This window comes from Schistocerca nitens, chromosome 2 (assembly GCF_023898315.1).
Source record: "Schistocerca nitens isolate TAMUIC-IGC-003100 chromosome 2, iqSchNite1.1, whole genome shotgun sequence".
Lineage (NCBI taxonomy): Eukaryota > Metazoa > Arthropoda > Insecta > Orthoptera > Acrididae > Schistocerca > Schistocerca nitens.
In genome coordinates, this window is record NC_064615.1 from 497,392,771 (window position 1) to 497,536,949 (window position 144,179).

The 144,179-nt window shown below is 40.4% G+C and overlaps 1 protein-coding gene across 1 annotated transcript; it reads right to left on the reverse strand.

The window, feature by feature from the left end:
* Positions 1-3,971: 3,971 nt before the first annotated feature.
* Positions 3,972-92,749, reverse strand: LOC126236462 (fatty-acid amide hydrolase 2). The gene is made up of 11 exons (XM_049945781.1): positions 92,573-92,749; positions 85,232-85,450; positions 68,595-68,808; positions 41,139-41,356; positions 38,558-38,669; positions 29,340-29,494; positions 29,090-29,227; positions 18,637-18,732; positions 16,638-16,793; positions 7,404-7,586; positions 3,972-4,548 (listed from the first exon to the last, which is right to left on the reverse strand). Exons 1-11 carry the CDS (start codon positions 92,594-92,596, stop codon positions 4,447-4,449), a joined length of 1,617 nt encoding a protein of 538 aa, XP_049801738.1. The 5' UTR covers positions 92,597-92,749; the 3' UTR covers positions 3,972-4,446.
* Between the last annotated feature and the right edge of the window lie 51,430 nt (positions 92,750-144,179).

The window sequence follows — 144,179 nt, forward strand, 5'->3', positions numbered from 1 at the left end:
AGGCTGACATTTAGGAAGCACTGCCTAAACATGGGAAAAAAAAAAAAAAAAAAAAAAAAAATTTATCTGCCGGCAGTAACATCACCAAAAAAGCTCACAAGCAGCAGGTGGGGTGCCCAACTGAAAGTACTCATTATGTCGGCACTAGCATTATGTTACTCTGCCGCTGAATATGCCCACCCTGTTTAGTACTGTACACGTTAGGCATGTGGATTTTGCCCTCAACGAGACATATAGAATAACACAGGATGCCTGAGAGTAACACCTACCTGCAAACTCTACAGCGTGGTGTGGATAGTACCACCAGATATAAGGCTGGAAATTGCCATGAACACAGAGAAAAGCAAAATGGAACTAAACACTGCTCACACACTGCATGAACAGCAGTCCACCAAGAAGGCTCAAATCTAAGCACAATATGTCAGTGACATGACAAAACCTGTGGACAAACAGGAATGCAGATATCGGATCATGGATCCCACCTTCAGAGCCCCCCCCCTCCTCCCATGCAGAAACCTGCAATAGGAAATGAGGAAGTCCCTCAACAGACTAAGAAGTGGTATGGGTAGAACAATAGATAATATGGCCAAATGGAACTACCTTGGGGACCTATCAAATGTATGAAAATGTTGAGCCGAACAAACCACCAAGCACCTGTACAACTGTTCTCAGTGCGCAGTTTCCTGCATGCTGGAGGACCTACTGTGGACCAGGAACAATGCTGCTGAGGTCGCTAATTTTTGGTCTGATCATATTTAGCATTTGTAATCTGTTTATATGTAACTATTATTATATGGCTCTATTTGCCTCACATTGTATCTATATTTCCTTTGTATGTATTAAATTTACATATTTAGTCGGCTTTCCTCCTTTTGTCTATTTTTTATGCAACGCTTATGACAAGAATAAATAAATAAAGGATATAAATTCTCAAGTATATATAACATTTGCACTTGACTGTTATAAACTATCCTCAAGGTGAATAATACTGCTTCCAAATCAGATTTGATGACTGATTCATTGATAGTAACTACAGGGATGATCAAGTCACTGGAATGATGATTCATGGGAAATGCAAGACTAGACTTGTAAAGCATTTCTTAGCCTCTAGTGGACATCACTGGCTTCCCAAACAATGTGTACTAATAAAAACAGTTCTTCAATCGAGTATATTTTCTTTGAATACTTTTTATTGAATACATCGATTTCTGTAATTCTTCAGTGTGCTTATGAATTACTGTGCAAAAGATTAACTGATAAGTTGTAAAACTGGAGCAACCTATGTGTCAACCACCATTAAAGTATATATAATACGAGGGTGAGTCAAACGTAAACCTTAAAATTGCAATAACAAATCGAAATTTCACACCGTTCTCCTGTAAGTTGGTAAGCGTGCTGCAAACAGTGTGCAGAATGGCCTGCAGGTGGCAGCATAGTGCAGATGCACACATACCGTCACAGGATCAGTATAAAGATGGCCGCCCCACTTGCAACTTGCACCAGGGAAGAACAGCTGTTACTCGGTTTTTGCGTAGTAAAGGTGTGAAACCTATTGAAATTCATTGACAAATGAAGGTTCAGTAAGGTGATGCATGTTTGTCACAGCAAGGCTACGAATGGAGTAGGAAGTTTGCAAATGGTGTCACTTCAGTGGAAGATGCTCTTCGTCCAGGTCAGGCACAAGTTCTGACTCCACAGAACATTGCAGCAGTTGAAGCCATAGTGAAGGAAAACCGCTGAGTGACACTGAATGACATTGCAGCATTTTCACAGATTAGTCATGGGTCAGCACACCACATTGTGCATGATGTGTTCCAGTTGCACAAAGTGTCTGCACGATGGGTGCCACGGCAGCTGACTCCTAAAATGAGACAATGACGTGTTGATGCTTGTGAAGAACTTCTTCGGCACTTTGAATGAGAACATGATGGTTTCCTTGCAAGAATAATTACTGGGGACAAAACCTGTGTTCACTTCCACCAACCGGAAATGAAGAGAGCGAGCAAGGAATGGCACCATTTCTCATCGCCAAAACCAAAGAAGTTTCGAACAGAACTATCAGCAGGGAAGATTATGCTGACACTCTTGGAGCATTACATGCCTAGAGGGACCACAGTCATCAATGCATCATACACACATCTCCTAAAAAATCATCTGCGGCCTGCAATCAAATCAGAGAGATGTGGATTGCTGTCAGCAGGTGTCCTTTTGCAACATGACAATGCAAGGCCCCACACTGCCCGTACAACAGTTGCAACAATCACAGATCTGCATTTTGAGTGTCTTCCTCATCCACCATACTCACCAGACCTTGCCCCAAGTGATTTCCATGTTTGGACCACTCAAAGACGCAATGGGAGGAAAGAAGTTCCATTTTGATGAAGAGGTATGCCATGTGGTGCATGAGTGGTTGCACGGACTACCAAAAGAATTTTTTTTCTAAATGAATTTATGCACTTTGTAAGTGCTGGAGGACTTGCATTGAGTGTAGGGGAGATTATGTTGAAAAGTGATACAGGTTTGTACCACTTCTGCACAATAAATAATATTTAAAAAAATATTTACGGTTTCCATTTGACTCACCATCATAGTTGCACTAGAGTACTGCACAAGCAGTTCTAAGTGGGATGGTGGAGTAGGGCGTTGAAGGTCAGTGTGTTAGGAAAGGGCAACCAGCTTCGTTTGCTGCTGCATGCTACTCTGGCTTCAGTACAGGCATGAGTGTACAAGACGTTCCTTCGTCTATTGCGCACATTATCATTAAGTTTTTAACCAATAAAGGATTAAACCCTCAGAGATTTTAACTTGTTTAAAGGCACAGTTTGGGGATACAAAACTGTCACAGAACCAAGTGTTTACTTGTGCCCGAACATTTAGGGGTGGCTGAGAAAGTGTAGGAAATGAAGCTCCTGCTCGACATCATAGGTCAAGGATCACAGATGACAACATTCGTCCTGTTAAGGAGCTTATTGAAAATGATCGTGCACTGCTGAAGAAATCACAGCAGAAGCGGGAATCAGCAACAGAAGTGCTCAAACCATTACGAGTGAACAGATTTGCTTTAGAAAAATTAGAGCACAATGGGTTCTAAAGTCATTAAAGGAACAGCAAAAAACCTGTCAATTTGGAGATTTGTGAGAGACTTCTGAATCAATTCTGGCATGATGAAGAGGATTTTTTGAAGTGCTTCATCACACATGGTAAGACATAGGTCCATTATTACACTTTAGAATCCAAAATGGTGAGTAAGGAGCGGCAAAGAAAGGATGAAGCCTGCCCAGTCAAGGCCAACATCTGTGCCTTAGCCAGAAAAGTCCTTGCAACCATGTTGTTTGACTACAGAGGAGTGTTACTCCTTGACTTTCTTCACAGTTGAGATATGGTGAATGTAGCTTACTACTGCCAGTTGTTAACATCAGCGAAAGCCCCTACTGAAACAAAAGATGTGGAATGCACGTCAGAGATGTTATCTTTCTCCATGACAATGGTAAGCCTAACACTGCCAATTAGAGAAGGGACAAACTAGTGGTCATGCACTAGGAAACCCTCAACCATACACCCTACAGTCCAGATTTGCCCCCCACCCCCACCCCACCCCCTCCCCACCCCCCGACGTTTTTTGCTTGCATCCATGAATAAAACCACCCAGATGGGACAATTCAAAAATAATGAAGAAGTCAAGGAAGGTGTGCACAATTGGTTGATGCATCCTCAAACTTTTTATGATGAAGGAATGTCGAAGCTTCTAAATTGTTGGGAAACGTGTGTAGAGCATGCAGGAAGTTATTTAAAGAAAAAGTGAAGGTTTCACTTGTGTAAATAATTAATCAATAAATGTACAAAAATAATTACCATTTATATTTGAATCACTCTAATACAATAATCGAACATAGTAAGAATAATTTTCATATATTGTAAAAAAAAAAAAAAAAAAAAAAGTGAAACAACTGTCTCTACTTTTTTTTTTTGAAAACCTCTTATATCACTTCATTTTATTCTCAGTGATTAAGTTTCTGTTGTAATACTTCCATGTGAAGGACAAAGACATAAAACCCGTCCAATACAGCACAATAAGAGGGAGAGTTTCATTTACATCAAGTTATTTTTGTGCTTATAAATTTGTAATGGATTACATTATTATCCACTGCATATGTATTCATATTAAAAAAAATGAAGCAGATATAAAAATCAGTCTCTTATTGATTGTTAAGTTTCTTCTTCCATAATGTGTAAACATTTTTCAATGTGGAAATTTAAATAAACCTTACCATTAATACCGATAAAGATACATGAGCTCCAACTCGCATAAAATGCAGTTTGTAATACCTGTTCCACAACTGATCACATTACTAAATTAACAATCTGCATACCAATATACAACATGAATACAGTCGTTCATAAGTTGACAGAAGAAACTTGACCATGATTATGGTGTGTTTCTCACATTTATGGCTTGGTTGGGAATGGGGGAACCCAACCATGAAATGCTTTTTCCAATTCCTCAGCAACCGCAAGGCACAGATGATCGTTGTATGGTGCAGCCACTACCTATTAAGAATAGTACATCAGTTACTAGAGAATACAACTAAGAGATGTATAGGACACATCAACGAATATACTTATTCAAGAAATGACTGAATTTTCATGACGTGGTATAAATATTTTGAAAGGAGTATTACAATCTATTTTATGGCAACTCAATTTAGAGATAAATAATCCATTTATATGACCTGTTATTATTAATAATTCACATCAGTAAGTCTTATTCTGTTCTCTCTCTTCTATTGCTATACTAGGGTATATGATGTACTTTTCTTAGTACACCCAAATGTAAATTTCCATAGGAAATACATACCCTTAAATGGTTCGTGGGCTATAAAAAATGACAGCACAAGATGAAAGTATTTAGTTAACCAGAGTACTATTTTGCTGTTTAAATTTTTCCTTCTCAGTTAATTCTTTAAGACTACCAGGGGAAAGATTGAATTTTATGTTTGCCCATTGTGACAGGACAAGATGAAAGTATGAAGTTAACCAGAGTACTATGAGGGGGGACCCAAAAGAAACCGGATTGTTGTCATAAAAAATTAATTGATGAACCTTTTTACAAAAGTACTTCAGTCACCTTTAAAATACTCTCCATTACATGCGATGCACTTGTCAAGTCTCTTTTCCCACTGTTGGAAGCATGTTTGGAACTCTTCAAGTTTGATATTGTCCAGTGCCCTTTGCGAAGCTGTTTTTACCGCCTCCATATCGTCATAACACTCCCCTTTTAGCATTTTTTTCCATTTGTGGAAATAGGAAAAAGTCGCACGGAGCTAGGTCCGGTGAATATGGAGCATGGGGAATGACAGACCACCTCTGAGATGCCAAATAGTGGGTCACTCGCAAGGCCATGTGTGCTGGAGTGTTGTCGTGATGCAGAAACCAGTCACCTGATCGCCAAATTTCCAGGCGTTTCCTCCTCACATCCTCTCGCAGACGCCTTAAAACATCCAAGTAAAAGTGCTGGTTAACAGTCTGGCCAGGGGTTACGAATTCCCGATGCACAATTCCACGAACATCAAAAAAGACAATGATCATTGTCTTCACATTTGACCTCACTTGCCTTGCTTTTTTTGGTCTGGGAGAGCTGGGAGTCCTCCACTGGCTTGATGCTTGCTTGGTTTCTGGGTCATACCCGTAACACCGACTCTCATCCCCTGTAATGACTTTGTTCAAGAAGTTTGGATGACATGCAATCTCTGTTTCCAAGTCCTGACACACATTCACGCTGATGGTTTTTTGCTTCTGTGTGAGAAGGTGTGGAACAAATTTAGCAGCAACACGTCTCATGTGCAAATCCTCACTCAAAATCCTCTGGCACGAGCTCCAACTGATTCCTGTCTCTGCTGAAATTTGGTCGATCATTTGGCGACGATCCTCGTTGCTCTTTTGGCGGACCTTTTCAATTTTCTCCACATTTCGCGATGTTGAAGGGCGTCCAGAACGAGCTTGGTCTTCAACACACATCTCACCACGTTTAAAGCGCCCAAACCACTCGAAAACCTGTGTGTGGCTCATAGCGTCCTCCTGGAAAGCTTCCTGAAGCATTTGGTGTGTCTCCGTTGCAGTTTTTTAAAGCAGGAAACAAAATTTCACACACACTCTTTGTTCTTTTAAAGTTGCCCTAACAACTTCGCAGAGGTAACCCGCCAACAGTCAGAGAAACACAATACCACACTTGCATGTTCAGCTCTACACTAACGCTGTCTGCACAGCTGTTTCATGAAGGTCTCTACTAACACCATCTAGCGTGAGAACCCTGCACTACGTCTACGAGTGGCAGTGCCCTCGGAGTCCGGTTTCTTTTGGGTCCCCCCTCGTATTTTGCTGTTTTCCTTCTCAGTTAATTCTTTAAGACTACCTGGGGAAAGACTGAATTTTATGTTTGCCCATTGTTTAGACTTGACAATAACACCACTCATAGTCACCCTGAACTCATCAAACTACTGCGACATCTCTCCAGTGGAATGCTCAAATCTGTGGGCTTCCACAACCAAGCCCCCCTCACAAACATTTGATTCTCTCTCTTGATTAACTCTCACAGAAAGACATACGCAATGTTAATACATTTTGTCTGCAGGGGCACTGTTTTGTATCGTACCTCATGTGTTCAGTGTGGGGTTAGAGACTTTTGGTCACATAGTGCAGTCATCAGTACTGTGATATTCTTAGGTATTGACATTCTGATGACTGATAAACAATTCATTCACTGAGAATATATTCCGTCTACTTGTACTCACAATGTTGTGGTGTCTTCTGTTAAATAAATGTGTGTATTCATTAGAATAAGAGAAAAGAGGAAAGGGCTACAATAGCAAAAATTGCTAGTTTTGTGACATACATTGAAGGGGTAATGAAAATCATATAAAATACTCATGCCAGCAGAGCTAACATACATCTATCAGTATGAATAATAAAGATTCAGTTTTTTTGTGCCAGGCATTGCTCTTTGTTTCACTTGTTATGGTTTATGATAACTTTTCTCTATTTCTTCACCACCTTCAAAGATGGGTATTTCCTAACTCTTTTTTGGATGTGCAAAGAAGACAAAAATGTAACCAATTGAATTTGAGTTTTACATTTTCTGAGTCTTGAATGCACCCTTTTATTTCACCCTTGTTTCTTCTCCTGCACTTGCTCTCACACTGCTTTTGAAAACAGAAAGAAGTTAAATATGTATGGGGATAAAACACAGCAACCTTCTTTATAAAATACAAACAAACATAAGTTGAATATTTTAGAGCAAAATTTTCTATTTTTTTTTACTTATTCAATACAATGCAGGCATAAAAAGACTTTGAAACCAAACAAGTCTTAACAAAGTAAAGCTGAGAGAAAATAAGTTAAAAACTAACCTGTATGCCAATTGGCAATCCATCTCTCCCTAGTCCCAATGGTACCTGTGTCACTGGAAGTTTCAGAACATTGAATATCCCACAGTACATGAAGTTGAAAGGTCGCAAAAATGCTGTGTAATGATATCCAGCAGTTGTTGGTTGGCTTGGAATCAGCAAGATACCATTCTCACCAAGAACTTCCTAAAAGAAGGTTTCCTTATTTAGAAAAACACTTTCTCATGTGAAGAAAGAAGAAGACCACAACCATTAGCTGCCACAAGTAGAAAATACAGATTCAGAGTAAGCTACAGCTTAATATGTTTTGTTGACTAATTTTATTTATTGATTAACACAAATCTGTACTAGATATCATTAATAATTCATATATGTAATTTGTATAGTAAAAACTTCTCACTGAGTTCAACTTTATCCCTCCAATTTTCTTTGTATTTGAAGTCAGCATTAGGTATTCACTGGTTCTTCGAGAGATTACGATCACCTTGAAAATGTATATTATTCAAAATTGCAGAAGTACTGACACAGACTCTTTGATATACTCAAAGGTGATGCTTTCTTTAGGATAGGTGGCGCAATTAAAGGCTAAAGCATTGAGCAGATTGTAAGTTATAACCTATGGGATGGAGGTGCAATAAACATTGTCCAATGCTTCTGACACTGGTAGAACCACTCAACTCACTAGACTTCATTATGCCTCCCTTGGGCTGCACCTGGACACAGTCGCCATGTGTGTATGAGCTGTGCTTGAGTGAATGTATGCGTGTTAACTGTTTCAGGAGGAGGACTTCTTTGTCTGAAAGCTTAAGTGTTTAGCTGTCTTTTTCACTGAGTCTGTCTGCAACTAAGTGCAACCTCTATGTGGTGAGTAGCAGTTTATCCTTTTCATACTTTAGTAATTAATTTATGTTTGCCCTGCAAAGTTTTGTTCAAGGCATTCAGATGCTTGAAAACACCACCTCTACTCTACTAGTGTACTTCATAAAAATAAGACAAATTGCCTATTTCACAGTCGAGTTCTGTCAGGAAAGTCAAACTTACAATACCACAAATCATATGATATACGTGTATTTACAACTATGCCCATGACACTATTTATTTTTGTACATTTGGCAACAGATTAATGAGATCGTTTAGTGTTTAACATCCCGTCAACAACGAGGTCATTAGAGTTAATGAGATCTAGATCTATGTTCTAATGAGATCTAGAACATAATGTGTTGCTGGTTGGTTGGTTGGTTTTGGGGAAGGAGACCAGACAGCGTGGTCATCGGTCTCATCGGATTAGGGAAGGATGGGGAAGGAAGTCGGCCGTGCCCTTTCAGAGGAACCATCCCGGCATTTGCCTGGAGTGATTTAGGGAAATCACGGAAAACCTAAATCAGGATGGCCGGACACGGGATTGAACCGTCGTCCTCCCGAATGCGAGTCCAGTGTCTTACCACTGCGCCACCTCGCTCGGTGTGTTGCTGGTATTTTCTGCTAGATATCAAAATAGGATGCAGCTGCGTCTACACTGGATCCTATCAAGGACATGCTTCATTATGTTGAAATCAGCATCAACAACTCTCACAAACACAATGAGGTGAACAACCTCAGTTATATCACTGCTTTTGTCCAAGCCCAAATAGAAAAATAATTTGCCATTTCAGCAACAGGAAATGAAAGAGCAGGCACAAACATTTGTGGAAAGAATGCATGTACACTTGAGCATTCTCATGTCTACATGTTGCTTCATTCTGCAAACTGTCCACTATGAATCCTCTTCTTTGCTTGGAAGCTTGTGTTGCATGTAGTGTGATGAAAAGGTGACAGAAAAAGAAAGCACAAAATCGAATGTAGGTAAAAAAGATTCTAGACAACAGAGGCAATATTGATCAGAGACACTGTTTCTTTTTGACACTCAGGGCAATACATACTAAATTTTTTACAAATAATCTTCAGAAGCCGCATTTCATACGACATTTTTCATCTATAAACTGAAGTGTGCTTCCTTTCGAGTCAACAGATATTACTGCACATAAATTGCTTCACAGCATAACCTCAACACACTACACAATCAAACACAAAAGGACCCCAATTGCCCATCATCTGCTAAAACATGTAATCCGCTTTACACACAGGCTTCATTTCCAGGAAATTACGCAAGCACAAATGTGCATGCATAGTATGCTGTTGGAAATTTATGTGCATGCACAAAGTTGAACACAAAAAAGCATCATATTTTTGTTGGATTTAAAATCGTTGTGGCATTCACAAAGCATTCTTTTACAAATTCTCCATTACTTAAAGGACACACTGTTTTCACTGTTTTAAGATTTGTATGTTAACACAATTGCAGTGCAGCGTCATTATGCATCACATAACTTTTTTCCTGTAAATACATTACAAGGAGGAGGTAAAATCATTACCAATGACAATAATGATTTTAAAACATTACATAAATCTACCTTTATGAATACTTATTTCCTTCTCTTTGTTCTGACTAAGCTCAAAATGCTTGGCTTTAATTTCTTAATTATTTTTATTGATAACTGATTTTTCATGAAACAGTTGGAAAGGTCACTTCACATTATAATTCTTTGATACTGATAATTTTATATAATAAAATGAACACAGAGTGGCCATTTTATATTTCAATTAAAATGTAATATTCATCTTACGGTGAACTGAAGACTAAGGATTCATCAGATTTCCATTACAATTATCTTAAATCCTCATCAGCCATTTTTTTTTTAAAAAAAGAAACATAAATTGGTTACAAACTATGATGTGCACACCCTTTGCTCAACATGTAAACGTCACTACGGATATCTGGATTTAGGTTATGACACGTCCGATATGCCTGCCATCATTCGCGATGATGTGGCACAAACAAATAGCTAAATTCTGCATGGCCCTCTAAAGTGTCAGAACATCAATGCTGTTGATGACCTCCTGAATGGCTTTTTTCAGACCAGCAATGGTTTTGGGGTTTTTGCTGTACACCTTGTCTTTAATGTAGCCCCACAAAACGGATTTGCCTGCGTCCAGATCCGGATAATATGGCAGCCAATCAAGGCCCATGCCAGTGGTCTCTGGGTTCCCCCAGTGCCAGAATGTGGTCACCAAAGTACTCCTCCATGACATCAAACACTCTCCTGCTTCAATGGGGTCAAGCACCATTTTGCATGAACCACATCTTGTCAAAATCAGGGTCACTTTGGATAATGGGGATGAAAACATCTTCTAAAACCTTCACATACCATTTGGCAGTCACCGTGCCATCAAGGAACATTGCACCAATTATTCTGTGACTGGACATTGCACACCACACAGTCACCCACTGAGGGTGAGGAGACTTCTTGATCACGGAATGCAGATTCTCAGTCTCCAAGATGCGCCAGTTTTGCTTATTGATGAACTCGTCCAAATGAAAGTGGGCTACATCGCTAGACCAAACCGTATTAATTCCAATCATGCCCCATGGCCAACCGTGCAGTTTGAATGTCCTAACGCAAACCATTCAGAAGTTATGACAATTTTATTTCTTATAGTTCAATAATTGTCATGCTGTTTGTTATACACTTTAATGTGGTTGTGTAATGAATCACTAGCTAACTAAAACCTTATGGCATGTTGTCCATGTTCTTACCTCAAAATGTATGTTGGTAACACCTGTCACAAGTGGTCACGGGAAGTTACAATTGGAGAACAACTATCGCAAATGGTCACGGGAAATTAAAATGGGACAACAATTGATTTGTATGGCCAATGATGTAATGATGTTTTTGTTTTGGGAAAATATTAAGTATGTACTGTAACAACATTCTTAACAGGCTAGATGCTAAAGTGCATACGAACTGAATTTTCAGAGAGAAACACACAATTTTCTGGGGCAAATACATATAAACATGTACTACATAATTTAACACATAGTCTTAATTTTCTGCTTTTGTCACATCTTGGCATTTCTGTTACACACACACACACACACACACACACAGATGTCTGTCACTACAAGCTAGATCAAATATTCACATTCAATGGCTTCACCAAACTATCACATTCCAAGCAAACCTAGATGTCGAGTTGCATCAGTCACCACACCATAGATTCTGCCTTTCTCATTAATATTACACTCCTGGAAATTGAAATAAGAACACCGTGAATTCATTGTCCCAGGAAGGGGAAACTTTATTGACACATTCCTGGGGTCAGATACATCACATGATCACACTGACAGAACCACAGGCACATAGACACAGGCAACAGAGCATGCACAATGTCGGCACTAGTACAGTGTATATCCACCTTTCGCAGCAATGCAGGCTGCTATTCTCCCATGGAGACGATCGTAGAGATGCTGGATGTAGTCCTGTGGAACGGCTTGCCATGCCATTTCCACCTCGCGCCTCAGTTGGACCAGCGTTTGTGCTGGACGTGCAGACCGTGTGAGACGACGCTTCATCCAGTCCCAAACATGCTCAATGGGGGACAGATCCGGAGATCTTGCTGGCCAGGGTAGTTGACTTACACCTTCTAGAGCACGTTGGGTGGCACGGGATACATGCGGACGTGCATTGTCCTGTTGGAACAGCAAGTTCCCTTGCCGGTCTAGGAATGGTAGAACGATGGGTTCGATGACGGTTTGGATGTACCGTGCACTATTCAGTGTCCCCTCGACGATCACCAGTGGTGTACGGCCAGTGTAGGAGATCGCTCCCCACACCATGATGCCGGGTGTTGGCCCTGTGTGCCTCGGTCGTATGCAGTCCTGATTGTGGCGCTCACCTGCACGGCGCCAAACACGCATACGACCATCATTGGCACCAAGGCAGAAGCGACTCTCATCGCTGAAGACGACACGTCTCCATTCGTCCCTCCATTCACGCCTGTCGCGACACCACTGGAGGCGGGCTGCACGATGTTGGGGCCTGAGCGGAAGATGGCCTAACGGTGTGCGGGACCGTAGCCCAGCTTCATGGAGACGGTTGCGAATGGTCCTCGCCGATACCCCAGGAGCAACAGTGTCCCTAATTTGTTGGGAAGTGGCGGTGCGGTCCCCTACGGCACTGCGTAGGATCCTACGGTCTTGGCGTGCATCCGTGCGTCATTGCGGTCCGGTCCCAGGTCGACGGGCACGTGCACCTTCCGCCGACCACTGGCGACAACATCGATGTACTGTGGAGACCTCATGCCCCACGTGTTGAGCAATTCGGCGGTACGTCCACCCGGCCTCCCGCATGCCCACTATACGCCCTCGCTCAAAGTCCGTCAACTGCACATACGGTTCACGTCCACGCTGTCGTGGCATGCTACCAGTGTTAAAGACTGCGATGGAGCTCCGTATGCCACGGCAAACTGGCTGACGCTGACGGCGGCGGTGCACAAATGCTGCGCAGCTAGCGCCATTCGACGGCCAACACCGTGGTTCCTGGTGTGTCCGCTGTGCCGTGCATGTGATCATTGCTTGTACAGCCCTCTCGCAGTGTCCGGAGCAAGTATGGTGGGTCTGACACACCGGTGTCAATGTGTTCTTTTTTCCATTTCCAGGAGTGTATTTCAGCATAGGTAGTACAAAGTGCTGTATATATGAGTAAAAGAAGTAAGGAGCAACAGCACAAAATGAAGAAAGTGCTGTCTACACAATGCAAGTAATTTGCATAACTTCATTAGCATAACCATCATTTACAATATTTCGACATACACAAAATGTGAGTAATTCACATGTTAGCAACAAACAGATGTACCTAGTTAACAACTGTTTATTGGCTTCTGCATACTATCTTCCCATTGGCTACTGTCTACAGTGCTGAGAAGATGTGCTTAGTAGACTCATAACAAGCCTTACTTTGTGGATTAAAGACAAATAACTTTATGGTGTGACAGATCACTGAATGATGATTTCCTGGTTCTTCAAGACTTTTATGTGTAGCTGTATGGATAATTTATTATCTAAAAATGAAAAGAACATAACAGAGAGAGATGCATCGAGAAGAAACAGCAGAAAAACCAAAAGTTAATTTCATATTAAATTTTTTGAGTGATTGAACTATGCAATTTTTTTCTTCTGGACGATTCCTAGTACTGAATCTGCCAACTGATCTGACTAAAAGCCCTAAAAAGTTTTGGTCTCATGAGGGCATGCTGAAAAGCAAAGCCTCCAAATTTTTTATTCTGTTCTCAATATTGGTTGAGATATTATGTGTCATGCATATTAATTGGTCGATTTTCCTGCTTCAATGACTCTAGCTGCAATCTCTACCATTGAGAGAGTTCTGAATTGCAGCCTGTGACATGGCGATGTGTAAAGTAACTGTATTGGTGCAATCGAAATAGCGTGCTGTAATTGAGTTAATAATTGCAGAAGACGTGCCTTCAATTGAAATCCATAGAAGAATTAAGACTGTGTACGGAGATGATTATATCAACATCAGTAACGTGCAATGTTGGGCTGTACTGTAGGAAACTGTTGTGCTAACCCCTTTGTATCTGACAGAGCAGAGGTGAGGTTGTGGCTCCAGTGACTGTATCAACAAATTGGTCTCTTATTGGAAAGTACCTTGCAGACAGAAATCAACAAGTCAGTCTCAATGGAACAAAATTGACAGATGTAAAGGTAATTTCAGGAGTACCCTAAGACCTGTACCAGAACTGTTACTGTTTAAGATTTACAAAAATGATCTAGTGGATAACATCAGAAGCTCCATGAAGATGTTTGCGGATGATGGTGTTATGTACAAGAACGTAGAAACACCAGAACACTGTAGAGAATGGCAGGAAGACCTGCAGACGACCGATGACTGGTGCAGGGATTGGCTGTTGATCTGGAATGTCAGTAAATGTAACCTGCTGCATGTATAAAGGTGAAGAGATCCACTACTGTACAGTTATAGTACTGGGCCAAGTCACTGGAAACAGTAACTGCCGTAAAATACCTTGGGATAACCATCCTGAGTGACCTAAACTGGAATGACTACATAAAAAAACCTGTGGGAAACTCAGATGGTTGGGTGAGTTCATTGGATGAATTTTGAATTTTAAGGAAATTTAATTCATCCATGAAAGAAATGGCTTACAAAACATTTGTTCAATCAATTCTTTGAGTACTGCTAATCAGTATGGGACTTTACCAGGCTGGATTAATACAAGAGAGGCAAGATAAAAGGAAGAGTGGCATGCCAGGGAATCATTTAGTTATGGTAAGAACATCACAGAAATTCTCAGCAGACTCCTGTGGCAGATGTTACAAGAAAGACATTGTGCATCATGGAGAGGCTTAGAATTGAAATTCTGAGAGAGCAAATTCTGGAAAGAATTGAAAATATTTCCTCCCATATGCATCTCTCAAAATGAGCACAAAGAGAAAACCTGAGAAATTAGAGATCATACTGACAATGATTCTTTCCAGCCATCACTTCCGAATGGATGGGGAAGGTGAGAAAAGATTGCTGTACTACAAGTGTCCTCCCCATCACGTGCCGGAAGGTGCCTTGTGGAGTACAAATACAGATGTAGATTTTTTCAAGTACTGGGCAAGAAGGGGTTCAATTACAATTAAAATTTTATTTTACAAAAATAATGGAAGGAGTAACGGTAATAATTAACCATGTTGTTAAGACATGCATAGTTGACAGGTACATATAACTAAACTAAACTCTGTCTGAAGAGGCCTTGTAAGGCGCAACTGTACCGACCAACTGCCATGTCAACCTCTGCCGATACACGTCATTAGATGTGGATATGGTGGGGCATGTGGTTAACACACCAGACTCTCAACTTCTCAATAAAGTAGCTCCTCACTTGAGGTCACAAGGGTTGAGTGCACCCCACTTGCCAACGACGTTCAACAGAAATGGATGGTGACCTAGCCAAGCCCAAAAGTGCTTAATTTCGGTGATCTGATGACAACCGGTGTTACCATTGCAGCAAGACCGTTGGCTTTGACAGGTACATATACAAGACTGAAAATGTTAAGAACCTTTCAGATGATATCTTCCTTCAGAGCTCGCAAGAACAGTTATCACCACTGCAGATCAACAGGGGTGAGTGCTTGCGTCAAGTAACTGGGCTAAGTGGAATACGCAGAGAGGGGTATGGAGGGCAGGATGAATAGGAGGGATAGGCTGCAAGTGGATGCAATAGATGGGACAGGAATGTTGCACTGGTTAGATACAGGGAGGGGGAGAAGCATGTAGCACAGAATTAGGAAGCAGTGGATTGTGAAGGAGACGGTGACATGGGTCATACCAATGTGAAAGACCCAAGTGAAAGACCTGTCCTTTGCACAGCACATACTATATACTTCTCCATTTCCATCATAGGCATGTTGTATCCTATCCTACCAGAGAAAGGGTAATCTGTGAAAGCATTTAATGCCACACACTATCTCTGCTGTAACTTTTGTACTGCCTTTTATAAGGGCACCACTACCAACCAGCTGTTGACCAGAATGAAAGTCCACTGCCAAACTGTGACCAAGAGCAGCAGAGATGACTAACAGTGGCAAAACACTATTAAACACAACATCCTCGACTTCAATTGGTGCTTTACAACCCTTGCCATTTGTCTCCCTAATATCAATTCTCTGAATTATGTAGCTGGGACTTGTCCTTAAGTAGGTCTTTCAATTCCGCAATACTCCTAGCCTCAGTCTCCACTAGCCCTTGCCCTGCACGCAGTTCCACACATTCTCATGGCCCCAAACTCACTCGTTCTACACACACACATAATCCTTACCACAGTTCCCCTCTTCCTCTGTTCTACTTCCCACTCCCACAACCAATCCACACGACTCTCTGCAACAGGAAACTCCTTCTGCCTGTGTCAACGCAAGCTTACCTGTGTAACACTCCCAACACAGCTGCTTGCTGCCTCACCCTTCCAGCCAGCAGCCATGTTTCCCTCCAACCACTACTCCCTATCTCTACAGCCTTTCCCTCGTTGTCCACTTAAAAAAAAGAGAAGAAGAAGAAGAAGTTGAGCTGCTGTGTTGGTACAATGTATCTGCCAAGCACATGTTCTATAATAGTCAGGTGAGGTGAAAGACATCCTCTAAAAGTGTAACAAAGTTTCTAATCATGTTTATGTGTCTTAAATTATTTCTGTTGCACCTGTAACTTTACATTATATCATTTAGTATTAATGAGCCAAAAAAGCCTTAAATATTGCTATATAATTTAATTTGCTATGATGATACTATTATTCCACCTATATCAATCAACAAAAATAAAATAAATCATAACAAATACTTACACACACTTCCTCTTTCAGTTCTGCAGTAACTGTTTCAGCCCATTTCTTATTTACAGGAGGCAACCGACTGTTCACAAGCCCAATTATTGCAGCCAATGTAAACTGACTACAGCCACATAACTTCTTTGGTAGTTCAATCCATGGTGATAATGAACCCTGGTAGTAAAGGAAATTAATTAACCAGTAATATTGCATAACAAACAAAAATACTCATGACTACTGGTATATGAAACAAAAGAACTATTGTGACCTGATGTTTTTCCAGCATCTTTCTAACTTGTAGAATTCTCGGGTGTCTGCCTGGGCCACATAAGTTCTCCACAATATTTTGGCAGACAGGCTTGTTGCCACCTTCAGGTGGTTCCTGATAACTACTGCCCTGCTTAGATTGGCATCCTGTAAACATTGGCAGTTACCCCCTCCATCACTGTGCTGTCCCTGGCTGTGCAGTTGCTGCAGTAGGGAGTGGCACTAGTGGGATGTGAATTGTGTCGGCACGCCCTCCCTTCTGCTCCAGACTCCATCCTACTGTCACTGGGTGCAGATCTCACTGTATGGGAATGCTTTGTCATTTCTTGGCTCACTGCAGCGATACATTTTCAGTGGCCTCTTTAATCACACACTCCCAGAAGGAGGAAGATTCTCTAAGTATTTTGGTTTTGTTGTAATCTATAGTACGGCCAGTTTTTATACTGTGGCTGGCTACAACTGATTTGTTGGTCTGGCGTAATCAACTGTGGGATCTATGTTCTCAGCATCTCTCTTCTACTGTGCACACAATTTTCCCAGTGTGTGACTTTTTGCATTGGCTAGAGATTTAATAGAGATTGGGGAAACTGTAAATATGGTAGAAGAGAAGTACTGTGAACACAGGCTCCACACTTAGTTACACCAGGCCACCAAATCAATCTCAGTATAAAAACAGGCCATTTTACAACCTACAACAAAACTAAGATACTTAGGCTATCTCGCTCCTTCTGGTATTGTGAGATTAACACAGCTACTGAAATTTGAAATTAAGAATACAAGATGGTCTAATTAACAAAGATATCGCCTACAATGGACTCTGGTGTAGAACACTGGACTGAGCCTAGAAAAAGAAATGAGTTCCTGTATGGCAAGGTCTGCACCTGACAACATAGCATCAACACTGGAGATCACGGTTTGAAGCAGGGCATTGTTATTCCCACCACCATAAACTAACACCAAGGTCGCTGCAAGGACAGTGACAAAACCAGAATGGTGAAGGAGTTAAGAGCCAATGCATACATGACGCTGACCTGAGCGGAACAGCAGTCATCAGGAACCACCTGAAGTTGGCAACAAGACTGGTTGCCAAAATATCATGGAGAACTTATTACATGACCCGTGCAGACACCCGAAAATTCTACAAGAAAATAACATTTAATCAACATGTACTGGAGACTGACTGATGCAGAGCGCTTTACTTATAACATATTCTTTTGTGTTACTGGGGGAAAGAAAATGTCATATGAATGATCAGCAAAACTTAGTTACAGTAAATATGAATCCTGTTTACTACTACTATAGTACACAAAAGAGTTTACATGTTACACAATACGAATGCAATTAATTCAGATCAATGTTTTTTTAAACTTTTGGCGTGAACTATGAAGGTTAGAAAAGGGATTGGTGTGTTGTGCCAATTAGTAAAATGTATATTAACAATTGTGGACTCCAATGAGTTCCACTTGCAACAAAGAAAAACATCAGATCAAATTACAATGTAATATGCCAAACTTGTGAGTCAGCAAAAAGGTTGCACATAAAATTGTAACGTTTAAATAGCATCTTATTAATTTTAAATCCATTTAGTCATGTCAGAAATATGGAGAATCAATCACATAAATATGGTAACTCGAACAATTAGAGAAGAATTTGCGTGTTCATCCTTTTAAGTTCCTAATGTTAGCAGTGAAAAAAGTGCTTCCCGGCTTTTTTAAAATTTCACAGTTTGTTTATTTATTGGTGTAGTTACCTTTCTGTTTGCCAGATCTGCTGCAAAGTTGGTAGGTTCTCTACTCATCCAATATTTCCACAGAGTAAAACTGTACTTCATGTGAGCAAATTTGACCTGCAAACAATTATTACAATTTTACAATGAAGCATGCAGTCTATAATGTATATGAGTTTTCTTGAAGAGCTAAGGATAATAGGTCAACACGAAACATGTTAATTAACGGAGGGTAATTTTTAAGATAACAGACCATTATTATGACTTTTCACAAGACTGTCAATCAAGCTGTTACTTGTGTAAATGTTTCAGCTAATGTTGGAACTTAAAGACATCCATTTTTGACATATTTGTCATAAATGCCTGTCACATGATTCTAGACTGTACAGTGCATGATATGAAGTATTTCCCATACTAAAACTGCTAAAAAGTGTGGTTCACTCTGGAACATGTTGTCACAGTAGAAACAATGTTTTGTGCCAGCATTTCAGGATGTTTCAACTTCTGCTGCAGATTATATATAAATACTGTATTTCTGTTAACAATGCAGAGAGTAAAGACAAGCAAAAATAAGACACTGAGTGATAGACAGGCACATAAATGAGATTTGGAACTTTTATATTAGCTTCAGTTCAAACAAACAATTAAAGGAAGAAATTGGAGGGCAGATGGGTAGCCAGAGCAGAGAACAAGAATATGGCATCAGTGAGCTCATGCTGTTACAGGAAAGGGGAGGTCATATATAGTATACGATGAAACTGGATGTGTTGGTTAAGGGGAAGTGGGTCAGAATAACATAAGGGGGAAGACAACAGCGTAGGTGTAGATTAATAAACTGAATTTAAGTAAAGTGAAATTTTTGGAATTGATTGGAAGGGCGAAGAAAGGAGGGTGAGAAAAGGCAAGGCAACAGAGGCAGAGGAGAACGGCTAGTGGAGATAGAGGTTAGGGGCAGTACAGAATTGAATGAAGTGTTGTACAGACAATTCTCATCTATTTAATTAATTGAAGCTGGGTACAGGAGGCTCCAGATGCAAGCACAGGTTGCAAAAGACCAGTGCTGAAGCTGAGCATAGAGTGCTCAGCAGTATGCTGTGGTATTGTTTGGCCTACTTTACAGTTGTGTATGTTTGGCCGTGACCATTCAGGTGCATAATGGTTGGTAGCCTTGTCAACAGAAAAGGCTGTGCAGGAGGTGCAAAAGAGCAGATGGATTACATGACTGCTTTTACAGGAGGTCTTGCCTCTGATAGAGTAATATCTGCTTGCGATGGAAATGGAACAGGACTTGCCAATGCACCTAGATCATAAAAACAATAATGAGAGTAGCTGGGACCTGAGATGGTAAGGGGGAAGGAATTCCTTTTAGTGTTGAATATGTCTCCCATCTCTGGGTATACTTGCTATTTGTCAATAGCCATTACATGTTGCTCTCTTGAAACTGATATCAGATTGATAGGTCTATCTGTTTGCTGGGAAGGATGTGCGTTCAGTTTGTGAAATTTTCTTTTTCCAAGTGTGTGTGTGTGTGTGTGGGGGGGGGGGGGGGAGCAGCTGCCCCCATATATGTGGCTTAAGGACCTAGATGTTTTTAGTAGACTGGTTCAGTAGCAGAACACTGCTTTGGGAAGGTGTGAAGGATTATGGGAGGCAGATTCTTCATTTTATAGTCACCGCCACACTTTTAATAGCGGGCCGACCGGTCCGCTGGAACAGTGAACAGAAAGATGAAAACCCAAACACTCTGATTAAATAAAAGTCGGTACTTATCTTTATTAACGAAGATACAGAAACACAGTAGTGAACTCCGTGTCTGCAGAGATCTGTCTAGTTCGAGTCAGAGCGGCTAGGTCAGCGTCGGCTGACGACAAACAACAACTCTGCTGCGATGAACACACAACTGACTAGCAAGTACACAATTCGGTGGCGAGTATACAACTGAGCGGCGAATACAGAACTGTCCTAGCGCTCGCGACTCCAGCGCTTAAGAAACCAGAAGCCAGCGGTGGTGCGCGCAGACTTGCGGCCATTTGCTGTCTCGCTGGCGCTGCTTATGCGGACGGCGTCCGGACTTTGATACTGCCAACCTTTTGGCAGCGGGCTCGGGTGGCAGTACTGGCTAGGATACAACAGTCACAGTCCTAGCAGACAAAATGGTTTCAGCCCATGACAATGCCTGTTAATGAGAAGAGTACTCGTTCGCAGTTTGTTTTTGTAGATCAGTATGTTCTCTTGTCACTGTCGCAGACAAATGTTACAAAAAAAGTCACTGAATAAAATTTTGAATATTTGTATGAAAAGAATTTTCTTTTGTGGTGGTTCGAAACATCGATCCGTGTGACCTCTCTTCATGATGATCTTGATGTCTAGTTTTGTTCTGTGTTGTTACATTTTGTGATCACGAAGTGAATAAAGTATATCATTATGATAAAGTGGTGTTCAATGTTGTTATTTTGCCATAATATCATTACTTGCCACGCTGGTGAGCCCATGTTACACTTTTTCTGTGAATCTAGCAATTTGGACAATTTCTGTGATCAAAATACCACAGGACAAAGTGGCCTACAATAACAACGACTGTTATGATGCAGCAAATGACTCCATCCTCCGATTCTAAGCCTACACATACATCTTCTGCTTGAATTTGCCACCATTGTGCTTCGAATTGTGTGAAAATAGAAAACTGTGACCAAATTTCATCGGGATCATCACAACTTGCTCAACAAAGTACACGGACAATGAACATCACTGCACATTCTTCTATGCCCTGTGAACATTTTCCAGGACAATTTATGCATTACGCTGCTGTGTCAACAGGTTTCTGTGCATGTGATAATACCGCTGTGTCACAAAATCCATTTGTTACCCTTTCTAATTGTAACATACAGATGATGTCATCGGCTCTGTGCCGTGGTGCCATATTGCCTGTTAGGCGATAAACCACAAGTGTTTGGTTCAGTGCAACAGCAACAGTGCTTGAACAGTGACCATTTATTAATGAACAATGTGACTTTTGCCACTGCCCCATCCGTCCCAGTGCACCACAACTAATAAACAAACCTCTGCAGTGTAGCGTGTCACACATATCGAATCTTTTGGTGGCCATGGCTGTTTCTACCACACTGGTCACCCCTGCAACCATGTCTGCTGCATCTGGTTATATGTACAAACATCAAGAACAGTGTAAAGTCAAGCCGCCCAACATTGTCTGTGTTCACAGTTCTGGTCCTGCCTGTTCCTTCAGGACATCTACCACAACTGCCTCCACTTAACAAGGATGGCCGAAGACACGGTTTGCCCTTGTGGACATCATTCTCAACATTCACCGAGTCTTATCCGATGAAGCGTGGTCTGTATCTTTGTTTGCAGCTCTGTACAAGCACATGGATTTGATGTCTGATCTCATCTTCGTGGCACCATCGAGGGACCACTATGAATATGCCAAGTCTATTATTCTTGAGTGCTTGTCAAGAAGTCTGCAAGAAGCAATTAATCACATAGTGCACAACATATCACTCTGTGAGCTCACACCATCACAGTTGTGGTGAAAGATCAGAGCATGGATCGATCCCTCTTTCGTGTCCAATGCCACTTTGTGTCGCTATGGATAGTGAAAATACCAGAAGCTCTCCAGCTGCAACTTTTATCACACGCCATCGATCCATTAGAGATTTGCCTACGGCAAGCAGATGACACCTATAAAATCATCGGACGTCAACAACTCACCACAACGCTGAGTCACGTACGTGACCTCACCAGAGATACGTTCTTTCTGGTCAACACCGGCACAGATACCAGTGACATATCTCCAGCATTGTCAACTTCGCCACCAACGCCTTCCACCATGACACTGTGAGCAGCAAACAATTCGTCGGTCACTGTCTACAGCTCCACACGCCTTCGCCTCAAACTTAAAATGAAATTTTGCTTGGAATGGACATTCAATATGGCCGGTGATAGGCATTGATTTTCTACAACACTATGGCCTCTCTCCAGATTTATCATCAGGAACGCTGCTCCATCACTCTTCTGACACACACACGAGGGCTCCTTTGTCGCAACTCCCACACATTTTCGAGCAACAACAGCTGCCACTTTGTGCCAGTTAGCTGAACTCACACCCCTCGCTTCGTACCTGGTGGATTCACTGTGCAAGCTACTCAACCAACAAAATGACATTGCACCCCTATGTGTGGCCAACGCATTGCTGCAGGCACTGATCTACAACACTTCCACTGACCTGGCATGTGCACAAACGACTATTGCAGCACTTTCAGTGGCTACCACCACTACAACGCTGGCCACTGTTTCGGTCTTGCTCTCTGTTGTTGTTGTTGTTGTGGTCTTCAGTCCTGAGACTGGTTTGATGCAGCTCTCCATGCTACTCTATCCTGTGCAAGCTTCTTCATTTCCCAGTACCTACTGCAACCTACATCCTTCTGAATCTGCTTAGTGTATTCATCTCTTGGTCTCCCCCTACGATTTTTACCCTCCACGCTGCCCTCCAGTACTAAATTGGTGATCCCTTGATGCCTCAGAACATGTCCTACCAACCGATCCCTTCTTCTGGTCAAGTTGTGCCACAAACTCCTCTTCTCCCCAATCCTATTCAATACCTCCTCATTAGTTATGTGATCTACCCATCTAATCTTCAGCATTCTTCTGTAGCACCACATTTCGAAAGCTTCTATTCTCTTCTTGTCCAAACTATTTACCGTCCATGTTTCACTTCCATACATGGCTACTCTCCATACAAATACTTTCAGAAATGACTTCCTGACACTTAAATCTATACTCGATGTTAACAAATTTCTCTTCTTCAGAAACGCTTTCCTTGCCATTGCCAGTCTACATTTTATATCCTCTCTACTTCGACCATCATCAGTTATTTTGCTCCCCAAATAGCAAAACTCCTTTACTACTTTAAGTGTCTCATTTCCTAATCTAATACCCTCAACATCACCCGACTTAATTCGACTACATTCCATTATCCTCGTTTTGCTTTTGTTGATGTTCATCTTATATCCTCCCTTCAAGACACCATCCATTCCGTTCAACTGCTCTTCCAAGTCCTTTGATGTCTCTGACAGAATTACAATGTCATCGGCGAACCTCAAAGTTTTTATTTCTTCTCCATGGATTTTAATACCTACTCCGAATTTTTCTTTTGTTTCCTTTACTGCTTGCTCAATATACAGATTGAATAACATCGGGGAGAGGCTACAACCCTGTCTTACTCCCTTCCCAACCACTGCTTCCCTTTCATGTCCCTCGACTCTTATAACTGCCATCTGGTTTCTGTACAAATTGTAAATAGCCTTTCGCTCCCTGTATTTTACCCCTGCCACCTTTAGAATTTGAAAGAGAGTATTCCAGTCAACATTGTCAAAAGCTTTCTCTAAGTCTACAAATGCTAGCAATGTACGTTTGCCTTTCCTTAATCTTTCTTCTAAGATAAGTCGTAAGGTCAGTATTGCCTCACGTGTTCCAGTATTTCTACGTAATCCAAACTGATCTTCCCCGAGGTCGGCTTCTACTAGTTTTTCCATTCGTCTGTAAAGAATTCGTGTTAGTAATTTGCAGCTGTGACTTATTAAACTGATTGTTCGGTAATTCTCACATCTGTCAACACCTGCTTTCTTTGGGATTGGAATTATTATATTCTTCTTGAAGTCTGAGGGTATTTCGCCTGTTTGATACATCTTGCTCACCAGATGGTAGAGTTTTGTCAGGACTGGCTCTCCCAAGGCCGTCAGTAGTTCCAATGGAATGTTGTCTACCCCGGGGGCCTTGTTTCGACTCAGGTCTTTCAGTGCTCTGTCAAATTCTTCACGCAGTATCGTATCTCCCATTTCATCTTCATCTACATCCTCTTCCATTTCCATAATATTGTCCTCAAGTACATCGCCCTTGTATAGACCCTCTATATACTCCTTCCACCTTTCTGCCTTCCCTTCTTTGCTTAGAACTGGGTTGCCATCTGAGCTCTTGATATTCATACAAGTGGTTCTCTTATCTCCAAAGGTCTCTTTAATTTTCCTGTAGGCAGTATCTATCTTACCCCTAGTGAGACAAGCCTCTACATCCTTACATTTGTCCTCTAGCTCTCTACGGACAACGTTCAACGCGAAGTGTTTTCTGGCTCCCCCGGGGCATAATCCACCCCCTTCACATCAACAGATTATGCTTGTTCCCCAGCTGTCAAACCAATGAGCTACACAGTCACTACAATCGATGATGTCCCGCATGATCACATCAAGCCCGCACGCTCTCACACCACCTCACCCACCACCGATATAGACTATGCCTGTCTTGCCATGCTGACACCACATACAACCACTGGCCCAGACTCCACACCTACAGCTGCTGACACGTACCTGATGGCAGAGAATCTTCACCACCTTTACCACCTATTCTACAAGCCAGTTCTCAGTTTCACAGTGCTGCGTGTTACATTGTTCCCTGCTCCGGAGTGCCTTCTGCTCGTGTAGGCCCAGTGAGGTTCTCCATTAAAGTTAACAGTACATGTCATAGGCTACATGCTACCGAAGGACCCCCTGTCCGTGCAAAAGCACACCGTCTATCAGCTAAGAAACTTCAAGATGCAAAAGAATGCATTCAGGAACTTTTACAACTAGGAATCGTACATCTTTCTGACAGTAATTGGTCATCACCTATTCATCTCGTCCCCGAAAAGAAGTCAACCTTCAGACTTTGTGGAGACTACCATAGACTCAATGCCCGCACAATTTTTGACAAGTAACCCATCCCCCACATTCAAAATTTTGCGTTGCAATTACATGGTGCTAGGCATTTTAGTATTATTGACTGTCATAACGCATATCATCAGATTCCTATGCTTACCTTGATGACATTTTAATTTTCTCCACCTCTGCTAATGAACACAAGCAACATCTTTCCGAAGTACTCCGCATGCTCTCAGTTAATGGTGTGGAGATAAATGAAGACAAATCCCAGCTGCACCAGTCAGAAGTTACGTTCCTGAGCTACACAGTGAATTCTGAAGGCATACGTACCACATCTGAACGTGTCGCTCACATTATCAGCTTACCACCACCTGTCACTTTTCGTGACCTACATCGCTTCTTGGACATGATCAATTTTTTCAGGTGCCTCCTTGCTGTCTCCTCTAAATGACACTTTGCAATGCAAACATACCACAGGTAATCACAAGGTTAAGTTGACCCAGGACATGACTCACACCTTCTATGACCTAAAAATGGCCCTAGCTAATGCAGTCACACTAGCTCATCCCAGCGCCAATGCGTCTATCGCAATCACTACAAATGCTAGACACCGCCATCAGCTGCCGTGCTGCAGTAACACATTCACTTAGACTCTCAACCACTATGTTTCTTCTAAAAAAAAAAAAAAAAAAAAAAAAAAAAAAAAAAAAAAAAAAAAAAAAAAAAAAAAAAAAAAAAAAAACAATCTGCCTCTCAATGTAAATGGCCGGCATTTGACAGGGAGCTACTGGTCACTTATGAAGCCATACGCTATTTCTGAGAGGATATCGAGGCATATGACATCACCATTTACATGGATCACCGTCCCCTGGTCGACGCACTGTGTAACCCTGTTAGTGATCTCCCTCTACATCGCATATGGATTTTATCAGCCAATACACAATGGGCATACATTTCATCAGAGGTGTGGATAGCCCCATAGCAGACTACATGCCATGAATTAATACTATTACGAGCCTGTTTGATCCTACGGAGCTCGTGCGATTACAAACTACTGATCCGGAGGTACAGTTGGTAGCTACTAATAACTCCACCTCTCTCCACATTCAACCATGCCCTTTCCCTGGCATCACACAACCAATTCTTTGTGATACTTCAACTAAAATACCATGACCAATCATACCCCTTCCCCTTTGATAGGCCATTTTCTCTTCGCTGCACGGTCTAGCTCATTCAAGCATCAGAGTGACAGTACACCTAGTAACGGAATGTTTCTTTTGGTCACACATCAAGAAAGACTGTCGTGGGTGGGCATGTGCCTGCATATCATGCCAACATGCCAAAGTTGGTCGACAGGCCCACCCCCCTGTGGGACACTTTAAATACCGAAGGGCTGCTTCAAACACATTCATAAGGACCTTGTCGATCCCCTACCCCCTTCTAACGACTACTATTACATTTTGTCAGTCACTGACTGTGTGACACGGTGGGTAGAGGCAGTTACTTTGAACAATATCTCATCGGATACCATGGCTCGAGCGAGCATTCATTACATGCTGGTTGGTTGTTTTGGGGGAAGAGACCAAACAGCGAGGTCGTAGGTCTCATCGGATTAGAAAAGGGCAGGGAAGGAAGTCAGCCGTGCCCTTTGAAAGGAACCATCCCGGCATTTGTCTGGAGCGATTTAGGGAAATCACGGAAAACCTAAATCAGGATGGCTGGACGTGGGATTGAACCGTCGTCCTCCTGAATGCGAGTCCAGTGTGCTAACCACTGCGCCACCTCGCTCGGTTTCATTACATGCTGGCCGCTTGTTTTGGCTGTCCTGCATCCTTTACCACAGATCAGGGCATGCAATTCAAATCTGTACTCTTCAAATGATTGTGTGTCCTATGCGGTGCCAAGTGTTTCCACACAACAGCCTATCACCCTCAAAGTAATGTGTTAGTGGAGCACTGGTAGCACACACTAAAGGCAGCATTAAAGTTCCACACTGACTACTGCTTGGATGCACTTCCATGGGTACTGCTAGGCATAGCATATAAAGACGATTTAAAGGCCTCTCTGGCAGAGATCCTTTATGGTGAACCCCTGGTACTCCCAGCAGAATGTCGAGGACACTACTTCTCTTCACGAAGAGAGGCTATTCTCCTCGTATCGCGCATACCACAACCACAAGCACACACTTGCCCACCAAAAACGAGCTTGCAGACTGTGACTTTATTATGTTGCGAGATGACACCGTTTGTCCAGCACTTACTCCATCCTATTCAGGACCTCACCAGGTTCTCGATCATGCTGCAAACACTATGATAATCCTGCTAAATGGCATACCACAAATGGTCTCTCTACATAAGAATTAAACCGGCAGGGGTACTCACTGAACACGTCTCGAACAATGAGGGCTCAGAGCTTCCTCCAACTGTCAACACAACAATTGAACTGGTTTCCAGTGAGTGTTCAGTAAGCACTTCCCTCCCACCCTCCCTTACTTCTTGTGATGCCCGTGTTAGTGATTGTGTCTCCCCCAGTGACAGTGATGATGATGATTGGTTTGTGAGGCCCTCAAACGTGCAGTCATCGGCGCCCGTACAAAGTCCCAATTTTTACACAATCCAATCTAGCCACAGTCACGAATGATGATGACGATAATGATGATGATGATGATGATGATGATGAAATGATGAGGACAACACAAACACCCAGTCCCCGAGCAGAGAATTCCCCAACCCGGCCTGGAATCACACCCGGGACCCTGTGATCCAGAGGCAGCAATGCTAGCCATTAGACCACGAGCTGCGGACCCCAGTGATAGTGATGCATGTGACGAACTTCCCATACGCTTCTTCTCACCACCAACACTGTGCTCATCTATGACCACATTTGCTGTCAACGTCTTGGCATTGCCAGTGGATGACACTTCACTGCAATGTCATAATGACTGTTTGTTTGTTTGTTTTTTTGTGCATCTTCTCATGTTTGTCAATCTAAGGATGTTAACCTCACCCTCGTCTGAGCTATTCATTTACCCAAAGGCTTTATCAATGGCTCCCTTCAAGCTTTTATCAACGAGCAAGGCATACTGTGAAGTGTCATTTTATGCGACTGTCCGCAGTTCCTCCCACTCCCTCCTATTCAGATCCTGTTATCCCATGTCGGTCGTCCCCTACACCAACCAACATGGATCAAAGATTATGTTGTGTCTTCCCTGATCGCCTCCCCAATACAATTTCCTTTTCCTTTAGCTGCTACACTGTGCTCTGCTCTCCCAGGGAGGGGGCTCTGTGGCAGTTCGATACATCAATCTGCGTGATATCTCTCTCTATGATGATCTTTGAACTGACTTGATATCTAGTTTTTTTCTGTGTTGTTACGTTTTGTAATCACAAAGTGAATAAAGTATATCATTATGATAAAGTGGTGTTAAAATGTTATTATTTCACCATAGTATCATTACTCGCTACAACTTGCATGAAACTTCTTTCTCTGTAAACTTATTTTTCTAACTACACAACACAATGAAAATATTGTTTAATAGTAATAAAATAATAAAATTGTAAACATTAGCATGAAAAGAGTGCTGCTCAAATTAAAAAAATACTGAAATGTGATTTCTTACTCTGTACATTTATTTTTCTGAGCACTCCATTACAATGACATCATGTTTAATAAAACAGTTTTAAAACAACATTTATGTGAGCTTACACTACACATAATAATAAATGTATCTATAATCTCTTTACAAAAGCACTGAACTTGACAATACGGACCTTTTCAATAGTGTGTGAGATCTCCTGAAAATAATCAGTAGCTCTCTGCAATGCCACTCTGATGTCTTCTGTCACAAAGCTTGTACGGGGATCGTTTAGTTCTTCCATGTACATGACTTTCAGATCTTTCAGGTTTACCTAGACAAATGAAACATTTTAACTGATTTTCACAGATTACAGCATGACATATATTAGTAAGATGCCCAGTAACTACTCGCAACAACACTTAATGAGCTAGACAAATATATACCTTCAAATCCAGCCTTAGCCTGCTTACATTGCCACCTAAAAGTACTTTAAGAAATGGTTTCAGGTCACATGCATATTTTGTCATAGGTCCTGCTGTAACCATTGTCTGGCCTTCTTCTCCAGTTCTAAATGTTAGCCCTTTCAGTGGTGTTAAGCCTGTAAAATAAAGAATTTAATACACTTATGAATTACTCAAAAACTTTAAAGATGTTCATATATGAAATTTCCTCCAAGCAATTTTAAGGAATGAATAATAAAGACAGTTGAATTTGTCACATGTGCAGACGAATTCATTTAATGAAGGGACCAGAAAGTATAACATCTCTGGTTTTAGTCTGGTATCTGTTGTTAATCCTCAATAATTAAACGAAACAAAATTTCTGTGCCCTTTATTACCAACTCAGTAGAAATTACCCAAAAAACAGCTATTTTTAATGTCTTTGCATAAAGTGACTGAGCTTTCATCTTGAACATTGTTATCCACTGAAAAAGCAAAACATCCAGAAGTAATTAAAAATGAAATAAGTGGAATCTGAATATAAACCATTTTCTTCTCAACATCAGCTGTGATTAGGGGTGGAACATTAGCACATTTGAGTAAAGGAGGCGGTCTTGTTTTTAAAGAAGGAACCTTGACAGCACGGTGACTCAGCAACACTACGGAAAAAATCAATAAACATAGGATTCTGCAACTTGCTTCTCCAAAAAGGAAGTGTACCATTTTAAATACAGTGCCACACTGATCAGTTTGTTAAAAAAATGATTAATTGTCTGGTAATGTACATTTGGCAACAGTACAGTTATTTTTCTTACAGGCTTTGAGAACATGCAATTGGAAACTTCCAAGAATTTCTCTCTAATGATGTAATAATTGCTTAATAGTATTTTTTCATTAATATGTGAACATTATTTTTAATTCCATAAAAATGCAGTACAAATACTTTTTGACACACAACTTACACAACAGTGAAATTTTATTATCGTAATATGATGAAATCATCAATGAAGTTGAATATTTTAAATGCTTAGGACTGGAGATAGAAACTCTGTCTTTGATTAATTACATTCAGGGTCCTGTGCAGAAACTTAGTATTGTTATCTTCACTATAAAAATTATCTACTATGTCCCTGACTATGAAATGCTTCTATGACATTTTTATCTGCTATGGTATCATATTTTTGGGCAATTGTGTGTCTGCACAAGGAAAATGATTAGCTCACAAAAGTGTAGTTAGAACAATCTGTGGCATCATGGTGGAAACTGAGCACAGTCTATTGTTGAAGTGTCTAGAAATTCTAATTTTGGTCATCTTCGTATAAGCTGCATCTGTAACATCTCATTTTGTGACCTTGGAGGTTGCATGTCATGCCAACTGGGAGGTGTTGCATAATGTTTTCAGAGCTAGGTTCAATTTTTCTTTCAACAAACTTTTACATAATATACTGTTCCTCAACTCTGTAACAAATGTGTAGCTCTGTAGCTACATACTCAATATATATTCAGTACTATTTTGATGTTTAATAGTCATGCTGACTTCTCCATTTGTCTGAGCACCCAAAGTGTTATACACTCCTGGAAATTGAAATAAGAACACCGTGAATTCATTGTCCCAGGAAGGGGAAACTTTATTGACACATTCCTGGGGTCAGATACATCACATGATCACACTGACAGAACCACAGGCACATAGACACAGGCAACAGAGCATGCACAATGTCGGCACTAGTACAGTGTATATCCACCTTTCGCAGCAATGCAGGCTGCTATTCTCCCATGGAGACGATCGTAGAGATGCTGGATGTAGTCCTGTGGAACGGCTTGCCATGCCATTTCCACCTGGCGCCTCAGTTGGACCAGCGTTCGTGCTGGACGTGCACACCGCGTGAGACGACGCTTCATCCAGTCCCAAACATGCTCAATGGGGGACAGATCCGGAGATCTTGCTGGCCAGGCTAGTTGACTTACACCTTCTAGAGTACGTTGGGTGGCACGGGATACATGCGGACGTGCATTGTCCTGTTGGAACAGCAAGTTCCCTTGCCGGTCTAGGAATGGTAGAACGATGGGTTCGATGACGGTTTGGATGTACCGTGCACTATTCAGTGTCCCCTCGACGATCACCAGTGGTGTACGGCCAGTGTAGGAGATCGCTCCCCACACCATGATGCCGGGTGTTGGCCCTGTGTGCCTCGGTCGTATGCAGTCCTGATTGTGGCGCTCACCTGCACGGCGCCAAACACGCATACGACCATCATTGGCACCAAGGCAGAAGCGACTCTCATCGCTGAAGACGACACGTCTCCATTCGTCCCTCCATTCACGCCTGTCGCGACACCACTGGAGGCGGGCTGCACGATGTTGGGGCGTGAGCGGAAGACAGCCTAACGGTGTGCGGGACCGTAGCCCAGCTTCATGGAGACGGTTGCGAATGGTCCTCGCCGATACCCCAGGAGCAACAGTGTCCCTAATTTGCTGGGAAGTGGCGGTGCGGTCCCCTACGGCACTGCGTAGGATCCTACGGTCTTGGCGTGCATCCGTGCGTCGCTGCGGTCCGGTCCCAGGTCGACGGGCACGTGCACCTTCCGCCGACCACTGGCGACAACATCGATGTACTGTGGAGACCTCACGCCCCACGTGTTGAGCAATTCGGCGGTACGTCCACCCGGCCTCCCGCATGCCCACTATACACCCTCGCTCAAAGTCCGTCAACTGCACATACGGTTCACGTCCACGCTGTCGCGGCATGCTACCAGTGTTAAAGACTGTGATGGAGCTCCGTATGCCACGGCAAACTGGCTGACACTGACGGCGGCGGTGCACAAATGCTGCGCAGCTAGCGCCATTCGACGGCCAACACGACAGCATGAATGGGACTTTCTTTTCGTCGGTTGTGACAATGGATGAGGCGAGGATGCCATTTTTCAATCCAGAAACAAAGCGCCAGTCAGCTCAATGGAAGCACACAGATTCACCGCCACCAAAAAAATTTCGGGTAATCGCCAATGCTGAAAAAAAGATGGTGTCCATGTTCTGGGACAGAGAGGGAGTAATCCTTACCCATTGCGTTCCAAAGGGCACTACGGTAACAGGTGCATCCTACGAAAATGTTTTGAAGAACAAATTCCTTCCTGCACTGCAACAAAAACGTCCGGGAAGGGCTGCGCGTGTGCTGTTTCACCAAGACAACGCACCCGCACATCGAGCTACCGTTTCGCAACAATTTCTTCGTGATAACAACTTTGAAGTGAATCCTCATGTTCCCTACTCACCTGACCTGGCTCCTAGTGACTTTTGGCTTATTCCAACAATGAAAGACACTCTCCATGGCCGCACATTCACCAGTCGTGCTGCTATTGCCTCAGCGATTTTCCAGTGGTCAAAACAGACTCCTAAAGAAGCCTTCGCCGCTGCCATGGAATCATGGCGTCAGCGTTGTGAAAAATGTGTACGTCTGCAGGGCGATTATGTCGAGAAGTAATGCCAGTTTCATCGATTTCGGGTGAGTAGTTAATTAGAAAAAAAATCGGAGGCCGTAGAACTTGAATGCACCTCGTATGTCACAACTGTATCATCTTCTTTGGCATCACTTTCATCACCTTCACTTGCTTCATTTATTATAACTGACACCTCTTCATCTGTGAGAAACCTCTGATACTGGTGAGACATTTTATTAGAACTGCGAGTAATGTACAACTGCTCGAACAACAATGGAGATTTATTTCAAAACAACAATGGCAACAAAATACAGTGGTCAGAAACGGCATTTCTTTCTACCATATTGAGAAATATTTTAATGAGAAAAGTTGTCTCACCGATGTCAGGGGGTGGGGGGTGGGGGATGGGTGGGCGGCGGCAAAAACTGTTACCACTTAAATTAAATATAATAGGCAGATTTTAATAATTCACAAAAATTATAAAACTATGACAGCACATACTGTAGATATTTTTATACAACTACCTAAATTCTTGCTTCTTAACTCCAACAAATAGATATATTACACAAATAAAACAAATACTGTGGGCAATTTTTGCCCCCTCCCCCTCTTCTTAGTGGTGCTAGGGTTAAGTATATGGCACAGCAGAATGATTATTCAACTTAGGTTGTCAATGATTTGTTTTGAAAAATAAAACAAAAAAGGATTAAAGGAAAACAGCATAGAACCCACCTCAAGCTACACAATGAGGCGGCCAACAAGAACTATTGTAGAATCCCTTACTTCTGTCGCATATCCAATAAACTATGGAGATGTTTGAGATTTGTCTGTGTTATTACCACCTTTTTTGTACCTAAAAATAATGGGAACCTTCGGGGCCAGCATGAAGAGCATGTTGTTGGCCCATATCATAATGCTGATATTTTCAGAGAACATGGTGCCACTCATAATCGTGAGTCAACTTTGGCAGTGCTTTTGGTTCGCAACATGCACAGACTCCATAAAATTAAGAATGACTTAGAAATCTCGCATATACAATAAAAAGGATCGGTCCTTAACATTTTGGAAGAGTTAATAATCATGAAGTGCAAGTTGCAACATCAAGACACTAGCCTCACTGAGAAACTCATTAACTATCTACAATGTGTATAGCAGTCTCCACTATAGTAGGTGGTCAGATTTGGCCATCTTTGTGTTATTTGCATCTATAACACCTCATCCCCCAATCTTAGAGGTTTTGTTTCATGCATGTTGGGAGGTGTCGCATTATGTTTTTAGGTTCAGTTTTTCTGTTAACAGCTTTGTACATAATATAATGCTCCTCAGCTTTGAACTAATGTGTAACTCTGCAGCTGTGTATATATATTCAGTATTTTTTTTTTTTTGTTTTTTTTTTTTTTTTTTTTTTTTTTGTTTGTGTTTACTAGTCACGCTGACTTCTCCTTCACTGGAGATTTTGTGCACTATGTGTACATAGGTTACCTTATACATTGTGTTGCACTATCTGCATCCATAGCCTTGTATTCTTAAGGTGACGTATATGTATACTGGACATATCTTTCACTATTATGTTTAATTTGTGAAATGTTGGTTTGGTCTATTTCATAATATATTTTTATTATTTTCATTGTTATTTCTAGACGATTTCATTACACATTTTTATTATTTTTATTTTTTGACAATTGCATTATACACTGTATATTTTGCTGTTACTGTTTTCTCTGTACCAGACTTGTCTTAGTTAATGCCACTCATGCAGTAATATGGTTTTAGCACTATTAATACCAGATGGCATCTAGGAGAAAATGTGGGGTTGCGATCATGTTGTTAGCTATGATTTCTTTGGCTGTCCCTCTAACCCTCGGCATTAGTTCCGGGAATGGCCACCCTATGACATGCGTATCCTGAGATGCCTCATTGTGGTTCAAGCGGCAGTCTATTGACAGGTCTTGTTGGATATCCATGGCATGTGGCAGGTGGGACACTTATATAGTAAGCTACTTCGGAGGTTCACAAATTGGCATTCTGCAGTATTTATGCCTTAATATTTCTTTCTTAAGCCAATGCCATGTGTCTGGCCATTCATAGTTGGTTCCTAGGTTACATCAGTCTGGCAATGAGTGTTTATTTTGTTGATTGATTCTTTTTTTTTTTTTGACCCCATTTATATAGTGTGGTACTGGCTAGCTCAAAGAAAATTTTCATGCCTCACCTGCACAGGATCTCACTTGCTACTTGATAAATTTATTGGATTTTTTTTGTGTGACTGGTATGATTTTCTGTTATGCAATCTAGGCAGGACCTGATATTCATATTTGTATGGAACCTGTTAATGTTAATTTTATAGAGTTTACTTCATTTTTTGTTCTGCCTGAAGATGGAATTTACATCCTAAAACCTGAGTCACGTGTAAAATTTTATCCAAAATAAAGGATTTTACAACAGTTGTGGATGCCCCACATTTTATTGATTTGGAACTTTTACGTTCTTCGTAGCTTACAAAGTCTCTCTGTAGATGCTCACATTTTGCAATCAGTGCTATGTTTTACCCTTTTCAATTGCATTCCTCCAATTTGGGGATAGTGTCAATGGCATAATTCTTAAAAAAACCTTTTATACATCTATAATGATCAAAATATATGTAGTGTACTCATAATTTTTACAGTATAATAACTGAAGGTGCTCCAAGAGGTGAATTGCACCTTGTGGATGGGTTTTCAGTCACTTAAGACAGAAAAACAAAAATAATTTTCATAGTTATTGATTTATGATGTTTAATTTGCAGTTGGTGCATCTGAGTATTATCAGTAACTACACTCCAGTTTGTAAACCTAGTTACTGAAATGGGGAATAAAACTCATTGGCATATAATTTTGGTGTTCTGACCCTCAGTAGCTAAGTCTTTGAGCATCAAGTTGTACTCGCTTCTATGCCCTCTCAAAAATCCAATCAGCTGCAGAAATGCATTCTTCCTGCTGGTAGCATAACAAACTTGGCAACAACACAGAATATTTTTGGAATCTCTGTGAGTGTAGAGTTACTTCCTGGCAGCACAGAATTATCCTGCTAAATTCAATAGATATTTTTTTGTCATTTACATTGAGAAATATGAGTGATTTTCACTCAAGGAGTGACATCAGTTTATAAACATATAGGTTTGAGCCCAGGAAGGTCATTTTACTCAGAAATCGCAAATAATATTGCACTTACATTGTGAGTTATCTGTCCTAGCCACCACTGGGGCAATAAGGGAGACATGAATGCACTGGCTTGTTTCAGTCTCAATGGACACCAGGCTGTGATATTTCTTCGATGGAGCTTCAAGCAGCCATATCGGAAATCAGTACGGAAATTCTAAGATAACTTCTTGATCATAAGTCTTCTTAACACTTCCAGCATGCCATAGTCCAAGGGCAAAAAAAATTATGATATTATACAATTAGAAATGCCTTTTTTCTGTTTCTGCCAACACAGTTTTTGGTTTTTATGAATACACAATTCTATTTATGAAACTGTGACACTGTGTAATTTATTAACCGGGTTTCTTTATGCATCTACTCCAACCTCCACATTTCCATACTTTAATTTTTTCAGGACAGCACAAAAACAAAGACCATTTCAAACTTCAAAGTGCCTAATATCTTACTAACTCTTGTCAATTTAGGCATGCTTGTGTTACAGGTGCAATTTATTTGTATTAGTGCAGTGCATAGTTTAACATTGTTTTTAAATTACTTTCTTGAACATAACAGAAATCATAAGAGACAAGTTAATCTCAAAAATATATTCTCACCGATTGTCTAAAACAGTTTGACAATGCTCACCTAGTCAACAGATTCCACACCTAGTTGATAGATGCCACCAAGCCAGGTTTGAAATTAATTTTCATCCAGAAAGTAATTTTCTTATGGCTGTTTGACAAGGAGTGGTGAAGGTAAACATCAAAATCAGAAGAATAAGTGTGTGAGGAGTGCCTTCTTAAACAAATTCCCGGACAGTTCCGTTTGTAAAATCAGCAGAGTAAATGGGGGCAGTTATCATGCAATAGCAACACTTGATACAGTTTTGTTGGCCATTTTTCTTATACTGTAACTGAAAGATTTCTCAGTTATTGCCAACAAATGCCAGCTGTGATGGACACATCCCCGTCAAGTAGTTTGTAGTGCACGACACCTTTTTTGTGCCACCAGGTGCAAAATATTATCTGGTTACACTGCCCATTGCTCAAGAAAATGTCTTTCATTACATTTCAGACATTAATTTCTTCTTGATAAATCATCATAAAGGCATCAGAATTTTCCAACAATAATAATATTGCAACAGAAATGTTCGATGAGTGAACTGATGATGTTCAAAAAAATTTATATGTTGTTTTTTAGTTAGAGCATGCAGTTCTCTTTCGCCCAACTTCTGGACCTTGCCTATTGAATGCAAGTGTCACACAAAGGTTAAATGGTTACAGTTAATTACACATGTCAATTATCAAGACTTCCTGATTATAGAAAATCATTCATGTCAAAATGATCTTTCCTGAAACAAGAAAATCCTATTCTGATGTGATCTGCCCAATACCACTCACCCCATACACGAAACAAACGTTTCAAGCTGTCTCCGCTGCCTTCATTCCTCTATTAAGTCCAAAGCGAACAATACACCACAAATGTTACACCACTTTCCACTTTCAACTATTCTATAATGCTTAAACAATGCTTAGTAGGTTCAAGTATGCAAAATCAAATATATAACTGCAAGATAAATACTAGAACTTCAGAGAAACATAAATGCGCGTGTTCCTGCATTTTTTTCACTTGGCTCATCAAATTTATTTCACACACAACATCAAACTGACACAATAAACAATTTTATGCTGGCCAATGTGACAGCAGAAATTCATCCAAGGTTCATTTGTCACGATCACCTGGGCAGATGCCTGATGGCGTCAGGCAGCCGGTGGTAGGTGGCTGGTGACGACTATATGGAAAAAATGTTTCTGGTAGTTACTGGCGAGTTAAAAAGTGAAGCAAAATATCCTTGAAGTTCCATCAGGCTTACTTTCAGTAGACAGCCGAAAAGCAGTTTTAAGAAATAAAGGATAGGGTGAACTTGAACTCGCAAATTAGTGCCTACATAGTGCAACATTTACCACGAGCAGATACAGCATCACAATGTCTCAAGTGGACAACAAAACTGATTGATTGATTGACTCATTGATTTTAACAGGGAAGCTAAAACAGCTTAGGTCTGACCCGCCACTGCCCGCACCGAAACTAGGTTTATTGTGCGGTATCACTCCCTGTATATCTAGTAAAGCCAACTAGTGCCCTTAAATAGTGCAAGGAGTCCCTCTACCAAGACGACAAAATTACCTCCATGAACTTCCACATCCAGATTATGCAGACGGCCAACAAAATAAGTTACGGAAATATTATTTAACCAGTTTATGAGGTAAACGCCCCATCTTATGTAATATTTTGCACTTGAAAATTGGAAAATTTGTTTTACTGTTCTTTTACTTGAATGACTGCATGACGTTCAATAACATTAATAAAAATTATGACTGTTTTATTTTTATTTCTAGATACAGTGACAGACAACAGGAAGAATAGGAAACTTCACACTAAGTGATGGTGAGAAATTTTATACAGTTTTCCCAACTGCTTCACAGCAAGCTATATGATCATTTATCAGTAATTTTAAACATATTTGAAAGAATGAACTACGGTTTCTCATACTATGATTTCACATATCAATAACTGACCGACACCACATTACATTGTTACTCACCTGTTGTTGGCTTGTGACCGAAAATACCACAACAACATGCTGGAATTCGAATGGAACCACCAATGTCTGTGCCTATACCTAATGGAGAAGCAGCTGCAGCAATGAGACTTGCCTGTTAGGAATACAAAAAAAGTGTCACGAAATTATTCATAAGCATTTTTATGGATTCTTCTGTTGCTTCTTGATAGAACATTTCCATTTTCTAATAACAAATTGTAACCCCCAAAGAAAACATTGCTGCTGTACAACCAACAATTAGTGTCCAGTGCAACTGTTCACAACAAATACCAAAAAAATTGTAATTAAAAAAAATGTGTATTCTAAATAATTCTAATAGTTGCCATATATGCTACTGACAATCCATAACATGTGATTTATTATGTTAAAGAACAGTTTTACAGAACAAGAAGTCAAAAGACCCGTTTGACAATTCCAAAGACAATACCACAACTGAAGACCTTACGTAGGTGCATTGTATCTTAATCCAGAATGTTTGGTTTGTAAGAACACAAGCTCCTTGTAAACAACAGCCAGTAGTTATCTGCACATGACCTAATAAGCCGAAAACTAGTTCAAACAAATAAAAATCAGTAGAACAAAAAAAAACTGCCGAAGTGTTATTCAACCCTCAATATTCATACACAGTTTAGCACTATTATTATTATATAATGATAAATGATCAATATATTATCAAATATATTTCCTTTCCACTGCAAAGAATACCACACATTCACTACAGATTGGCACCATAGTCACATGAACCGAAACAAGAACAAAGTGTCTAGTAAACCTGAAGTCTAAAATACATACATTATAAGCTATGAGCACATGTTCAGCAGAAGAGATGTGGTTCACTGTGGCAAAGATGAACAAGTACTCGTAGCTCTTAAGGTATGCATTTCAGAGCCTGTTTTACTGGGCATAAAGTTAAGAATTGGTGAGTCTCATTCACTAGAAGAAAAATTACAGAAATGCATCAAAGAATGCTGAAAAAAGTGGTTTTATTTCAACATTCTGCTGAAATGATGTCCACTCAAATGAGATTTGCAATAACATTTATTCATTCACCAAGCACAATTTTTGTCAAATTCTTGTACTTATAGTCAGTCATTTAATTAACTTGTTAGCTCTTCCAATAAATAGAATGGCCTGAATATTTATTTATAACCACCTGTAACACCAAAACAACCAAGTAATCCTAAAAGACAAGTAGAAAAGTGAGAATGTTTTTTTTTCCTTTTGTGCATTATATTATGCATATGTTGGTGAAAATGTTCCATGTATCACACAAATTGGGTATACATAAACCAATGTCACATAGATATCTGCCTGATGACAGTCCCACAATAAAGGCAAGCAGGTAACTGACAGCAACAGTTAATATTCAATAGAAAAAATATGCAGGTATATAATTTTGCTTTTGTTTGCAAAAACCTTCCAAAGAAGTTTACAAACTACTGTATTGCTGCAGATATATCATGGAAATGTTCTTCCACATGCTGTTTGTTCAGAATTGAACAATGACGTATATTATAATGGATCACATTCACCAGTCACAATAGTGAACATGATCATGAACAACACAGCACTTTCCCCTATCACAGTAAAGATCACAGAGTACTGATGGGTACACCACAAAGATGCTGGATATTTAGCATGGCATTAAATTCCAAATTTCAGTGCGCAGTGAGTGAGAAGACTCTTCATACATAAACAAAAGATGTAGAAAGCTACAAATGCATATTGAGGTATGGCCAAGCCAAAGCCAATTTTACAATTACTGTTGACATTTGCTTTGTGTGAATCTGTCAAAGCAAACAATGCAAGAAAGAGAACAGCATATAGTTTTAAAAAGTTAAAACAAAATGCAATACTTTCAGCATCTGAAAAATAACTCAGCTCAATGTGGCACATTACTCTGTTACTCAGAATGAATCAATTTGCCTAGACAAATGACAAATTTATCTGAATATTAGTTATTCTGTAAATCTGCATCATCTAATTTTGTTTTTCTGAGATGCTCTATCTTCTGTATGCGTCTATGGAATGAACATCGTATCTAATGTAATCAAAATACCTCTTATAACACATCATAACTTACAAGCATAAATTATCAACATATCTGAAAGTGCCCAACATTAATTCTGCTTTACAGCAAAATAAAGGTATCAGTTTTTTTACTGTGCTGTGGAGTTTCTTGTCCATATAACATTTACATTCTGAAGGGATAACTGCAACCACTTAGCAAGAAGAAGAAAAATAAATGTGCAATAGTATGACACAAAATGTCCGAACACTGCATAAGTGGAAGTCTGGCATCTTTCTGTATTTCCCCAATTTTTCATTCAGTCTATTCAACAGCTTTCCTGTGTTTTTGAAAACGAAAGGTGAAAAAAATCTACATATCACATAGTATTGCATGTAATAATGCATTATTTCATTTGGAGCTACAGGAGATGATATTCAGACACAAAGGGAACAGTAGCAAAAATACACACACACACACACACACACACACACAGAGACAGAGAGAGAGAGAGAGAGAGAGAGAGAGAGAGAGAGAGATCCTTCCATTTATTACCTCACCGCCAGATGATCCACCAACACTTCTTCTCGTATCGTACGGGTTTTTTGTTTGTCCAATAACATTATTACGAGTTTCAGACCACAAGTTTAATTCAGGCACATTTGTAACTGCCAATAATATTGCACCAGCATTTTTCATCAATGCTACTACATCAGCATCTTCAGTTGCCTTCACATCACTGCGAGACACTATGCCCATTGTATGCAACAACCCTAAAAGGAAAGATGTTTCTTGGTATATTTAAAAGATTTAATATAACAGCACCTGCTACAGGACTGACATACATAAAATATTAAAAACAATTAACTTTCTTAAGAAAAAGCAAGAAGCTGCAATTTTTACAAACACAATTAAAGGGGGTGGGGTGGGGGTGGCAGGGGGAGGGAGAGACAGGGAGGGGGGGAGGCTCACATAACTCAGGGAATATGCAAAATAAGCACATTATGAAGCCTGAATCCACAGAGTTGACAACAAGTAAAATGACCAATGAACCCTTCAATGCAGACGCACATTGAGCTCAAATTCTGGTGGGAATCGGTGAGATGCCGTGAGTAATGAGGTTAATGGGCAGGGCACTACATCAGTAATGTGTGGAATAAGTTGAAAATTTGAGTCCGACAGGAGAATTGATAGGGTAGTAGTCCATGCTGTTGTGGTGACCACTGGGTCCTGTTGGCATAGTGATCAGCACATCCACCTACTTTTTTTTTATAGAAAGCAGGAGACCAGAGTTTGAATCCCAGTCCGGCACAACTTTTCAACTTGCCCCATTGATATAAACCAATGCTCACTGGTGGTTAATGTCTTTAATTCTTTGTGTCTTGATTCATAGTGGCTGCAGGATCAAAATGGTGTCCGTTCTTTCGGACATGTCCAAAATCTTCTATAATTGTAACGGTTAATACCTCAATGCAGTGTGAGAGTGATGAGGATGATGAGGAGACACTGTACCAATAATGAGTCACACCGATGGCTACACTATATGTGAGGCTGCCATGTGTTAGGTGGAACTGCCATGAGGGAAAGTTGTAGCTTCACCAAATAAAAGACACTCCACCATTATTTCATGAAGTAAACTCTTACCAGGCTTAAGGTAAAACCTTTATTCTGCCAATGTAAATGTTTACATGAACACTTTGTTTTAATAAAGTTCATATTTTGACACCTGGATTCTTTTCAACATGGTTTTATTTCTTTTTCAGACATAATTTCGACAGTCTGAGTTTTCAATAGTTTGAGGTGGCCTTGGTGCCAGTCATTTCGAACTATCATGACTCTACTGTAGTTATAAGAAAGCGAAACACTAAACAATGTCAAAAATTAAGACCTTTGCTACACATAATATATGAATGTAAAAACAAGTATAATATACTATTGGCCAACTATCTAACTGCAACATGCAACAGTTTTTCTATATAATCAATAATTCACTCACAGGTATATTAAGTGCAAACAGAATAGAATGGATTTGATTTTGTTTTGTTTTGTTAATATGATACACTATAGTAAATGATACTTAGTAAACACAGCAGTAGTCTGTAATATTTCCTTTTTTCTGATAAAATATTTCTTGATTTACTCCAGATCCCTCAACGCCATCCTTCTTAGTTGCATACATAGAATATGATAAATGAATAAACAAATAGTGCTTTCTACACAATAAATTATATTAACTGGATAATAGCAAGTTTGTGTGCAATGTTATATGTGATATTGCCTTTGGATGGTTCCCGAAGCCACTGTTTGATGCATTGTGTGGCTTATTTTTACTTTTAATTACTGGTAAAATTATTTAATTGGATAGATAAAAAATCTACTCACCAAGTGGGGCTGTGTGTGTTCTGCCGCCACTTGGTGAGTAGATTTCTTATCTATCCAATTAAATAATTTTATTTTTACATTTGTATTTGGAGACAATCTGACTCCAAATACCATTCACAAAGGAAAGGGCCACCTACTAATAATTGACCACTTGAATAGGATGTTGCAACAAGTTTGAAATAATGACAAAGCTAAGCTATGCAATGTTCTATATTTTTAATCATTTTGTGCTAAGGTCATCAAATTTCATTAACACAAAATGAATTAGCATTATTTTGAAGTGACTTAGCATTCAACAGCCACCAAACTGCTTCAGAGTTCTTATAGCTGTTAATTCACATTTATTAACAGTAGTTATAGAACTTCTATAATTTGTTTCCTTATTGTGTTTTCGCAAAATTAAAAACACATTTTCCAAACAAACTGCATTTACACCTCTGTTGTTTGGTGTAATATTTACTTAATCCAGTACTGATCTTCCTCACAGTGTGGAGGATACAAAAAGCTCCACTTCTCCCCGTCTGCAGTGTCTTTTCTATTCCATTTCTTCACATCTTTGTTGGAATAGCTCATCTATTTTTGCCTTCTATAATGATCTGCTTCATTACCTTTGGCAGGTGAACTTCTGACATTTTCTGTGTATGTCTAAACAACTTTGGCTGTTGTTATTTGATAGACTGCTCCACATGCTTTACATATTTTCCACTCAAAAAGCTGTGTTTTGGACCCTGTTCCCATAGTTTATTTTGTATTTTCTGAAGATATCTCTCTCCTGCTACCTCGATATGACTTTTTGTTTAATTATTCACTACCCTGGATTGACAGCAATAGGTCAATGTACCTACGTACCGTAGGTGCAACCACAACGGAGGGGTATCTGTTGAGAGGCCAGACAAACGTGTGGTTCCTGAAGAGGGGCAGCAGCCTTTTCAGTAGTTGCAGGGGCAACAGTCTGAATGATTGACTGATCTGGCCTTGTAACACTAACCAAAATGGCCTTGCTGTTCTGGTACTGCGAACGGCTGAAAGCAAGGGGAAACTACAGCCGTAATTTTTCCCGAGGGAATGCAGCTTTACTGTATGGTTAAATGATGATGGCGTCCTCTTGGGTAAAATATTCCGGAGGTAAAATAGTCCCCCATTCAGATCTCCGGCGGGGACTACTCAAGAGGACGTTGTTATCAAGAGAAAGAAAACTGGCATTCTATGGATCGGAGCGTGGAATGTCAGGTCCCTTAATCGGGCAGGTAGGTTAGAAAATTTAAAAAGGGAGATGGATAGGTTAAAGTTAGATATAGTGGGAATTAGTGAAGTTCAGTGGCAGGAGGAACAAGACTTCTGGTCAGGTGAATACAGGGTTATAAATACAAAATCAGATAGGGGTAATGCAGGAGTAGGTTTAATAATGAATAAAAAAATAGGTGTACGGGTAAGCTACTACAAACAGCATAGTGAACGCATTATTGTGGCCAAGATAGACATGAAGCCCATAAGTTTATACGCCAACTAGCTCTGCAGATGACGAAGAAATTGATGAAATGTATGATGAGATAAAAGAAATTATTCAGATAGTGAAGGGAGACGAAAATTTAATAGTCATGGGTGACTGGAATTCATCAGTAGGAAAAGGGAGAGAAGGAAACATAGTAGGTGAATATGGATTGGGGCTAAGAAATGAAAGAGGAAGCCGTCTGGTAGAATTTTTTGCAGAGCATAACTTAATCATAGCTAATACTTGGTTTAAGAATCATGAAAGAAGGTTGTATACATGGAAGAACACTGGGGATACTAAAAGGTATCAGATAGATTATATAATGGTAAGACAGAGATTTAGGAACCAGGTTTTAAACTGTAAGACATTTCCAGGGGCAGATGTGGACTCTGACCACAATCCATTGGTTATGACCTGTAGATTAAAACTGAAGAAACTGCAAAAAGGTGGGCATTTAAGGAGATGGGACCTGGATAAACTGAAAGAACCAGAGATTGTACAGAGTTTCAGGGGGAGCATAAAGGAACAATTGACAGGATTGTGGGAAAGAAATACAGTAGAAGAAGACTGGGTAGCTTTGAGGGATGAAATAGTGAAGGCAGCAGAGGATCTAGTAGGTAAAAAGACGAGGGCTAGTAGAAATCCTTGGGTAACAGAGGAAATATTGAAATTAATTGATGAAAGGAGAAAATATAAAAATGCAGTAAATGAAGCAGGCAAAAAGGAATACAAACGTCTCAAAAAGAGATTGACAGGAAGTGCAAAATGGCTAAGCAGGGGTGGCTAGAGGACAAATGTAAGGATGTAGAGGCTTATCTCACTGGATAAGACAGATACTGCCTACAGGAAAATTAAAGAAACCTTTGGAGAAAAGAGAACCACTTGTATGAATATCAAGAACTCAGATGGAAACCCAGCTCTAAGCAAAGAAGGGAAAGCAGAAAGGTGGAAGGAGTATATAGAGGGTCTATACAAGGGCAATTTACTTGAGGACAATATTATGGAAATGGAAGAGGATGTAGATGAAGATGAAAGGGGAGATATGATATTGCGTGAAGAGTTTGACAGAGCAGTGAAAGACCTGAGTCGAAACAAGGCCCCCGGAGTAGACAACATTCCATTAGAACTACTGACAACCTTGGGAGAGCCAGTCCTGACAAAACTCTGCCATCTGGTGAGCAAGATGTATGAGACAGGCGCAATACCCTCAGACTTCAAGAAGAATATAATAATCCCAATCCCAAAGAAAGCAGGTGTTGACAGATGTGAAAATTACCGAACTATCAGTTTAATAAGTCACAGCTGCAAAATACTAACGCGAATTCTTTACAGACGAATGGAAAAACTGATAGAAACCGACCTTGGGGAAGATCAGTTTGGATTCCGTAGAAATGTTGGAACATGTGAGGCAATACTGACCCTACGACTTACCATAGAAGAAAGATTAAGGAAAGGCAAACCTACGTTTCTAGCATTTGTAGACTTAGAGAAAGTTTTTGACAATGTTGATTGGAATACTCTCTTTCAAATTCTGAAGGTGGCAGGGGTAAAATACAAAGAGCGAAAGGCTATTTACAATTTGTACAGAAAGCAGATGGCAGTTATAAGAGTCGAGGGACATGAAAGGGAAGCAGTGGTTGGGAAGGGAGTGAGGCAGGGTTGTAGCCTATCCCCGATGTAATTCATCTGTATATTGAGCAAGCAATAAAGGAAACAAAAGAAAAGTTCGGAGTAGGTATTAAAATCCATGGAGAAGAAATAAAAACTTTGAGGTTCGCCGATGACATTGTAATTCTGTCAGAGACAGCAAAGGACTTGGAAGAGCAGTTGAACGGAATGGACAGTGGCTTGAATGAAGGGTATAAGATGAACATCAACAAAAGCAAAACAAGGATAATGGAATGTAGTCGAATTAAGTCGGGTGATGCTGAGGGAATTAGATTAGGAAATGACACACTTAAAGTAGTAAAGGAGTTTTGCTATTTGGGGAGCAAAATAACTGATGATGGTCAAAGTAGAGAGGATATAAAATGTAGATTGGCAATGGCAAGGAAAGCGTTTCTTAAGAAGAGAAATTTGTTAACATCGAGTATTGATTTAAGTGTCAGGAAGTCGTTTCTCAAAGTATTTGTATGGAGTGTAGCCATGTATGGAAGTGAAACGTGGACGATAAATAGCTTAGACAAGAAGAGAATAGAAGCTTTCGAAATGTGGTGCTACAGAAGAATGCTGAAGATTAGATGGGCTGATCACATAACTAATGAGGAGGTATTGAATAGAATTGAGGAGAAGAGAAGTTTGTGGCACAACTTGACTAGAAGAAGGGATCGGTTGGTAGGACATGTTCTGAGACATTGAGGGATCACCAATTTAGTATTGGAGGGCAGTGTGGAGGGTAAAAATCGTAGAGGGAGACCAAGAGATGAATACACTAAGCAGATTCAGAAGGATGTAGGTTGCAGTAGGTACTGGGAGATGATGAAGCTTGCACAGGATAGAGTAGCATGGAGAGCTGCAGCAAACCAGTCTCAGGACTGAAGACCACAACAACAACAACAACAACAACAACAGGTCAATGTCTGTACACAGTTAACTTTATCACTTCCAGTATCTCTTGCTCATCTAAGTACAGTAAACAGACAGCATGCTGCTGTGACTTTTTCCCTAATTTCTTCCCCCGCCTACAGTGATGACAGAGACAAACCTGTTCAAGAGGCTTACATTAAATTGTTAATTTATTTAGCAATGCACTAGAACCCAATCTTAAAAATTTGGATTCACAAGAGTAAACAGCAAAGCTGTGAATACTACGAATATAAACACCTGCCTTTCCGGCAGACTGCTTCAGTGACCACAGCACTGTACACGGCACCAGTAAGAGAAGCCAAAGTCTCCATATATCAAACATAGAGTTCCAACAATAAACAACAAGATAAAAGAGAGAATAGCTAAGTAAATCTAGCACGTCTCATATAATACACCAATTAAACCTTGCAGAACAAAGAACACTTGTCTTCATAAATATCAGGCTAAACAAAAACTGAGATATCTGTTGTTATGGTTTTCAGTGCAAATACTGATTTGAAGTAGTTCTCTACACTAATCTGTCCTGCATAAGCCTCTTCATCTCTGAATAACTACTGCAATCTACAGCCATCTGAAGCTGCTTACTGTTTTCATGCCAGGGTCTCCATCTAAAATTTTTACCCCTCACTCAACCCTCCATTACCTATGAATTGGAAAATGCACAGGTCAAACCAATACACAAGAATGGAAATAAAAGTAATCTACCAAATTGCAGACCCATATCACTGATGTCGATTTGCAGTAGGGTTTGGAACATGTACTATATTTGAACATTACAATTACCTCGAAGAAAACCATCTACTGACACATAGTCAGCAAGGATTTAGGAAATATCATTCTTGTGAAACACAATTAGCTCTTTATTCACATGAAGTAATGCTAACAGGGGATCTCAAATTGATTTCCTATTTCCAGATTTCTAGAAGGCATTTGAGAATGCTCCTCACATGGGACTTCTAATCCAACTGCATGCCTTCGGAATATTGTCTCAGTTGTGAGACCAGTTTTATGATATCCTTTTAGAAAGGTCACATTTTTTAGTAACTGATTGAAAGTCATAAGAGTAAACAGATGTAACATCAGCATTCCCCAAGGAAATATTATAGGCCCTCTGGTGTTCCTAATTATACAAATGATTTAGGACACAATCTGAGCAGCTCTCTTAGATTGTTTGCTGATGACGCTGTCACTCACTGTATAGTAAAGTCATCAGAAAATCAAAACCAATTGCATCATGACTTAGACAAGCTATCTGTATGGTGTGAAAAGTGGCATTTGATCCTAAACAATAAAGAGTGTGAGGTCATCCACATGAGTGCTAAAAAGAATCTGTTACATTTCAGTTGTACGACAAATCATAGAAACTCAACTAAATACCTGCAACTATAACTGTAGATAACTTATGGATTGATCACAAAGCAAATGTTTTGAGAAATGTGGTCCAAAGACTGTTTCACTGCCAAAAAACTTAGGAAGTGCAACAGATCTACAAAATGAACTGCCAACACTACACTTGTCCATCCTCTTCTGCACTATTGCTGTGTGGTATGATATCCTACTTGATAGTACTGATGGAGGACACACAAAAAGTCCAAAGGAGGACAGTTTGTTTTGTATTATTGAAAAATAGGGGAGAGAATTTCATGGATATGATACACAGGTTGGGGTAACAATAATTAAAACAAAGATGTTTCTCACTGTGCAAAATCTTTTCACGCAATTTCAATCATCAACTTTCTCCTCTAAATGGGAACATATTTTGTTGAGGCCAACCGATATGGGGATAAATGATCATCGGAACAAAATGAGATAAATAGGAGCTTGCATGGAAAGACTGAAGTGTGTATTTTTCCTGTACACTGTTTAAGAATGGAATGGTAACAGAAATAATCTAAAGATGGTTTGATGAACCATCTGCCACGAACTTAAGTGTGAATTGCAGAAAAGTAATGTACACTGTCCAGTTACATTAATGTGATCACCTGTCAAAAATAGCCTGAATAGCCATCTTTTGCAGTGTGGACTGCTGTGAGATGTGCAGTGTCAGTGAGGTCTGACAGGGATGTGGAGCCAGGCTGTTGCCAGCTGCACTAGGTTTATTGGCTGAGGATCCATAGTGCAAACAGCCCGAATGAGATGGTCTCCCGATTCTCGACTGGGTTCAAATTTCGGGAGTATGGTAAACTCTATCCTGACACTCTTCAAACCATACACATACACTGCAAGCTGTGTGATACATTGCATTGTCATGCTGAGCAAAAACAACCTGCATTTAGGGGTTGACATGGCCCCCAAGAATAAATGCATATTTGGATTGATCAACTGCATCTTCCAGAATGACAAGATCACCCATTAAATGCCACGAAAACTTTCTACAGACCATTACACTCCGTCCTCCAGCTTGCACCCTTCTGACAATCATTGCAGGGTGTTTACTTATAGGCATTTCACATCATACATGCCATCTGTCTGATGGAGCATAGAATGTGATTCATCTGAAAAGGCAACCTGTCATCACTCAGGGGACATCCAGTTGCGGTGAATGGTCCAAGCAAGAGGCTTCACAGGTATGAGACTATCTGAAGATAACCTGACCTACACTACACAGTGGAGTTACCTTGGACAGTTTAGGTGTGCTATATACAATGGAAATGGCCACTCTGCTGACTGAGTATGTGAGGAATGTAATCTCTGAGACCCCAGCAATAAAATCAGTATCAGATAAATCAATTTTTTCAACAGACAAGACAGCAAATGCAAGAGTGAGAATCTCAAAACATTACTTGCTAACTGCCAGAGTATTTGCAGTGAAGACTGGGAGCTCACATCTCTCCTAGAAAAAAGCAGGAACTGAAATTGGGTTGAAACCTGAAGCAGAATGTATAGAAATTCTTCACAGGTGGAATTAAATCTGAAAGATAGATTAGGTTCTCCAGGAGGAAAAAATCTTTCAAAGTCAATAAATGCAAACATGGAAGTTAAAGTTTTTCTTAATATAAAAATTCACTGTGATTTTTCCTGTTTTCTTTTTTATATTTAATTACAAAGAAAACTACTTTGTTGTTCATTTTGCATAGAAACAAAATAAAGTACTTCAGTGTAACACATTAGTCTCATACTATTACATAAATGTTTAACAAACATAAGTGCAAAACAGCAACAATGTTATTGAAATACAAAATACTGGATACAATCATACTAAACTGGAAATCTACTGATCAATCATACTGAACTGGAAATCTACTGATCACTTTCATCAATGTCCTTGCAAACTCTTCTGCTCCTTCTGTGACTTTAAAATGCCTCATAAGTTTAAAGATGTTCTTCTTCTGTCGTTGGTGACCATGTTCTCCTTTTATAATGTGGTTGCTTTCCACAATTCCTCACTGCAATGTCTGGATTTCTGTACCTCAACCGATATGGAACCTCCATTGTAAGTGTCCGATACTGCAAACAGTATCTTCTCTTTAGATTTTTCATAAACCATCACCTGCTGAATAGTTATTTTAAAAGGCATATTAGATTCTAGGATTTTAGTGCATTGGATTTGAGACCCTTTGCTTCCCAATCTTTATTTTATTGATGATGTCACGTTGTTCCAACACTATAATATTCCCTTAGTGGAAGAATATCTTCCTTTTTTTCAGTAGTCTTTTTCCACTCTACCAAACACTGTGTCGGAAGGCATATAGCTGTGACCATGAATAGTGAAAGAATGTACCAGCTTATTAAATTTTCTTCTCTCTTCTATATGAAGGCCACTGATGTGCACATCATTAATGTATTTTTATTTTGACTGCAACAAGAGTCAGAATATAAATGAATTTCATTTGGACTCTTTTCTGGCTGGGTCACCTCAAGGTTTCTGAGAAAATCCAATAGAGCAGAGACTATGTGGTTGCATCCTTTTGGTCCTTCTTTTTCAAGTTAAGTATAAAAGCAGTCCTTTCCTTTGTGCTTGGGAATGAATCATAATGCACAAATTGGATAACAATACCTGTCTTGAATAGAATACTTCACCTAAAGAGTGCTTAGGTATTGACTGATCCTGTTGTATATCAAAACTCACTTAAACCACATTTGGAATTTCCTCCTTCATTATTGCATAGAACTCTTTTGCATGAAGTTTGTGTAATCTGTAGTTCGTTATTTATAGATTCTTTTCCCTCACATCTTGTTCCTTTTTTAATTTCAGTAGACCAATCTTGCATGCTGATCCTGTAACTGTATGGGAAGCTTTAAATGACAATTTACAAAAGTTACAGAAAATATGTTTGTACTTTGATAAAAAGCAAGTACAAAGGCCTGACAATTACCTTTCTTTACAGAAACATTTCCACATCTTGACTGTATTCAGCCTAGATGGTAAATATCCTCTTTTGGACTTTTTCCTTGAACAGTGGCTCCCTCTACACCTATATGTTGTGATATCATTCTTTATAACTTGCACAACTTCCTTATCCATCGTAATGTTGCTGTTTCCCCCTCAGTTTTCAGTTGCTAACTTCCCTGTTACATGAAATTTCTTTGCCACACTCTAGAGTCTGTCTTTGAACATCCCTGATGTGGATTGAAATGTTGTGCCACACACAGGCACTGTCTAGCCATCTTTTTTGCTTATGCTGCTCTTGCTTGAGACAGTATTCTCCCTTCTGCTTCTTTCTTGGTGTTCATGTGTTTTGGTGATGTGATTAACATGTTTAGTAATAGTTTATCCTGGTTCATTTTGTTATACTATTCACATGATGATAAAATGTTGTGATATCATCGTAAGTGAGAGCAGCTACTCTGCATTCTTTTTTTTCTATGGCTTTTTGGTTCACCAGTATGTCTGGTGGCCCACATGAACAGTCAATAGCTGGGATTTTCTTGTTCTGGATGGACTTTGTGGATGCTTTCGTTCTCTATCTCGACTTCCCCACCACCTGTGCACTCAATTACACATATACCATTTTTTGAATCACTTGTATTAACCTCCAGTTTTTAGTTTAACAGCCTACTCCTTTATTGCAAACTTGTCTGAGCAACAAATAATAGGGAGTAAATGTCACTGTGTAAATCACTAATTTATTTCTGTTGTTGGTTCTCGCGGCAAGTGCTTGCCTACAGGGTTTATTTTTTGCAGAAACCACTCACATTATCACTGACAATCACGTCCTACATTGTTTTGATGTCCTACATTGGTATTCTCCCTTCCAGTCTCTCAGAAACAATGCACAGATTGCATTTATCGACTTTTGTTTAACTGGCTGGAGCAAATGTCAAGTTTTGCAAAAACTTGTAGTTTTCAATAGAGTATTAGATGTTGACCAAACTGTTTCAATAGGTCATACATTACTATAAGTTTGATTTGTAACTACAAAAATCCGAGCATTTGTCAACTATTGGGAAAACACTCCTCAACAGTGGTTAAGTCTGGTTATCAACCACAATATGGATAAGCACATTTCAAATAATAAAAGATGGCAACGATCCATTCCGGTTTAATGGTACCATTCAGAGACTGTTGTGAAAACAGAGACCATTATACTGTAACTACAGAAGAGACTGCAGGGAAACTGATAGAGAAAAATACATGGCAACTCGTGCATCCATAAGGAGGGCTGCGTGTGAAGCTGGCAATTATTTTCACACTCAGACACTGGTGAAAGATCTATCAGAAAATTCTAGGAAGTTCTGGTTACAAATAAAGTCAATGAATAGGTCAAAAGCTTCCATTCAGTCTCCCATGGCCTAGTCTCATGTTGAAATTGAAAACAATAGGCAAAAAGCAGAAATTTTAAATTCCCTATTTGCAAATGTATTCACACAAGAGGATACAACCACACCAATGTTTGACCATCACACAAACTCACAAACAAGAGATATCAATATTAACAGCCCCGATCCTGAAAAACAATTAGGACTACTTAAAGAAAACAGCACACTAGCCCCTGATGAAATTCCAGTTAGGTTTTATATTGAACTAGCATCCCACCTTCTCCAAACAACTTGTTTATAATATAGACTGACACAGTCAATCAGTCTATCTATTAGTGAAAACCATATCAAAATCCCCACATTAGTTCTTGAGATTAGCCCAAACACAGACAAAAACTGCTACGGAGGACTTGAATTTATAATATGTATAGGATTAGCTACTTTTCTAGTTCATATTTATCAAGTACTTCTTGTGCTGCAAACAGTTCTGTGAGCACGGAAAAAGAGCACAGGTCACTCCTGTTTACATAAAGGGTAAAAGACTGGATGCCCAAAACTACAGACCAGCATCCCTGATGTTCGTCTATTGTAGGATCCTAGAGCACTTTCTAAGCTCAAACATTGTAATATTTCTGGAGGAAATCAAGTTTCTCTCAAAGAATCAGTATGGATTCACAAAAAAACTCATGTCAAATGCAGCTGATTTTATCCATATCCTCTTGCAAACAGAGGCAGGTGAACAGACAGAGGCCATCCACTGGTTTCCCAAAAGGTGTTTGACTCTGTGGCATGTCATAAACTACACTCAGGTGACAAATGTCATGGGATAGCGATTTTCACATATACAGATGATGGAGGAATGGCGTGCACAAAGTACAATAAAGGCAGTGCATTGTGGAGCAATCATTTGTACTCAGGTGATACATGTGAAAAGATTTCCAATATGATTGTGGCTCTACAATGGAAATTAACAGACTTTTATGTGGAATGGTTGTTGGAGATAGTTGCATGGGGCATTCCATTTCGGGAATCATTAGGGAACTCAATATTCTGAGATCCACAGTGTCAAGAGTGTGCTGAGAATACTACATTTCAGGCATCACCTCTCATCATGGACAACACAGTGGCTGGTGGCCTTCATTTAATGACTGAAGGCAGCAGCATTTTCATAGAGTTGTCAGTACTAACAGTCAAGCAACACTGTATGAAATAACTGCTGAAATCACTGTTGTGCATACGATGAATGTCTCTGTGAAGACAGTGCAGCAAAATCTGGCATTATTGGGCTATGGCAGCAGACAACAGAAGTGAGTACCTTTGCTAACAGCATGGTATTGCCTGCAGTCGTTCACCTGGGCTCATGACCACATTGGTTGGACCCTAGATAACTGGAAAACTGTGGCCTGTTCAGATGAGTTCCGATTACAGTTGGTAAGAGCTGATGGTAAGGTTCAAGTGTAGTGCACACCCCATGAAGCCGTGGACCCAAGTTGTCAACAAGGCACTATGCAAGTTGGTGGTGGCTCCATGATGGTGTGGTTTGTGTTTACATGGAATGATCTGGATCCTCTGAATGTTTGCCTACTTAGAGGCCATTTGCAGCCGTTTATGGACGTCATGTTCCCAAACAATTGTTCGTGATTTGTTTGAACAACATCAGGACAATTCAAGCGAATGGTTTGGCCACCCACATTGTCCAACATGAATCCTATTGAATATTTACAGGACATAATTGAGAGGTCAGTTCCTGCAAAAAAACGTGCATCAGCAACAGTTTCACAGTTAGGGTTGGCTATAGGGGCAGCGTGACTCCATATTTGTGCATGGGACTTCCAACGACTTGTTGAGTACATGCCCTATCAAGTTGCTGCACTATTCCAGGCAAAAAGAGGTCCAAAATGATATTAAGAGGTACCTCGACATAATAACCAAGATACCATCACGTGGAGTACCTTCACAAATATGTGATTAGCTTCAGGATATTTGATAAACAGAACCCAGTGTGTTATAATGGACAGTACATGTTAAACAGAAGTGAATGTAACATAGGGTGCACCAAAGGCACAGCAGTACTACAAGACTGTTCACTGATAATGCTGGTGTGTACAGGAAAGTACCATTGTTGGATGACTGTAAGGAAATGTAGAAACTGTCAACATTTCCATTTAGTGTAATGAATGACAGCTCTCTTTAAATGTGGATAAATGTTAGATACTTTCTACAATGAAGAGAAAGAGCCTGATAGTATCTGATTACAAGATTAGAGGTGAATATTTTCAGTGTGTTATATGATATAGGAACTTAGAGAGAATACTAAGAAACAACATGACAGGGAGATCACATAAAAACAGTATTAGGAAAGGAGAATGAAAGCCTTAGATTTGTTGGAAGGGTTATAAAAAAATTTAATACTTCTACAAAGAAACTTAAGTACAAGAGAAAGTATTATTCTCATGTTCAAAGTCCACACCAAGCAACATGACAATTGACACTGAAAACATTCAGTGACACTGTTTGGATAGGTTGGTACAGCTCATACGAAACAGTAACAAAAATGCTTGGAGAACTTAAATGGAAATTCTCAGAAGAAAGACAATTCAGTTCTCATAAAACTGTGTTGGATAAATTTAGAGAACCTGTACTTCAAGTAGACTGTGCAATCATTCTGCTGTCTCCACTGTATATCTCTTGTGGGGATCATGAGAATAAGAAAGAAGAGATTAGCGATTTCAAGGAGGCATACAGACAAGTCATTTCTCCCCTCGTTCAATACACAAATGGAACAAGGAAGAAAATCAATAATAACTGTACGATGTACCGTTCATCATGCACTGTACAATGGCTAGCATAGTATGCAGATGTACATATAGATGTGTCACAAAGTTGAGCGATGAAAGGCTGCTGTTACCTCATGACTCTGATTATCTCATTTGATCTTATTTCAGTAAGAAACAGCATCTAGATTTTTAAAAGTATTTTCTTCTTTTACTCTGTTTATTACTGCTTATGAATGTGCCAATATTTTTCTAAAATATAGGGTGAAAAGTAATGTTTATATCACAAACTAAATAGTCACTGGCACATTTTAGTGCATCATTAATTGATAGGTCAAAAGACTTAAATAGTGGCAAGTTTGAGAAGGTAACTGGCCAGTCTAATAGCTTTCTGGTGTAGTCTTGGAAACCCTGCTTCCAATTCCTTATCACATGAAAGACCTAGGAGTAGCACATGTGCCATGTAAGTATGCAGCAAATCCTGTCCTATCATATCCCAGTGAAAAGAACCCATATAATTATTCATCTCAGCTTTGATTTCTGCATTTCTATTTGTGCACCAATGGTAACCAGCAAACTACTGCCTGTGTAAATGACCACAATCAAACTGACCAGGTACAGCTTACACCACCCAGTGACAGTACATGCTGCTAATCACCATTCACTGATGTGACAAGTCATGGGATGCCTCCTAATATTATGTCGGACCTCCTTTTGCCCCGTGTAGCGCAGTAACTCCATAAGGCAAGGACTCAATAAGTCGTTAGAAGTCACCTGCAGAAATACTGAGCCCTGCTGCCTCTATAGCCATCCACAATTGTGAAAGTGTTGCTGGTGTATGATGGGTTTTGTGCATGAACTGACCTCTCAGTTGTGTCCCATAAATGTTCAATAGGATTCTTGTCAGGCGATTTGGGTAGCCAAAAAATTTGCATGAATTATTCAGTGTTCTTCAAACTCATCACGAACAATTGTGGCCCAGTGACATGGTGCATTGTCATCCATAAAAATTCTATCGTTGTTTGGGTACATGAAGTTGACTCTCTTTAACTTCCATTGCAGATTCTGAAAATGGCTATTGCAAAGCCTAAGCTAGTAACTCTACACAAATACTTCACTTTCAAGATGATTAAGTAAAAGTTAACTTCACCATACAGTTTGTTCCAGGAGTGGTTAGTCCTCCAAGTTTGGCAGAAGTTCTTTGAAGGTTAAAAGGTAGGATATGGACTGGCAGAAGTAAAGCTTGGGTTGTGAGCCATGTTTGGGCATTTCAGTTGATAGAGCACATGTCTGCAAAAGGCAAATGTTCTGGGTTCAAGTCTTGGTCAAGGATGCAGTTTTAATCTGTCAGGAAGTTTAACATGTACAAGGTGGTCAGGTACATATTGCAAATTTTGTAGAGTGCCGCAGGGTAGGTTGTGCTGAGAAACAATTGTTAAGAAAAAAATTCTATATGTTGTGCCGTTTCCAAGTGAATTAGAAGATAAGTTAGCCAATCAGGCCAATGTATGTCCAAATTCAAGTGGTCCACCAGAAACAATTAGTGTCAGCTGTTCTCAAAGCATACATAATAGTGCATGAGACTACTGAGCCTTTGGCTTGGGTTTGATCCTTGTAACTGACCCAAGCCCAGTTTTTGTATCACTCTTTTGGTGATACTGTCTCTGGAGGGCTGCTTGAATATGCGCACACAAAGGCCAGATTGGGTACTTTAATGCTAATTAACTCAGAAATGGTTCAATGAATCAAATTTTTTCTTAACAATTATTTTTCAGCACAACCTTACCTGCAACACCCTCACAAGCTAGTAAGACTGTTTCTGGTCACTGTTTGTGGATTGTGTTTGTATATTTCAATAATGTTACTTGACTGAATGTGTAACATGTTACACTCACAATTATCAAAAATCCATTGTAGACATTCTAGCAGTTTATCAAACACATAACTTAATATTAGTTTCATGAATGAAAGGTTTAGAGAGTACCATCACCATTCTTGGAAAATTACCTTAAGAAAGCCCCAAAGCAACACATTCTCCATAAAATAACTCTGTAGGTTGAAACATTCATTCCATAATTTAACTGTCAGTCCTTTGCTGAAAACATAACCTGAAATTGATATTTTCAGTTCTTTATTTAACAGTTCCATCATACTGGAAAATACAGGGTGTTTATAAATGAATATCGGGGTTTTAACACTTTATAATATTTACTATATTAAACTTACAGTTATAAATGGTATGTCAAATGAAAGAGCAACTCAAATAGTTTTACCAAGAACCTTATAAATATTCAATGTGAGCACCATTTGTCACACGGCACACATCAAGTCTATAGCAGAGTTCTTCCCAAATGTTGATAAGTGTGTCTTCAGTGATTGTAGCAACGGCTGCTTCAATCCGGTTTCTTAATTCAGGGAGGCATGGCATTAGAATGGGTGAATGTGGGTGCCATCCAAAGCAAGCCCTGTCATTGGGCCCCTTGCGGCCTATCCAATGCTTGGGTACAGCGAAGTTCAACCAATCTAGTGGATTGCGGCAGAAACATTGCGCTCTGCACATGTGCACTGGTGCCAAACACAACTGTTTGAGTTGCTCTTTCATTTGACATATCATTTATATTGGCAAGTTTAAATGTAATAAACGTGACAAAGCGATAAAACCCGATATTCATTTATAAACACCCTGTACTATCACAAGAAAGCTCTTAAATGCTGCACGCAGTATTTTCTTTACTGAGAAAGTGTGTGACATATTATCAGCACTACTTTAATGTACAAATGTGGAAATAAAGGATACTTGAACATGCATCCTACTTCTACAACACAACTAAAACTGATAAATAGGGAAAATAAAAATGATAAAAACTGATTTATTGAAGTAATACTAAACAATGGAAAATCCAGGTTGGAATTGAGTAATATTATAAAAAGGACAGATTGTTACTCACCACAAACACGACACGTTGAGTTGCAGACAGACATGAGGAAAAGACTATACACAACGTTTCCAGCAAAATGACAGAAAAACATTCACTCATTTACATAAGCAAGCACACCTGACACACACAAGACTGCTATCTCCAGTTGCTCATGCCAGCAATCTGGCCTGAGCAGCAGGAGATAGCTGTCATGTGTGTGTCAGGCATGCTCACTTGTGTGAATGTGCAAGTGTTTTTCTATTTTGAAGAAGGACTTGGCTGAAAGCTCTGCATACTGTCTTTATGTCATGTATGTCTGCAATTCAACCTGTTGCCTTTAGGGTGAGTAGCAACCTATCCTTTTCATAATACTGTTTAAGTAGTATTACGTACATGTTGAATTCACAGTAGAATTTAGATTTACTCTGAGCCACTTTGGTACTACCATATAACCCTTATACAGAAAATAGCTTGAAATGATATAAGAGATATTCAATTATAGCCAATTATATCCAACACTGCATTTACAGGGAGAGACAATGAGATTAAAGGTAGAATGAAGTTAGTTTGTTAATCAACATTACACCAAAGATGTAAATCTTACTTTTTACACGCAATAATTTGAAACTGTAATTTACTTAGCACACAGATAAAATTGTTTCGTACATAAACCTGCTGGCTGCTCACTGAGTTGTATTGGATGATCCCATCATTCTGTATTTCTTTTTACAAGGTGGTCAGAAACATGAATGAAATCTGTTGTACTCTAACTTTTGTAACTAGAGGTTTCCTCATTTGGTAAAAGGAGAGAAAAAAGGATTTGTGATGAAGTATGTTGGGATAATTTTAATTTTTTAATTCCCCTCTTGTTTTGCCATCTGCCTCCTTACATTTTTTTTCACTTTTAACAATTTGCCATTAACATATGTGAATATTATCTGCATTTCCATAAAAGAGAAAGATTGGCCCTCAGTTTTAAAGAATATAACACCAGATCTAATTTTGTGCTTAGTTTCAGGTATGTAATTGATTTTCTAATTTATTTGAACTATTTCTAGTTAGTATCTTTCATTATAGGGTGAAATCAGTAATTGTTTTGTAACTTAAATTCTATTGTTGATGTATAAACAAATATAAATTCTGTATTAATTATAAACATCTGGAAGACGAAATGCTAGTATTCTTTAAGTATTTATTTGGCTCTCTTCAAAAACATGTTAGCAAAATCTTCCCCTCATTAATTCCAAAGTAATTAACAGTTCTGTCAAAAGTATTGTTTACATAATGATATATGTTAATTTCATGATTTAAACAAATAATTCAGCCAAAACCTTGTAGTAGAAGAAACTGTTAAAAAGACAGAATCTTTCGATGTGTTCCTTTTTGACATAACAAGTGTGAAGTAGTGGGTGAGATTGAACTGACACAAAGATACCATACTACTCCATTTTCCTGGCCTTAGTCAGTACCCGTATGAGGTCGCAAAGTTAATTTGAATTTGGCAATGTTAATAGTAGATGCCCCCCCCCCCCTCCCCGAGAACCACGGACCTTGCCGTAGGTGGGGAGGCTTGCGTGCCTCAGCGATACCGATACAGATAGCCGTGCTGTAGGTGCAACCACAACAGAGGGCTATCTGCTGAGAGGTCAGACAAACGTGTGGTTACTGAAGAGGGGCAGCAGCCTTTACAGTAGTTGCAGGGGAAACAGTCTGGATGATTGACTGATCTGGCCTTGTAACACTAACCAAAACGGCCTTGCTGTTCTGGTACTGTGAACGGCTGAAAGCAATGGGAAACTACAGCCGTAATTTTTCCCGAGGGCATGCAGCTTTACTGTATGGTTAAATGATGATGGCGTCCTCTTGGGTAAAATATTCCGGAGGTAAAATAGTGCCCCATTCGGATCTCCGGGCGTGGACTACTCAGGAGGACGTCGTTATCAGGAGAAAGAAAACTGGCGTTCTACGGATCGGAGCATGGAATGTCAGATCCCTTAATCGAGCACGTAGGTTAGAAAATTTAAAAAGGGAAATGGATAGGTTAAAGTTAGATATAGTAGGAATTAGTGAAGTTCGCTGGCAGGAGGAACAAGACTTTTGGTCAGGCGAATACAGGGTTATAAATACAAAATCAAATAGGGGTAATGCAGGAGTTGGTTTAATAATGAATAAAAAAAATAGGAGTGCGGGTAAGCTACTACAAACAGCATAGTGAACGCATTATTGTGGCAAAGATAGACACAAAGCCCACGCCTACTACAGTAGTACAAGTTTATATGCCAACTAGCTTTGGAGATGACGAAGAAATTGAAGAAATTTATGATGAAATAAAAGAAATTATTCAGATAGTGAAGGGAGACGAAAATTTAATTGTCATGGGTGACTGGAATTCGGTAGTAGGAAAAGGGAGAGAAGGAAACGTAGTAGGTGAATATGGATTGGGGCTAAGAAATGAAAGAGGAAGCCGTCTGGTACAATTTTGCACAGAGCACAACTTAATCATAGCCAGCACTTGGTTCAAGAATCATAAAAGAAGGCTGTATACATGGAAGAAGTCTGGAGATACTGACAGGTTTCAGATAGATTATATAATGGTAAGACAGAGATTTAAAAACAGGTTTTAAATTGTAAGACATTTCCAGGGGCAGATGTGGACTCTGACCACAATCTATTGGTTATGAACTGTAGATTAAAACTGAAGAAACTGCAAAAAGGTGGGAATTTAAGGAGATGGGACCTGGATAAACTGACTAAACCAGAGGTTGTACAGAGTTTCAGGGAGAGCATAAGGGAACAATTGACAGGAATGGGGGAAAGAAGTACAGTACAAGAAGAATGGGTAGCTTTGAGGGATGAAGTAGTGAAGGCAGCAGAGGATCTAGTAGGTAAAAAGACGAGGGCTAGTAGAAATCCTTGGGTAACAGAGGAAATATTGAAATTAATTGATGAAAGGAGAAAATATAAAAATGCAGTAAATGAAGCAGGCAAAAAGGAATACAAACGTCTCAAAAAGAGATTGACAGGAAGTGCAAAATGGCTAAGCAGGGGTGAGGACAAATGTAAGGATGTAGAGGCTTATCTCACTGGATAAGACAGATACTGCCTACAGGAAAATTAAAGAGACCTTTGGAGAAAAGAGAACCACTTGTATGAATATCAAGAACTCAGATGGAAACCCAGCTCTAAGCAAAGAAGGGAAAGCAGAAAGGTGGAAGGAGTATATAGAGGGTCTATACAAGGGCAATTCACTTGAGGACAATATTATGGAAATGGAAGAGGATGTAGATGAAGTCGAAATGGGAGATACGATAGTGCGTGAAGAGTTTGACAGAGCACTGAAAGACCTGAGTCGAAACAAGGCCCCGGGAGTAGACAACATTCCATTAGAACTACGGACGGCCTTGGGAGAGCCAGTCCTGGCAAAACACTATCATCTGGTGAGCAAGATGTATGAGACAGGTGAAATACCCTCAGACTGCAAGAAGAATATAATAATTCCAGTCCCAAAGAAAGCAGGTGCTGACAGATGTGAAAATTACCGAACAATCAGTTTAATAAGTCACAGATGCAAAATACTAACGCGAATTCTTTAGAGACGAATGGAAAAACTGGTAGAAGCCGACCTCGGGGAAGATCAGTTTGGATTCCGTAGAAATATTGGAACACGTGAGGCAATACTGACCCTACGACTTATCTTAGAAGCTAGACTAAGGAAAGGCAAACCTACGTTTCTAGCATTTGTAGACTTAGAGAAAGCTTTTGACAATGTTTAATGGAATACTCTCTTTCAAATTCTGAAGGTGACAGGGGTAAAATACAGGGAGCGAAAGGCTATTTACAATTTGTACAGAAAGCAGATGGCAGTTATAAGAGTCGAGGGGCACGAAAGGGAAGCAGTGGTTGGGAAGGGAGTGATACAGGGTTGTAGCCTCTCCCCAATGTTATTCAATCTGTATAGTGAGCAAGCAGTGAATGAAACAAAAGAAAAATTTGGAGTTTTGCTATTTGGGGAGCAAAATAACTGATGATGGTCGAAGTAGAGAGGATATAAAATGTAGACTGGCAATGGCAAGGAAAGCCTTTCTGAAGAAGAGAAATTTGTTAACATCAAGTATAGATTTAAGTGTCAGGAAGTAATTTCTGAAAGTATTTGTATGGAGTGTAGCCATGTATGGAAGTGAAACATGGACGATAACTAGTCTGGACAAGAAGAGAATAGAAGCTTTCGAAATGTGGTGCTACAGAAGAATGCTGAAGATTAGATGGGTAGATCATATAACTAATGAGGAGGTATTGAATAGGATTGGGGAGAAGAGAAGTTTGTGGCACAACTTGACTAGAAGAAGGGATCGGTTGGTAGGACATGTTCTGAGACATCGAGGGATCACCAATTTAGTATTGGAGGGCAGCTTGGAGGGTAAAAATCGTAGAGGGAGACCAAGAGATGAATACACTAAACAGATTCAGAAGGTTGTAGGTTGCATTAGGTACTGGGAGATGAAGAAGCTTGCACAGGATAGAGTAGCATGGAGAGCTGCATCAAACCAGTCTCAGGACTGAAGAACACAACAACAATAGTAGATGGTGCCCAGATGGCCTTCCTGTTATCATCCCCCCCCCCTTTCATCTAGAGTAATCCCATGTGAAAGCGTGAGAATGTTTGTGGATCATATAACTGAGGGGGGACATGGGTACCAGCCTCATAATCACCTAGTCGGATGTGGGAAACTGCCTAAAATCCACATCCAGGCTGGCCAGCACGTCAATGCTAATCATAAATCCACCAGACAGATTCAATCTGGGGCCAGTGCATCTCTGTCAATCCCACAAATGGCATACTAATGTGTCCAGCTATCTGGGCAGATGACACAGTCACTATACTGCACGACAATGTCTTGTCACAGACTTTGGTTTCTGCTTCGCCACAGAGTCCATATGTATGTTTCCCTCTCAGTACCATATATTCAACTTTCACCATTAGTAATTTCTTCTACAACATGTACATCTAAGATACTTTAAATTCATGAGTGTTCTCCCATAATAACATGTAAAAATAGGAGTGTTCTTTTTAGTTACACAGTAGTCTTTAGGAAGTTATGCAACACTCCTTATTAACATTATTTGTTTTCCAATATTCAGCACCACAGAATACCAAGATACATATCCACTTTGTTTTCTTCTGATTTTCACACTGTAACTCTTAGGTACTTTAAGAGTGAGACTCATACCAGTCACTGGCTATGCAATCAGTGATCAAATGATACCAGATCATGTCAGTTATTTATATGCATTATAATTTACTGTACATTGAATACCAGCTGCCAATCCTTACACAAGGAAAGTATCATCTGCAAGTCCTTCTGCATGTCATCATCCTATACACAACTGTGTGATCTGTGAACAGCCACATCACTTATACAGTATATGAGGTGTGAAGAAAAAGTAATAGGAATTTTTTAATTTCACAGGCTTTATACATCTGATTTTCAATTTTTTTTATCTTGCTGGTGCACATGTTCTTGATGTAAGTTTGCATTTTAAGCTGTTTAGTTTATTGTATACAGTCAAAAAGATTATAAGTGTTTTCTAGTGCTCGGCGAATGTTTACGTTTGAAAAGATGGATCAAAGAATTTGCTTTAAAATTTGCTTAAAAAATGAAATAAAGTGCAGCACCACATTTGAAATGTTGACTGTGGGTTTTGGCGAACCTACTATGAGGAAGAAAAGAGTTTACGAGTGGTATAAATGCTCCAAAGATGGTCGAAGATACTGAAGGTGATGTCCACCCTGGACACCATAGCACATTAATTACAGACAACAATGTGGAAGAAGTAAAGAAAATGGTTCTGGAAAATTGCAGAATCACCATCAGAGAGGTGGCTGATGATGTCGGCATATCCTTTGGCTCATGCAAAGCAATTGTTTCAGATGTTTTGAGCACGGAATTTGTAGCAGCAAAGTATGTTTCCAATCTGTTGAATTTCATCCAAAAACAACATAACATAGACATCACTCAGGGATTGTTGAATAAAGCTGACAATGATACAGAACGAAGAAGATTATAACAGCTGATGAAACATGGGTATACTGGTACAACATTGAAACCACATTGAAACTACCTGTAGAGCCCCTCACCATCTCCGCTAAATGGTGAGTAGCAACTTCCCTTTTCATTTATGGAAAAACCACTCATGTAAACTGCATCAGGATAATGTTGCCACTCATAGCTCAATACTTGTTTGTGATTTTATGGCAAGAAACAAGACCATTATGTTGCCTCAGAAACTGTATTCACCAGACATGGGGCCCTGCAACTTATTCCTATTTCCAAGGCTGAAGAGAGCAATGAGAAGACTTCATTTTGCCACCAGTCAGGAAATAAAACATAACTGCTGAAGGAGCTGAACAACCTATTGAATAGTGAGTTCCAGAAGTGCTTCCAAGATTGGAAAAATTGCTGGCACAAGTGTATTTTATCTGAGGGAGTTAATTTGAAGGGCACAAAGTTGAGGTTGACGAGTAAACAAAGATTCTTTAAGAAAAACAAAAATTCTCATCACGTTTTTATCACATCTCGCATATATGATGAACATCAGTGGCCCTATCACACTACATTGAGTTATGTCAAAACACTAACTTTGCTTCTGATGATGTCTCTCACTTAGGGCAACATGCTCATTTCTGTTTACCAGGAAATCTTCAATCAAATTGCATACCAATCAGGATATCACATATACATATGTTTCATTTACTGGGCAATGGCGTACTGAAGGTTTTATGGAAATCAAAAAGCATTGCATCAGCCCAAGTTCATATATTGCCTTTGGGATCTCTGGACTGACAAGAGAAAGCAGGGTTTCACTTGACTGAGGCTCTCAAAAAGCATATTGATTCTTACATAGGAGTTGTTCAGTCTCCAGAAAATTCATCATGCGTGAGCACAATAATGTTTCATAACAATGTAAAAGAAGTGACCTAATGTAGCTTTATAGTTCTGAATGTTGATCTTACAAAATTTTTAATAGGTTGGAATACTCTAAATCCTTTTTCACTTTTCCAGTCACATGGCATGCTCCATTGTTTCAACAAGCTACTGTAAGCTTATTCTAGAAGGGGGGGGGGAGGGGAAGACTTCTATGCATTTTCAATACAGGGCCTAACTGGCACTAAATTATATCCTGTGGTCTTTCCTGCATACAGTAATTTTAATTATTTTGCAGTTCTGCACTCACTTATCCTTTATATTTACATCTTTCATATCCACGTGGCAGTTTGACATAAGAAATGTGCTGCAATTTTCTTTAGTGGAGCATTTTTGTAAAACAGAATTTAGTACATTGTGCTTTGTTTTATCTTCTTCCACTTCATTGTCATCATGGTTACTGAGCATTTGGACAGTTCAAATTGGTTCCATTTATTGATGTTCAATACTTCCAAATGGTTTTAGAGTTTTCTGACAGCTCAGCAATTAAGATATTTTTTCCAATTCACTAAATACTTCTTGCATGTGTGTTCTTATGTTTGTTTTGAGTTGGTTTGGCTTTCATTTGTCAGCAGGTACTCAGTTTCATCTCCATCTTCTATGCTCTCTTTGCTTACGCAGTCCCTTTCTATACAATTATTGAACCATAGTGGGCCCTTCCCATCCCTTGCCATCTCCCATGGCAACAATTTATGACGCCCATGACCTAAAGTATGTGTGAACTTTTGCCACAGATAATCTACATTCTGTTCCTTTGAACTGAATGTTTGCTGATGAACACTCAGATAGTTTCTAATCATTTCTTACTGCACCTGTGAAGCAGAAATATCTTTTGACATTTCTTAATTTTTATTTTTACAGCAGAGATCAATCAATGCCATAATAAGTTTTTGGTTGCTTATTTTTATCTCTTTGTTCAGAATTAAAAATTCCATTATGGTTCAGTCAATCTAAATAGTTTTGTGGAAAATGTAGTTAGTACTTGGCTGTGAAATTCTTTGTCCTGGCACCCAGTGTTAAAGGTTTGCATTTCCCAGTCTACACATGGGAGATTGAAATATATCACCCTATCATTTCAATATGGTTGGGGAATTTCTGTGTGATATTTTCCAAGCTTTATCTAAAGCAATTCAACACTTTGACACTTGATGAGGAAGGACAAAAGAAATCTGTAGTGCTTATCTTCACCAACAATATCTTGCATTTAATACTGTGTTTATGTCATTAGGCACTACGGAATTCTTTATGGCAATAAATACACCTACACCACCACAGCTCATCCCATCCTTTTGATAAATATGCAATTCTGAGTTTATTGTTTCATTATTACTTACATCCAATTTCAACCAACTGCTCACATTAATGAGTGAGACTAATTCTGGTACTTTACCCTGAACATTTCACCAGTTAACAAATATTAGGATTAAATTATCTCTTTCTGACTTACAATGATGTTCATTTCCCTTTATAATAACTGAAGTGACCTGGCAAAGATTCTGAGTTGGTTTACACAAAATTTCCCATGCAATCAACAGAGTGATCCAAAAAACCTAGGCCACAAATACTTCATAACTTGAGTAAATGATTTCAAGGTATAGCGCATGCCCAGCCTAGTAAATGGACCCTACAACTCTCTACTTAATTGTGCAGGTCATAAAATAAGCAATGAGATTACTGCAAAATCAAAGGAGCCTCTAATTAAAGCCCTCCTTCTGGCTGCAAATCAGAGAGTCACAGTGTTTCAGGGGATGAAGTTGAAAATCATGAGGTGGAAGAACTGTCAGGCTGGTAGCCTTCACCATTACTTCAGCCAACTTCCAAAAGGACAAAATGACGTTCACTGAATCCATACAAGAGGCATCACTGGAGCTGACATGGGCAAGAATTTGGATTGGGTAGGACAGATTGGTCAAAATTCTGAATAAAAGATCTCTCCATCCCAAAAGCAATGAGATGGGCAACCTAACTGCCCCTTAGTATGTTCATCCAAGGTGGAAGGAGCAAAACAGGCAAGTAAAAGAAGGGAAGTGTGAAATCAACTATAAAAGAAGAATAAAATAACACACAGTGGGGGTGGGGGGATATGCAGCAGGGAGGAAATAGTAGAACACACTCCTAAGCCCAATTAGAAGTCTCTCCCTCCTCCACTAAAAAAAAAAAACCAGTCCAATAGTTACGCCAATGAAATTGGAGGATTAAAGTGACGAGGAATGAAGAGGCATACACGAACTGAAAGTTTATGATGTTGAACTAACACTCCATCAAGCCCTAGCCAGATGCCCTCTGGGGCTGAGACTGTGGCAATAGGTGACCAACCATCCCAGCCTGTAGGCCAGCAAGACAGTCATGTCTGACCATCAGATAAAGATTATACAAGTTTCACTGTTGGATAAATTCCTGTGGAGTTGACAGCTCAGCCATGAAGAGTGTAATCCCCACACTGCCAGGAGGCTACAACTGCACAAGTATTTTATGATCCCTCCCCTGCAAAAGGTAAACTACTGTGTTTGGTTTTGAGGACCTTGACATATCAAAAGCGCTTGGTGGATAATGTGGAATTTCATATGGGGTGGGCAAACTTTCCCACACAGTGTGCACTACTGAAAAACTATTCTGGACAGTGGAGAGTCAAACCCATTAATGGGGGACTGCACTTGATTAGTCCAAAGATGATGATAAGAACAGACAAACAGAATCAAAGAATAACTAAAATCGGAGTCTTTGGGCAAGGGAAGTGTGAAATCAGCTATAAAAGAAGAATAAAATAACATACAGTGGGAGAAGGGGTTGGTTATATGGGAAGGACAGTAACTGGGAAGAGGAAAACAGGGAAGTGGTTGGCTGGACGAGTTAAGAAGAAATGCTACAACTCAGGGCCCTGTGCACACTATACATGTGCTGACAAACGAGCTGCAAGCGCCGGGGGGTGGTTGTGGGTGTGAGCCATGATTTACAGTCACTTGCACCCAGTGCATTCTGAAGCCGCCAGTAGAGTCCCCTCTATGTCTCAGATGAGACCACCTCCCATTGCTTCCAGCAAAAATAGTAAGTCTACACTGGACTTCTTTTCCACCCTAATACTATTTCCCTGAGGGGCATCATTGACCTCCTAACATCGGAACTCCCAATGAAAAAGGCATTATATCAACTGACATATCTCTAGCTCTATAACTCACCTTTGCATGCTGTGCTGTCTTTGGTTGTAAAAGGAACACCAAGAAAAGGTTTATTCTGTTCAACATCACTTGCAGTTTCAGAACACAAAATTTTATCCACTTCTTTAGCTTCAGTGAGAGCTTCTTCAAAACGTGTATCCACAACAGCATTTAATATTGGATTCACTTCCTGTATGCGTTCCACAAAACACCGAACCACTTCCTCAGATGTTATCTGAAACCATATGGGATGAAATGATTATTAAGGGCTAAGTAACACACCAGAATAAATTTTTAATGTTACAGTAGAGTGAACACTGTATGGACACTACTTGAAAAATTACTACAGTGTTCATGCCTGTGGCCTGAATCCAGGCACTCGCATTTCATGGAAATTCTCTAACCAACTGATCAATCCAGGCACGCCTCATGACCCAATTCCAAACTTCTGTCTGGCTGAAATACTTTCTTACTTTGCATATACCAGGGTGGCTCTTCTGACCTTGCTGCACAAGCTCCCTCATGGAAACTGAGTGTTCCTCAGCCACTGTGACACCAATAGTTCTTTGTTATGACACAGTTGTAACATGAACCATGTCAGGGTGCAGTCTTGCTGAAGGTCCTGGTAACATGCAGAGCACTTTATGCAAACAAACTGCAGCACATGATTGGACTATGGGTTCCTGTGCTGTCTGCCATGTGTCACTATGACTGACACATTTCCAACATTTACTACCCAAGTGTATCTCCACCACTTATATGAATAGTGTCCTGATACACTGTATGATCAAAAGTATTGGGACACCCCCAAAAACATATGTTTGTCACATTAGGTGCATTGTGTTGCCACCTACTGCTAGGTACTCCATATCAGCGACCTCAGTAGCCATTAGACATCACGAGAGAGCAAAATGCGGTGCTCTGCAGAACTCACGGTGGTCAGGTGATTGGGTGTCACTTGTGTCATACATCTGTACGTGAGATTTCCACACTCCTAAACATCCCTAGGTCCACCGTTTCCAATGTGATAGTGAAGTACAAACGTGAAGGGACATATACAGCATAAAAGCATACAGGCTGACCTCGTCTGTTGACCGACACAGACCGCCAACAGTTGAAGAGGGTCGTAATGTGTTATAGGCAGACATCTATCCAGACCATCGCATAGGAATTCCAAACTGCATCAGGATCCACTGCAAGTACTATCACAGTTAGGTGGGAGGTGAGAAAACTTGGATTTCATGGTCGAGCGGCTGCTCATAAGCCACACATCACACCGGTAAATGCAAAACAACACCTCGCTTGGTGCAAGGAGCGTAAACTTTGGGTGAGTGAACAGTGGAAAAATTTTGTGTGGAGTAACGAATCACAGTACACAATGTGGCGATCCAATGGCAGAGCCAGTGTGTGTAGTGCCAACAGTAAAATTCAGAGGCAATTGTGTTATGGTGTGGCTGTGTTTTTCATGGAGGGGGCTTGCACCCCTTGTTGTTTTGCATGGCACAGCACAGGCCTACATTGATGTTTTAAGCACCTTCTTGCTTCCCACTGTTGAAGAGCAATTTGGCAACGGCGATTGCATCTTTCAACACGATCGAACACCTATTCATAATGCACGGCCTATGGCAGAGGGGTTACACTACAATAAAATCCCTGTAATGGACTGGGCTGCACAGTCCTGATCTCCTATGGAACATCTTTGGGATGTTTTGGAATGCCGACTTAATGCCAGGCCTCACTGACTGACATCGATACCTCTCCTCACTGCAGCACTCTGTGAAGAATGGGCTGCCATTTTCCAAGAAACTTTCCAGAATCTGATTGAAGGTATGCCTGTAAGAGTGGAAGCTGTCATCAAGGCTAAGGGTAGGCTAACACTATGTTGAATTCTATCATTACCGATAGAGGGCACCATGAACTTGTAAGTCACTTTTAGCCAGGTGTCCGGATACTTTTGATCACATAGTGTATCACCTTATCTTGTTTTCAACATATCATTCACTCATGCCATCAAAGTGTACCACCAACTATTGTAACTCATCAGTCCATGTGATTTTATCCTCACAGTTTGAACGATCAATGGTTGTGTTCCTCTGTTTAAGGTCCCGTGGCTTTGTTTAATAACCTATTTTACCTTGTTTGGAAATCTAATTTCTTTGTCTATGATCTTCTTCCTTTGCAAGACATTTCTATTTGTTCGATGATAATGCTTCCCTGTTAATAACCAATTTTTGTTGTTTGGCTACTCTCTGTGTAGGATTCTTCCACAATCTATGTTTTATTTATCTTGTTAATCAGTTTCACACTTTATTGAATGACTATTTCTTCTAGCAAAATTATATTATTGCCAATTACAGTCTATCACACATCCTCCCAACAATCAATTTACCTGCCAGTAGAAACACTTCACATTTTTCTTGCTCTGGTTCCTCTATACAGTGTAAAACTTTCAGTCCTAGCATACACAGTTGTATGGGTGTGTTTTATTTAAGTTGTAGCACTGTATTATTGTGCTATGCAGTTGAGGGAGGTAGAGAGGAGACTAACTGGTAAGTGTAAAAAGGGCATTGTAAATGACAAGCAGCTGTCAGTAACACACGCAAGTGTTACAGTAAGTTGGAATGCTAGTAAAAAACAAAAAGGTTCTCTCTTCTTTCCAAGTAATAAAGGCAATGAATGACATACGTATGTTTAAATGTAAACTTTTACTAACTTCTAATATCAGGAGTATCGTCCCATCCCCTATTTTAATCAGTAAATTATACATTCTAGCAGTATAAACTAAAAAGTACCTTTCTTATAAATGCTCAGAGTTTGGGCATTTAAAACTGCTTTGCAGAAATTCCTGGGCAAATGCCCATTTACGAATGTCCTGCCCACTGAGCATTTGCCTGGTTCACATCACTAGGCACAGGTATGTGTACCATGGCAACACAGTGAAGTCGGCAGACCCGCACAACAACAATTAGATCTGTTTGAAATTCCAAAAGCCCATTTCTGCCCTGCACTCACTTATTCCATAAGCCTACTTCTGGAATCAGAGGGATTCAAATGTTTACTGTTAATGATTGACAGAGCTTTCCAATGGCTGGAAACAGCCCTTCTCAAGGAAATCACAGTCGAGTCCATCATCTACGCCTTCATAGAACCATGGCTAGAGCTTTCCATCATGTCAGACACGATATCTACCAATTAAGGCCACCAATTCAAGTTGGTGCTCTTCAGAGACCTGCAGAATCAAATGTAACCACACTACAGCCTATCACACCCAACATAATGAGTTAGTTGAACCGTGGCACAGGACTCTCAAAGCCACCGTTATGTGCCACCGTAGATTGTGGACCAAAGCTTTGGCATGGGTACTTTCAGTGTCTGAACTGCCTTCAAGGAGGACCTACAAGCATCCCACACTGAAATACTATACAGGGAATCACTGGTGCTTCCCGCCGACTTCATTCTACCCCCAAGCATATGGACCTCCCGGCACTAGTTCAACAAGAGCTAGACCACATTACATATATTCACATGCCACCTCCTGCTCCACATTCAGTGTCCAAGGTCTTTCTATATAAAGTACTCTCCAACTGTGAACATGTCATGCTACAGAACGACACAGTCCAAATGGCACTAATACCATCATACACAGGATCCTTGAAAGTGCTTCTGAGAGGCACACATGCATTTGACATTCTGATTACTGACAAACCAATGACCATTTTAATTAAGCGCCAAAACCAAGATGGGTTCCACAGGACAACATTGACCTTAACGCCATGGACAGTAATGATCACAACATCTGCTCACTACCCAGTGCATGGACAGCCAACCCCAACACAGACTTCCCTGTCATTATTAGATATGATCTCAGTGACTTCGACCTTGATGACATCACCATAAAATTGGTCAATAATGTACTGTGTCTCTCACCTCGCAATGAAGACACTCTTGACAGGTGATGCTGCAGACATCTGACTCCTGAACCGCACATACAGCCTACCCGACAACACTGACTACACTCCCACATCATCCCACCTTTTAACCAGTTAGCTGACTGCCAGCAACATTGTTTCCGTGTTCTTCACTGCAATTGCATTACTGTCAGATGCCAACACCAAATATCCCCCCCCCCCTCTCCCTAATGGGCACGTAAGGGTGAAAGTCCCCAGGTCTATGTCTTAAGATCTAGGGAGGGGGTAGGAAGAGAAGACAGAAGCCCAACCAGTGGTGCCATCTGGACATCAGTGTTCTCAGGTGTGGCTGCTGGAGCTAAGCGTGGCTCAAAATATAACAATCCTTATTTGCTGTGTTTGACAGGCTGCTGAGATGGTGTAGGAGGGAGCAGCTCAGCCTCTGTTGGTCGCTCTCCCTGCACTCTGGAAGATGAACATAGTTGTAACCTTAAGTAATAATCATAGTGTGGGGTGGCCACTCCCACTGCCTTATAAGCTGATGAGAAATAACAAAAATGTCTATACAGGTTGCATGCCACGGTGATGGCCCCTGAGGTGGCAGCTAGCTATGCACATATCACAGTCGTGTGCACCTGCTGTCTCTGACTGCAACACTGCTGGGGTGGGGGTAGGGCACAAGAGATCCAATAATGTAAGGGGCCCTCATCCATGCAGGAGCTCTGCTGGACAATCCCCACTTACTGGGCTAGCACAGCTTGTGGCTAAGAAGTGCAAAAGAGCCTCATCTACTGGCCTTCCTCATTTGGGTCTTAAATGACCTGACCTCCCACTCTGCCTCTGAGTTAGACGCTAGATGGAAGGAAGCAGTAGTCAGGTGCCAGATACCACTGCACTGACAAAAAGCCTGAAATTCTAATGCTGTAAACTGGGGGCCATTATCAGACACCAGTATGGCTGGCACATCCTCTATTACAACTATAATCATGAGTGCCCTGATGGTGGATCTTGCTGTTACGGTGGACATCTGTGCTATATAGGGGAAGTTGGACAGGACTGACACCAATATCAAGCATATTTTCCCAAGAAAAGGATTGGCAAAATCTGCATGTATTCCACCCCACAGCTGAGACAGTTGAGGCAATTTCAATATCTTCTGGGGAGTGGCTGCTTGCTTCTGCGAACAGGCATGACAACACTACCTTAATGCATGTTCGATATGGGTGCTTATTGCGGGCCATTACACAAGCACTTTCTGTGAGATATCCCCTGGTGAGAAGAATCTGGCAACTGGAGGACGTATGGATGGAGTGAAGGTGGAACTACAACACAGCATCCCCTGATATACAATGAGCTACTATTTCATACTGAAATAAGGTCAAAAATAGGGATGGGCATCCTTAAGCAGGTGTACGGGCCATCCCAATTGAACCACCATAACAATGCTGCGCAACACTGTGTCACGACTCGTGGCTACGCACTTGACCATGGGTCCTGATACAGAGTTTTATAGGGAGTAAATTCCTATAAAACTCTGTATCAGAACCCATGGGAAACCTGGAAAATGCATCAGAATTCACATGCTTTGTGGTGGGCTGAAAATGGATATCATAAAAATAATTGCTAAGAAATAACACCCAATGCTGTAATTGTCTTGTCAGGGAGTCCAGCCTTGGGATTAAACCATGATACCAACAATTTATGACCCATAAAAAGTGAAATTTGGAGCCATACAGGAAAATGTGATACTTTTTCTCACAACTAGTGGCTCTTTCTGTATCTAGGAGTAATTCTTTTGGGCAGGCAAGGGGTTCTTAGATGTGAAAGCAATTGGTTGTTCTGATCTGTCTAGATTTCTGGGGGACAGTATGGCACCAGTCCTATACTGTGATGTGTCAGCAGTCAGTATTAAGCTTGTCTTTGAGTCAAAGGTAGCAAGGCAGGGACCAATGCGTTACCAAGCTTTTAGTCACAAAAAAGCACACTGACAAATGCCTGACCAAACAGATTTCACACCCTTCTTACAATGTTGACTGAGAGGTTGTAAGACCTCCAATGCATATGGTGCGAATTTGTTACAATAGTTAACCTTGCCAAGGAATGCCTGCAGCCCCTTTAAGTTCTGAGGGATGAACAACTTATCAACTACTGCCACATGATCATCAAGTGGTTTAATGCCCTCCTTACTTAAGGCATACCCTAAACAATTCACACTGGGTGCAAAAAAAAATTTACGCTTTTCCAACTTACGATAAAGAGCACTGTCCTCCAGTGCCTGAAACACTGCCTGAAAATTTAGCAAATCTCCTACCCTGGTAGCCCAAGCAGCAATTAAGTCATCCTGATAAATTGCACCCTTCAGAATATGGTGAAATCTCTGCTCAATAAACTGCTTAAAAATTCCTGTGGCTGATGCAACACCAAAAGATAACATGGTAAATTTATAAAAGACCAAACAGTGTATAAATAATGAGCAACTGCTGTGACTTGGCATTGGGGGGCGACTGTAGACAGGCATATCACAAATCAGTTTTTGAAAAATGGCATCCACTGGCCTTGATGCGAGGGATTGGATAAATGTCCAACTCACTCTGGGTGTTAATAGTGGATTTAAAATTGCCACACAACCAAATCACCCTATAGGGTTTTTTAACCACCACAAATGGTGTTTCCCAGGTGGAATGACTCCTAATCTGTGTAGTCTGTCTAATTCAGATTTTAACTATGTCTCTCACAGCAAATGACAAAGGGCAGCCACCGCGAAACTTGGGGACCCCCAAGATGGGGACCCCCAGATGGTTTGAGCTAAATGTGGGCAATAAAATCACTTGCTTTACCCCACGTTGGCTCAAACAACTATTTATGGTCTGCAAAAGTGACTCAAGGTCATGAAGAGGATGAGTACAGACTTTAAATTTACATGATCAACCTTTGGAAATCAATTGCCATATAAAAGTGTTCAACCCAAAAAATATTCAACATTGCTGCACAATTGACCACTAATAATGTTACTTGCTGTTCCATATTATTACATTTTGTCACCACAACCAGTTGACCCTTCATTAGAATTTGTTGGCAACTACACTGTATTTGTAACTGCTTGTAACAGAGGGCTACCTAGCTCATGACATGTAGACAAACTGATTAATGAGGTCACAGCCCCAGTATCGAGCTGAAACTCAACTGAGTGTCCCAAAAGAGAAAACTGCAGCGCAAGCTGATGAACCGTTTGCCAAGTACGTGCACTTGTTACGGAAACTGCGTTAATACCAAACTAGTGAACATCGTGAACAGGATGCTATGTAGCATACACAGTAGCTATGGCCTCCCTGTGGTTGCACTTTGAGAATGCCGATGTGAAATACTTAGTTCTTGTACTGTATTTTCTGCCCTCGATAAAGGCCCTCGCGATTGTCGTAGTCAGCGCCGCCGCTTTGGCAGTAGCAGCAACTCCCCATTGTATCACATAGGGTGAGGTACCTTCTGCAACCAACTGAGATAGCACTAAGTGATTGAAGCTGATAAACAAATTTTATTTAAATGCAGACATTTCCACAACTTATGTCGGGTGTGACACGCCCAACCGTCTAACGAACTCTCCGACACCACGAGAGGACAGATGTTACTGCCCGCCGTACCAGACGAGGAATTGTGAAGACCATTCCACCGTTTGCACGAAGGCTGGTCCTACGGTGGGGAAACCTGGTTCCTGGTATGTCCCTTATGAAGCTGCTTAACACAGCTGCAGTGAGACTGCTCTTCAGCAACTACGTGAGACCCAGGCATGTTAGACTCTGGGGAACGAGACTCTGCTGTGTTGTATGATGATGTACTATGGAATGAGCCACACTCCACTTCCACTACATGGCACTCATCAGCAAAGGTTTCCCGTGCCACCACAGACAACTCATATGACCGTGCTAACTGTGCCCCATTGCTAGAGATGGGCCAGACAACCCAAAGGCCCTCATTTTAAATGGCTTATCTGGAGCTAATCAAATAATTACTTTGTAGATGGTTAGCTCTTATAAGGGAACCTCCCCATCGCACCTCCCTCAGATTTACTTATAAGTTGGCACAGTGGATAGGCCTTCAAAAACTGAACACAGATCAATCAAGAAAACAGGAAGAAGTTGTGTGGAACTCTGAAAAAAATAAGCAAAATACACAAACTGAGTAATCCATGCGCAAGATAGGCAACATCAAGGATAATGTAAGCTCAGAAGCGCCGTGGTCCCGTGGTTAGCGTGAGCAGCTGCGGAATGAGAGGTCCTTGGTTCAAGTCTTCCCTCGAGTGAAAAGTTTACTTTCTTTATTTTCGCAAAGTTATGATCTGTCCATTCGTTCATTGACGTCTCTGTTCACTGTAATAAGTTTAGTGTCTGTGTTTTGCGACCGCACCACATAACCGTGCAATTAGTAAACGAAAGGACGTGCCTCTCTAATGGGAACCGAAAACATTTGATCGCAAGGTCATAGGTCAACCGATTCCTCCACAGGAAAACACATCTGATATATTCTACACGACACTAGTGACACCATGTGCGCCACATGATAGGAATATGTTGTCGACCCACCTAACTTGTACACCTGGCGAATGGATAAAAAGATTCTTCTACCTTGCCCAATTTCGGTTTTCTTGTGGATGTGATAATCACTCACAAAAAGTGATGAAAACATAAGAGTTTGTCACACAAACTGCAACAAATGAATGCAACAGTTTCACGGTTGCACAGTTTTCCTTGTGCTCTGTCAAAACATATGTTTTTAACGTTTTCAAATTTTTCCGTGTGTAGACCGTCAAATCCTGCATATGTCCAAGAAAATCTGAACATGTCCTGGAATTTTGGAGAGTGAAGTTGATTATGTGTGAGTGCCTGAGCTTTGATAATTGACACACGATCACGTAAACAATACTGCTCTGTGTACCTGTGTACCTTTGCAAAATAATTGTCTGAAAATAAAAAATTAAACTTTTCACTCGAGGGAAGACTTGAACGAAAGACTTCTCATTCCGCAGCTGCTCACACTAACCACAGGACCACGGCACTCCTGAGCTCACAGCACCTTTGATGTTGCCTATCTTGCGCATGGACTACTCAGTCTGTATATTTTGCTTATTTTTGTCATAGTTCCACACATCTTCTTCCTGTTTTCTCGAGTGATCTGTGTTCAGTTTTTCAAGGCCTATCCACTGTGCCAACTTATAACTAAATCTGAGGGGGGTGCGATGGGGAGGTTCCCTTGTTAGTAATGTATGCCACACTGACTACAATCACACTTGTAATCTCTAGCCAGACCCTGTAATTCTGCTATCAACTCATTAACCCCACTTTCATAGCTGATTTAACTTAAGATGCATTGCCACAGCATGTGATTTATGCATAAAATGTGCAATCAAAACCACACACGAAATCATTAAATTTCAACAAAGCAGGGTCCATGTGCAGAGACAGCTTTTGTACCAAATTATAAAGAAAGGAACTAGAAGGAAGGAGGAGTGCATTCACATCTACAGTTTCAGCAACTTTTCTTACCTTGCAGTAGAAATCTCTGTACCTCATGTCAAAATGTCTTAAGGCCTGAGGGGTGGCTGGGGTGGGTGGTGCCTGTTGCCACAGTTGTCCATCAATTGCAGCACTTAGTGGGCTGCATTTGCTGCTGCTGGCGTTGTAGTTGCAACTGCTGCTGCTGCCACAATTCCATAAAGAGGTAATCTATGATGATGCAACCCAACTGATGCACGTACGAGACAGACTCGTCACCACTTTGGCAACTCATTCCTGGGGTTTGAAAGTATGAATTCGCAACCTGGGAGGAAAACACTGCACTGTGTCTAAGCCAAACCAAGTTGTCAACAGTGAGAGTTCTAACGTCTCACGAACTAAACCACACAAAGCCATACACAAGCCAGAAATGTCAGCAGCACACTTAATATGACAAGAGAGCATGCCGAGAAAAGAAATCACAGACTCTCTTTACAATACACACATCACTGGCCCACCCTTTCAGTGGCCGCTGTAAGCAGTTTGCTGGCTGCCAGCACCACTGGTATGCGTCCTCTTTTGTCAAGGCATTATCAGCAGCTGCATATACCAAACTCCCCTTGTCACTCAGTACAACCCACACCCTGAATACCTCAATAGATTACTCCTCTATGCCTCTGACACATTTATGTCACACCATAAAATGGTAGTCGCCCCCCCCCCCCCCTGGTCAATTCACCTCAATACCTTTTGCTATCTTCCATTGCACTAATTTTTAAAACAACCTTGTCAAACCACATGACACTCCCAACAACCCACCCACTAACACTTAATCCACCCTCTCCACTAATAAATACTGTAACATCAAAGGCAGAGCAAAATGTGAAAGGAATCATTTGGTTTGCCGACTGAAGTGTGTTTATTGGATGACTTTCTATATAATGATAACAACAACTAACAGAAGGATGGCAGAGTTAAATTAGTCATTTATTTTTACTTAGACTCTCCCCTTCCTCTCTTAATTTAAAAATAGTCTCTCTCTCTTCCCTCTTTTTTCCTTTTTCCTTTCTACGCTTTATAAACCCACATGTGAATCCTTGGAGGGAAGGCGGCGTTCTTTTCACGAGGCACTATTGAGATTGAAGAACTTTAGAGAACCAACATTTGAAGTCAACGACACAATGATTCCACCTCTGCCAATGTACATTTTAAATGAGGACCACAAAGATAAGGGGAGAAAAATTTGGGCTCGTGCGGTGGCTTATAGACTTTCATTTTCTCCCACTCTATTTGTAGGTGGAACAGGAAAGGAAATGACTACTAGTGGTATGTTGTACCTTCTGCAGTCCACTGTACAGTGGCTTGGGGAGTATGTATGCAGATATATAATTGCAAATAACTTTCCAAATTTCATTTCTCTTACCTTTTTAATTGATGTGATTCTTAAGTTTCTCCCGGCGTATTTGATAATCAAAATATTCACGGGTGTACTGCCGGTCTACAGCGTCCAACGAGCACAATATTTCGGCGATCATACATGTCGCCATCATCAAGTGAACTGACGGACTGAGCTCCTGCTAACGTGCCAGTACGGAGATCCGTACACTATGGCTGTTCAGGGGGAACTGGCTTCAGCCGCAGCGGCGGCCGATTTAAATACCCTCCGCCCGCGGCGCACTCCCTCCCCTGTCCGCGCCCCGCACCATGGTCACGCGGTGGAACAGATTGCGACGGCGTCGGAGATGACGTCTGTGTGATGGCTCTGTCCGCCGTGGTCGTCACAACTATACGTTTGCTCGATTTACTCTTGATTAACCCAATCGCTGGTTCCCAAGCCTTGCTAAGATTATAGCCACAGTCATGGTTTATGAGGTCGCCATTGGTGCGAATTTCGATGGCCTCTCTAACAACGCTGTCCCAGTATCTCGACGTCTGTACCAGAATCCTCGTGCGTTCATACTCCATAGCGTGATTTTCCGACAAATAATATTCAGCGACCGCCGACTTGCTCGGATACACCAGTCGAGTGTGCCTCTGGTGTTCACGGCATCGATCCTCGATGGTACACATCATCTGACCAATATCTGACTTGCCACATTGACACGGAATCTGGTACACGCAGGCCTTCCTCAGACCGAGGTCATCTTTGGCGCTCCCCACCAGTGCACGAGTTTTATTCGGAGGACAAAACACAGTTCTGACCCAGTGTTTCTTCAAAATGCGGGCGATTTACCCCGAGAGTGTGCCTGTATATGGAATAAACGCAGTGCCTACCTCCTCCCTCGTGATTTCATCCATCTCCCCTGGTTGTGCTGTAGTGGTTGGGCGGAGAGCACGTTGAATCTGCCACTCTGAGTACCCATTTTTCTGAAATACAATTCTCAGATGTTCCAATTGCTGGGGTAGACTCTCTGCGTCAGAGATAGTGCGCGCCCTATGTACTAGAGTTTTAAGTACCCCATGCCTCTGTGAAGGGTGGTGGCAGCTTTCTGCGTGCAAATACAGATCAGTGTGCATTGTCTTCCGCTACACCCCATGACCTAGGGTGCCGTCAGCCCTTCTCTTGAGCAAGACGTCAAGGAAAGGTAATTTACCCTCCGTTTCAGTCTCCATAGTGAATTTGATGTTGGGGTGTATGGAGTTTAGATGTGTAAAGAAGTCAAGGAGTTTATCCATACCATGTGGCCAGATGATGTTACGTGGATGACTGATGTATCCGAGCAAGTCGGCGGTCGCTGAACATTGTTTGTCGGAAAATCACGCTATGGAGTATGAACGCACGAGGATTCTGGTACAGACGTTGAGATACTGGGACAGCGTTGTTAGAGAGGCCATCGAAATTTGCACCAATGATGACCTCATAAACCGTGACTGTGGCTATAATCTTAGCAAGGCTTGGGAACCAGCGATTGGGTTAATCAAGAGTAAATCGAGCAAAAGTATAGTTGTGACAACCACGGCGGACAGAGCTATCACACCGACGTCATCTCAGACGTCGTCGCAATCTGTTCCACCATGTGACAGTGGCGCGGGGCGCGGACGGCGGAGGGAGTGCGCCGCGGGCGGAGGGTATTTAAATCGGCCGCCGCTGCGACCGAAGCCAGTTCCCCCTGAGCAGCCACAGCGTACGGATCTCCGTACCGGCACGTTCACAGGAGCTCAGTCCATCAGTTCACCTGATGATGGCGACATGTATGATCGCCGAAATATTGTGCCCGTTGGACACTATAGACCGGCAGTACACCCGTGGATATTTAGATTTTTAATTGATATTTACTTCTTAGATTGTCCCTCTGAACTCAAGCTGGTGCAGTCCTCGCCACTGTACTGTCTTGAACCTCATACTTTCTTATGTCTTTTCTTTCAGTTCTGCTTTGCCTTCTCCTTATAACAGGTGGGTCCTCACAACCAAGGGTATGAGCAATCTGCCCAAGCTTTCCCAACAAATCCCTCTTTCCTCCTTGAAGAAGTTCCAAAAGGTAAGATGTTTGAATGTATCAGAGTCTTCAGAAGGTACAAATTCACTTTCTGAAGCAGAAAAGTCACTCACATCATTTATACCTACCATAGTAACAACAACTGACTGATGTGTGATGCTCCTGCTGGCACTGTGTCTTTGTGTACTACTAGCCATCATGCACAGTCACGTATGGTAACATACACAAATCATTTTGGTGAAGTAAGCAGGCAGCTCATTTCACTCTCTAGCAGCATGGTTGTTCTGTGAAACCACGTGCTTTTTACACCAAAACAGAGAGGATTTTTTTCCTGCCAGGATCAATATGCAGTTCATTTTAGTCCAAAAGTGGAGATATCTGGTTCTTTCACAAAGCCCTTCAACTGCATATTTTAACCTGCCTGGATAGTTCCCTATGCCAGTGATGCATTACATACAGGGTGGTCCAAAAGTCCATAAACACCCTGATAAAATCCAAATGGAGTAGCAAACAAGGAAACAGAGTACCTACACATGAGGAACAGGAAGGGAGAAACTTTATAGGCTATACCACCAACATGGCGGCCATCTTGAAAGCCGCCATCTTGGATTCAACTCCAAAATTTCAAATGAGAATGTGGTCCTGTGACATATCAAACAGATAGAGAATTTCACCAGAAAAACAATGCCGTTGTTATTTTAAACATAGCTTTATTCATTCTCGGGTTATAGCCAATTACTTGCGGCAGCAGTAGGACACTCGGCAGCGTGAGTATTACGTACTGAGAAGTCATAAAATGGAGTCTGAAACAGTGCAAAGTGGCTATCCAACGCCTGATACGTTACATGTGTTTAACTGTTAGGTATCATTTACTCATGCTAACATTTTAATCATTGTTTCCTAATTTACAGGTTACAAAATGTCCTTAACACATGAAGAATGCATTGAAATCATCTTGATATCAGGAGAAAGAAGCACACAGGTCACTGCTGACGATTTCAACAGTCGTCACCCAACCAGACAGCCCATCACTCACAAGTCGCCAAGCTTTTGGCCAAATTCCGAGCAACAGGTTCTGTCGCAGATAAACCTAAGTCTGGAAGACCAAAATCCGCCACCAATTAAGCAACAACAGCGAGTGTGTTGGCATCATTTAGCAAGAGTCTGCAACGGAGTACTCGTCGCCTGTCACAAGAATGTGGGGTTAGCCGTACCTCCATACTGCGAATTTTATCGCAGTACAAATGGCACCTGTACAAAATTCAGCTGCTCCAACACCTGAACAAGGATGATCCAGACCGTTGGGTACAGTTCGCAGAATGGGTGACACAGCAGCTGCAGATAAACCCACGTTTCCTCTATCAGGTGCTGTTCAGTGATGAAGCCAATTTCTTTATCAATGGTGAAGTGAACAAGCAGCATCACAGATACTGGTCCGACACAAATCCACGCTGGATTGATGCTTCCATAATGGTCGACTCACAAAAAGTGATGGTCTGGTGTGGTGTGTGGGATACCAAAGTCATTGGACATTTTTTTATTGATGGTACGTTAACAGCCAACAGTTATCTGAGGTTACTGGATGAAGAAGTGTTTCCCTCGTTGTTAACGGAGGATGGGAGATTTACGGAATTCTTCCAGCTTGATGGAGCCCCACCACATTATGGGCACAATGTGCGAGCATACCTGGATGTGCAGTTCCCTCAAAAGTGGATTGGTCATAGGGGTGCTGTGGAGTCGCCACCACGTTCACCAGATTTGACTCCTTTGGATTTTTATCTTTGGGGATCAAGTCACAGCACTGGTTTATTCTGTGAAAATACGGGATTTGCATCATCTAAAGCAGTGCATTGTTGAGGTGTGTGGTCAAATTCAGCCAGATGTGTTGGTCAAAGATCATCAGGACTGGGTTCGGAGGGTAGCATTAACAAATCAACATAATGGACAACGTATCGAGCCACTCCTATGACTGTTGGTGGTCTTGGGACTGTGTAACATCGGCGTAATGTCTCTTCGCCACATAACACACATGATGCCGAGCGTCCCACCGCTGCCACATGTAACTGGCTATAGCCTGAGAATGAATAAAGCTATGTTTAAAATAGCAATGGCATTGTTTTTCTAGTGAAATTCTCTATCTGTTTGATATGTCACATGACCACATTCCCATTTGAAATTTTGGAGTTGAATCCAAGATGGCGGCTTTCAAGATGGCCGCCATGTTGGTGGCATAGGCTATAAAGTTTCCCCCTTCCCGATCCTTGTGTGTAGGGACTCTGTTTCCTTGTTTGATACTCCATTTGAATTTTATTAGGGTGTTTCTGGACTTTTGGACCACACTGTATATCACTAAGCACAGTACTTATTAAGTTAGAACTACTTTACAGAAATCTGTTTGAAGTTCCATCAACACCACATGAACTTTTGTTTTAGAATTTTTAGAAATATATTAATTACAGTGAAGGATGTTGGTGCTACTTTTAGTTGCTTAAAGTTTTGTGGAATGACATTGTCAACATATTCTCTTGGTCCTTAAACTGAATCATTTAATAAAAATTTTTGCTGCTGCATTTAGAAAGCGATTGTTAAAAGTACTCACAACTCATGATTATCAGTAGCGACATTGTGATTTAGTTTAACTGTAATGGTATCTTGTACACTCACTGGCTGTCCTATCCCACATGGTTTTAATCTTATTATCTGCATCATTAATTTCCATCAGGGTATACATACTTCTTGACAGTTTAATGACTTTCTTTAAAATATTACAATATTTTTTTGTAGTATGCACGTAATGTCAGTTCTAGAATTATTCTGGTATTTTTATAAATATCCCTCTTCCTCTTACTTGACATTTTATTTCCCTTTTTTACCCATGGCTTACTTGGTATTTAATAGATTTTCTAGAAAACTTTTTAAGAAAGTTACTTTCAAATACCGACACAAATTCACTATGGAATAAACTGAATTTGACATCCGCACCTCTTTCTAGAAACCTCATCCCATACCACCTCTTTTAGCTTACTCTAAAAATACTGTATCCTCTTCTCATTAATAAGCCCCACTGTTTTGTACACCTGTCTCAGGGCTTGAGGTGCCATATTGTTTATTTCCATTAATTGTGTGTTATGATCAGATAGTCCATTAACAATTGGGTGCACATTAATTGTTTCATCCTAAAGACTGTCTACAAAAATGTTTCCGATTAGTGTCCTACTATCTTCCTGCACTCACAATGGAAAAACTGACCACTGAAATTCGACTGAGGCACCCACATAATGTTTTGGTTCATTTTTCCCGGCTTCATATTTTAAGGAATCTACACTGAGATATCCACAAACTACTTTGTCTTCTTGTCTAATATGTAGCTCAATAATGCATCTAGATTTCTCATAAACAGCTGAAAGTTTCCTAGAGGGCATCTCTAGACTGTTAAAATTATCTGAGAACTATTCTGCAATAGCATCCCAGAAGAAATTTTGGGTTTCACAGCTGATGTAGCTATTTGTTCTACAACTACAACAGCACCTCTGGCACATCCTAATGATGCTGTAGTGTAAGGAGAAGTATCATCATTGAGTGACTATAAATGGATACAGGATGACTAAGGCAGGATATCTATTAGATGTGAAGAATGGCAGCTTTCTCTAAACGTAGAAAAATGTAAGTTGATTATTGATGTTGATTACTTGGCTTCTTTTCAGATTACAAAGACTCCCTTCCATAAAAACGATGCAATGTAATGGTGATGATTCATATTCTGACAATTTGTGGTCAATATGCTAATCTTGCTAAGTGTAGAAAAAGCACTACGATTATTAACTTACTTCTTTGTTCCTTATTTTTTTTGCCAAGGAAAGTGCACTTTCCATCAAAAGAGAAGTTTTTGCTTCACGCACCGCTATCTTCTTGGTGTCGTCATAATACAGAGAAAAGCAGAAATCTATTATTCGGTCAATGATAATGCGGACTAGTGCCAACAACTGCACAATTAATGGTATCACAGTGTTCTTGAAGATCTTCATTGATTTTTTGTACATACTTTTCTGTGAACAAAGAAAAATACAGATCCTATTACACAAGAGAAAATTCCAGGATACAAACAAGAAAAGAAACATGAGGAAAGGCTGCCATTCACCTGCAGCTGATCAATGGATGGGATGGATGGTGTGGGAAAGGGGCAGCTGAAGACAGGGACCAGAGAACATCCAGGAAAGGTGGACTGTGAGGACAGATTCCTGTGCTTAAGGGATGTCTCCTCCTACCTTCTCAGTTCAGGAAAGTTGGTGCTGTTATTGGCAGCAACTGGATGGTTGATTTTGACATTAGCCTCAGTTTGATAGTGTCGATTCATGCAGGAAGATAGGTACCTTCTTGTCATATCCACATTTGAGGGTCATCCAGAAATTAAGTTCCCTTTTTTCTTTTAACATATTTATCCAGAAATATAGCACCAAGGTGACAGAGCTATGATGTACTGCTGCAGCAGTAGCTGAAAGTGGCAGCTCTTCTTCTTTCTCCCCCTCCCCCCCCCTCCCACCAGCCATGATGAACAGTCTGCAATAAAATTTCTTAATGCACAAAACAAGTGTCAATTGACAATCAACATCAGCTGTGGCACGTGTAAGGCCCAAAGATCATGAGCAAACAGATGCTGTGTTAATGGTGGAGGCAATTGTCCAAAGATTGTCAAAGTGTCCTTATTGCACAGGGCTGCAAGTGACCGCCCCTCCTCAATGATGATCTTATGTAGCTGGTGCAGCAACACATTATGGAGAGGATTTGCTCCACCGTTACAGATCTCTGCAGACATTTTCTGCAGATATTGCGTGCCTTGCTGCATGAAATTGTCACTAAATGGCTGCAGTTACAGGAAGCGTATGCTAGGTGGGTAATGAGAAACTTCACACTATAACACAAAACAAACTGCTTAGAAGTAACAGTGGGTACCACAACGACGGTGATGAATTCCTCGACCAGACTGTCACAGGTGATGAGACATGTGTTTTTAAATTGACCCTGGAAACTAAGTAGCAATCGACGCATTGGTGTCATAGTGGACTCCAGTCGAGATGAAGTTAAAACAGACAGTTCAGTGTGAGTAGTCATGTTCTGGGACAGGATGCACATTCCACTCATTGACTTCCTAACAAGAGATGAAAAAGTGAAACTGACTGTTTTTGTAAAACACTGAAAAAATTGCGATCAGCCATTCAAAACAAGACGTATGAAATGCTCAGTGCAGGTGTTGTGTTAATCCATGACAATGATTGCCCACATACGGCTTGGCACAGAACACTTCTGAAGAAGTTTGATTGGGAGCTATTTGACCATTAGCCAAACAATCCAGATCTTGTTCTCAGTGATTTTGATATTTTATTGGACCCAACAAATATGTACCTGCCAGTCAGCATTTTCACAATGGCAAAGAGCTGACAATGAGTGCTGTATGCTTGTTCCACTCCTACTCTATGACACAGGAATACAAAAGGTGCTACCATAATATGACAAGTGTCTCCATTCTGTGGTGATTATGTTGAAAAATAACTCAAGCATTGACGTATCTGTTATTAATAAAGTTTTTCATGTAACTATGATTTATTAAAAAATAAATAAATAACAGCAAAACTTAATTTCCAGACGATGTTTATACAACACTGCACAGTAATTGCAGAGCAGCCAGCATACAGCATGGCTGATATCAAACTTCACTGTACCTTTTTCTGAGAAGGAAACACCTGTTATTGGACTGCAGTTTGATATTGTGTCTCGGTATAAGGTATAATAAGTCTTGCCCTGGATTATCTACACGGGGCTACAACAGGGGTGGATTCTGGCCAAGGATGGCACATAGACATGGATTACAATATCATAGCTACTGAAAGGATAGGTTAATGGGAAATGGAGGTAGTGTATTTATCACCGTAGACAAGAAACTCAAATCCACTGAGACAGAAATGAAATGCATGCAAGACTGTATGGGCTAGCCACAGTACCAAGGGTGGGAAATAAACTTTTAGCAGGGTACTTCTGTCAACCACCAGACCCATATCCAGATGCAGGGAATACTTTACAGAACTCCTTAGTTCACTAATACATATATTCACCAATCATAATGTCATTATTGGAGGATATTTTAATCATCTAACAATCAACTGGTAAAAATTACAACCTTCTCTGAAAATCACCTACATAAGGAAGTTCAAAACCCCACTCATGATGAAAATATTGCACCAGATATTACTTGAAAAATAAAACTTGTTTCAACCTATATTAGTATACTGAACACCAAACAGACAACTTCTGTTGGATTTCACCTAGGAAAAAAATCGGAATTGAAAAAGAAGTCTGACAGGAGGCTCTCCATTACCAGACTATTACTAGCAGTCCTACAGAAAATTTGCAGGTCCTTAAAATGGGAAAAAAGGAAGGAATATGTTCTAATGAAATGTGTTTAAACTATCTTCATTTTAGTCATGACAGTGTGCCATTTATCTCTAGTGCAGAAGAACTTTAGCAGCTACTGACAGAAATTATCACAGAAAGGTTGAAAGTAAGCTATAAAATAATTACAATAAATTTATAAAACAACATAAATTGAACACATTGACAAAAAATCACAAAGAAATCATGGAACCATGACTTCCACTAAATACCTAGGAATTGCAATTACGAACAACATAAATTGAAATGAACACAGAAAATGTTATGGGGGAGGCAAACCAAAGACTGTGTTTTATTGGCAAGATACTTAGAAAATGTAACAGATCTACTAAAGAGACTGCCTACACTACAATCGTCCTTCATCTTTTAGAATACTGCTGTGTGGTGTGGGATCCTTACCACATAGGATTAACAGAGTACATCAAGAAAGTTCAATGAAGGGCAGCACGTTTTGTCTTATCGCGAAACGGGGGAGAGAGTGTCACTGACATGACACAGGATTTGGGGTGGACATTATTAAAATAAAGGTGTTTTTCGCTGTGGCAGAATCTTCTCACAAAATTTCAATCACCAACTTTCTCCTCCAAATGTGAAAATATTTTGCTGATGCCAACCTACATGCGGCGAAATGATCATCACAATAAAATAGCGGAAATCAGAGCTAAAACAGAAAGATATGGATGTTCAATTTTTCCACGCCCTATTCGAGAATAGAATAATAGAAAATTATAGTGAAGGTGGTGGATGACTCCTCTGCCAGCCACCTAAGTGTAATTTGCAGAGTATCCATATAGATGATGACAATGAATAGATGGACTGCAAAATCAACAAACAAGAGCAAAAATTTTCTGTATTATTTTTGGTAAACTAAATACAGTTTTTGATGGGTCTGAGACAAAGTTTAGAATGAGTGTGTACTGCCTGTTCTGATTTGCAGTAATGAGACATGCACTTTAAATGCGAACACCATAAGAAACATGGCGTTTTCCAAGAATTGCTTGAGGGGAATTAATAGGAGAGACAGAAAACAAGCAGATACGGGTACAAATTGGAGTGGAATGTGGTAGACCAATGAAAATTAATCAGATCTAGGTGGGGCTTGTAGCCAGGCAAATGAATGTTCTATACTGAATTCCAAGCAGTAAGAGATGGCTGAGACAATGATATAATGGGGGCGGGTGAGGGGTGGGGGTTGATACCATAAGAAAACATGAAGGAGCAGTATGAATGTGGACTGCAGAAGACCCTAAACCACAAAAAATTTTAGCAGAGACTTTTATCCAGTAGCAGTTGTCAAATGGCTGCTGATGACAGAACATTATTATTATCATCATCATCATAATTATTATCAAATACTACTTATATTGTAACAGAAAAATACAGTAATACCTACTGATTGTGAATGACTTCATTCCAGGGACATTGAAAACTAAGTTTTAAAACTTCATTCAGTTTATCAAAAGGACTTCTATCCATTTTTAACCTTTGTTTATTTCCTTTAGTGACTATCCATAACATTTTCAAATGCCCTAAATACCAAAATGTGTCATCTAGTCTTATGACTTGATTGTTAATTTGCCGGGTTTCCTTATATTATGACTGTTTTTCAGGCCCATTTTCAAACCAATTGCTTAATATGTACCATTATCAGCACTAGAGCCAGACAGCAAAAGTGGCATCTGCAAAAGAAAGTTGGTTGAAGCACGGTCCTTTTTCATTTTCCCTATTTAAGGATCTGACCAATTTCTGTAGGAATGCTGAGAACAATGTCAGTGATCCGGAATCTTCTTACATGAATTCTCTTTCGAGGTGTAAATTTCTCACTATCCTAAGAAAGTCTGGTGGAAGTTGTAGTAGATGAAAGATTAACCATAGGTTTCTGAACTGTTAGAGGGACAGGGTGGGAAGTATGGGCATGTCAGACAGACCCCAGAATGAGAGGAATCCACATGTTGGCATAACATGGGGAGACAAAAAAAATTTCCCTTCTCAATCTTCCCTTCTGTCCTCCCAGAGGGAGGAACCAACAATTCTGCAACCTAGGAATAGTTTCTTTTATATATGCTTTTGACTGTATATATTAGCAGTACTGCAATTCTGCCTCCTGAAACTAACTGATAGGCAGTTATTCTACCTACTTACAGTTTCAGAGAACTACAGAATGTCTTCAGTAATCACGACTCATGTCATGGCATGTCATGGGTCGACAGAAGCGTCCGATCCCATGCGTCTGCTTTGACCCGTGACGTAAAGGTGTTGTCGTGTGTGATGTCATGACGGCGCGGAGTTTGGTTTGAGTGTGGCTGTCTCCAGTTCTGTTTTATCTTATTTTATTTACTTTTCTGATCTGTTCGTTCTATCTCGTGAGATTTTTTTTTTTTTAATTTAAAAACACTTATTACTTATTTTAATTATCTGTTTCCTCCAATTTCTGTTTTAGTTTATTATATTTATCTTTCTGATCTGTTCGTTCTATCCCGTGAGTTTTTAAGACATAAAACACTAATCAGCTACTGAAGCATCTTTATCTTCTATGGGTTGCAGGGGTTACGACCCCTGGGGAGGTGGGTGGGTATTCATGCATGGCTGTCTTCACTTACATGTTGTAGCTACGCAAGGCGTCTAAATTTGTTTATATTTCGTTTGCCCCCCACCCAAAACACCCCATTTCCCGTGCTTGTCCCGTTAGTGTCATTAGGCTTCTTGTGGAAAGTGTGTGTGTGTGTGTGTTTTTGTTTCCGCCATATTTGTGACGTCGTGGGTCAAAGCAGACGGGCGGGATCGGACGCTTCCGTATTTCCCTAGTGTGGATGAATACAAATCAATTAGTGTCAGTTGTAAGTGGTTGTTAAGTCTCTTTATGATAGTAGCCTGCAGTGGCTGGTTCTACCTGTCAATATGCAGCTTGACTTGTTCTACATCCCTTTAGACTTTCCTTTACAATGGAGTTTACAGAACAGAATACATAATGAAATGTAAAAAACATGCTTTTCTTTTACAGTGACCAGCTTATACAGTGTTTCAGTGATCGAGTGCAATGTCTTAGAGACACTGCAATAAGGAAGTACTGTATTGTAAAAAGAGAAAAAGCTGCAGGTGGATGAATTCAAGTATTTCAGAAATAGGTAATTAATCATTGTACTCCTCCACAGTTTCATGTCCTGCAGTTTCCATCACAAAGAAATACCTTCAGGAATGTGAAATAAGTCAAGGTACCTATTAAGAAAATGAAGATGAAGTAGCTATTAAAAACTGCATTAATAAACATTAAAATACTTTAAATGATTAGTTGACACTCAAAGAAATAATTAACAGGGAAACAACTATTTTGAAAAAAGATGAAATTATCTCAGAAAAAATATTAAATAACTACTCTTCATATCTGACTTTTAGTTTAATATCTATAGGACCACACCGATATTCATCATACAACAAAAGTTACATATCATGCGAATATAGCCCTTTTGTATGAGTATTGCAACTTGTAATGCAGGTTAACAGGAAACTTAAATTATAGACTCTAGATCCAATCAGGCAGTGTGTAGTTGCTTTATGTAAGATTTCAAGATTTTTGCACATTAATACGCAGGGCATCACCCTGAGACCCAAATAATGAGGAAAAGTATGAAAGGAATATTTATTTCCTTATTGTTTTGTGGTTGCATAAATTAAAATTAAAATGAAATTTATTTTAATTATTAGGAACAAATGCCATTACCGAATTAATGTTGGACATGGCAAGTGAATGTAGCAATTCTAAAATAACTGAACAGGTCTTTGTAAGATATTCAGTTGCCTATCTTACAAAGTATTCATCTTATTCACTTTTGGTGAATGAACACTTTCCTGATTTCAGTTTAATTATCCAAAATGATATGCAAAGGATTCAGGTGAACCTAGTCAATAATACATTGATGCAGAATGAGTAACAGGAACTGTACAGAGGAAGCAGGTATATAATATTTAGGGAAATGGCTTGCAATATCTTTTATATATTGCCAGTGATGTATTATGATCGACTGGAATGGGTGACCAGTTGTATTGGCACAAATGTGGCACCAAACGGTTTCTCTTTTAGCCTATGCTATACTTTTAATGACATTCTAGAAATATGAAATTTATGTTTCAAACATGGCAAGCAATACTTGTTTGTTAAACCACCTAAGATATTCATTCTGTTCAACTATGGCGAGGCAAAATATCACGAACTACCACATTTTAAAAACAATTTCAGTCGTGCTGTTCTCTTTAAAAGGGGAAGTCCACATATGAATTACAAACTCATTAATGTAAATAAACAATGAGGAAGCCTCGTAACGCGATTATAAAATTTAGACGGTGGGAAGTTACATAAAATGTGAAAATTATCATATTGTAGGCACTCGGTTCGTGTTGTTTCTCTAGATGATGAACAATTTTTTTAGGGATGTCTACAGGCACAAAAGCAACATTGTTTGTTGACTGTCTCGACGATACTGAAAAAAGTGTGCACTTTTTCCCATTGATCTGCGAGGAAATACGAAAACCCAAATGAAATGTAAAAGCTAACAGAAAAAATAGACAATTCTCTGCAGTAAAAATTACTTAAATTTGTGGTATTCCTTAAAAGAACAGACAAGAGAAGATGATACACGAGAATTAGTTCTCAGGAAATTTTAGCCGTGTCTGCTTAGCATCTATCTCTAAATGAAGGGAATAAAGTTAATGTGCCGGTATCAACTTACGCGTTTTTCTTTCCTTTGACACATATTTCTTTTCCACAGAAGTGTTTATTCTTATGTGTCTGATTAGTTATACTGGTTTACTTCATATGACCCAAAACGTTAAACCCATTTAGCTTTCACCCTTTACCTGCGACGTGACTATGTTTACATGATTCAGCAATTTTTACGCACTGTCACCTATTGATGGCGGTTGTCTGTAAAATGTAGGATGAATATATTTACAATTCCTTTGTAGAATTTAAATTCATTCTGCGGAAATCCTGAATTATTGCCTACAATCATTCGCCAAGTAAACGCGTTTTTATTCAATGCGCAGTCAGTTATAGGCTTCACAATGAAAATGTTAAATTATCGGTAGTTTGGTAATTTAAAATTGTGTTTAATCGAGATTATTTTTATACAACAGAATTGCAGTTTTTCCTGAAGATTTGGTAAACTTTTATTCACATTAGAATGCGGAAAAGTTGAATTTATTTTGTATACGAAGAAAGGTGCTATCCATAAATGAACAGGGCACCACGATCCAATTGAATTCCTAACGGATTGTATGTAGAATTTGCACCGGAGTTGTATTCTCTCTTAACCATAAAATATTGTAGATCCTTCGTATAAAAGTCACATCTATCCAGAAAAAGTGTAGCAACCATATCCTCCCTCTCTTTATGTTTTATATATTATTCCTGTACTGTTTCTGACATAACCCATACTGTTGTACTGAATGGTCCAAGGACGGTTAAACAAATAAAATTAATAGATAATAGAGTACAGTCCTGTTTCATTGACATCTACCCTTGTAGAGTTGTAGTATCTTAAACGGCCGGTAAGCGTACAGCTTCGACCATACTAGGTCGAAGGCGTACAGTGATTTACTTTCGAAATTTCACGCACAGCAAATAGGGATAAAGCTAAGGGTGGTATCAAATTACTTCACCAAAATATCAGGGGAATAAAAAATAAAGTAGATCAGCTGATAATGTGTTTAGATTATCTTAAAAATAAGAATGAGATTGATATACTTTGTCTGTCTGAGCACCACGTAACTGTGGGGATGGAAAATGTCTCTATAAATGGGTTTAAATTAACATCTTACAGTTGTAGATCTAGTATGGATAAAGGAGGAGTTGCCATTTTCATAAAACAAGGGTATAAATACAGAACTGTTGAAGTAAGCAAATTTTGTGTTGATCAGCACTTTGAGGGTTGTGCATGTGAACTTCAGCTAGATCATGTTGTGTTGATATCAGGAGATTGGGAGCTATTCATAAAAAAGTTTGACTCCCTATTATTGTGTTATTAATCTGTGGTGATTTCAATGTCAACTTTCTAAGCAATTCTGATAGGAAAAGTGAACTAGAAGTGTTGTTGACTACTGTCCTGAGCTATGATGATGATGAGTCCCATACTTCTTTAAAGAGCGTAGGGGAGCCTTACTAGGCAAGGTCCTAGTGGAGGTGGTTTGCCATTGCCTTCCTCCGACCGTAATGGGGATGAATGATGATGATGAAGACGACACAACAACACCCAGTCATCTCGAGGCAGGAAACATTCTTGACCCCGGCGGGAATCGAACCCGGGACCCCATGCTCGGGAAGCTAGAGCACTACCGCGAGACCACGAACGTGTAGTGAAATTGATAACTTAGAATCAGTGATCAATTTCCCTACACATATAGCTCAGGACAGTAGTAGTCTAATACACTCCTGGAAATGGAAAAAAGAACACATTGACACCGGTGTGTCAGACCCACCATACTTGCTCCGGACACTGCGAGAGGGCTGTACAAGCAATGATCACACGCACGGCACAGCGGACACACCAGGAACCGCGGTGCTGGCCGTCGAATGGCGCTAGCTGCGCAGCATTTGTGCACCGCCGCCGTCAGTGTCAGCCAGTCTGCCGTGGCATACGGAGCTCCATCGCAGTCTTTAACACTGGTAGCATGCCGCGACAGCGTGGACGTGAACCGTATGTGCAGTTGACGGACTTTGAGCGAGGGCGTATAGTGGGCATGCGGAGGCCGGGTGGACGTATCGCCGAATTGCTCAACATGTGGGGCGTGAGGTCTCCACAGTACATCGATGTTGTCGCCAGTGGTCAGCGGAAGGTGCACGTGCCCGTCGACCTGGGACCGGACCGCAGCGACGCACGGATGCACGCCAAGACCGTAGGATCCTACGCAGTGCCGTAGGGGACCGCACCACCACTTCCCAGCAAATTAGGGACACTGTTGCTCCTGGGGTATCGGCGAGGACCAATCGCAACCGTCTCCATGAAGCTGGGCTACGGTCCCGCACACCGTTAGGCCATCTTCCGCTCACGCCCCAACATCGTGCAGCCCGCCTCCAGTGGTGTCGCGACAGGCGTGAATGGAGGGACGAATGGAGACGTGTCGTCTTCAGCGATGAGAGTCGCTTCTGCCTTGGTGCCAATGATGGTCGTAGCGTGTTTGGCGCCATGCAGGTGAGCGCCACAATCAGGAGTGCATACGACCGAGGCACACAGGGCCAACACCCGGCATCATGGTGTGGGGAGCGATCTTCTACACTGGCCGTACACCACTGGTGATCGTCGAGGGGACACTGAATAGTGCACGGTACATCCAAACCGTCATCGAACCCATCGTTCTACCATTCCTAGACCGGCAAGGGAACTTGCTGTTCCAACAGGACAATGCACGTCCGCATGTATCCCGTGCCACCCAACGTGCTCTAGAAGGTGTAAGTCAACTACCCTGGCCAGCAAGATCTCCGGATCTGTCCCACATTGAGCATGTTTGGGACTGGATGAAGCGTCGTCTCACGCGGTCTGCACATCCAGCACGAACGCTGGTCCAACTGAGGCGCCAGGTGGAAATGGCATGGCAAGCCGTTCCACAGGACTACATCCAGCATCTCTACGATCGTCTCCATGGGAGAATAGCAGCCTGCATTGCTGCGAAAGGTGGATATACACTGTACTAGTGCCGACATTGTGCATGCTCTGTTGCCTGTGTCTATGTGCCTGTGGTTCTGTCAGTGTGATCATGTGATGTATCTGACCCCAGGAATGTGTCAATAAAGTTTCCCCTTCCTGGGACAATGAATTCACGGTGTTCTTATTTCAATTTCCAGGAGTGTAGATAATGTATTTGTACAGCAAGAGGATGTAGAACAAACACATTCTTTCCCTGTGGTGATTATCTGACCATGCTGCACAACTGATTAACTTACAAAACATAACAGGGTGTACACTTCAGAAACCATTAAGTAAAAGTGTGATGGTGCTCAACCCAGTATATATAGATCACTTCAGAGAAAGTTTAAGAAATGTAAACTGGGAAGATGTATATAATGAGCTAAACGCTAATAATAAATGCAGCATATTTCTTGATAAATTTATATCCCTTTTTGAACATTGTTTTCCAAAGAAAATTACTAAATCTAACACCACAAACTTTTCAAAGAAACGTGGATTACTACAGGTATTAAAGTTTCTTCAGAAAGAATAAGAAAACTGTATGAGACAGCAAGAACTAGTAAAGATCCAGAAATAGTTTTACACTATAAAAATTATTGTAACATACTGAGAAAAGTTGTTTCAAAATCAAGAAATATGTATATTAGAGAAGAAATTAACAACTCCAGCAATAAAATCAAATCAATATGGAATGTTGATAGAAGGGAGACAGGAAATGTAACCACTGGGGTAGGTAGTATTACTGTTAAAGAGAATGAGACCATCTTAACCAACAGTACACAGGTAGCCAATGTATTTAACAATCACTTCTTAAGTGTATGAGAAAAAATTGGTGAGAATAATTCAAAAGAAAAAAGCCAGGCAGTACATGGATGAGTCAGTTTTGAAAAATTTTAGTCAGATTAAGTTTCATCTAACAACCTCTTGTGACATAAGGAAAATTATTAAATCTTTGAAAAATAAATGTTCTGTTGGAGTAGATGACATCTCTAACAAGTTATTAAAACAATGTGGTGCAATTACAACTGATGTTTTGAGTCACATATGTAATGCATCACTGACTCAGTGTATTTTTCCAGACTGGTTAAAATACGCCATTGTCAGGCCTCTCTACAAAGAGGGGGAAACCACAGATGTCAATAATTACCATCCAGTATTCTTGATTACAGCATTTTTAAAAATCTTTGAGAAAGTAATGTACTCAAGAGTGGCTAGCCATCTCAACAGTATTGGGATACTTAGTTAATTACAGTTCAGATTTCAAAAATGCTGTTCCACTGAGACAGCAATATACAGTTTCACTGCCCACATAATAGAGTCTTTAAATAGTAAAATGTCACCAGTAGGAATATTCTGTGACTTATCCAAAGCATTTGATTGTGTGAACCATGACATAATGTTAGAGAATTCTATGGTATAAATGAAACATCATATGAGTGGTTTAAGTCCTATCTACAGAACAGGAAGCAAAAAGTTTCTTTATATGCTTTAAGTGATTCAAAGGAGTTTGCCACTTCATCTAACTGGGGTGAAATTACATTAGGTGTTCCACAAGGTTCGATCATTGGGCCCTTCCTGTTCTTGATATATGTGAATGACCTCCCTTCTTATGTGAAACAAGAGGCTGAACTGACACTGTTTGCTGAAAATCAAGCATAATCATTAATCCAGTAAAAGGAAGTCTGATAGAAAATGATAGCCTACAAATAAGGTCTTTGCAAAAGTTATTAATTGGTTTTCTGCGAATGGGCTTGTTCTGAACATTGAAAAAACACAATACATCCAATTTTCTGCTGCAAAAAGTATAATTCCTTCACTAAACATAACACATCAAAAGAAGTCAGTAGCCAAGGTAGAGCATACTAAGTTTTTGGGTGTACACATAGATGAGAATCTTAATTGGAAAATTCATATTTTGGATCTCCTAAAGTGACTAGGTTCAGCAACTTTTGCAATCAGAATAGTTGCCAATTTTGAGGATGTAGAAATTAGTATTTATTTATTTATTTATTATCATCCCAATGATCACATTTGTGATATAGGATTTGTCAGGGTACATTTTAACAACTATATAATATCTTTACAAAATTTGTATCTGTGCTGAATTCATATTAATCTATCTTATGTTTAATACAATATACAACTAATAAGTGTTTTTATAACATAATTTATTATGCACTGATGTAATTTCATTTGTCACATTAACTTAAACATATATTTTATACAGTTGCGCAGAGATATTCACTTATGCTGTAATAGCATTTGTCAAGCATGTGGTTCTTTAGAACAGTTTTAAATTTATCCTCATTTTCCAGCTCTTTGATATGTTTTGGTAGTGCATTAAAAAGTTTGATGCCTTGATTACATACATGTTTCTGGCTTCGGGTCCTTGTTACAGGTTGTATGTGGAGATCTTTACATTGCCGTGTATCATAATTATGGAAGTCTGTATTGGTTTTTATTTTGTCCTGATTTCTATTGATCACCAACAGACATTTCAGAATGTATAATGATGGAATTGTTAAAATTTTCAATGCTTTAAAAAGGGGCCTACAATGTGTTTGAGGTGGGCTGTGGGTCATTATCCGAATAGAACGTTTTTGTAATTTGAAAATCTCATTTAGACGACAATTTGTTTTTCCCCAGAATACTATCCCATAGGATGCAATGGACTGAAAGTAGCCAAAATATACTAATCTGGTACAGTCATTACTACAAACTCTAGAAATTATTCTAAGCACAAAACATGCTGAATTTAGTTTTAGTGCTACGTTCACCACATGGTCCTTCCAATTAATCTTCTCATCAATTGCATTCCCAGGAATTTTGCACACTGTACTCTTTCAAGTTGTGTGCCCTCCATGGTGGGATTTAGGTCGTCCTGTTCACTTATTTTTCCATATTGCACATAATTAGTTTTTTTGCAATCAGTGTTAGCTTGTTAGCACTAAACCATTTTTGGATATCTTGTAAGACATGGTCCACAGTACTGTGCAATGACTGCTTCATATCACTAACTATTAAACTAGTATCATCAGCAAATAACATGATTCTAGCTTTTCTCTCTGACACCTGAATATCATTAATGTAAATGAGGAACAGCAAGGGGCCTAATACACTTCCTTGGGGTACTCCTACTGTGACCTCCCTTGGATCTGATCTTACTTTAATTTTTTGATTAATATTTGGTGCTGTAATTTCAACCACCTGCATCCTCTTTTCCAGATAAGACTCAAACCACTTTTTTACCGGTCCTCTGATACCTATAGCTTCAAGCTTTTTCAAAAGTATGCTGTGGTCAACAGTGTCAAAGGCTTTTGACAAATCTAGATTTATCCCAACTACACTATTTCCCTCTTCCAATTTAGTGATTATTTCTTTTGTGTATTCTAGTACAGCTGTTTCGGTACTTCTCCCAGCTTGAAATCCATGCTGTTTATCAGATTGTGCATATTAAGATAATGTGTGACTCTATATTTCATTAGTATCTCTAAAACTTTAGAGGAAGTTGGGAGGAGTGAGACAGGTCTGTAGTTTCCTATTTTAAGTTTATCACCCTTTTTCAACAGGGGAATGACTTTAGAAATTTTCAGTTTTTGTGGAAACATGCCCTCAGCCATTGACAAGTTTGCGAAGTGCGCTTATGGTTTCGCTATCTGATTAGCTGTTTTCTTTACTAATATTATTGGCACCTCATCTACTCCAGCTGACATCTTGGACTTCAGACTTTTAATCACTCTTAAAACCTCCTTTTCATTTGTTGGAACTGCCGTCATATTGGTGGCTGCCTTGGGTGCTTCCATCTTAATCTGCTCCCCAAGATTCCTGCTTAATGTCTGGGGTACAATTAAAAAGTAATTATTTATATAATTAGGCATGGCATATTTATCTACCATTTTATTCTCCTCATCTTTTAGAATAATTTCCTTGTCTTTGGTAGGTACCCCAGTTTCTTTTCTCACAATTTCCCATGCTATTTTAGTTTTATTTCTGGACTGTTTTATTTCCATATTATTACTTAATAACTTTGCATTTTCAATTACTCTGCGGTATAATTTCCTATACCTCTTTACATATTCTATAAAATTACTATTTGTACACTCCCTCAACTGTGAATTCAGTTTTTTCATGTTTTCACATGATTTCTTAATTCCAAGAGTCATCCAAGAACTTGACTTTACGTATCCAGTAGACTTGATTCTGGCCAGTTTCTTTGGAAAACACATCTCAAAGTTCATCATATAAATCGATGCAAATACACTATATGCCTCATCTGTACTTGACTGTTTCATAACATCTAACCAATTTTCATTTTCTAAGATACTTATGAACTAATGACAGCTGTCCACAGAGAAGTTTCTTTTGTAAATATTATTTACACCTTTATCTTCCTTTGACCTTAAAGGGATTTCAATGGTGAGAGCATTGTGGTCAGACAATCCTAAATCTATGTTTGTTACCTCTATGTCAGTTTCTGACATATTTGAGAAAATTTTATCTATGAGGCTATTGGAGGTGTTTGTTATTCTAGTTGAATTGTTTATGTGTGGTGACATGTTGAAATTCTTTAATATGTCCAAAAATAGCCTTTTTTGTTGACTTTCAACTAGAAGATTAATATTGAAATCACCACAAAGAATAATCACAGTTTCTTTTTTTGTAAATAGTATTTAGCAACAATTCTAATTTATCAAAAAAGACTTCTATGTTAACTAACATACTTTGCATACTTCCACTCTCTGATGTCATACAGAATAATATTCTGTGGCAGCTCACCACTTAGGCAAAAGGTATTCACTGCTCAAAAGAAAGTAGTTAGAATGTGTGGGGTTCGTAGTCGCACATCTTGTAGGCATCTGCTTAAAAGGTTAGGAATTCTTACAACTGCTTCACAGTACATTTACTCAGTAATGAAATTTTTTCTCAACAACATGGACCAGTTAAAAATCAACTGCAACATTCATGATTACAATACCAGAAAAAAGAAAGACCTACACTATCCTTAACTTAACCTGTCTTTGGCATAGAAATGGGTAAAATATGCTGCTATAAAACTTTTTGATAAATTACCAGATGAAATAAAATGTCTGACAGACAGCAGTAATAGTTTCAAAAACAAATTGAAATCGTACCTCCCTGACAACTCCTTCTATACCATAGATGAATTCTTGAATATGGGTAAATAAATCTGGAGATATAATATATGCATTTTGTGCCATTTAAGGGAATGGGATAGATAATAGAAATACTTAGGTATAACACTATAATGTAAACAAAAAACTAGCTTCCTGTGCACATTTCATGTGCATTTGACACGTTCCACATAATAATGGTTTTTCTGTGCTATTGATCAATGGAACACGTAACTAACTAACTAACCAACTTGCACACATTCGATCAGCGCATATGGTTCTCAGCGTGTACACAGGAGATTTGCACAGATTCGTTGCAGCTAAGGTCGTTAACCTGTACAGAATTTTTGTGGATCAAATCACATTCTGGTATTCTATAAATGATAAGGTCGATCAATTAGTGAGAGATGCGATTAGTAGCGGAACACCTGTGGTCATTGGGTCGTCAATAAAACATAGGCCTACGCGAAATTTCAGAGAACATTGGGTCGTATGAATAAAACTGAATATATACTTTATACGCGAAATTTCGATGAGCATTCTCAGGTTTGCATGAGTAAAGTGACTCGGAGAATATATTTCACCTCTGTTGAAATATATTCTTCGACTCACTCTGTACTTGAGAATTGGTTTGTATGAATAAGAAAGACAAAATTCTCCGGAGAATATTCTCAGAGCAAAAGTACACTCACTGAGAAAATTCTCTGTATAAAAAGTTCGAAGCATATTCTCTGAAGAGGGAGTTCCTTTTCGCTATCTCCCTCTTTCTTGAGAAGGTTCTCGGTGTGTGTCGTTTCATTCCAGTGTTCAGTTTACAAATATGGAATGGATATCAGTGAGTTCTGGAATAGTTGTACCACGTTTCGAATTTTCTGTTATGTGCGGCAAAAAATTATTACGACGATTACGGAAATTTTACGAAAATGGATTTTCTTGCGATCTTACCGAATGTTCGACATGTGGGACACTTTTTTGTTACTGAAATTAGGTGAATACACTATGCGAACGAAATCTTAATATTACCTGACTTTTCGTCTACTCCAAACTGGAACTCTGTCAAAGTTTTCTAACACGAGATAATTTTGGTTAAATATGATGTATAATCGCTTACTCATGTGTCAAGTACGAAAGCGGTCGCCTGTGCCCTTTTTTAAAGGAAGCAGATTGCTACATTTGTAATCAACCAGTTATTAATTTTTCTGATACATCTACATATTTCTAACATAACAAAATATTAGATTTATGCTGTGAGAAGACATGATGCTGAACATCTGGAAATGTCAGTGACTCAGCTGTTTGGTATATACATCAGTCTGAAAACTTATGTCTGCTAAACAGCAGCAAAAATGTTTTAATTTTCACATTGTTTGAAAGGTCATTCCCTCTTCTTTCATGATTCAGTATTTCTTCAGGCTATGAATACTAATCGTGCAAACTAAATTGACAGTCGGCGTGGTGGCTGACGGAAGCGACCGTAAATGCAGTTCTCATTCAGAGTCACTCCTATGAGCCACAACGCCGACTGTCAACCTAATCTGCGCGAATAATAGGTGACACTCGGCGCGGTGGCTGCTGGGAGCAACATTAAGAGCATTGGCTATATACAGTCGCTCCCATCAGACAACACGCAGACTGTCAACTTTGTTTCGCGTTTAATACCTATCTTTGCCTTTCAGGCAACATAAATTCTGCCATTACTACAGAAACTTTAGTAAAATTTAAGCTCAAAAGAACTTACTCGTCTCAGAGTATGCTGTGGAGCTCATTTAAAAAAAAGTCGAATGTTCTCTGCTTGTAAGAAGTTTCTCTTGTTTTATTCATGCAAAATCGAAGAATGTTCTTAGTTTTGAGGAACATCCACTACCCTTTTACTCGTGCTGAGAACATTTTCACATGAAGTACACTCCTGGAAATTGAAATAAGAACACCGTGAATTCATTGTCCCAGGAAGGGGAAACTTTATTGACACATTCCTGGGGTCAGATACAGCACATGATCACACTGACAGAACCACAGGCACATAGACACAGGCAACAGAGCATGCACAATGTCGGCACTAGTACAGTGTATATCCACCTTTCGCAGCAATGCAGGCTGCTATTCTCCCATGGAGACGATCGTAGAGATGCTGGATGTAGTCCTGTGGAACGGCTTGCCATGCCATTTCCACCTGGCGCCTCAGTTGGACCAGCGTTCGTGCTGGACGTGCAGACCGCATGAGACGACCCTTCATCCAGTCCCAAACATGCTCAATGGGGGACAGATCCGGAGATCTTACTGGCCAGGGTAGTTGACTTACACCTTCTAGAGCACGTTGGGTGGCACGGGATACATGCGGACGTGCATTGTCCTGTTGGAACAGCAAGTTCCCTTGCCGGTCTAGGAATGGTAGAACGATGGGTTCGATGACGGTTTGGATGTACCGTGCACTATTCAGTGTCCCCTCGACGATCACCAGTGGTGTACGGCCAGTGTAGGAGATCGCTCCCCACACCATGATGCCGGGTGTTGGCCCTGTGTGCCTCGGTCGTATGCAGTCCTGATTGTGGCGCTCACCTGCACGGCGCCAAATACGCATACGACCATCATTGGCACCAAGGCAGAAGCGACTCTCATCGCTGAAGACGACACGTCTCCATTCGTCCCTCCATTCACGCCTGTCGCGACACCACTGGAGGCGGGCTGCACGATGTTGGGGCGTGAGGGGAAGATGGCCTAACGGTGTGCGGGACTGTAGCCCAGCTTCATGGAGACGGTTGCGATTGGTCCTCGCCGATACCCCAGGAGCAATAGTGTCCCTAATTTGCTGGGAAGTGGTGGTGCGGTCCCCTACGGCACTGCGTAGGATCCTATGGTCTTGGCGTGCATCCGTGCGTCGCTGCGGTCCGGTCCCAGGTCGACGGGCACGTGCACCTTCCGCCGACCACTGGCGACAACATCAATGTACTGTGGAGACCTCACGCCCCGCGTGTTGAGCAATTCGGCGGTACGTCCACCCGGCCTCCCGCATGCCCACTATACGCCCTCGCTCAAAGTCCGTCAACTGTACATACGGTTCACGTCCACGCTGTCGCGGCATGCTACCAGTGTTAAAGACTGCGATGGAGCTCCGTATGCCACGGCAAACTGGCTGACACTGACGGCGGCGGTGCACAAATGCTGCGCAGCTAGCGCCATTCGACGGCCAACACCGCGGTTCCTGGTGTGTCCGCTGTGCCGTGCGTGTGATCATTGCTTGTACAGCCCTCTCGCAGTGTCCGGAGCAAGTATGGTGGGTCTGACACACCGGTGTCAATGTGTTCTTTTTTCCATTTCCAGGAGTGTATATTCTCTGATATGCTTTACTCCTGCAAACCTGAGAATATTCTCCGAAATTTAGAATATAAAGTATATTCTCTGTTTTATTCATATGACCCAACATTCTAAACGTCTGTAAAAGGTTGGGACGTTACTCAAAACAAAGAACATTCTCTGATTTCGTATGACTAAAACTAGAGGAGCTTCCCACAAGCAGAGAACATTCTACTTTTTTTGAAGTGAGCCCTGTAGCTTACTCCGAGCTGAGTAACTTCTGTTGAGGTTGAGTTTTATCGACTTTTTGGTGGAAATGGCAGAATCAATGTTGCTCAGAAGGCAAAAAAGAAAAAAGTTGCCTGAAAAAATACTGAAGGGAGACACTGTACAAGTTTATAAGGGGTTAACATTAAGAGCATTAATTATTTGCGTGACGAACTTTCCTCCCAAAAATCATAAAAGAAGGGAGGGTGATCTTTCAAATGAAGTGTAAATTAGAACATTTTTTGTTACTATTTACCTGACGCAACTTTTTAGACTGGTGTACGAGAAGACTTTGGTATACACCAGACTACCCTGAAACTGACATTTTCAGAGATTCATCATGATGTCTTCTCACAGTATAAAACTTATATTTTGTTTTATTAGAAATAAGCAGGCGGATCACAAAAGGTAATAACTGATTTATTACAAAGGTAGCGATCTGTTACTTGTAAATGACACCAAAAGGGCGACTGCTTATGTGCTTGATATGCGAGCAGACCATTATGTGTCATATTTAACTAAAATTATCTCATGTTAGAAAATGCTGACAGAGTTTCGGTTTGGAGTAGATTAGAAATCTTAAGATTTCATTTGCATAATTTGTTCACCTAACTTCAATAAGAAACAAGTCGAAAATTCGGTACATTCGCGTGAAAACGCATTTTCGTGAACTGTTCGTAATCATCTTAATAATTTTTTGCCACACATAAAAGTAAAATCGAAACGTAGTGAATCTCTTCCAGCTGTATTGGAAAAGTACCAGAGCTTCAAGCGCTGATAGAAAGCACTGAAGCTGAAATCGTTATAGGAATAGAGAGCTGGCTAAAGCAGGAGATAAATTCTGCCGTAATTTTTAGAGGCGCAAACCGTGTTCAGAAAGATAGATTAGATAAAGTAGGTGGTGGTGTGTTTGTGTCTGTTGGTAGTAGTTTATCTTGTAGCGAAGTTGAGAAATAGATAGTTGCTGCTAATTACTATGAGTAGAGGTTATACTCAATAGCTGTACCAAAATGATAATTGGCTCCTTCTACCGACCCCCCCCCCCCTCCCAACACAGATGATATAATAGCTGAACGGTTCAAAGAAAACTTATATCTCATTACTAATAAGTACCCCATTCATACAGTTATAATTGGTGGAGACTTCACTCTACCCTCGATTTTTTGGCGAAAATACATGTTCAAAGCTAGTGGAAGACCGAAAACATCTTCCGAAATTGTACCAAATGCTTTCTCTGAGAAATACTTTGAACAATTAGTTCATGAGCCCATGCAAATTGTAAATGGTTGTGAAAACACACTTGATCTCTTAGCCACAAATAATCCTGATCCAATAGAGAGCGTCCTGACAGATATAGGGATTAGTAAGCACAAGGTCACTGTAGCAAGTCTCAAAACCATATAAACCAAAACCACTAAAAATAAACGCAAATATATCTATTTAAAACAGCAGATAAAAATTCGCTTGATACCTTCCTAAGAGAGAGTCTCCATTCCTTACAAGCTAATTATGTTAAGTGTAGACCAGATATGGCTCAAATTCAAAGATACAGTATCGACAGCAGTAGATAGACTCATATCACATAAGTCAATAAGAGACGGGACTGATCCACCATGGTACACAAGAAAAAGTCAGAACTCTGTTGCAGAAGCAACGAAAAAAGCATGCCAAATTCAGAAGAATGCAAAATCCTCAAGACTGGCTAAGTTTCACGGGAGCTCGAAATTTAGTACGGACGTCAATACGAGATGCTTTTAATAGTTTCCACAATGAAACACTGTCTCAAAATATGGTATAAAACCCAAAGAGATTCTGGTCGTATGTAAAGTACACTAATGGCAGGAAACAGTCAATACCATCATTGCGCGATAGCGATGGAAATGTTACCAATGATGGTGCCACTAAAGCGGAGTTACTAAGTACAGTTTTCCGTAATTCCTTCACGAAAGATGACGAAGTAAATATTCCAGAATTCGAAACCAGAACAGCTGTTAGCATGAGTGACATAAAAGTAGATATCTTAGGTGTTGCGAAACAACTCAGATCGCTTAAGAAAGACAAGTCTTCCAGTCCAATGATACACCAATCAGGTTCCCTTCAGAGTATGCAGAGTATGTAGAGCATTTCTTAGCAATTATATACAACCGCTCACTTGACGGTCTCTTCCTAAAGACTGGAAAGTAGCACAGGTCACACCAATATTCAAGAAAGGAAATAGGAGTAACCCATCGAATTACAGACTCATATCACTGACCTCAATTTGCAGTAGGATTTTGGAGCATGTACTGTACTCGAACATTATGAATCACCTTGAAGAAAATGACTTATTGATACATAACCAACAAAGTTTCAGAAAATATCGTTCTTGTGCAACACAGCTAGCTCTTTATTCCCATGAAGTAATGAGTGCTGTCGACAAGGGATCTCAGATACCGTTCCTCACAAGTGACTATTAATCAAATTGAGTGCATATGGAGTATCATCTCAGTTGTGTGACTGAATTCGTGATTTCCTCTCAGATAGGTCACAGTTCATAGTGATAGATGGTAAATCATCGAGTAGAACATAAATGATATCTGGTGCTCCACAAGGTAGTGTCATAGGCCCTCTGCTGTTCCTGGACTGGAAGACTTGTCTTTCTTAAGCGATTTGAGTTGTTTCGCAACACCTAAGATATCTACTTTTATGTCACTCATGCTAACAGCTGTTCTGGTTTCTTCTTCCGTGTGTTTTTGCTTTTAGGAAGCTTTAACTGTCGAGTGCTAGTAATAATGTTCCATAGATTTCGTGTTTGTTTTGAATACAGTCAGAGAGAGTCCCTTTAGTCAGCCATAGTGCCAGTAGTGTCAGTGTCGTCGTAACTGCCGTCTGCTTCACGTCTGCTGTACAGCGAGCTACCTTAATTTAAGTATTAACTGTATTTTTCTTACTTGTCACTTGTTCTTCCGTGTGTGTTTGCTTTTAGGAAGCTTTAACTGTCGAGTGCTAGTAATAGTGTTCCATAGATTTCGTGTTTGTTTTGAGTACAGTCAGAGAGAGTCCCTGTAGTCAACCATAGTGCCAGTAGTGCTAGTGTTTGTTTTCAATACAGTCCAGAGACAGGTAGTGCTATTTTCATTGTTTTCTACAATAAGTGGCTAACAACCACAGTTTAGTCAATAAACAGACGCCTTTAGTGAATTAGCAGTCTAGTTAAAAGTTGATTAACTCTCTTCAGTAAACTGATTCCTTAGGATGGATAGGATGTGTGACTGCTGTGTACGGACACAGAAGGAGCTGGCCACTGTTTGCAAACAGCTGAGCGTGTTGATGGCCGCGGTCAGCCGTCTTCTGGCTGCTGCCTCAGAGTGTAGCGACAGTGGGGAGTCTGGTGCGTCGCATGGTACACCACAGGTGTTACATGCTTCACCCACTGTCCCTGCTGTCGAGACATCTTCGCGGGTACCAGGCGCGGTTGGGCCACCCTCTCCCCAAGGGGAGTGGCGGGTTCAGCGGCTTCGCGGCGCACGAGGGGGAGGGTAAATGTGGAGGCTGGCCATGTGGCATTGCCCGCTCTGCCTGTGAGTGGACATGTGGCTGCTCCTTCAGCAAGGTCCGAGCAGGCACACGGGGGGAGGGATTTATTAGTTATTGGGAGCTCCAACGTTAGGCGGGTGATGGTGCCCCTTAGGGAAATAGCGGAAAGGTTGGGGAAGAAGGCCAGTGTCCACTCTGTCTGCTTGCCAGGGGGTCTCATCCGAGATGTGGAGGAGGCCCTACCGGCGGCGATAGAGAGCACTGGGTGCACCCTGTAACCTCCCCCTCACTTATCGACCTTAATGACAGTGAAAAATTAAACCGCGTGTACCTAATGGAAATTTGGGAAAAGCAATCGTCACCGAGGTTAATTTGTTGGTAAAGAGGGAGGAAAGGGTTACATCTAAATGAAAGGAAAAATGCTAATGAGGCTGGTGGAAATTAATTTTGAAATAGGGGTAAAGTTAATAAAGAAAGTAAATGTGCGGCCGTTACGTTAACAATCAACTAGCGGCAATTAGATATTTGAGATTTGGGGGAAATTACGGTCGCCAGTCCTAAGGACAATTACTATAGTAACTGAAAAAGAAAGATCATTACACATATAATTAGCACTAGAAGCGTGGCAACTGAAGGTTGACAAGTGTAGTGTGAAAACTGAAAGTTTGTCAGAAGTAATAAATTTCGCTACACTTAATTTAGCAAAAGAATTAATAAAACCGGAAAATCGAAAGTTAATTTAGTGACTGAAGTTAATAGTGAGCTTTCTTTCTGAAGCACATCGAAATTCAGTAAAATACGGTTAGTCTTGGACTACCTCAACAATCATTTCAAAAGCTACTTGAATCTACGCAATTTAGAAATAAGAGATTTAACTTTGAACTTGAATTAAATGATTCTGAACAATTAACAATAGTAAAATTTTGTACATACCAAGCTGAGCTGCAGTCACAGGTATGCTAAAATATGCTAACAAAACTCGCACTCTTAATTTGAGCTCATGTAATCTAAATATTGTAGCCAGCTATGAATACTTTAACTGAACTCTGAAATTAAGGCAGTGAAATTGAATTATATTATTTTAATGCTGGCGTTTGAATTTCAACGACACTCGGGTTCATTTCGGAAAAGGAAGGGCCCTGCTTGGCAATGCAATTGGGACAATGAGCAACAAAGGTTCATGCTAAGTTGCTGTAATTTTGCGAGGCAAATGGAACAATTTGAAAAGCTGAGGTCTGCCATACAGTTCTGAAACTTTACGTGCTTTTAGTCTTCCTTGTTGGCTGATTGAAGATTTGAAGCCGCCGATCGAGGAGGTGGCGACAGTCACTCATTGTCGGCCGTCGCTGTTGCAGAAGCTGGATGTTGGCGCGCCTTCTTCTCGACACGGTCACCAGACGAAACGGGCTCTTGATGTGCGCCAGCTAATGCTTCCCATTCGCAACACCATGTCAAAAACTATCATCGCAAGTCGAGTGCAATTACATGCTGCCAAACCCCGAAAGCGCGGCAACTCGCGGGAGCTTCACACAACACACCTGCTCCACTCGCTACTCCAGCCAGACTCTCCCATTCTCTGCCCGCGCTCCACGCGGTAGAGTTAACACTACCAAAGATCCTAAACACTTTGGTTCTCCACACGACTTATCGATGTATTCGTTCGATAGCATAGTTTTCCCTAGGCCAGACCCAGCGTAAAAATACAAATAATCTTTACACAACAAACCAATTATACATCGACATAAATGCATATATATACAAATAGTAAAACAATTACAATATACAATGACACAGAAACGTCATATATTCAGGTAACAAAATAAGGAAAAAAGATTATAGTACAATAGATGGAAATACGAGGATATGAATTTCCGGCGTTACACGTGCCCCACATTGTCTGAGGACGTTCGTGTAACCTAAACAGACTCAGAAAATGTCCCAAAAAAGAAACAGCGGAAATGCATTTGCTCAAAACATCAACAAAATTTAGCATTAGGCTAATTAACCATAAATCAATTTTTAGACCATAATAATTGAGTGGAGACACTCCTAATCTTATTCCACTCTGTCATCTTGCACAAAATAAAACAGGTTGACAACATATTAAAATTCATAGAAAACATAGAAAATTGTATAGCTATTCCAAAATCATTAAAATTCGTAACACTATAAGAAATGAAATACTATTTGCAAAATTAATTAGAGTGCATGGTCATAAAAACAGGTAGATCAAAATACGCAAATAAATAATTAAATAGACTACACATTTTGTATAACCTTTTCATAATTAATATTCTCGTCATGAGAATCTATTTAACGCTAAACAAGAAAATAATGTACAGCAGAACTCCAAAAACATAAATATTAACAGCAGAATTCTTTCACATCAGCTGTCCGGGAAAAAAAACAACTCCACCTTCCGTACTCGCAAGTACAAAGAATGCCAACAGCGGCACAAGAGCCGACAGCGGCTCCGCCTCGCCAGTATTGTTGCGCCCGCCTGTGCGGCACGCTTGATCTCACTCGCCTGTCTAACGGCATTTCCAGAACGTCCGCTTCACTGAGTTCTTTGGGAAAAACTCACTCCCGAGTAATCTCAAGGAGTCCATTAACATTATCACAGTGGATAACTCAACACTGTCCATCATCACACATGTACAAGCCTGGAACTTAAAACATCGTCTAAGTACATCGGCAATGACTAGTAAAACACATATTCATGAAATCTTAAAGCTTGTTACAAAATCATATTTCCATTCCTTAATCTACTGTGACTTAGCTGAAAACTTAAACAAGCAGCTTGGATTTTTCAATTGATTTATAATGACTCTCTCTTAAATCATTTAGTAAAAATTAATTACTTATTAATTACAACTTCTTTAATGTCCTCTTGGTCAGGCAAAAGCATGGCAATCTAGCAAATCGTTAAATATTACACACTATATTTACATACTGTTCAAATTACCCATTGTGTGGTATTAATCAATCCTAGGTTGGTACAATTTCAAGTCTACAATGTTCCGTATACCTAATAGTTTTCCAGAGCTTGGATACTCTAAGCAATAAGCATTTGTGTGAGGTATACCAATGCCTTTATATGGTCCATTATAAACAAACTTAAATTTAGAGATTTCATTGTCTATCTCGCTCGATTTCTCATGAGCTTTTACAAGTACTAAGTCTCCGATTGCAAATTTAGCAAAACGCGCTTTAGCGTCATCATGTCGTATGCGAGCATCGGCTTTTAGCTTCATTACTTCTCGCAAACGATCTTTTTTCACACCAATACTAATGTCAATCCGTGGAGGGAATTTGATTATCTCTTCCAATTCAATGCCGAGATTCCTCACATTACAATAGGTCAAATTCATAGCTACATCAATACCATCCGGCCAGTTAACAATGTGTATAGGCTGGTATTGCTTATGCACACCGTCTCCTGCCTCGTCAAAACTAACTACTATTGTTTTATCTTGGGACGTACATGTCAAAGTTTTGCTTTCGCAATTAATCACTGCACGGTACTTTAATAGCCAATCTAACCCGATAATTACTTCCATAGTTAAGTCTGGCACGACGACAAACTCTTGTTCAAATCGTGCCCCACATATCTCGAAGTTGACAAAAATCTGTTTTGTGACCCGTTTACTGGCCTTCCCAGTAGCACCAATAATTTTCACTCCTGTTACTGGCATAACTACGATGCCGGGTCTGTCTTTCAGTAACTCAAATTTTTTCCCAGATACGGCACTCAGTTCTGCACCGGTGTCAATCAAAACGTTTAGTTGTAGGTCGTGCATATTAACAGACACTACTATCTGTCTACACTTGTCCTCGACTGTTTCTTTATTTCCCACAGTAAATCCTCGTCTATATCCAGGTCATTCCAGAAAAAATCATCCGGCTTTGATCCTAAATCCGGTTTATCTGGCGGCTTTTTCAGCCTCTGTTCATATACAGTTTTAATTTCAACGCTTTTGTCCTGAGGCTCAGTCTGTAGCTTTGCCTCCAATACCGAAACCTTTTCCTGTAACTCGTCAACTAGTGAGTGTTGCTTTGCTATCGATTCACTAATTGTCACCTTCGTTGATTCCTCTTTGGTCAGATTGATCTCATCTGCCAATCTACCTAGAGGAATGTGCGCAGTAGTATCTGCAATTACTTCCTCTAGATCTGCGCAACCCACACTGCTATCGTCTGACCGTATAACGTCAGCTCTAACCTCATACACTCTGTAATCTGCGTGCTTTTCTACCAATCGTGTCCGGCTATCACTAAAATTTTCATAATCTTTCTCCTTAATACTCTCACAATGTTTAAACTGGAGGTTTGCGTCGGATGGGTCGGCTACTTCTACCACTATTACTTTCGGTAAAGTCTGCCGGTTAGGGCCAGAACTTTCCGTTACTACTTCAACATCCATCTCCTGTGGGACGAAACACGACGAACCTTGCTCGTGCTCCCCATTAACATCAACTATTTCTAGTAAAGTCTGCCGGTTAGAGCCAGAACTTTCTATCACTTCACAAATACTATCTTCCTGTGGGACGAGACGCGGCAAATTCTGCCCGCGCTCTCCATAAATACTTCTCCCGTACAGGCCCCTATAATCTCTTAGTTCGTCGTATAAGCGACCGAACTGCCTTAACCAGACCTCATCCCTCTCTGCATTCCCTCGCTCAATGACGGACGTGTTATCCGACATCTGATCTTCTCTCAACAATTGTGAATCATTCTTAAACTCAATCTCCAGTTCCGCTGTGGGTATTACAGCTGCCACTTTATAATCGATTTCCAGAACACTACTTAAATTGTTCTCACTGACAGTGAATGTATTTTCTACTGCCGTGTATACAGCTGATCTACTACTTGTGGGCGCACTCCTTTCTCTTAACACTGGCACACTCTCCCGCCGTTGATTATTCCATACGGAATTTTCATAACGACGACACCTGGGTTTTCTCTTGTTATTGGGCCTCCAAAATTTCTCCACGCCCGGTCGGCCCCTCACCGGCGCGGCTAATGGTTTCCCTGTCTCGTCCCAGCAGATACGCTCTCCGGATGCTGCTGAGGCGGCTGATCACACCCTCTGGCGTTATTACTATTCTGTGAAGCCCGTATAACGTTAGTATGATACTGGTTTCCGTCATTCCTGTTATTATTTGCATTGTACCGATTGTTATTACGGTCCGAACCATTATTGTTATTGCTGCCATGGTTGCGGTATGCATTATTCCCATGGTTATCGTTGTTGTGGTTGCTGTGGTACCCGTTGTTGTTACCACGGCCTCTACCACTGTCGCGATTATTGCGCCAATTGTCCTCGTCCTCCACTCTTTCCAGGAAATCATTTATTGTCCCGTAATTGCTTCCTACGTAGCGTTTTGTATCATCTGGAAGCTTCTTGTAGAGTTCCCAGACTATTTCGGATTCCGTGCGGCGATCACGCAAATATTCCAACTTGCGGATCCAGCCCTCACAAAACTCCTTCAACGAACCGCGCGAATTCGCATCGAAAGGCCTCGATACGACAAATTCGCGCCAGACACTTTGCTGTTTTTGCTCTGACCAGTATTCAGCCAGAAACAAATTTTTAAATTCGTCAAAAGTCAGGTTCGCAATGTTGAGGTTTAAGCCCCAACACTTGGCATCACCAGCCAACACATCAATAATCGCATTAATTTTTCTCTCATCAGTCCATGATCTGGGTAAAACTCTTTCACAATTCTTAATGAAATCCGTCGCGTGTATGCCGCCTTTTTTCAAGGGGTCGAACCGCTCCTCTTTCGTCAACAATTCCGAACTATGTGCATAGATTGGCACATAGCTCTTTTTTTCGTCAAGTTTCTTTTCTAATTCCGACACTCTCGTAATTACTTGGCAAGTGGTTGTCGCAAGCGTTTCTACTTCCCTTTTTTTTTCTTCGCAGGTATTAGCCTGCTTCGTCACTTTGGTATCTACTTCGGATACTAAAGCCTTTAAAGTTTCCACCTTCTTTTGATCCTCTTTTTTCACTAATTGAATTTGTTCCGTCACCTTATTCTCGATGATTGGAGCAACTGATTCTCCTACACTTTTCTCGATTCTGCTAATTTCGGAATAAAAACGAGTATTTATGCTCGCAATTTCCGCCTGAACGCCTATCATTTCCCGTTTGAGATTACCGATTTCGGTATTAATTACAATATCTTCTTTGATTTTATCAACTTTTGTGTTAACAACTCCAACATTGTTGTTAACAACGTTAATAGCTTTGTTCTGATTGTCTAGCATCCGTTCAATTTTTTCTGACTGAGCTTCTTGCTTGGCAGCCTGAGCTTCTTGCTTGGCAGCCTGAGCTTCTTGCTTGGCAGCCTGATCTTCTTGCTTGGCCGATTGACTCTTGATTTCGTTAATCAAAACATTCAATAAATCAGTTAAATTCCCGGAAACTACCGGTTTTACTTCCGTAGCGGCTTCCTCTTTAATTGTCCCCCCGTATTCGTCATCAAGGGATTCAGATTTGATTTTCACTTCCGATTCCGAAACATTTTCTAAAGTTTGGAATTCCATTTCTGCTCTTTGTTGCGTTTCGGCGGTCGCGTCTTTCATGCTCGCCGCCTGCCCCTGAACAATGGGTACCGCGGTGCGCGTTTTCCACTGTTCGACCGATTGTTCCGTATCCAAGTCTACCAAATTTTGGTAATTGTTGCCTTCACTCATTTGAATAATTTTCAATATAAATGCCAAATCTCAAATATAATTAGGATTACTGCCACTACTTATTCTCGCTGACGTAACGGCCTGTACGTAACCAGTACTTTGTTGCGAGATTTGCACCATACAAAATTCGTGTCCAGAACAACCTCAAATCCGAAGATTGTCCTGTCACCAGGTCGCCACATGTAACCTCCCCCTCAGTTATCGACCTTAATGACAGTGAAAAATTAAACCGCGTGTACCTAATGGAAATTTGGGAAAAGCAATCGTCACCGAGGTTAATTTGTCGGTAAAGAGGGAGGAAAGGGTTACATCTAAATGAAAGGAAAATTGCTAATGAGACTGGTGGAAATTAATTTTGAAATAGGGGTAAAGTTAATAAAGAAAGTAAATGTGCGGCCGTTACGTTAACAATCAACTAGCGGTAATTAGATATTTGAGATTTGGGGGAAATTACGGTCGCCAGTCCTAAGGACAATTACTATAGTAACTGAAAAAGAAAGATTATTACACATATAATTAGCACTAGAAGCGTGGCAACTGAAGGTTGACAAGTGTAGTGTGAAAACTGAAAGTTTGTCAGAAGTAATAAATTTCGCTGCACTTAATTTAGCAAAAGAATTAATAAAACCGGAAAATCGCAAGTTAATTTAGTGACTGAAGTTAATAGTGAGCTTGCTTTCTGAAGCACATCGAAATTCAGTAAAATACGGTTAGTCTTGGACTACCTCAACAATCATTTCAAAAGCTACTTGAATCTACGCAATTTAGAAATAAGAGATTTAACTTTGAACTTGAATTAAATGATTCTGAACAATTAACAATAGTAAAATTTTGTACGTACCAAGCTGAGCTGCAGTCACTGGTAAGCCAAAATATGCTAACAAAACTCGCACTCTTAATTTGTGCTCATGTAATCTAAATATTGTAGCCAGCTATGAATACTTTAACTGAACTCTGAAATTAAGGCAGTGAAATTGAATTATATTATTTTAATGCTGGCGTTTGAATTTCAACGACACTCGGGTTCATTTCGGAAAAGGAAGGGCCCTGCTTGGCAATGCAATTGGGACAATGAGCAACAAATGTTCATGCTAAGTTGCTGTAAATTTGCGAGGCAAATGAAACAATTTGAAAAGCTGAGGTCTGCCATACAGTTCTGAAACTTTACCTACTTTTAGTCTTCCTCGTTGGTTGATTGAAGGTTTGAAGCCGCCGATCGAGGAGGTGGCGACAGTCACTCATTGTCGGCCGTCGCTGTTGCAGAAGCTGGATGTTGGCGCGCCTTCTTCTCGACACGGTCACCAGACGAAACGGGCTCTTGATGTGCGCCAGCTAATGCTTCCCATCCACGACACCATGTCAAAAACTATCATCGCAAGTCGAGCGCAATTACATGCTGCCAAACCCCGAAAGCGCGGCAACTCGCGGGAGCTTCACACAACACACCTGCTCCACTCGCTACTCCAGCCAGACTCTCCCATTCTCTGCCCGCGCTCCACGCGGTAGAGTTAACACTACCAAAGATCCTAAACACTTTGGTTCTCCACACGACCTATCGCTGTATTCGTTCGATAGCATAGTTTTCCCTAGGCCAGACCCAGCGTAAAAATACAAATAATCTTTACACAACAAACCAATTATACATCGACATAAATGCATATATATACAAATAGTAAAACAATTACAATATACAATGACACAGAAACGTCATATATTCAGGTAACAAAATAAGGAAAAAAGATTATAGTACAATAGATGGAAATACGAGGATATGCATTTCCGGCGTTACACGTGCCCCACATTGTCTGAGGACGTTCGTGTAACCTAAACAGACTCAGAAAATGTCCCAAAAAAGAAACAGCGGAAATGCATATGCTCAAAACATCAACAAAATTTAGCATTAGGCTAATTAACCACAAATCAATTTTTAGACCATAATAATTGAGTGGAGACACTCCTAATCTTATTCCACTCTGTCATCTTGCACAAAATAAAACAGGTTGACAACATATTAAAATTCATAGAAAACATAGAAAATTGTTTAGCTATTCCAAAATCATTAAAATTCGTAACACTATAAGAAATGAAATACTATTTGCAAAATTAATTAGAGTGCATGGTCATAAAAACAGGTAGATCAAAATACGCAAATAAATAATTAAATAGACTACACATTTTGTATAACCTTTTCATAATTAATATTCTCGTCACGAGAATCTATTTAACGCTAAACAAGAAAATAATGTACAGCAGATCGACAAAAACATAAATATTAACAGCAGAATCTTTCACATCAGCTGTCCGGGAAAAAAAAACAACTCCACCTTCCGTACTCGCAAGTACAAAGAATGCCGACAGCGGCACAAGAGCCGACAGCGGCTCCGCCTCGCCAGTATTGTTGCGCCCGCCTGTGCGGCACGCTTGATCTCACTCGCCTGTCTAACGGCATTTCCAGAACGTCCGCTTCACTGAATTCTTTGGGAAAAACTCACTCCTGAGTAATCTCAAGGAGTCCATTAACATTATCACAGTGGATAACTCAACACTGTCCATCATCACACATGTACAAGCCTGAAACTTAAAACATCGTCTAAGTACATCGGCAATGACTAGTAAAACACATATTCATGAAATCTTAAAGCTTGTTACAAAATCATATTTCCATTCCTTAATCTACTGTGACTTAGCTGAAAACTTAAACAAGCAGCTTGGATTTTTCAATTGATCTATAATGACTCTCTCTTAAATCATTTAGTAAAAATTAATTACTTATTAATTACAACTTCTTTAATGTCCTCTTGGTCAGGCAAAAGCATGGCAATCTAGCAAATCGTTAAATATTACACACTATATTTACATATTGTTCAAATTACCCATTGTGTGGTATTAATCAATCCTAGGTTGGCACTATTTCAAGTCTACAATGTTCCGTATTCCTAATAGTTTTCCAGAGCTTGGATACTCTTAGCAATAAGCATTAGTGTGAGGTATACCAATGACTTTATATGGTCCATTATAAACAAACTTAAATTTAGAGATTTCATTGTCTATCTCGCTCGATTTCTCATGAGCTTTTACAAGTACTAAGTCTCCGTTTGCAAACTTAGCAAAACGTGCTTTAGCGTCATCATGTCGTATGCGAGCATCGGCTTTTAGCTTCATTACTTCTCGCAAACGATCTTTTTTCACACCAATACTAATGTCAATCCGTGGAGGGAATTTGATTATCTCTTCCAATTCACTTTCTACGCTTTTGTCAATGCCGAGATTCCTCACATTACAGTAGTTCAAATTCATACCTACATCAATACCATCCGGCCAGTTAACAATGTGTATAGGCTGGTATTGCTTATGCACACCGTCTCCTGCCTCGTCAAAACTAACTACTATTGTTTTATCTTGGGACGTACATGTCAAAGTTTTGCTTTCGCAATTAATCACTGCATGGTACTTTAATAGCCAATCTAACCCGATAATTACTTCCGTAGTTAAGTCTGGCACGACGACAAACTCTTATTCAAATTGTGCCCCACATATCTCGAAGTTGACAAAAATCTGTTTTGTGACCCGTTTACTGGCCTTCCCAGTAGCACCGATAATTTTCACTCCTGTTACTGGCATAACTACGATGCCGGGTCTGTCTTTCAGTAACTCAAATATTTTCCCAGATACGGCACTCAGTTCTGCACCGGTGTCAATCAACACGTTTAGTTGTAGGTCGTGCATATTAACAGACACTACTATCTGTCTACACTTGTCCTCGACTGTTTCTTTATTTCCCACAGTAAATCCTCGTCTATATCCAGGTCATTCCAGAAAAAATCATCCGGCTTTGATCCTAAATCCGGTTTATCTGGCGGCTGTTTCAGCCTCTGTTCATATACAGTTTTAATTTCAACGCTTTTGTCCTGAGGCTTAGTCTGTAGCTTTGCCTCCAATACCGAAACCTTTTCCTGTAACTCATCAACTAGTGAGTGTTGCTTTGCTATCGATTCACTAATTGTCACCTTCGTTGATTCCTCTTTGGTCAGATTGATCTCATCTGCCAATTACCTAGAGGAATGTGCGCAGTAGTATCTGCAATTACTTCCTCTAGATCTGCGCAACCCACACTGCTATCGTCTGACCGTATAACGTCAGCTCTAACCTCATACACTCTGTAATCTGCGTGCTTTTCTACCAATCGTGTCCGGCTATCACTAAAATTTTCATAATCTTTCTCCTTAATACTCTCACAATGTTTAAACTGGAGGTTTGCGTCGGATGGGTCGGCTACTTCTACCACTATAACTTTCGGTAAAGTCTGCCGGTTAGGGCCAGAACTTTCCGTTACTACTTCAACATCCATCTCCTGTGGGACGAAACACGACGAACCTTGCTCGTGCTCCCCATTAACATCAACTATTTCTAGTAAAGTTTGCCGGTTAGAGCCAGAACTTTCTATCACTTCACAAATACTATCTTCCTGTGGGACGAGACGCGGCAAATTCTGCCCACGCTCTCCATAAATACTTCTCCCGTACAGGCCCCTATAATCTCTTAGTTCGTCGTATAAGCGACCGAACTGCCTTAACCAGACCTCATCCCTCTCTGCATTCCCTCGCTCAATGACGGACGTGTTATCCGACATCTGATCTTCTCTCAACAATTGCGAATCGTTCTTAAACTCAATCTCCAGTTCCGCTGTGGGTATTACAGCTGCCACTTTATAATCGATTTCCGGAACACTACTTAAATTGTTCTCACTGACAGTGAATGTATTTTCTACTGCCGTGTATACAGCTGATCTACTACTTGTGGGCGCACTCCTTTCTCTTAACACTGGCACACTCTCCTGCCGTTGATTATTCCATACGGAATTTTCATAACGACGACACCTGGGTTTTCTCTTGTTATTGGGCCTCCAAAATTTCTCCACGCCCGGTCGGCCCCTCACCGGCGCGGCTAATGGTTTCCCTGTCTCGTCCCAGCAGATACGCTCTCCGGATGTTGCTGAGGCGGCTGATCACACCCTCTGGCGTTATTACTATTCTGTGAAGCCCGTATCACGTTAGTATGATACTGGTTTCCGTCATTCCTGTTATTATTTGCATTGTACCGATTGTTATTACGGTCCGAACCATTATTGTTATTGCTGCCATGGTTGCGGTATGCATTATTCCCATGGTTATCGTTGTTGTGGTTGCTGTGGTACCTGTTGTTGTTACCACGGCCTCTACCACTGTCGCGATTATTGCGCCAATTGTCCTCGTCCTCCACTCTTTCCAGGAAATCATTTATTGTCCTGTAATTGCTTCCTACGTAGCGTTTTGTATCATCTGGAAGCTTCTTGTAGAGTTCCCAGACTATTTCGGATTCCGTGCGGCGATCACGCAAATATTCCAACTTGCGGATCCAGCCCTCACAAAACTCCTTCATCGAACCGCGCGAATTCGCATCGAAAGGCCTCGATACGACAAATTCGCGCCAGACACTTTGCTGTTTTTGCTCTGACCAGTATTCAGCCAGAAACAAATTTTTAAATTCGTCAAAAGTCAGGTTCGTAATGTTGAGGTTTAAGCCCCAACGCTTGGCATCACCAGCCAACACATCAATAATCGCATTAATTTTTCTCTCATCAGTCCATGATCTGGGTAAAACTCTTTCACAATTCTTAATGAAATCCGTCGCGTGTATGCCGCCTTTTTTCAAGGGGTCGAACCGCTCCTCTTTCGTCAACAATTCCGAACTATGTGCATAGATTGGCACATAGCTCTGTATTTCGTCAAGTTTCTTTTCTAATTCCGACACTCTCGTAATTACTTGGCAAGTGGTTGTCGCAAGCGTTTCTACTTCCCTTTTTTTTTCTTCGCAGGTATTAGCCTGCTTCGTCACTTTGGTATCTACTTCAGATACTAAAGCCTTTAAAGTTTCCACCTTCTTTTGATCCTCTTTTTTCACTAATTGAATTTGTTCCGTCACCTTATTCTCGATGATCGGAGCAACTGATTCTCCTACACTTTTCTCGATTCTGCTAATTTCGGAATAAAAACGAGTATTTATGCTCGCAATTTCCGCCTGAACGCCTATCATTTCCCGTTTGAGATTACCGATTTCGGTATTAATTACAGTATCTTCTTTGATTTTATCAACTTTTGTGTTAACAACTCCAACATTGTTGTTAACAACGTTAATAGCTTTGTTCTGATTGTCTAGCATCCGTTCAATTTTTTCAGACTGAGCTTCTTGCTTGGCAGCCTGAGCTTCTTGCTTGGCAGCCTGAGCTTCTTGCTTGGCAGCCTGATCTTCATGCTTGACCGATTGACTCTTGATTTCGTTAATCAAAACATTCAATAAATCAGTTAAATTCCCGGAAACTACCGGTTTTACTTCCGTAGCGGCTTCCTCTTTAATTGTCCCCCCGTATTCGTCATCAAGGTATTCAGATTTGATTTTCACTTCCGATTCCGAAACATTTTCTAAAGTTTGGAATTCCATTTCTGCTCTTTGTTGCGTTTCAGCGGTCGCGTCTTTCATGCTCGCCGCCTGCCCCTGAACAATGGGTACGGCGGTGCGCGTTTTCCCCTGTTTGACCGATTGTTCCGTATCCAAGTCTACCAAATTTTGGTAATTGTTGCCTTCACTCATTTGAATAATTTTCAATATAAATGCCAAATCTCAAATATAATTAGGATTACTGCCACTACTTATTCTCGCTGACGTAACGGCCTGTACGTAACCAGTACTTTGTTACGAGATTTGCACCATACAAAATTCGTGTCCAGAACAACCTCAAATCCGAAGATTGTCCTGTCACCAGGTCGCCACATGTAACCTCCCCCTCAGTTACCGACCTTAATGACAGTGAAAAATTAAACCGCGTGTACCTAATGGAAATTTGGGAAAAGCAATCGTCACCGAGGTTAATTTGTTGGTAAAGAGGGAGGAAAGGGTTACATCTAAATGAAAGGAAAAATGCTAATGAGACTGGTGGAAATTAATTTTGAAATAGGGGTAAAGTTAATAAAGAAAGTAAATGTGCGGCCGTTACGTTAACAATCAACTAGCGGTAATTAGATATTTGAGATTTGGGGGAAATTACGGTCGCCAGTCCTAAGGACAATTACTATAGTAACTGAAAAAGAAGGATTATTACACATATAATTAGCACTAGAAGCGTGGCAACTGAAGGTTGACAAGTGTAGTGTGAAAACTGAAAGTTTGTCAGAAGTAATAAATTTCGCTGCACTGAATTTAGCAAAAGAATTAATAAAACCGGAAAATCGAAAGTTAATTTAGTGACTGAAGTTAATAGTGAGCTTTCTTTCTGAAGCACATCGAAATTCAGTAAAATACGGTTAGTCTTGGACTACCTCAACAATCATTTCAAAAGCTACTTGAATCTACGCAATTTAGAAATAAGAGATTTAACTTTGAACTTGAATTAAATGATTCTGAACAATTAATAATAGTAAAATTTTGTACGTACCAAGCTGAGCTGCAGTCACTGGTAAGCCAAAATATGCTAACAAAACTCGCACTCTTAATTTGTGCTCATGTAATCTAAATATTGTAGCCAGCTATGAATACTTTAACTGAACTCTGAAATTAAGGCAGTGAAATTGAATTATATTATTTTAATGCTGGCGTTTGAATTTCAATGACACTCGGGTTCATTTCGGAAAAGGAAGGGCCCTGCTTGGCAATGCAATTGGGACAATGAGCAACAAATGTTCATGCTAAGTTTCTGTAATTTTGCAAGGCAAATGGAACAATTTGAAAAGCTGAGGTCTGCCATACAGTTCTGAAACTTTACGTGCTTTTAGTCTTCCTTGTTGGTTGATTGAAGGTTTGAAGCCGCCGATCGAGGAGGTGGCGACAGTCACTCATTGTCGACCGTCGCTGTTGCAGAAGCTGGATGTTGGCGCGCCTTCTTCTCGACACGGTCACCAGACGAAACGGGCTCTTGATGTGCGCCAGCTAATGCTTCCCATCCGCGACACCATGTCAGAAACTATCATCGCAAGTCGAGCGCAATTACATGCTGCCAAACCCCGAAAGCGCGGCAACTCGCGGGAGCTTCACACAACACACCTGCTCCACTCGCTACTCCAGCCAGACTCTCCCATTCTCTGCCCGCGGTCCACGCGGTAGAGTTAACACTACCAAAGATCCTAAACACTTTGGTTCTCCACACGACCTATCGCTGTATTCGTTCGATAGCATAGTTTTCCCTAGGCCAGACCCAGCGTAAAAATACAAATAATCTTTACACAACAAACCAATTATACATCGACATAAATGCATATATATACAAATAGTAAAACAATTACAATATACAATGACACAGAAACGTCATATATTCAGGTAACAAAATAAGGAAAAAAAATTATAGTACAATAGATGGAAATACGAGGATATGCATTTCCGGTGTTACACGTGCCCCACATTGTCTGAGGACGTTCGTGTAACCTAAACAGACTCAGAAAATGTCCCAAAAAAGAAACAGCGGAAATGCATTTGCTCAAAACATCAACAAAATTTAGCATTAGGCTAATTAACCATAAATCAATTTTTAGACCATAATAATTGATTGGAGACACTCCTAATCTTATTCCACTCTGTCATCTTGCACAAAATAAAACAGGTTGACAACATATTAAAATTCATAGAAAACATAGAAAATTGTTTAGCTATTCCAAAATCATTAAAATTCGTAACACTATAAGAAATGAAATACTATTTGCAAAATTAATTAGAGTGCATGGTCATAAAAACAGGTAGATCAAAATACGCAAATAAATAATTAAATAGACTACACCTTTTGTATAACCTTTTCATAATTAATATTCTCATCACGAGAATCTATTTAACGCTCAACAAGAAAATAATGTACAGCAGATCGACAAAAACATAAATATTAACAGCAGAATCTTTCACATCAGCTGTCCGGGAAAAAAAAACAACTCCACCTTCCGTACTCGCAAGTACAAAGAATGCCGACAGCGGCACAAGAGCCGACAGCGGCTCCGCCTCGCCAGTATTGTTGCGCCCGCCTGTGCGGCACGCTTGATCTCACTCGCCTGTCTAACGGCATTTCCAGAACGTCCGCTTCACTGAATTATTTGGGAAAAACTCACTCCTGAGTAATCTCAAGGAGTCCATTAACATTATCACAGTGGATAACTCAACACTGTCCATCATCACACATGTACAAGCCTGAAACTTAAAACATCGTCTAAGTACATCGGCAATGACTAGTAAAACACATATTCATGAAATCTTAAAGCTTGTTACAAAATCATATTTCCATTCCTTAATCTACTGTGACTTAGCTGAAAACTTAAACAAGCAGCTTGGATTTTTCAATTGATCTATAATGACTCTCTCTTAAATCATTTAGTAAAAATTAATTACTTATTAATTACAACTTCGTTAATGTCCTCTTGGTCAGGCAAAAGCATGGCAATCTAGCAAATCGTTAAATATTACACACTATATTTACATACTGTTCAAATTACCCATTGTGTGGTATTAATCAATCCTAGGTTGGTACAATTTCAAGTCTACAATGTTCCGTATACCTAATAGTTTTCCAGAGCTTGGATACTCTAAGCAATAAGCATTTGTGTGAGGTATACCAATGACTTTATATGGTCCATTATAAACAAACTTAAATTTAGAGATTTCATTGTCTATCTCGCTTGATTTCTCATGAGCTTTTACAAGTACTAAGTCTCCGTTTGCAAACTTAGCAAAACGTGCTTTAGCGTCATCATGTCGTATGCGAGCATTGGCTTTTAGCTTCATTACTTCTCGCAAACGATCTTTTTTCACACCAATACTAATGTCAATCCGTGGAGGGAATTTGATTATCTCTTCCAATTCACTTTCTACGCTTTTGTCAATACCGAGATTCCTCACATTACAGTAGTTCAAATTCATACCTACATCAATACCATCCGGCCAGTTAACAATGTGTATAAGCTGGTATTGCTTATGCACACCGTCTCCTGCCTCGTCAAAACTAACTACTATTGTTTTATCTTGGGACGTACATGTCAAAGTTTTGCTTTCGCAATTAATCACTGCATGGTACTTTAATAGCCAATCTAACCCGATAATTACTTCCGTAGTTAAGTCTGGCACGACGACAAACTCTTGTTCAAATTGTGCCCCACATATCTCGAAGTTGACAAAAATCTGTTTTGTGACCCGTTTACTGGCCTTCCCAGTAGCACCGATAATTTTCACTCCTGTTACTGGCGTAACTATGATGCTGGGTCTGTCTTTCAGTAACTCAAATATTTTCCCATATACAGCACTCAGTTCTGCACCGGTGTCAATCAACACGTTTAGTTGTAGGTCGTGCATATTAACAGACACTACTATCTGTCTACACTTGTCCTCGACTGTTTCTTTATTTCCCACAGTAAATCCTCATCTATATCCAGGTCATTCCAGAAAAAATCATCCGGCTTTGATCCTAAATCCGGTTTATCTGGCGGCATATTCAGCCTCTGTTCATATACAGTTTTAATTTGAACGCCTTTGTCCTGAGGCTTAGTCTGTAGCTTTGCCTCCAATACCGAAACCTTTTCCTGTAACTCGTCAACTAGTGAGTGTTGCTTTGCTATCGATTCACTAATTGTCACCTTCGTTGATTCCTCTTTGGTCAGATTGATCTCATCTGCCAATCTACCTAGAGGAATGTGCGCAGTAGTATCTGCAATTACTTCCTCTAGATCTGCGCAACCCACACTGCTATCGTCTGACCGTATAACGTCAGCTCTAACCTCATACACTCTGTAATCTGCGTGCTTTTCTACCAATCGTGTCCGGCTATCACTAAAATTTTCATATTCTTTCTCCTTAATACTCTCACAATGTTTAAACTGGAGTTTTGCGTCGGATGGGTCGGCTACTTCTACCACTATAACTTTCGTAAAGTCTGCCGGTTAGGGCCAGAACTTTCCGTTACTACTTCAACATCCATCTCCTGTGGGACGAAACACGACGAACCTAGCTCGTGCTCCCCATTAACATCAACTATTTCTAGTAAAGACTGCCGGTTAGGGCCAGAACTTTCTATCACTTCACAAATACTATCTTCCTGTGGGACGAGACACGGTAAATTCTGCCCACGCTCTCCATAAATACTCCTCCCGTACAGGCCCCTATAATCTCTTAGTTCGTCGTATAAGCGACCGAACTGCCTTAACCAGACCTCAACCCTCTCTGCATTCCCTCGCTCAATGACGGACGTGTTATCCGACATCTGATCTTCTCTCAACAATTGCGAATCATTCTTAAACTCAATCTCCAGTTCCGCTGTGGGTATTACAGCTGCCACTTTATAATCGATTTCCGGAACACTACTTAAATTGTTCTCACTGACAGTGAATGTATTTTCTACTGCCATGTATACAGCTGATCTACTACTTGTGGGCGCACTCCTTTCTCTTAACACTGGCACACTCTCCCGCTTTTGATTATTCCATACGGAATTTTCATAACGACGACACCTGGGTTTTCTCTTGTTATTGGGTCTCCAAAATTTCTCCACGCCCGGTCGGCCCCTCACCGGCGCAGCTAATGGTTTCCCTGTCTCGTCCCAGCAGATAAGCTCTCCGGATGCTGCTGAGGCGGCTGATCACACTCTCTGGCGTTATTACTATTCTGTGAAGCCCGTATAACGTTAGTATGATACTGGTTTCCGTCATTCCTGTTATTATTTGCATTGTACCGATTGTTATTACGGTCCAAACCATTATTGTTATTGCTGCCATGGTTGCAGTATGCATTATTCCCATGGTTATCGTTGTTGTGGTTGCTGTGGTACCCGTTGTTGTTACCACGGCCTCTACCACTGTCGCGATTATTGCGCCAATTGTCCTCGTCCTCCACTCTTTCCAGGAAATCATTTATTGTCCTGTAATTGCTTCCTACGTAGCGTTTTGTATCATCTGGAAGCTTCTTGTAGAGTTCCCAGACTATTTCGGATTCCGTGCGGCGATCACGCAAATATTCCAACTTGCGGATCCAGCCCTCACAAAACTCCTTCATCGAACCGCGCGAATTCGCATCGAAAGGCCTCGATACGACAAATTCGCGCCAGACACTTTGCTGTTTTTGCTCTGACCAGTATTCAGCCAGAAACAAATTTTTAAATTCGTCAAAAGTCAGGTTCGTAATGTTGAGGTTTAAGCCCCAACGCTTGGCATCACCAGCCAACACATCAATAATCGCATTAATTTTTCTCTCATCAGTCCATGATCTGGGTAAAACTCTTTCACAATTCTTAATGAAATCCGTCGCGTGTATGCCGCCTTTTTTCAAGGGGTCGAACCGCTCCTCTTTCGTCAACAATTCCGAACTATGTGCATAGATTGGCACATAGCTCTGTTTTTCGTCAAGTTTCTTTTCTAATTCCGACACTCTCGTAATTACTTGGCAAGTGGTTGTCGCAAGCGTTTCTACTTCCCTTTTTTTTTCTTCGCAGGTATTAGCCTGCTTCGTCACTTTGGTATCTACTTCGGATACTAAAGCCTTTAAAGTTTCCACCTTCTTTTGATCCTCTTTTTTCACTAATTGAATTTGTTCCGTCACCTTATTCTCGATGATCGGAGCAACTGATTCTCCTACACTTTTCTCGATTCTGCTAATTTCGGAATAAAAACGAGTATTTATGCTCGCAATTTCCGCCTGAACGCCTATCATTTCCCGTTTGAGATTACCGATTTCGGTATTAATTACAGTATCTTCTTTGATTTTATCAACTTTTGTGTTAACAACTCCAACATTGTTGTTAACAACGTTAATAGCTTTGTTCTGATTGTCTAGCATCCGTTCAATTTTTTCAGACTGAGCTTCTTGCTTGGCAGCCTGAGCTTCTTGCTTGGCAGCCTGAGCTTCTTGCTTGGCAGCCTGATCTTCTTGCTTGGCCGATTGACTCTTGATTTCGTTAATCAAAACATTCAATAAATCAGTTAAATTCCCGGAAACTACCGGTTTTACTTCCGTAGCGGCTTCCTCTTTAATTGTCCCCCCGTATTTGTCATCAAGGGATTCAGATTTGATTTTCACTTCCGATTCCGAAACATTTTCTAAAGTTTGGAATTCCATTTCTGCTCTTTGTTGCGTTTCGGCGGTCGCGTCTTTCATGCTCGCCGCCTGCCCCTGAACAATGGGTACCGCGGTGCGCGTTTTCCACTGTTTGACCGATTGTTCCGTATCCAAGTCTACCAAATTTTGGTAATTGTTGCCTTCACTCACTTTAATAATTTTCAATATAAATGCCAAATCTCAAATATAATTAGGATTACTGCCACTACTTATTCTCGCTGACGTAACGGCCTGTACGTAACCAGTACTTTGTTACGAGATTTGCACCATACAAAATTCGTGTCCAGAACAACCTCAAATCCGAAGATTGTCCTGTCACCAGGTCGCCACATGTAACCTCCCCCTCAGTTACCGACCTTAATGACAGTGAAAAATTAAACCGCGTGTACCTAATGGAAATTTGGGAAAAGCAATCGTCACCGAGGTTAATTTGTCGGTAAAGAGGGAGGAAAGGGTTACATCTAAATGAAAGGAAAAATGCCAATGAGACTGGTGGAAATTAATTTTGAAATAGGGGTAAAGTTAATAAAGAAAGTAAATGTGCGGCCGTTACGTTAACAATCAACTAGCGGTAATTAGATATTTGAGATTTGGGGGAAATTACGGTCGCCAGTCCTAAGGACAATTACTATAGTAACTGAAAAAGAAAGATTATTACACATATAATTAGCACTAGAAGCGTGGCAACTGAAGGTTGACAAGTGTAGTGTGAAAACTGAAAGTTTGTCAGAAGTAATAAATTTCGCTGCACTGAATTTAGCAAAAGAATTAATAAAACCGGAAAATCGAAAGTTAATTTAGTGACTGAAGTTAATAGTGAGCTTTCTTTCTGAAGCACATCGAAATTCAGTAAAATACGGCTAGTCTTGGACTACCTCAACAATCATTTCAAAAGCTACTTGAATCTACGCAATTTAGAAATAAGAGATTTAACTTTGAACTTGAATTAAATGATTCTGAACAATTAACAATAGTAAAATTTTGTACGTACCAAGCTGAGCTGCAGTCACTGGTAAGCCAAAATATGCTAACAAAACTCGCACTCTTAATTTGTGCTCATGTAATCTAAATATTGTAGCCAGCTATGAATACTTTAACTGAACTCTGAAATTAAGGCAGTGAAATTGAATTATATTATTTTAATGCTGGCGTTTGAATTTCAACGACACTCGGGTTCATTTCGGAAAAGGAAGGGCCCTGCTTGGCAATGCAATTGGGACAATGAGCAACAAATGTTCATGCTAAGTTGCTGTAATTTTGCGAGGCAAATGGAACAATTTGAAAAGCTGAGGTCTGCCATACAGTTCTGAAACTTTACGTGCTTTTAGTCTTCCTTGTTGGTTGATTGAAGGTTTGAAGCCGCCGATCGAGGAGGTGGCGACAGTCACTCATTGTCGGCCGTCGCTGTTGCAGAAGCTGGATGTTGGCGCGCCTTCTTCTCGACACGGTCACCAGACGAAACGGGCTCTTGATGTGCGCCAGCTAATGCTTCCCATCCGCGACACCATGTCAGAAACTATCATCGCAAGTCGAGCGCAATTACATGCTGCCAAACCCCGAAAGCGCGGCAAATCGCGGGGGCTTCACACAACACACCTGCTCCACTCGCTACTCCAGCCAGACTCTCCCATTCTCTGCCCGCGCTCCACGCGGTAGAGTTAACACTACCAAAGATCCTAAACACTTTGGTTCTCCACACGACCTATCGCTGTATTCGTTCGATAGCATAGTTTTCCCTAGGCCAGACCCAGCGTAAAAATACAAATAATCTTTACACAACAAACCAATTATACATCGACATAAATGCATATATATACAAATAGTAAAACAATTACAATATACAATGACACAGAAACGTCATATATTCAGGTAACAAAATAAGGAAAAAAGATTATAGTACAATAGATGGAAATACGAGGATATGCATTTCCGGCGTTACACGTGCCCCACATTGTCTGAGGACGTTCGTGTAACCTAAACAGACTCAGAAAATGTCCCAAAAAAGAAACAGCGGAAATGCATTTGCTCAAAACATCAACAAAATTTAGCATTAGGCTAATTAACCATAAATCAATTTTTAGACCATAATAATTGAGTGGAGACACTCCTAATCTTATTCCACTCTGTCATCTTGCACAAAATAAAACAGGTTGACAACATATTAAAATTCATAGAAAACATAGAAAATTGTTTAGCTATTCCAAAATCATTAAAATTCGTAACACTATAAGAAATGAAATACTACTTGCAAAATTAATTGGAGTGCATGGTCATAAAAACAGGTAGATCAAAATACGCAAATAAATAATTAAATAGACTACACATTTTGTATAACCTTTTCATAATTAATATTCTCGTCACGAGAATCTATTTAACGCTAAACAAGAAAATAATGTACAGCAGATCGACAAAAACATAAATATTAACAGCAGAATTCTTTCACATCTGCTGTCCGGGGAAAAAAAACAACTCCACCTTCCGTACTCGCAAGTACAAAGAATGCCGACAGCGGCACAAGAGCCGACAGTGGCTCCGCCTCGCCAGTATTGTTGCGCCCGCCTGTGCGGCGTGCTTGATCTCACTCGCCTGTCTAACGGCATTTCCAGAACGTCCACTTCACTGAATTCTATGGGAAAAACTCACTCCTGAGTAATCTCAAGGAGTCCATTAACATTATCACAGTGGATAACTCAACACTGTCCATCATCACACATGTACAAGCCTGAAACTTAAAACATCGTCTAAGTACATCGGCAATGACTAGTAAAATACATATTCATGAAATCTTAAAGCTTGTTACAAAATCATATTTCCATTCCTTAATCTACCGTGACTCAGCTGAAAACTTAAACAAGCAGCTTGAATTTTTCAATTCATTTATAATGACTCTCTCTTAAATCATTTAGTAAAAATTAATTACTTATTAATTACAACTTCTTTAATGTCCTCTTGGTCAGGCAAAAGCATGGCAATCTAGCAAATCGTTAAATATTACACACTATATTTACATACTGTTCAAATTACCCATTGTGTGGTATTAATCAATCCTAGGTTGGTACAATTTCAAGTCTACAATGTTCCGTATACCTAATAGTTTTCCAGAGCTTGGATACTCTAAGCAATAAGCATTTGTGTGAGGTATACCAACGACTTTATATGGTCCATTATAAACAAACTTAAATTTAGAGATTTCATTGTCTATCTCGCTCGATTTCTCATGAGCTTTTACAAGTACTAAGTCTCCAATTGCAAACTTAGCAAAATGTGCTTTAGCGTCATCATGTTGTATGCGAGCATCGGCTTTTAGCTTCATTACTTCTCGCAAACGATCTTTTTTCACACCAATACTAATGTCAATCCGTGGAGGGAATTTGATTATCTCTTCCAATTCACTTTCTACGCTTTTGTCAATGCCGAGATTCCTCACATTACAGTAGTTCAAATTCATACCTACGTCAATACCATCCGGCTAGTTAACAATGTGTATAGGCTGGTATTGCTTATGCACACCGTCTCCTGCCTCGTCAAAACTAACTACTATTGTTTTATCTTGGGACGTACATGTCAAAGTTTTGCTTTCGCAATTAATCACTGCACGGTACTTTAATAGCCAATCTAACCTGATAATTACTTCCATAGTTAAGTCTGGCACGACGACAAACTCTTGTTCAAATCGTGCCCCACATATCTCGAAGTTGACAAAAATCTGTTTTGTGACCCGTTTACTGGCCTTCCCAGTAGCACCGATAATTTTCACTCCTGTTACTGGCATAACTACGATGCCGGGTCTGTCTTTCAGTAACTCAAATTTTTTCCCAGATACGGCACTCAGTTCTGCACCGGTGTCAATCAAAACGTTTGGTTGTAGGTCGTGCATATTAACAGACACTACTATCTGTCTACACTTGTCCTCGACTGTTTCTTTATTTCCCACAGTAAATCCTCGTCTATATCCAGGTCATTCCAGAAAAAATCATCCGGCTTTGATCCTAAATCCGGTTTATCTGGCGGCTTTTTCAGCCTCTGTTCATATACAGTTTTAATTTCAACGCTTTTGTCCTGAGGCTTAGTCTGTAGCTTTGCCTCCAATACCGAAACCTTTTCCTGTAACTCATCAACTAGTGAGTGTTGCTTTGCTATCGATTCACTAATTGTCACCTTCGTTGATTCCTCTTTGGTCAGATTGATCTCATCTGCCAATCTACCTAGAGGAATGTGCGCAGTAGTATCTGCAATTACTTCCTCTAGATCTGCGCAACCCACACTGCTATCGTCTGACCGTATAACGTCAGCTCTAACCTCATACACTCTGTAATCTGCGTGCTTTTCTACCAATCGTGTCCGGCTATCACTAAAATTTTCATAATCTCTCTCCTTAATACTCTCACAATGTTTAAACTGGAGGTTTGCGTCGGATGGGTCGGCTACTTCTACCACTATCACTTTCGGGAAAGTCTGCTGGTTAGGGCCAGAACTTTCCGTTACTACTTCAGCATCCATCTCCTGTGGGACGAAACACGACGAACCTTGCTCGTGCTCCCCATTAACATCAACTATTCCTAGTAAAGTCTCCGGTTAGGGCCAGAACTTTCTATCACTTCACAAATACTATCTTCCTGTGGGACGAGACGCGGCAAAATCTGCCCACACTCTCCATAAATACTTCTCTCTTACAGGCTCCTATAATCTCTTAGTTCGTCGTATAAGCGACCGAACTGCCTTAACCAGACCTCATCCCTCTCTGCATTCCCTCGCTCAATGACGGACGTGTTATCCGACATCTGATCTTCTCTCAACAATTGCGAATCATTCTTAAACTCAATCTCCAGTTCCGCTGTGGGTATTACAGCTGCCACTTTATAATCGATTTCCGGAACACTACTTAAATTGTTCTCACTGACAGTGAATGTATTTTCTACTGCCGTGTATACAGCTGATCTACTACTTGTGGGCGCACTCCTTTCTCTTAACACTGGCACACTCTCCCGCCGTTGATTATTCCATACGGAATTTTCATAACGACGACACCTGGGTTTTCTCTTGTTATTGGGTCTCCAAAATTTCTCCACGCCCGGTCGGCCCCTCACCGGCGCGGCTAATGGTTTCCCTGTCTCGTCCCAGCAGATACGCTCTCCGGATGTTGCTGAGGCGGCTGATCACACCCTCTGGCGTTATTACTATTCTGTGAAGCCCGTATCACGTTAGTATGATACTGGTTTCCGTCATTCCTGTTATTATTTGCATTGTACCGATTGTTATTACGGTCCAAACCATTATTGTTATTGCTGCCATGGTTGTGGTATGCATTATTCCCATGGTTATCGTTGTTGTGGTTGCTGTGGTACCCGTTGTTGTTACCACGGCCTCTACCACTGTCGCGATTATTCCGCCAATTGTCCTCGTCCTCCACTCTTTCCAGGAAATCATTTATTGTCCTGTAATTACTTCCTACGTAGCGTTTTGTATCATCTGGAAGCTTCTTGTAGAGTTCCCAGACTATTTCGGATTCCGTGCGGCGATCACGCAAATATTCCAACTTGCGGATCCAGCCCTCACAAAACTCCTTCATCGAACCGCGCGAATTCGCATCGAAAGGCCTCGATACGACAAATTCGCGCCAGACACTTTGCTGTTTTTGCTCTGACCAGTATTCAGCCAGAAACAAATTTTTAAATTCGTCAAAAGTCAGGTTCGTAATGTTGAGGTTTAAGCTCCAACGCTTGGCATCACCAGCCAACACATCAATAATCGCATTAATTTTTCTCTCATCAGTCCATGATCTGGGTAAAACTCTTTCACAATTCTTAATGAAATCCGTCGCGTGTATACCGCCTTTTTTCAAGGGGTCGAACCGCTCCTCTTTCGTCAACAATTCCGAACTATGTGCATAGATTGGCACATAGCTCTGTTTTTCGTCAAGTTTCTTTTCTAATTCCGACACTCTCGTAATTACTTGGCAAGTGGTTGTCGCAAGCGTTTCTACTTCCCTTTTTTTTTCTTCGCAGGTATTAGCCTGCTTCGTCACTTTGGTATCTACTTCGGATACTAAAGCCTTTAAAGTTTCCACCTTCTTTTGATCCTCTTTTTTCACTAATTGAATTTGTTCCGTCACCTTATTCTCGATGATCGGAGCAACTGATTCTCCTACACTTTTCTCGATTCTGCTAATTTCGGAATAAAAACGAGTATTTATGCTCGCAATTTCCGCCTGAACGCCTATCATTTCTCTTTTAAGATTACCGATTTCGGTATTAATTACAATATCTTCTTTGATTTTATCAACTTTTGTGTTAACAACTCCAACATTGTTGTTAATAACGTTAATAGCTTTGTTCTGATTGTCTAGCATCCGTTCAATTTTTTCAGACTGAGCTTCTTGCTTGGCAGCCTGAGCTTCTTGCTTGGCAGCCTGAGCTTCTTGCTTGGCAGCCTGATCTTCTTGCTTGGCCGATTGACTCTTTATTTCGTTAATAAAAACATTCAATAAATCAGTTAAATTCCCGGAAACTACCGGTTTTGCTTCCGTAGCGGCTTCCTCTTTAATTGTCCCCCCGTATACGTCATCAAGGGATTCAGATTTGATTTTCACTTCCGATTCCGAAACATTTTCTAAAGTTTGGAATTCCATTTCTGCTCTTTGTTGCGTTTCGGCGGTCGCGTCTTTCATGCTCGCCGCCTGCCCCTGAACAATGGGTACCGCGGTGCGCGTTTTCCACTGTTCGACCGATTGTTCCGTATCCAAGTCTACCAAATTTTGGTAATTGTTGCCTTCACTCACTTTAATAATTTTCAATATAAATGCCAAATCTCAAATATAATTAGGATTACTGCCACTACTTATTCTCGCTGACATAACGGCCTGTACGTAACCAGTACTTTGTTGCGAGATTTGCACCATACAAAATTCGTGTCCAGAACAACCTCAAATCCGAAGATTGTCCTGTCACCAGGTCGCCACGTGTAACCTCCCCCTCAGTTATCGACCTTAATGACAGTGAAAAATTAAACCGGGTGTACCTAATGGAAATTTGGGAAAAGCAATCGTCACCGAGGTTAATTTGTCGGTAAAGAGGGAGGAAAGGGTTACATCTAAATGAAAGGAAAAATGCTAATGAGGCTGGTGGAAATTAATTTTGAAATAGGGGTAAAGTTAATAAAGAAAGTAAATGTGCGGCCGTTACGTTAACAATCAACTAGCGGTAATTAGATATTTGATATTTGGGGGAAATTATGGTCGCCAGTCCTAAGGACAATTACTATAGTAACTGAAAAAGAAAGATTATTACACATATAATTAGCACTAGAAGCGTGGCAACTGAAGGTTGACAAGTGTAGTGTGAAAACTGAAAGTTTGTCAGAAGTAATAAATTTCGCTGCACTGAATTTAGCAAAAGAATTAATAAAACCGGAAAATCGAAAGTTAATTTAGTGACTGAAGTTAATAGTGAGCTTTCTTTCTGAAGCACATCGAAATTCAGTAAAATACGGCTAGTCTTGGACTACCTCAACAATCATTTCAAAAGCTACTTGAATCTACGCAATTTAGAAATAAGAGATTTAACTTTGAACTTGAATTAAATGATTCTGAACAATTAACAATAGTAAAATTTTGTACGTACCAAGCTGAGCTGCAGTCACAGGTATGCTAAAATATGCTAACAAAACTCGCACTCTTAATTTGTGCTCGTGTAATCTAAATATTGTAGCCAGCTATGAATACTTTAACTGAACTCTGAAATTAAGGCAGTGAAATTGAATTATATTATTTTAATGCTGGCGTTTGAATTTCAACGACACTCAGGTTCATTTCGGAAAAGGAAGGGCCCTGCTTGGCAATGCAATTGGGACAATGAGCAACAAATGTTCATGCTAAGTTGCTGTAATTTTGCGAGGCAAATGGAACAATTTGAAAAGCTGAGGTCTGCCATACAGTTCTGAAACTTTACGTGCTTTTAGTCTTCCTTGTTGGTTGATTGAAGGTTTGAAGCCGTCGATCGAGGAGGTGGCGACAGTCACTCATTGTCGGCCGTTGCTGTTGCAGAAGCTGGATGTTGGCGCGCCTTCTTCTCGACACGGTCACCAGACGAAACGGGCTCTTGATGTGCGCCAGCTAATGCTTCCCATCCGTGACACCATGTCAGAAACTATCATCGCAAGTCGAGCGCAATTACATGCTGCCAAACCCCGAAAGTGCGGCAACTCGCGGGAGCTTCACACAACACACCTGCTCCACTCGCTACTCCAGCCAGACTCTCCCATTCTCTGCCCGCGCTCCACGCGGCAGAGTTAACACTACCGAAGATCCTAAACACTTTGGTTCTCCACACGACCTATCGATGTATTCGTTCGATAGCATAGTTTTCCCTAGGCCAGACCCAGCGTAAAAATGCAAATAATCTTTACACAACAAACCAATTATACATCGACATAAATGCATATATATACAAATAGTAAAACAATTACAATATACAATGACACAGAAACGTCATATATTCAAGTAACAAAATAAGGAAAAAAGATTATAGTACAATAGATGGAAATACGAGGATATGCATTTCCGGCGTTACAACCCGACTGCAAATTGTTGCTCATGTCGGCACCAATGACTCCTGCCGTCTGGGTTCAGAGGTCATCCTCAGTTCGTACAGGCTGTTGGCGGAATTGGTGAAGGCGGAATGCCTCGAGCCGAGTGGAAGGCTTAAACCAGAGGCTCAGACGATCCTGCGGAGATCTGGGGTGCAAATTTCTCGACCTCCGCTATCGGGTGGAGAAATGTACGGTCCCCCTGAATAGGTTAGGCGTGCACTACACGCCGGAAGCGGCTACAAGGGTAGCGGAGTACGTGTGAAGTGCACATGGGTGTTTTTTGGCTTAGAGAATTCCCTCCCTAGGCCCGACAAGACGCCTCCTGATACGTGGCAAGGTAGGAGTATGCAAAATGCAACAGAGAATAACAATATTAATGTGCTAATAGTAAACTGCAGGAGCGTCTATAGAAAGGTCCCAGAACTGCTCTCTTTAATAAACGGTCACAACGCCCATATAGTACTAGGCACAGAAAGTTGGCTGAAACCAGACGTAAACAGTAATGAAATCCTAAACTCAGATTGGAACGTATACCGCAGAGACAGGCTGAACAGTGAAGGGGGAGGCATGTTTATAGCGATAAGAAGTGCAATAGTATCGAAGGAAATTGACAGAGATCCGAAATGTGAAATGATTTGGGTGAAGGCTCAGACATGGTAATTGGAAGTCTCTATAGGCCCCCTGGCTCAGCAGCTGTTGTGCCTGAGCAGCTGAAGGATAATTTGGAAAATATATCTAGTAGATTTCCCCACCATGTTATAGTACTGGGTAGAGATTTTAATTTGCCAGATATAGACTGCGAGACTCAAACGTTCATAACGGTTGGCAGGGACAAAGAATCCAGTGAAATTTATTTAAGTGCTTTATCTGAAAACTACCTTGAGCAGTTAAACAGAGAACCGACTCGTGGCGATAACATATTAGACCTTCTAGTGACAAACAGACCCGAACTATTTGAAACAGTTAACGCAGAACAGGGAATCAGCGATCATAAAGCGGTTACGGCATCGATGATTTCAGCCGTAAATAGAAATATTAAAAAGGGTAAGAAGATTTTCCTGTTTAGCAAAAGCGACAAAAAGCAGATTTCAGAGTACCTGACGGCTCAACACAAAAGTTTTGTCTCAAGTATAGATAGTGTTGAGGATCAGTGGACAAAGTTCAAAACCATCGTACAATATGCGTTAGATGATTATGTGCCAAGCAAGATCGTAACAGATGGAAAAGAGCCACCGTGGTACAACAACCGAGTTAGAAAACTGCTGAGGAAGCAAAGGGAACTTCACAGCAAACATAAACATAGCCAAAGCCTTGCAGACAAACAAAAATTACTCGAAGCGAAATGTAGTGTGAGGACGGCTATGCGAGAGGCATTCAATGAATTCGAAAGTAAAGTTCTATGTACTGACTTGGCAGAAAATCCTAAGAAATTTTGGTCTTATGTCAAAGCGGTAGGTGGATCAAAGCAAAATGTCCAGACACTCTGTGACCAAAATGGTACTGAAGCAGAGGATGACAGACTAAAGGCCGAAATACTAAATGTCTTTTTCCAAAGTTGTTTCACAGAGGAAGACTGCACTGTAGTTCCTTCTCTAGATTGTCACACAGATGACAAAATGGTAGATATCGAAATAGACGACAGAGGGATAGAGAAACAATTAAAATCGTTCAAAAGAGGAAAGGCCGCTGGACCTGATGGGATACCAGTTCGATTTTACACAGAGTACGCGAAGGAACTTGCCCCCCTTCTTGCAGCGGTGTACCGTAGGTCTCTAGAAGAGCGTAGCGTTCCAAAAGATTGGAAAAGGGCACAGGTCATCCCCGTTTTCAAGAAGGGACGTCGAACAGATGTGCAGAACTATAGACCTATATCTCTAACGTCGATCAGTTGTAGAATTTTGGAACACGTATTATGTTCGAGTATAATGACTTTTCTGGAGACTAGAAATCTACTCTGTAGGAATCAGCATGGGTTTCGAAAAAGACAGTCATGTGAAACCCAGCTCGCGCTATTCGTCCACGAGACTCAGAGGGCCATAGACACGGGTTCCCAGGTAGATGCCATGTTTCTTGACTTCCGCAAGGCGTTCGATACAGTTCCCCATAGTCGTTTAATGAACAAAGTAAGAGCATATGGACTATCAGACCAATTGTGTGATTGGATTGAGGAGTTCCTAGATAACAGAACGCAGCATGTCATTCTCAATGGAGAGAAGTCCTCCGAAGTAAGAGTGATTTCAGGTGTGCCGCAGGGGAGTGTCATAGGACCGTTGCTATTCACAATATACATAAATGACATGGTGGATGACATCGGAAGTTCACTGAGGCTTTTTGCAGATGATGCTGTGGTGTATCGAGAGGTTGTAACAATGGAAAATTGTACTGAAATGAAGGAGGATCTGCAGCGAATTGACGCATGGTGCAGGGAATGGCAATTGAATCTCAATGTAGACAAGTGTAATGTGCTGCGAATACATAGAAAGATAGATCCCTTATCATTTAGATACAAAATAGCAGGTCAGCAACTGGAAGCAGTTAATTCCATAAATTATCTGGGAGTACGCATTAGGAGTGATTTAAAATGGAATGATCATATAAAGTTGATCGTCGGTAAAGCAGATGCCAGACTGAGATGCATTGGAAGAATCCTAAGGAAATGCAATCCGAAAACAAAGGAAGTAGGTTACAGTACGCTTGTTCGCCCACTGCTTGAATACTGCTCACCAGTGTGGGATCCGTACCAGATAGGGTTGATAGAAGAGATAGAGAAGATCCAACGGAGAGCAGCGCGCTTCGTTACAGGATCATTTAGTAATCGCGAAAGCGTTATGGAGATGATAGATAAACTCCAGTGGCAGACTCTGCAGGAGAGACGCTCAGTAGGTCGGTACGGGCTTTTGTTAAAGTTTCGAGAACATACCTTCACCGAAGAGTCAAGCAGTATATTGCTCCCTCCTATGTATATCTCGCGAAGAGACCATGAGGATAAAATCAGAGACATTAGAGCCCACACAGAAGCATACCGACAATCCTTCTTTCCACGAACAATACGAGACTGGAATAGAAGGGAGAACCGATAGAGGTACTCAAGGTACCCTCCGCCACACACCGTCAGGTGGCTTGCGGAGTATGGATGTAGATGCAGATGTAGATGATTTACATAAATGATTTAGGTGATAACTCTGAGCAGCCCCCTTAGATTGTTTGCCGATGACGATGTAATTTACAGTCTAGTAAAATCGTCAGACTATCAATCCTAATTACAAAATGATCTAGAGGGAATTTCTGTATGGTGCGAAAAGTGGTAATTAGCATTAAACAAAGAAAAGTGCGAGGTCATCCACATGGGCACTAAAAGAAATTCGATAAATTTTGGGTATACGATAAATCGCACAAATCTAAGGGCTGACAATTCGACTAAATACATAGGAATTACAATTACGAGCAACTTAAATTGGAAAGACCACATAGATAATATTGTGGGGAAGGCGATACAAAACTGCGCTTAGAAGATGCGACAAACCCACTAAAGAGACAGCCTACACTACACTTGTCCGTCCTCTGCTGGAATATTGCTATGCGGTATGGGATCCTTACCAGGTAGGATAGACGGAGGACATCGAAAGAGTGCAAAGAATGGCAGCTCGTTTCGTGTTATCGCACAATCGGGGTGAGAGTGTCACTGATATGATACGCGAGTTGGGGTGGCAGTCACTGAAACAAAGCCGGTTTCTTTGCGGCGAGATCTATTTACGAAATTTCAATCACCAACTTTCTCTTCTGAATGCGAAAATATTTTGTTGACACCCGCCTACATAGGGAGAAATGATCATCATAATAAAATAAGAGAAATCAGAGGTAGAACAGAAAGATTAAGGTGATCCTTCTTCTCATGCGCCATTCGAGAGTGGAATGGTAGAGAAGTAGTATGAAAATGGTTCGATGAACCCTCTGCCAGGCACTTAAGTGTGAATTGCAGAGTAACCATGTAGATATAGATGTAGATGCAGAACACACTGATGCCAGTTCCATATTTGTCACTGCATAGTTTGCCAGTTTGAGTGAGTTGAATGAAATGTAAGATTATGAGTGCATTCTGTGCCAGACACTCCAGATAACACACTCTGAGGGGAGTGAATATGTTCGAATTTTTTATTCGTGTGATATTGAGAAGTTTCTTTAAGGATGTTCGTTTGGTCTGATAATCTTTTCTGGAGAATATTTTTATTCATACGACCCATTAATCTCCCATTTGCAGAATACCTCCTAACAGTAAAAGAACAAGCGGTTCTCTCATAGCAGGAAGAATGGAATGAAAGTCAACAACCAAGAGGTGAAAGCTATGCACACATACAGACATTCAAATCAATACAGCCATGTTTTGCGAAGTCCAAGTATTCAAGGAAAATTATAACATCCATTATAAGAATGAATTTTAATCATGGATCTTTCCCTACTGATTTACATAGAATCGGCGTGTCGGGGACACCCTACTGTCAGTGTGAAGTGACATAAACCACCTTTCACTGTAGACTCTATAAGAAAGGCAGAGTCAACTTTTCGAAGGATACTTTAAGACTTGGTCTCTGCCAGCCGCTTTGCATGGCCCTATTTCTCGGAGACACAACCGGGAGGACCTATCCTTATTTATAGGCAAAAAAGACACACACAGTTAAACAGAATTGTGAACCTTTAACTTAACTAAAGAAATGAATTAGTGTCTTTGTAATATCTGTAAAACAATCGTGATCTGAAGACATATATGAATGAAGAACAGCAAATGTTATCTTGCTATGTGTATGTGTATCAATACATTTAAGAAAAAATGTTACTTTGCTTTGTGTAGGTGTATGTGTACACACTGAAATTGTGATGGTTAAAAGTTTATATGCTAGAAGCCAATAAAATGAAAAAGACGGTAAACCTTGCTCATTGGAACCATATGAATGCAAATGCATTTGACACAGGCATTCTCCCAGTTCCCAAGCTTTCTGACTGGGTTGATGGTGTTGAGGTGCGAAATTATTAAACATTTGGTGTCACTGGAAGAAATTCCCCTGGTCAGCCGAAGTCAGTGAGCTTAATAGTGGGGACTGTACTCTTTTCACTCTTGCCAGGCAGCTCAAGGTCACATTACTTTATCCTCACTCTAGACACTTCCCCCTAATTCCTTGCAAGCACACTGCAAAGCCAACAGCTATTGCCGCTTAAACAAGACACCAATGATAATAAGTATTATAAGTTTTTGAATTAATTTATTGCACTTTAATTAACTTAGTTTCACATGTTGCAGGATGTTTATACAAGCCTCTAGAGATTATTACACTAAAATAATTATATCAATAAAGAGAAAGAAAAGGAAAAGTTTAAATTCAACCCATCAAACAGAAATTATAGTGGGCAGACATCATCTTCACTACCTTCATCGTCATCGTTGTCACTGGAACTGTTGTCACAGTTTTCATATAGATTTATAACAGTGTTCTGAATGCGTACATGTTGAAGTCCTTCCTTTATGAAGTCTTCTCCCTGCAGTCGCTCCAAATGGGCAACGCATTTCTGCCAAACTTGTATTGTCACTTGTTCAATGGTGTCCTCCAGTAATTTTCTCATGTCTTTAATTTTAGGTGTAGAAATCTTGTGTGCTTCCTTTCGCTTTATTTGAGTTCATATCAGTTCAATGGGATTACACTGACAGTGATATGGAGTAATCCATATCGCTTCATGTACCGTTTCTGCAGAAAAATCATCAAGCTCCTATCGCCTATAATTGCTGCTATGTTGCCTGCAAAGCAATTCAGCTATCATGTGTGTGGGATCATGAGATATGCTTTTGCTTTGCAGCCATTCTAAAATTTGTTCTTCCTTGCATTTTGTGTTGAGAATTTTTTTCATCAAGCATGGAATGATAGCTTTGATTGTCCGCAACTATCATACATTCTTCTTCCACACTTCGAAGGAGATCAGTAAACCAGCGTGAAAAGTGTATAGTTGCAGCTTTAGCAGTTTATTAATTCATCTCTTGACGATAATTAACTTTTAGACTGAAACTCCAATACTGCTCCTTCTATGACACCGTATTTGGCTGATCTGGCATGGCAGATCACCAGATGTGATTCTTTACATTATAGCAGCTTTAGACCACCATTTCTTTTAGAATCCTACCAGATAAAACTTTTAGGGGGGTTTTGATTGACCCAAGTTTCGTCGGTGTAAATAACAGGATGAGGATGATCTTCATTTCTTATCTCATTCATTCTTCTTAAAATATCTAAAGCCAAGTTTTCTTAAAATTTTATGCAAAGAATTAATATCTATTGCATAGTCTATTTTAGCTTTCAAAAGCACTTTAAGCTTTTTAGGCATTGGGTGTTCATCATTATTATAACATTCCTGAAGTGGGCGACAGATTACATCTTTCTGGAAATAATCTAAGCTTATGACAGGTTTTTGGCATGTAATGTTTCTTCTTACAGAGGAAAAACTTGTCCCTAGGGCATCTTCATTTTCGATTACACTTTTATTTGCTTCCTCCCAGAACCATTGCACTGTTATTTTCAAGACCTGTCATTGTTCTTCTGTTGTTTTTTGTGTATCTCTGAAAAAAATCGCAAACCTTTTTTTTGGCAGTTTTCCAGCGTTTTGAAAGAAATATATATTTTACACAAAATGTCCTTAGACTGTCGCCTAGTACCACTCAGTTTCGATATTATGCACAATTTAAACACAAATTCATAGACTCACATCCACACTTCTATCGTACAACACAGAAGGGATGGATATTGCACTGGGAAAGTGCAGAAAAGCCATTGTGGAGGAAGTGGTCACGTGAGATGCAGAGTGTGGGATGAATAACGTTGATCTGTTTGGCCAGAGTGAAAAGAGTATAGTTGCAGCTTTAGTAATTTATTTATTCATCCATCTTTAAGCATTTGCCTATAATCGATGTCGTCATGAGTAGTGTACAAATGGTTCTATAAAGTGTGACTAACCTGTTAAGAAACATTCTTATATACTCTATGGTGCTAAACATTAAGGCAGCTCACACTGGCTGTCACGTCCCGTCCTGCCACGTCCTGTCCCTTCAAAACATTCTACAATGCATTTCAAATGGCGACATCCACACTGACCAACCTGTCACACTAAGTAATGGCACAACACTGTCAAGGTTTCTCAGGAAGAAAGTTTTGATAACTGACATCATCCATGCATTGTTAATCTGTAATCCCCAAGAGCTTACATTTGATTAGATTAAATTAGCTCATTTCCTCCAGAGACATTGTCATGTAAACATCTCCATATTTCGTTTCATCATGGTCAATATTAGTTGTTAGTTGTTCATTATTTTTGTTATTTGTTATATAAATTGTCTCATTTCGTTACTTTTTGTTAAAATTTATAATTTTATAAGAAATGACGAAAAATTAATTAAAGCAGTCAGGCAGCAGTCTGATTTGTAAGGTATGAGCGTACTAAATTACTTGCCATCCACTACATCTATAAAGTGGATTTTTATACATATCGATATCATATTTAATATTTTGCAATGAAATGGGTTACAATATATCTGCAACATGAAGTGAAAAAAATACTGTGTGTAGAATCAGATCGATTGGGGACTGCAATTTATTTGTATGTTGTCAGTCATTTGTGATGTTTGATGAAGATGTGGACTGAAACCTTGAGGCACTGCAACATTGGCAAAATACTTTTTTTGTGAAGTTTACATCAAGTGATGTATTACAGTCGTTTGACTAAATATGTCTTTGTAGTGGGCTTATTTATTGTTAAGTAGCTCCCTGGATTGCGTCTGTAACAGTTTCGCAAACACCAATGATAAATGTTTGTGTTGTTGCACTAGTTAACACTAGTACAAATAAGGCACTTAACTATTAAAAGTGAAATACAAGATGTAGAGGAAACCTACAAAACTTGAAGGGGAAAGTATTGCTGGAGATATGGCTACTGCACAAAAATTTCCACTGGATGGGCAACTAAACCTAAACTTATTTTTCATGGGATGTAATGTCAGCTCATAGCATTATATTCACTTT

What these genes read in the sequence shown, in the direction of transcription:
- LOC126236462 (XM_049945781.1), bottom strand. Translation starts at nt 92,596, where the DNA reads ATGTGTCAAAGGAAAGAAAAACGC. An exon ending in AAAAAATAAGGAACAAAGAA is followed by an intron (nt 68,809 to 85,231) that starts GTAAGTTAATAA and finishes ATATGGTTTCAG; the next exon opens with ATAACATCTGAGGAAGTGGT. An exon ending in AGACAGCACAGCATGCAAAG is followed by an intron (nt 41,357 to 68,594) that starts GTGAGTTATAGA and finishes CTTTCCTTTTAG; the next exon opens with GGTTGTTGCATACAATGGGC.